This window comes from Aethalodelphis obliquidens, unplaced genomic scaffold (assembly GCF_003676395.1).
Source record: "Aethalodelphis obliquidens isolate GAN/ISIS:26980383/991018 unplaced genomic scaffold, ASM367639v1 scaffold9, whole genome shotgun sequence".
Lineage (NCBI taxonomy): Eukaryota > Metazoa > Chordata > Mammalia > Artiodactyla > Delphinidae > Aethalodelphis > Aethalodelphis obliquidens.
The window spans coordinates 52,410,525-52,543,590 of record NW_020837953.1 but is presented as its reverse complement, the minus strand read 5'-3'; the positions used below and the strand labels follow the sequence as shown (position 1 = coordinate 52,543,590).

The window sequence follows — 133,066 nt, the reverse complement described above, 5'->3', positions numbered from 1 at the left end:
GGGGGGCGGGACCGGCACCCCTCGTCTGAGGTCGGAAGGACCGAAGCCCTCTTGCCCGAGGAGCCCCAGCCACGCGCACCCGACCGGCTGCACCGGCGGTCAGGGGTCCTGGCCGTGCGGCCTTGCCCAGGTCCCCTCTTTCCTCACTGCCCCCTGGGTGACCACCACATCAGCAGGCAGGCCCTGAAGGGCCTCCCCGGCACGTGTGTCCCTGGGGTTTATTCCCAGCATGGGCCTGTGGTTGCCCAATGCACCCTCCTGATTGCCCGCTGTCCCTGAGTAGAGCCTGCGGTGTGCAGGGGTCACACGCTACCGGAGGAATGTGGGGACCCCAGTCGGGTGGGGTGGCGGGAGCCCCTCTCCTGCCCCACCTTCCCAGGCCCCTCGTGTCTGGCCTCCCTGCTCACCTCACCTCTGGCTGCTGCACGGGAGCCTCACCCCCAGCCCCCCACCAAGCTCAGCCTCCAACGTGCAGGGCTCCCTAGGGCGGGCCCTGGGGCTCTGAGCCCAGGGCCCACGTGGCGGCACAGAGCTGGGCCGCCTGGAAGCCCGTCCTCTGGTGCTGGTGATCCCGTGTCCTGAGGAGTCCAGTGCCCTCCCTCACGTGGTCAGTGGGCCTTGCCTGGGCCACCTTGAGCATCGGTCACTCCTGTCCCAGAGCTGGAGAAAATCGAGGTCTTTTTAAAGGAAAGCCCTGGTCTCCCAGCTCACTGTGTGAAGGCCATCCTGGGGGGCAGGGGGGCGGCCAGACTGCCCCACCCCCGTCGTGGCCACAGGGCCCACAGGAGCTCGAGCGGCCCCTGCCACGTGCTGCTGCAGGGTCACGGGTCCAGTCTTGGACGCGCACAGAGCTAACCCCGGGCTGGAAGCGGGCGTGCAGGGTGCAGGGGTGGCACGGCTCGGCTCCAGCAGTTTGAAATATGAGGCTGTTGGAAGAAATCACAGAACCGGTGCGGGTTTAGAGGCCAGGGAGGTGGGCGCTGTGGGTGGGAGAGCTGCCGCCAAGGCGGCTTCACGTCCAGAGAATGAGGCGAGACCGGCCGGCTGCTCGCCTGGGCGCCAGTAGGCTCCCCGAGCCCTGTAGCCACTTCTTCCCTTCTTCCTTCTCTTTTTTAGCCAAGGCAGGCTTCCCTGTTATTGTTGAGGGCTTTGCTCCTGAGCGAAAGCCCCCTGGCATCCTGTGTAGACAGGCACTGCACACAACCTTGGTTTTCTCCCAGGCAGAAGTTAAAAATTATTCAAGGCAGAATTCCTGGGCTGTGTTGCAGAGGCCGGTTGTACCAGGCAAAGGCTTCCACCGCATCCCCCGGCCAGGCCGCGATAAGGCAGCCGGGGAGCCAGCCTCGGCGACACCGCCCGCCGCCCTCGTGGGGACCAGGTAGGACTGCGGCTCCCAGGCAAGCACTGGGGAGAGCTTGTCTCGTGGGGTCTGTGGTTCCCCCATGGCTTCTGAGCATAGCTGGCTCGAAACATCCCTTCCCCCCAACTCTAAAGCTTTTCCTTCTGAGCGGCCGTCCAGCCCTCGGTCTCTGAGGCGTCCCGGTGGGGCCACTGGGGACGTCCCAGCGGTGAGCGCAGGGGCCATGCCCTGGGCCGGGGGTGCCTGTGGGGAAAGTGGGGGTCTCTGGGAGAGCTTTTCTCTGCTGGAGGGGTTTTCCAGAGAGCCGTCTGTCTCTGCTGTTTGTTGGGCGATGGGGTGGGGATCGTGCCCTCTGAACACATTTGGGGGAGGTGGAAATAGCTGGGCAGGCTGGAGCTCCCCAGCGGGCCACGGGGGACGTTCCGCCCCACTTGAGGAGATTCCTGGGATCCCCCAGGAGAAGTTGGGGACCTTGATGACGTTTGTGGGTGTTTTCGAGCTTCCAGTGGGCAAAGGTGACTGTTAAGGCCCAAAACTGTTCCCGGGGCCTGCCTTTAACCAGCCACCTCTGAGAACAGCCGGAATCCAGGGCCCAGTAGGAAGGGGGCAGGTCTGAGACACCTGAATTTACATGACGGTGGCCAGAGGCTCTTGCTAGGGAACCAGATTTATTCCACTTAACGAGATGCTGTGTCTGTGAATCACCCCAGAGGACTGGAATTCGGAACTGGCTAGATTTCCTTCATCAAAGCTGAAATTCAGTCCCGCACTGGGTGTCCCGGTAACAAGAGGGCACAAAAGAAATAAAACGTGGGCCTAAGACCCGGGACCGCTCCACCACAGCGCTCGCCCCGGGGGTCTCCTGGCAGGATGCGGTGGACGCAACGGCACCTGACTGGGAAGGTGGACTCGGGGTGGAGGTGCTGGACCCCACGTGGCCTCATGATGGGAAAACCCAGAGAAACGCTCTGTCCCAGCAGAATATCAACTGTCAGAGAAGAGACGGGGAACGTGGCGAGGTCGGGGATGCAGAAGAATCAGGCAAGGTGATGAGAGACACTACCCAGAAAACACAGCGAAAGCAGACAGGTCCACAGCTGAGTTTGATTACAGGTCCTTCCAGCATTATGGAAACAGTTCCCAGGCTGCAGAGCGGGGGTAGGGCACCAGATGAGTTTTAATTTCATTTTTGTCAAAGTTATACTTGCATGTGGTTTAAGAGTCAAGCATTTCTGCAAGATTCGGACAAATGTCCCCGCCACCCACCCAGCCGGCCACAGGGGCCACCGTTTCTGCCCCCCAGATAATTCCTGCACTCTACCAGCATCTGTGCGACAGCATGATTGAATGACAACTTCTTGGGGTTTCAGATTTAGGTATTGTCTATTGAATTCACCCCAGGGAAGTTGGGTTTATTTCTTCTTAGTTCTTCTTCCCCTCTCCCCCACATACTCGGGTCTCCCTGTTTTTCCAAAGGAATGACGTTATCATTTTAGTTCGCTCTGAATTCAGCGGTTAGATTTCTGTTCCCACCAGGCCTGTGACAGGCCGTGGTTACTGTTCCAATCAGAACATGTGTTGTTTTCAACACATGTTGAAACATGTGTTGAACACATGATGTTAATCATCGCCTTCCTTTTTCATACTTGCTGAGTTTTCTCTGCACTCACGACTAATTCATCCTCAGACTCTCGCCAGTGGTTTAAGTTCAAACACATGGGTATTTCTGAAGTGGTCCGTCCAGGAGCCTCCACCCTTTGCCCGTGGTGGCCCATCCTCCTGGGTCTGCATCAGGGCTGCTCCCTCCACCCCTGAGATCTCCCCTGGCCTTCACCCAGAAGATTCCCTTTGCTTCTCCTGGTTGGATTTTCCTGGCCCCCACACCCTCCTTTTTCTCGGTTCACTCCTGCCCTGGTGGAGCACATCCTTGCTGAGCAAGGGCGTCTGGCAGACATGTGGCTTTCGATGCCCTGTCCCTCCCCTGACGTGGAGGCGCGTTGCTGGGTGTAGAGCTCTAGCCCAGAACCACGTCCCTCCAAAGTGGGACCCCAGCTTCTGATTTACCTGCTGCTGTGGGTAAATTCAACCCCACTTTAATTCCTGATCTGCTGTGTGAAACTGGTTTGTCTTTTCTTTTTATTTTATTTATTTATTATTTTATGGCTGCGTTGGGTCTTCGTTGCTGCCCACGGGCTTTCTCTCTAGTTGCAGCGGCAGGGGCTACTCTTGGTTGTGATGCGGGGGCTTCTCATTGTGGTGGCTTCTCTTGTTACGTGGGCTCTAGTAGTTGTGGCATGTGGGCTCAGCAGTTGTGGCTCGCGGGCTCTAGAGCACAGGCTCAGTAGTTGTGGCGCACGGACTTCGCTGCTCCGCAGCATGTGGGATCTTCCTGGACCAGGGCTTGAACCAGTGTCCCCTGCATTATCAGGCGGGTTCTTAACCACTGTGCCACCAGGGAAGTCCTGACTTGTCTTTTCTTCCTGGAAGTTTTGGGGCTTCTTTTTGTCTCTGGTGTCCTGACAGTTCGTGCAAACGACCTTCGTGTGGGTTCCCTTTCATCCTCTGCCAGGTGCCCCATGGCTCCGCCAGTCTGGAAATTCTTGTTCTTTATTTCCAGGAAATTTTCTTTAATTATTAATTTTAAATTTGTGTCCTGGCTTCTGTTTTCTCCGTTCCCTCTTTCGTGGTAAATATCACTGAGACGTGGGACCTCATAGGTGGGACCCAGGGACCCGATCTCCTTTTCTGGGTCTTTCAGCTTTACTTTACAACTCCTTTATTGAGGTTCATGTTTGAATATTTATTGCTAAAGCATTCTGACCTTTCTCCGTGATCACAATACTGCCTCTCATGTCTTTGAGGAGATCAATAATGGTTGCGTGGGGTTTTTTAAGTCTTCTTCTCCCTGTACAGACTCTGCCTGGAGAACTGCAGTAAATAGATTTTTCCCCTATTTCCTGACAGTCACACTTACTACATCAAAGTTAAAACTTGAACATAGCAACATAATCCATAAGCAAAGTCAGCAGACAAATCATCAATTTGAGAAAATATTTTAATGCATATGACACATGGTTAAAATAAATATTATATTAAGAACTTATAAACTGTCAAGAAAAAGACAAGAAACTCTGTGGAAAAATGGGTGAAGGCTGTGAGTGGGCGATCCACTGAGCAAATCCAGGAGCTGTTAGACTTGGGAACGTCCAGATTCGCTGGCGTCAGGGAAGCGAGAATCACGGACACCGGGTCAGCGTCCAGGGAGCAGAGCCTGGGACGGGCTCCTTGTGTGAGAGGCGTGTGGAGAGGGGTCTCGGGAGACGGCCTCAGGGAGCAGGGAGCAGGCCAATCTACCCCACCTCAGTATGGGTCACTGCCCCAAGGGTGACCTCCCGGGAGGCCTCAGAGAACCCTGGGCAGCAGGGGCCGTGCACCTGCCAGAGGAGGCCTGGGGAGGGCCCCCGGCTTCTTCAGAGGTGAGATGTTGCCGGGGATGCGTCACACTGGCAAAAATGAAAAAGCAAGAGCACGCATCGCTGGAGGGGCCAGAGTATGGGCAGCTGGCTCTCACTTGTTGTAGAAGAGCTCAGGGCTAGGCCGTCCGGTCGCCATCACACAATTAGAAGCATCTGCAAGTCCCGACTCTGGGGGATGCCCTCAAGGACGCCAAGCAGGGGGGATCCTGCGGCATCTCATGGCCTCTCTTGGGGTGGTGGGTGCAGAGCGAGCGCCGGGTGTGCAGTTGGCCTGGGGCTGCCGTAACAAAGTCCCACAGACACGGAGCTCATACAATAGAAGTTGATTTCCGCCCAGTCCTGGAGGCTGCAAGTCTGCGATCAGGGCTCTCGGGAGGCCGCTCTCCTCTGAGTGCAGAGGGCTGTCTCCACATGTCCTCCCGGGGTCTGCGTCCTGATCTCCTCTTCTTATAGGGGCACCAGTCAGATTGGATCAGAGCTCGCCTCATTGGCCTCGTTTTACCTTAATCCCCTCTGTAAAGGCCCCATCTCCAAACAGCCACATTCCGAGGTTCTAGGCGTCAGAGTTTCAACATATGAATCTGGGGAAACACAGCTCAGCACAACAGGGGGTTAGTGTGCAGCCCCTCCAAGGAGGGGAGGCGTCCAGGTGACCTGGAGGTGTCAAGACACGGGTGAGAAGTGGGATGTTTATACAACCCGTCATTCTTGCAAAGGCCCCAGTAAAACTCCATAGTTACATAAGCATACGCTGCAGATCACACGCGCTCACGTTCTACGTGTAAGTATCGAGTTTTGTGCACAAGGACAAAACACAGAGGAAAGCGAGCTGGAGTGACGCCTGGGGACTCGGGACATTGGTAGAGGGAGGGGGCAGCACGGGTCACCCACACGGCCACGTGAAGTGATTAGGCACACGCGTCTCTGCGAAGAACAAATACATTCAAATGCCTTCTACAGGAAGAGAGAGGGGACGCGCATGGGTGACCGAGGTGGGGGCCCTGGTCTGTGCGTGGGGTCCCGGTGGGGGTTGGTCTGTGCGTGGGGTCCCGGTGGGGGTCCTGGTCTGGCTGTGGGTCCCGGTGGGGGCCACGGTCTGTCTGTGGGGGCCAGGTAATGGCCCTAGTGTGTTTGTGGGGTCCCAGTGGGGGCCATTTGGTATGTGGGGTCCCAGTGGTGGCCCTAGTCTGTTCGTGGGGTCCCAGTGGTGGCCCTGGTCTGTCTGTGGGGTCCCAGTGGGGGCTGGTCTGTGTGTGGGGTCCCGGTGGGGTTCCTGGTCTTCGGTGGGATCCCGGTGGGGAACCTGGGCTGTCTCTGGGGTCCCGGGGGGGCCCCTGGTCAGTCTGTGGGGTCCCGGTGAGGGTTGGTCTGTCTATGGGGTCTCGGTGGGCATCGGTCTGTCTGTGGGGTCCCAGTGGGGGCCCTGGTCTGTACTTTGGGTCCCTGCAGGGGCCCTGGTCTCTCCGTGGCGTCCAGGTGGGGGCCCTGGAGTGTTCATGGGTTCCTGGTGGGGGCCCAGGTCTGTCTGTGGGTTCCCGGTGGGGGCCCTGGTCTGTCCGTGGCGTCCCGGTGGGGGAGCTGGACTGTCCGTGGTGTCCCAGTGGGAGCTCTGGTCTGTCTGTGGCGTCCCAGTGAGGGCTGTGTTCAGTGTGTGGGATCCCAGTGTGGGCCCTGGTCTGTCCGTGGGGTCCCAGTTGTGGCCCTGGTCTGTCTGTGGGGTCCCGGTGGGGGTTGGTCTGTCTGTGGGGTCTCGGTGGGCACTGGTCTGTCCGTAGGGGCCTTGATCTGTCCGTGGTGTCCTGGTGGGGGCCCTAGCTGTCTCTGGGGTCTCGGTTAGGGTCCTGGTCTGTCAGTGGGGTCCCGGTGGAGGCTCTGTTCTGTCTGTGGCTTCCCTGTGGGGACTGGCCTGTCTGTGGGGTCCCGCTGGGGGCTGGTCTGTGTGTGGGGTCACGGTGAGGGCCTTGGTCTGTCTGTGGGATCCTTGTTGGGTCCGTGCTCTGTCTGTGGGTTCCCTGTGGGGACTGGCCTGCCTGTGGGGTCCCGCTGGGGGTTGGTCTGTGTGTGGGGTCCTGTTTGGGGCCTTGGTATGTCTGCTGGGTCCCGGTGGGAGCCATGGACTCTCTGTGGGGTCCTATTGGGGATTGACCCGTCTGTGAGGTCCCGTTAGGGGCTGGTCTGTCTGTGGGTTCCTGGTGCGGGCCCTGGTCTGTCTGTGGGGTCCTGGTGGGTGTCCTGGTCTGTCCATTTGGCTCCCTGATCTGTCCGTTGGGTCCCTGAGGGGGCCCTGGTTGGTCCGTGGGGTCCCAGTGGGGGCCCTGGTCTGTCCCTGCTGTCCCAGTGGGGGCCCTGGACTGTCCTTGGGGTCCCGGTTGTGGCCCTTGTCTGTCCATGGGATCCCAGTGGGGGCCCTGGAGTGTCCGTGGGGTCCTGGTGGGGGCCCTGGTCTGTCTGTGGGGTCACAGTGGGGGCGCTGGTCTGTCTGTGGGTTCCCGGTGGGGGCCCAGGTCTGTCTGTGGGGTCCTGGTGTGGGCACTGGTCTGTCTGTGGGGTCCTGGTGTGGGTTCGTCTGTCTGTGGGGTCTTGGTGGGCACTGGTCTGTCCGTAGGGTCCCGGTGGGGGCCTTGGTCTGTCCGTGGTGTCCTGGTGGGGACCCTGGCTGTCTGTGGGGTCTTGGTTAGGGCCCTGGTCTGTCAGTAGGGTTCCAGTCGTGGCCCTAGTGTGTTTGTGGGGTCCCACTGAGGGCCGTTCCATGTGTGGGGTCCCTTGGAGGCCCTGTTCTATTGGTGGGGTCCCAATGGGGGCCCAGTTCTGTCTGTGGTGTCCTGGTGGGGGCCCTGGTTTATCCGTGGAAACTTTGTGGGGACTAACCTGTCTGTGATGTCCCATTGGGGGCTGGTATGTCTGTGGAGTCCCGGCGGGGGCCCTGGTCGGTCAGTGGGGTCCCGGTCAGGGCCCTGGTTTGTATGTGGGGTCCCGGTGGGAGTCCTGGTCTCTCCGTGGGGACCCACGGGGTCCCTGATCTGTCTGTGGGGTCCCTGTAGGGACTGGTCTGTCTGTGGGGTCCAAGTGGGGACCCACGTCTGTCTGTGGGGTCCTGGTGGGGGCCCTGGTTTGTATGTGTGGTCCCGGTGGGGGCCCTGGTCTGTCTCTGAAGTCCTGATGGGGGCCACAGTCTGTCTGTGGGGTCCCCGTGGGGGCTAGTCTGTCCTTTGGGTCCCGGTAGGGGCTGGTCTCTCTGTGGAGTCCCGGTGGGGGCCCTGGTCTATCCATTGGGTCATGGTGGGGTTCCTGGTCTTCCGTGGGATCCCGGTGGGAGCCCTGGTCTGTCCGTTGGGTCACGGTGGGGGGCCTGGTCTGTCTGTGGGGTCCCCGTGGGGACTGGCCTGTCTGTGGAGTCCCGTTGGGGGCTGGTCTGTGTGTGGGGTACAGGTGGGGGCCATGGTCCGTCTGTGGGGTCCCATGTGGGGCCTTGGTATGTCTGTTGGGTCCTGGTGGGAACCATGGACTCTCTGTGGGGTCCCGTTGGGGACTGACCTGTCTGTGGGGTACCGGTGGTATCCCAGGTCTGTCTGTGGGGTCCCCGTGGGGATCCTGGTGTCTCCCTGGGGTCCTGGTGGGGGCTGGTCTGTCCTTGAGGTCCCGGTACGGGCTGCTCAGTCTGCAGAGTCTCGGCGGGGTCTGTGGTCTGTCTGTTGGCTCCCAGTGGGGGATCATGTGTCTTGGCTGTGGGTTCCCTCACCTGTGAGAAACGAGGGGTCGGGAGGGCTGACGTCTTCTCTCCGTCCTGAGAGAGGCCTGGTGTGAACCGCACGGGGCCTCCGTCTCACCGCCCACCGCCCGCTCCCCTTCCAGGGCCACGGTGGGCACCCACCACCCCTCAGGCTGGCTCCCCCTCCCTCCCCACCCATCCCCCTCCACCAAAACCAGGACACCCCGGCAAACCATTCCTCACGTCCTGTTAACACCAGTAACACCGGAGGGGCCGCTGGGCTCCCCAGGACAGTCACACGTGGTCCCCAGCAGGCAAGGTGACCTCGAGGGAGCAAGGGTCCCCGGCACTGCGCCCCACACGGGCAGGCAGGCTTAGGGCCACGGAGGTGCCTATAGGACCCCAGGTCCTCCGTGGGCGGGGCGCGAGCATCTCCCAGTGCCCTGCTGAGCAGGTGTCCACACCGTGGCCACACAGAGCCCCCGGAGGAAGCAGCTACACCAGGGGCCTGCAGCAGGACCCACGTTTGTGTGGGCAGAGCTGTCCCCCAGGAAAGGGGCTGAGGTGGGGGGCCACTGCAGCCCTCGGCCCGTGGCGGGGGAGGGGCCAGCCGCGCTCTGAGAATCGGGGGTGGGGGGCCGGAGACGCCGGGTGGAGGAGTGGCCCTGGAGGGCTCTGGGCTGAGTGTCTGGGGGGCGGTGAGTGGAGGACTGCAGGGCCGCTGGCGGGGCCGCTGGCTGGGGTGTTGGGCGGCTGCGGCCACCTGGCAGAGAAGGGTGAGCTCAGCCGTGGTCTCACTGGGAAGGCTGTGTGGAGGGGCTGCTGCGGCCTGGGGGGCTGGGGCCTGGGGGGACGGTCAGCCTGAAGCCTCAGAAGCAACGCCTGAGCTCCAGGCCTCACTGAGCAGGGTTTCTCCCTAGAGGCGGCTTTGGTCACGCCCAAGGACAGAGCACGGGGTGCGGGCCGCAGCTCTCGGGATGCAGCTCGACCCCGGGGCTCCTGGCAGCACGGGGTGGGGGGGAGGCTGCTGGGTAAGCACCCCAACCTGCCCCAAGGTGGAATGGAAACACAGAACTTTGGACAGCTCTGACGTAAGCAAACAGACGCCCACCTTCCACAGCAGGTTGGGGGTGGTGCCGGGGATCTGGTCCCCCGGGGTCCCCACCCGGGCAAGGCCTGTGGGAAGAAAGGAGAGGGTCCTTCTTCTGGTGGGACGCATGCAGTCCCGCCTTCCTTTGCCCGGTGGATCGGAGCGCAGGTGCAGATCTGCAAACAAAGGTGCGGGTCGGTAGGCCAGGCCGGCTTAATCCTTCCCTGGGGTGGGGCAGAGCAGGGGGGGCAGAGGCCAGCGGGGCCAGCGGTGCTTTGCCCTGGGTGCCCGGCCACACGCCCTCAGTGGGGATAGTGGAGCTGCACCCGAGCCCCAGCTGAGCAGCTGTCAGCCACCCCCACCCCGGCCCACCCCAGTGGTCCTGCCAGCGAACAATGCCCAAATGCGGCGGGAGCCAGCGCCCCAGCAGTGGCCTCCCTGTGGGGAGCGCCCCTCCCAGGGTAGGGAGGGCGCGGCTGGGCGGGGAGCTTTGTGTAAGGAAACCCGAGCCCAGCCAGGTGCCCAGGTGCCCAGGTGCGGGGGCAGGGCTGGGTCTCCGCTCAGGCTCCATCGGCGCGCGCAGGAGGGGTGGGAGGGGAGGGGACTTCCGAGCGGCTGAGGTTCCCCCCAACCCCTGCGAGGCCCCCTCCATTGAGCGCAGCCCCGCACCCGTGAACTGCAGAGGGCTTGGAGCAGGGCAAGCCAACATTTGCTCCTCGGGGACCATCCTTTTGGCCCCATCACCAAGTCAATCTCGGAGAGGGATCTCAGGAAAGGTCAAACCTTTAGGTTGAAGGGGCTTTGCTGGCGGAGTGTCCTGGCTCCGCCTCCACCCCCCTTCCTCAACCCTCTGTGGATCCTGGGGCCCCCTCACAGGCCCTGGGCCCCCCAGCCCTCTCCAGTGTCCAGAGCCGTGGGTCCTGCTGGGACCTTGGCAGGGTCCCAGGCGCACGGGACACCCTGAGCCTGACTGTAGGAGCATCCCCCTGGGGGTCTGGGGACCCCTCCAGCCCCACGTGGCCCACCCCCGGGGTGTAGCACAGCCACTGGGCCCAGGTTCAAACCACTGTGACCCGGGGAGGTCCAGACTCTACTGTCACAGGAGTCAAGGGAAGCCTTTGGGACGAGTGGCCGCAGGCATTAGTGGGAAGGGGGTGGGGTCTCCTGAGGCTCTCGGTGCCCTCTGGGCTCAGCCCACACCCCCAGGGCGTCAGGGCCCCCTCCTCCTGTCCCTTCCCAGGGCGTGTGTGTGTGTGTGTGTGTGTGTGTGTGTGTGTGTGTGTGTGGAGTCCTCGCTGCCCTCTGGGCTCAGCCCACATCCCCAGGGCGTCAGGGGCCCCTCCTCCTGTCCCTTCCCCGTGACCCTGCCTGCTTCCTCCTCTGGGTTCCGGACGCTCCCCATCCACACACACGCGTCGCTCACACACCCACAATCCCACATTCCCCGTGCACAGCCTCGTGCACACACGCACACAGAGGAGTGTGCAACTGCGGCTGGTGGCCGGGTGACAGCGCGCTGCAGACGCTCCCGGCCCCATCCTGGGTGCCCGTCTCATTCAGCCCTCAGGACCAGGGACTGGGCAGCCCCACTGAAGCCTCGCAGAGAGAGAGGTCTCACCAGCATGGGGCTCTTGTGTGCTCTTGGCCGGGCCAGGCGGCCGTCCTCACCCCAGGCTCCACCTGACTTAAGCCACCAGCTCCTTCCATCCTCCACCTTCTCCAGAAACAGGGCACGACCCCTCCACCCCCACCCCAGGTCGACCCCTTCAGGAAACGCTCCCTGACTGTTTCCTACCTTCCATCACACGCTGGACATTCGGCAACTCGTCCACTCCTGACGGCAGTGAGAAGGACAGAGCAGAGGACTCAGAGGACGAGGGAGGGGCGGGGGAGGGATGTGCTGGCCGCAGGTCTGGAGCCGGACAGCTGCCGCCCCTCGCTCGCCGGGGCTCCTGGGCAGTGTAGTGCACCCGCTTTTCCAGGAAGCTGAGTTTAAACTTGTGCTCCTTAAAGGCAGCGTCCTTTGTCCTAAGACCGCGTGCTCCCCCCCCCACTTACTGCTGTGAACATGTTTGCTCTGTAAGACGTGGGCTGGGAGATGGTGGCATTTGTCAATGTCCTTTTCATCAGATTAAATATGTGCTGGTCCCCAAAGTCCAGGACAGCGGGGCTGGGGCTGCGCCTTTGAGGGGAGGACAGAACAGCAGGCCAAAAGCTGGGCTCCAGTGTGACTGGACGGACAGATGGACGGACAGATGGACGGTCCAGGGGCGGCCCTGCCTGGGGCCTGGCGGTCGGCAAGCCTACTCGCTACCCAGCTGTTCTCACGGGCGTGTCCAGCTTTGGGGCAGCACCGTCCTGAGTGTGGGCGGCCATGGGGAGGGCCGTCCTGGGGAGGCTGCGTCCTAGAGCTCAGGGCGCCTGGTGGCAGCGCGATCTAAGACAGCAGGAGTCAGCACTTCCAGTTCAGACGCTTTGCTTTTCCACAGAGCTGTGCTCTGTTTCTATGCACCAACCTGTGGAACAATAAAAGGCCTTTGGCCGAACCCAAATACTCTGGGCTTTCAGGACGTGAACCCGCTTCACGTAGGGCTGCTTTTTGCTTCCGGCTCTGGCCCTCAGCTGGGATCTGCTTTGGAAAAGACAAAAGGCAGAGGAAGGGGTGGGAGGAGGAGTGCGGACTGCGCGGAAACGAGGCGCCTCAGTGCCTCTGGGTCTGTTCTTTCTTCTCTCCCCCCCCACACCGCCGTTTACCACCCCCCTTCTTCCTGCATGAAATCCCACACCCTGTGGGTCTGTTTCCGGTCTCTGCTGGGGCCACTGGCCTGTCCTCCTGGACTCGGGCGAATGCTCCCACACTGCCTTTCCCTCCAGGCTTGTCTCGGCGGGTTCTGCCACCCACCCCCGCGCACCCCCCTACCCCCGCGCTGGCCTCGGGTCCGTCCTGGTGCCGCAAGCTCCTCCCGGAAGCGTCTCATGCAGCCCCAGCTCAGCACCCCGCCCTCCCCGCAGCACCCACTCCCAGGCCAGGGCATTCCCAAAGCCCTCAGGCCGGCACGCCTCCCACCCTGGCAGACCCCTGCCCAAGGCCCCAGGGCCTAAGCTGGTCTCTGGGGACCCCTGAGGAAAACTCACTCTGCAAACAGGATAGGAACACAGAGGCTCGTTCCAGGTGGACCCCCCGCTGCCCGGCACCTCTGATGGGTCGCGGTCAAAGCCACGACCCCGAACACCACACATCCACTTCTCCTTGGCCATCACGCTCGAACACCCGAGGGGGGTGCCTCGGGGACACCCCCGCGTGTACCTGCCCTCATGAGCCTCCCTGAGCTGACACACTTGTGTCACACACCTGTGTGCATCCCAGGCCTGAGCGCCGTCAACCCAGAATCGGACCAGGACCATGGAACCCCAGACGAGCCCCTCAGAGGTGCTCTCTGTGTCCATCCACGGGACACTGGGGCCCAAGTGCCCTCCTGTGTATACCCACACCTGCCACCGAAGACCCCGGGGTGACCAGACGCGAGAAATAGGTTGATTCCCCAAGGGGTCTGGGGCAGCAGCCAGGGGTGAGAGCCCATCCCTCAGAGGGCAGGACAGGTGACTCAGACCCCTTCCATGGATGTGTGATGACGGGAGTGGGGGCCACGTACTCCCTGGGGGGGCACAGGGGTGCAGCCTCTCCCCTCCTGCTGGGGCTCTCTCCTCATGGGGTGCTAGACCCCCCGAGAGGCAGGACCCCCGCCTCTGACCGTGAGGATGGAGGGCAGCCAGAGTGAAGGTGGGCTGGGAGCTGCCCTCTCTCTGGCCCACCCCCCGCCACTCTCAGGAAATGAGGTGCAGTGTCCGGCGCCCACAAAGAGGACCTAGGTGCCCCTGGCTGTGGTCGCAGTGGCTTCTCCCTGACAAGGCAAAGCCCGGGGCCAGGCTCCGCCGGGGGGGCTGGGGGCGCAGCCACCCCACTCGGGGGAGGCTCTGGGAGTCTGTAGGGTGAGACCTGAGGGGGGGAGGCTCCCGGGGGGAGGCACAGCCATGTGGGGAAGGATGGGACAGGACAGAGTCCTGGGGTGACTCGTGTCATCTCGCAGACACAGGGACCCTCCTGGGCCGTTGGCGAGCTGGGAGGAGGGGTGGAGAATCCCTGGATGGACTTTTCCCCTGAAAGACCTGGAGCCCGGATGGAATCCAGCAGCTGAAAGTTGAACCGTGTCTCGAAGCCCCTTCCCAGTCACCTTGTGCAGCCAACGGCAGGAGCAGGGCTGTGGAGCCGGCTGCACTTTTAGATTTTGTGAGCGTTTTGCCCACAAGGTATAACATTGTCCTGAAGTCCACGCTGCCGGCCAGCCTTCCCGCTGACCCCAGTGCAGTTTTATCAGCAGCTCGCGGGTCCCCATGCCTCGCTGCGGCATTTCACGGGGGCGATAACAGTGCTCCCACGGTTCTGGAGCCGGTGGGGCCACACTGGGCCCCCAGCACAGACCAGCAGGCCTGTTCTCTGCAGCCCGGTTGCCCCTGACGATGTTACTTTGGCATCCAGCCCCGCCCTGCCCGGACAGGAGCCCTGTGGCACCAGGCTCCAGGGGCAGCCCCCATGGGCCAGTAAACAACCAGACCGAGTGGGTGGAGGGTCTTCCAGAGGCTCCTGCATCCCTGGGCCCTGGCCCAGCCCTGACCCAAGGCTGGGGGCACCGTGGATGCTGGCAGAAACAGGTGGGGCCGCAGAGGACGTAAGGAGCCGCGCTGGCTCGGGGTGTGAAGGCCCATGCGCCTGGGTCCCCGAGGTGTGGTGCGAGGCAGGGCCCTGCGCTGCCCCTCAGACTGCGCCTGGACCTCAGGGAGGGGGCAGCGTCCACTGCCAGCGAGGACTTGGGGCACCACCCAACCCACCTGCTCCTTCGGGCCGGGCAGGACACGGCTCATCGCCAACATCAAAGCAGCCCCAGCTTCTCCCTCCAACTGCACCTTCCCCCCTGCCCCCCGAAGGCCTCCATGTCCAGAGCTGAGCGCCGGCACGTCCCCTCCCCCGGCCTGTCTCTTCCTGCGGCCCCCACCTGTGCAGTTCTCCCAAAGAGCTCTCACCATGTCCACCCCCCAGCCCCCAGCCCCACCTCCGTGGGCCAAGCGTCCCGCCCTATCCGAAGGGGCCCTTCCCACACCCTCTCATCACTCGCTGCACCCACGGGGGTCTCTCCACTGGGCCCTCGGACCCCAGCGCCCCGCTCACCCCCCAGGCCTGGCCTTCCGGGCTGCAGCCCGCAGGGCACCCCACTACCTGCCGCTCACTGCCCCTCAGGGTCATCTGTGCTACTCCCCACAGCGCGGCCGCGGCCTCAGGAGCACAGGACCCCGGCTGCCCCACGGAGGGACCCCACCCTCCCACGGCTTCTGTTGGGTTTGCCCCTGGTCCCCAGGCCCCACCTGTGCCCGCCCCTCCCGGCAGCACCTCAGCTCCCACGGCTGACCGACCGTGGCTGCAGGAAACACGATCCGGCAGCCTCTTCCTCATGTGGTCAGGCCCAAGCCATCCCTCGGGGTGAACGCCATGCTCCTCCGAGGGAGCCCCACTGGGCCTGTTCAGGGGCCTCCTGGGGACCCCACTCTCCCACCCCATCGTCTTTAACCCCCCCACCTTAGAGGCCCTGCCAACTCCTGCCCCCTCTCGGCCTCCCTCCCGTCAGTCTCCTCCCTCCGGCTGCTCAGCCCGCACCCTCTCCAAGGTCACAGTGACCTTCCTCCCCCTCCTGGCCTGGCCCCGGCTTCCTCCCCTGGCCCCCGCTTGGTGCTGTCCTCAGATGCTGCCAGGCCCCTCCACCTCCCCCCACCTCCCCGCCGGGGCCATCTCTGCCTCCCCCCACCCCCCGTAACGTTGCTGGCCTGTTCTGGCCAGGGCTGTCCCTTCCCCAGCTCCTACGTCCCAGACCCGGGCCCACCAGCGATGCTCAAATCCGGCGCTAGAGTTCCTGAGTGTCTCGGAGCAGGCCAGACCCAGACCTAGTACGGCCAGGCTCCTGTGCTCCATTCCCCTGGCCCCCCGGCCCCCCAGCCCCCATCTCCCTGTCCCCCCCAACCTGCCACCACCCATCCCCTCCAGACCCCTGGCCGTAGTTTTAAGCAGAGTCGCATCCACCAGGGAAGCAGGCTCGGTAGCCTTGGTCCTTGTCATCAGACCTCTCAGCATCTTTCTTAAAATATCAACTAACAGATTCTTTCCCAACTGCTGTCCGCACGTTTGGGGTCCCAGCTTTTGGTGCCCCTCCCCGTGTCCAGCGAGGGGTCTGGGCTCTCATGTCCAGGGGAGTGGACTCCGCACCAATTAGCTCTGATACCCGTGAATCTCATGGGAGCTGGTCCTCCAGCCACCAACACCTTGGGGTCAGCTGGCCGGCCTTGAGGGCCACACCTGGGTTCCAGGCCCATAGACCCGCTTCCTGCCCTGGCCCCAGCTGAACTGCCTCACCATCACCTCGCACTTACTTGCCCAAAGCTGGGACCTTGCTTCCCCCAGCCCTGCCCGCTCCCCCCTCTGTCGCCCCACCGGCCCCATCCACGCGGGGACCCCTCGCTCTCAGGGCGCCCTGCAGACCCCACTGCGGCCCTCGCAGGCTCCTCTGCTGCCTGTGGGCGTCAGGGCCCAGACCATGAACAAGCGGCAGGTGGGTGGATGCCACGTCGCCTGCCGTCTGGCCCAAAGGGCAGGCGGCGGTCTCCTGCTGGAGCCTTCGACAGCATGGGGCAGGGGAGAGGGACCAAACTGAACTGTGGGCACGTGGGGTCCATTGATGGGGACGGGACGTGTCCACCACGAGTCCAGGAAACGGAGGCACCGTGGTGGTTCCCAGGCTGGAGGGCTACCTGGTGGGTTTTCCTTAGGGTTCTGGAACTAGATGCAGGTGGTGGCTGCACAGCACGGCGAACACACTAAATGCCACAGAACCGTCCACTCTAAAGTTGTTCATTTTATGTGAATTTCAGCTCAATTAAAAAAACAAACTCCCTTGCGAAACACGCCCCCACCCAATCCCATCAGACTAGGGCCGCGGGGGCTGCATGGGTACCTCCCCACGACTCACCCCGCGGCGGCTGCCCCCCACCGTCTCTGTTTCAGGGACCCCCTGAATGAGCCCTGGGCTCAGAAGGCCACCTTTGCCCTGGAAACAGGGCAGCCAGTCTTCCCTCCCGTGCATCTCCCAAACAAACCCGCTCGGTGCCAGGGGTGTGGCCCCAGAGCACAATTAGACTCCAGTAAGTGGAAAAATAGGGCTGTAATTTTTCTTGAGCCCCATCCCCCGAGGCGGCCCCAGGCATCTCAGTGACACTTCCCTGCCTTTGGAGACCAATTACCCAGGCGGAGGGGACGAGCGGGCCCAGTGGCCTTGTTAACTCACTGCCCCCGTGGGAGGAGGCCCAGCGAGGGTGGCTGGTCCAGGGCCCGGGGCAGCTCAGCGGGGCCCCAAGGACCTGCAGGTACAGAAGGAGCCTGGCTGCGCCCGGGCCCCCCGGTGGGCTCAGGCCCTGCCAGCAGGAGCTGAGGACGGGCTCTCCCCAGAGGCTGAAGGTGACCGGCAGAGCCCTCCCCACCGTGGCAACAGCCCAGCTGGTGCCTGTCTTTCCTGGTGACTGGGTTGCATCAGACAGGCTGCCCCACAAGGGCCCTGGCAGCCCCTGAGGCCGGGGATGCGCCCCGCCCAGCACACGCAGGCCCCCGGGCCCAGGCCAGAACTGCCTGGGCTTCCAGGGCTGTGAGGGCCCCCACCTCGCGGGCTGGGCTCGGCCTCCCTCGGGATCGCCATAGCGGCCCCTCCTCCCCTGCTGCCGCCCAAGCTGCTAAATTCGGGGCTTCTGGACGGTTCCCCCTCTGTCCTCTGTGAGGCAGCCGCTCAAACTTGCTCAGGGCCAGGGCCAAGCTACGGGCTGCTTCCGGAACAACTTCCCCCGCGGCCACTGACCCCTTAGAGACCTCTCAAACTTCCCGTAGCCGGACCCAGCGTCCAGGGCCCAGAAGCAGAAGGAGCCCAGGGTCTCACTCCCCGTCACCACCCCCCGCCCAGTGGCACCGCCCTCCTGGTGGCACGGCCCAGGGTCTGGCTCTGACGGACCCGCTCTGTCCCCCTCCAGGCAGAAGGGGCCACAGACGGGCATTTGTGGGCAGAGGTGGCGTGGCTCCAGGACCCTCCCCTGGCTCAGGGCAGCTGCTCCCCAAAGGGCGCCCAGAAAGTTGAAGGTGGCCTCACCCCACTGCAGACGTGGCTCTCTGCCCTCCCTCCTCCCTGGAGGTCACTCCACCGACCCCATGCCCCTTCTACGCCAGCTGCCAGCACCCCCGCCCCCAGGGCCACACCTGACTCTGACTCAGGGCACAGGCTGAGGCTCTGTCCATCTAGTCTCTCCCCCTGCACTGTCCATTCTGCCGCTAAGAGGAGACCCCGTAGAATAGGGCCCTGCAGGGAGAACAGGGCAGAAACAGCCAAGGGGCCACCGGGGAATGGAAAAGAGGGGTCCCCAGGTGGGACCCCAAAGAAGGGATGGAGGACGGGGGGCTGCACAACCCAGAATGATCCCCTTGCTGACCCTGCCTGACCCCTCCTTGACCTTCTTGCTGACCTCACTGACCTTCAACCCGACCCCCCTCCTGACCCTCTTGCTGACCTCACCTGACCTCCCCCTCCTTCCTCTGACCAGGATTTCCGAGCCCTCACTTCCCGCCAGCGCTGGAGACAGTGGGCTCGCAGGGCCTGCAGCCTGCTGGGGGTAGGGAGCTAACAGGGAGAGAGAAGGGGACCCTCCCAGAGGAAGGGCAGCGTGTCCACCGTCCAGGAAATCCCCCAGAAGGCTATGGCTGGGGTGGGACGAGGGTCGGGTAGAGCTAGACGGAGCGGGCAGTGGGGCCTGAGCTGCGAACGGTGGGCACTCGGGGCTCTGACTGCCGCTCGAGAGGGTGGGTCAGGGTGAGAGGGGAGAGTCTGCACTGCGGGCAGCCACGTGGGCTGAGCCAGGCAAGGATCAGAGGCTGGACGCCAAGGAGGCTGCAGACCCCTGCGGGCACAGCTGGGGAGCTCCTGGGCCAGCACCAGTCCAGACGGGGGTCCTGCTGGCCCGGGACCCCATTCAGAGCAGTGAGGGGACGAGGGAGAAGATGTCCCCTAGGAGCCCATCACCCTCCCTGCTGTCTGGGGGCTGGTGGGCAAGCTCCCCCGTCATCAGTCCACCCTGGTTGAGGAGCCCCCACCCTCTCCCCTGAATCTGGGAATCTTCATGCGAATTAGATGCTAATGGTGGCTGCAGCTGATGATTTGGGACGCAAATCAGAACCACCTGCACAAAGGCTGCTGCCCATCCTGCTGGCCTGGGTGTGGCCGCCCGGTCCCCGTGAGGGGTGGAGAGCAGAGCGGAGTGGGGCGGTGGGAGAAGGGGCAGGGTGCGCCCCTCTCAGGCTCCCCAGGAGGCAAAGTCGCCCCTGTGGGTGGTGGGGCCACTGGAATGTGGGCGCCAGGAGGGGCAAGCGTCCCTCACGATCCAGGGCCCTTCCCGGGTGCCCACCCCATCCCTGCCCGCCTCAGAGGGGGACTCTCTCCTGCCCCTGCCTGCCCTGTGGGGCCAGAGCCGGGAAGGCCAGCCTGTGGGAGAGGCCGGAAGTCCAAGGCCACTTTTTTTTTTTTTTTTTTTAGCGGTACGCGGGCTTCTCACTGCTGTGGCCTCTCCCGTTGCGGAGCACAGGCTCTGGACGCGCAGACCCAGCGGCCATGGCTCACGGGCCCAGCCGCTCCGCGGCATGTGGGATCTTCCCGGACCGGGGCACGAACCCGTGTCCCCTGCGTCGGCAGGCAGACTCCCAACCACTGAGCCACAAGGGAAGCCCTAAGGCCACTTTTAAGTAAAGCCAGCCCTAGTGGAAATTCGGCCTTGGACGCTTCGCTGTCGCTTCACCTCCTTGTGGGGAAACACCAAGACCGTCCCTGGCACCTGGCGCCAGTGGGGGAGGGGCGCAGAGACCCACCCTCCCATCCCCTCTGCTCCGGCCCGGAGCTGGGCCTGCGCAGCCTTGCGTGTCCCCTCCAAGTGGTGGGAACTCCGGCGTCACTCACTCACTCAGCCATCACCTGCCCACCCATGGGGGCAGCCGCGCCCAGGCGCCTGGTTAGCTGTGAATGAGGCCAGACCCACGTCCCACGGGGCACATAACTGACGAACGCCGTCTGGGTGCGGCTGCCGGGGGGTGGTGCGGGCCGGGCTCCAGGCAGCAGGTGCCGAGGCTCACTGAGAGGTCACGTGGGGCAAAGACGCCCAGGGTGGGCGTGAGGGGCCACGGGGGGTGGGCGCTGGCGGGGGGCAGGGGCCGGTGTGTCTCGACTCCGCTGAGCCGGCGGCTTGCAAGGGCAGATGCAGGGGCAGCCGGGGCCATGGCGCTGACCCAGGAGAGACGGCAGCAGTCAGAGCGGACGGTGCTGGGGCCGGGGCGCTGTCAAGGCACAGCCAGCCCTCCCAGGGCTGGGGCGGCAGAGTCCAGGAAGCTCAGTGTCTATTAGACACGGCAGAGGCAGAGGACATGGGGTGGGGCGATGGGACCTCCTGGGCTCAGCGGCTGTGTTTTGGGGGGGTCCTTGTTCATCGGACAAAGACACAAGTGTCAGGGGTGAGGGGTGTCCGGCTAGCAACTCTCTCTCGAATGTCCTAGAAGAAAGAAACGGTATTTGCTGTGGGCTGTGCCCCCCGAATCCTTGTGTCAAAGCCCTGACCCCCAGCGTGATGTTGTCTGCAGGTGGGGCCTCAGGGAGGTGATCAGGGTGAGGGGGACGCATGAGGGGATCGGTGCCCTGATAACAAGAGGAAGACAGAGACCCCCCTCCCTGCTCACACACCAAGGCAAGGCCAGGAGGACCGCAAGAAGGCGGCCGTCTGCAGGCCAGGAAGGGCCCTCACCAGAGACCGGATCTGCCGGCACCCGGACCTTGGGCCCCCCAGCCCCGGTTCTGTGAGGAACAGTGTCTGTCTACACTGCCCGGGCTGTGGCCATTGGCTACAGTCACCCAAGCTGACTGATTTGTATTGTACTTGCCACTTTTCTGTAAGTTTGGAGTTATTTCTAAATAAAAAGGGTAAAAATGCCAGGAAGGAAAGACTGAACAAAACAAGACCCCAAACAGTGCTGGGCCCTCCCCGGGCTCAGCAGGCCTGGGCCCGGTGGGGTGGGGAGGTGGGGCGGCGGGGAGCTGCAGGGAGCTCTGAGGTCACTGTCGCCCAGGTAAGGCGTCAGGACCCTTGGCAGGAAGCAGGGAGTGAGAGGCCACCACTGACACCATCCAGGAATTAAGACCGCGTGGCCGCGAAGGCGCAACGTTCAGTCTGGGCTAAAGGCGTCCAGAGATCCGGGGGCGGGCGTGACCCGAGGGCCCCGGAAGCTGAATGGGGTGGGGGAGGGAGGCCCAGGCAGGAGAGGGCCTTGGCGGCTGGGGGACCGGGCTGCCATGTTGGGGGTCAGGCTGCGGGTGGCCAGGGAGTCTGGGGCTCCGTGTGAAAGGATAAAGACGTTGGTTTGGGGGCTGCAGTGGCCCCAAGGCTGTGAGAAGGGCACCTGGCACTCCCCCACCTGGAACAAGGACGAGGCCTGGGGCCTGGTCTGAGATCCCGAAGGAGGCCAAGCGATGCCTGACGGCTGGCGATGGAGCTGGGGCTGCAGGGGCAACCCCCCACCCCCGCTGCTCCAGGCCCTGCTGAATGGTGGAGAAACAGGGGCCTCAGTGGATCTGTCGAGTGGGAGGGCTGTGGCCCTTCTCCAGAGGGCTCCTGCAGGGCCGGCAGAGGGACATCGGCGGAGGCCTGGGGCTCCCCAGCCAGGCCACCCCTGGGTCTGAGACCCCTGTTGCACCCGGCCAGATGGGGGTCGCTTTCAGTGCCAGCCCCTGGGGAGGGGCTGAGCGGAAAGGGCCACCCCTCCTTTCTTGAGTGCTGGGCTTGGGACTGACACCCATGGAAGTGGGCTCTCTGGGAGACAGTGACGTTCGGAATCTCTGGCTTTGGCCGAGGGTGGGGCAGCTGGGGCTGAGCTTCCGGTCTCCTGAGGCAAGGGCGTGACCTCAGGCTGGCCACACCCGATGGGCAGCGAATGCAGGTGCCCAGGTCATTCCAGCCCCAGCGCCAAGGGCCCCACTGCACCCAGGCTCTTTGTTTCTTCCTGGGGTCTGCTGAGTCACTGGGCCTGCTGCCGCTCTGAGGGCTGGACCCCAGGCCAGGGTGGGCCAAGCATGGGCCCTGCAGGCCAGGAGAGGGCAGGCGGCTGCCTGCCAGGGTCCTGGCATCAGCCTGAAGCCACTCAGTGCTGGCAGGGCAGACTCGAGCCGTGCCTGTCCCCCCAGGGCCCTGCGCGGCCGTCACCACCCTGCGCAGTCAGGGCCAGAGGAGCCGGAAGGAGGCGTCACTGAGGGCCCAGCAGCCCCTCAGCCTGGCTCCGCTTGGGGCCCTCAGTGCCCGGGGCCTGCTGGACACAGCCTTGCCAATGAGAGGCCTCTGGTAGAGGCGGATCTCCCACCTGGCCAGCCAAGCCAGCAGGCAGTTAGAAACAGGGGCCAAGCAGAGAGGAGGCTGGGAAAGGCTGGACGTCACGAGGCTGGGGTCAGCTGGTCTTCCCAGCCGCGGGGTCGGGCCCCACCCCGCCAGGGCCCCGCCCCAGCCTCTCTGGCCTGGGGGCTCCTAGGGGTCCTGAGCTGTGGGGCTATGGGGGAGGTGGGTAGGATGCCCCTTGCCACCCCGCCAGCGGGTCCAGACAAGGCCCCAGCTCTGTGGTCAGCTCTCCCAAGACAAAAGGGCCACCCACAGGCCCTCAGACCCTGGGCCAGGCTTTGCTCGGAGCCTCTGGGCGAGGGGTGCGTGGGAGCCCATAGGCAGCTGTCTGCATCAGGCCTCGTCTCCAGAGTCCCCTCTGGACCTCCCAGAGGTCAGAGGTGAGAGGAGGCATGCACGGACCAGGCGGCTGCAGGGGCAGCACTGCCCGTGGAGTTTGCCTGAGTCATTTCCCTCTGTGCCGAGGTTGCCCTGCCAGAGCCCACCCTGCAGCTCTGCTTCTGGCCGGAGCCCCTCAAATGGATGACTGTGAACCCCTGTGGCCCAGGAGCATTGGCACGCGGCTCTTACTAAGTGCCCACGGCCCTGAGGTCCCTGCACATCCTTGGACGGGCCCTTGGTTTGGTGTGCAGGTGCCCTGGTCCAGATCCTCATAGCTCACGGTGTGTTGGAGGACGGGGCCTGTGGCACCTGGGGTGGCTCCCGGCCCGTCTGCTCCACCGGAATCTGTAGGCAACACCTGTGCGCTCAGCCTGACACCTGGGGCCCCCGGCTGAAGGGCCTCCCAGCTCCCCAAATCTGTCCCCTCCAGGACCTGCTCCCAGGGCTGGCCCTCCTGCCTGGCCAGCTTTATTTCCAATAGTTTCAGATGTGCAGAGCCATTGCAAATTCCCGTAGGCCTACAACCAGCTTTCCCCACTGTCAGTGTCACAGTGATCCCACGTAGGCACGTTTCCACGAGCTCGAGCCCCACCTCACTCAGGTTTCCTCAGTTTCCCCTCGTGTCCTCGTCACATCCTGGACCCCACATGACATTCAGTCGTCACGTGTCCTCGGGCTCCTCTGGCAGCGACAGGCCTCAGATGCCTTTGGTTTTTGTGACCTTGGCCGTGCGCAGGAGTGCTGGCCAGGTGTGGGTCGACTGCCCCTCTGTTGTTGGGGTTTGTCTCATGTTTTTCTCACACTTCGACTGGGGTCAGGGCCTTGGGGAGGAGCCACGGAGGCGCCGCCCTTCTCATCACATCACATCGGGGCACCTGCTCTCACATCACCAGGTGACGTGGCCTCGCTCACCCGGCTGAGGTTTCTCCACCAGCGGAACGTTTTTATTGCCTTATATTTTAATTTCAACTATTTCTGAACTCCACAGTTCTGGGTCCTCCCTAGCTGTAGACCCCAACAGGGTGTACCTGCTCCCTCCATCCCCACAGCACCAGAACCCCACCCACTGGCTCCCAGGGTGCCTTGGTCTCAGGTGGCCGAGTCGGACAGAGGCTCTACGAGCAGAGTGGCCAGCTGCTGACAAGCTGGCCAGGGAGGTCCAAGGGGCTGACCACTGGATTGGGCCCCTAGCGGCCTCTGGGGGCCTCAATACGTCTAAGAATAATGGACGCAGGGCTTCGGACTTCTGGCCCAGCGTTTTCTGGACACGGTGACCAGGTGTGTCCCTCAGGGAGACAGGCCTTGAGACGACACAGATGCTTCCAGGTCTCAGGAACAGGGGGTCAAGGTCAAGGCCGAATCCGGGTGCGGGAGCATGCCACAGCATTGGCACGGTCTGCAGGTGTTGCCACCAGGCCCTGCCTGAGCGCTGGGGTCTGAGAGCGTGGCCCAGGGCGGGAAGGCGGGGACGAGGTGGCCAGGACACGTCCAGGAGGGCCAGAGAGAAGTCCCAGCACTGGGCTAACCCTAACCCCGCCCGTGGGCACCACCAGGCCCCCAGGGCACCTCGGTGCAGCTGAGGAGGGACCTGCAGTGAGAGTGGGCCGAGCTTCCTGGCTTGAACCCTCTCGCCCTGAGCTTGGGGCGGCCAACCCTTGGGCCAGGTGGGAGGAGCTGAGGCCAGAAGGGGTGGAGAGATCAAAAGGCCGGTGAAAGAGGGTCCCCTCTCTGTGCAGCAGTTAATTATGGCAGGGCCCAACCTCCTGCACCAGGCCCAGGCTGTGCTCAACTGTCAGCACAGTGGGAGGGAGCGGCCTGGGCAAGGAGACACCTGGCCCCGCAGATCAGGGGCAGGAAGCGACCGGAGAGCAGGTCTAGGGGTGCAGGTGCTGCAGCCCCACCCCCACCCTGGAACACAGCGGCCCCTGCACGGCCTTCCTGCCAAGGTGGGAGGGGGTCTCTGCTGCATCAGACAGCTCAGTGTGGGCAGGGGTGGCAACGGGTGCCCCTGAAGAGAGAGAGCGGGTGCCCCACGGGGAGAGCCCTTTTCCTGGGCAGAACCTCCAAGTCCGAACCCCAAACACCAGGGTCCTGCCCTACTGGACCTTTGACTAGACCATTCTCCCAGTTTCCTGACACGAAGCTGCCTGTCATCTAGGGCAGTGTCAACTGCAGTGGCCAAAGGCAAAATTAGCCACGGCCCCTCCCCAGTCCAGGGCAACACGCTTGACTCGGTGGAGGGCCAAGGACGGGTGAGCGACAGAGCTTGTCCCCCGCCATGGGGGGTGCTGACCCCAGGGACAGCCGCCCAAGCAGGCCCATGTGGGGCTAACAGGCAGCCCCAGCGTCTAGCCACACCTGCCCCAGGTGTTTGCTCTGCTTGCAAGGAGGTGGGCCTGAGGAGCCTGCAGAAAACTCAGGGCCTGTGCAGAGGAGACATGGCCTGTCCCAACTGGAAGTGCAGGGACCGGTGAGGCGACTCGGAGCTTGTGTCCCCGAGGAGCCCGGAGCTGGCTGAGAGCTAAGTCCAAGGCTGGGGCGGGATGTGGGGGGGCAGGGGGCGCTCCAGGGCCCTCCCCCTGCCCCAGCACTGTCCCAGCAGGAAGACCATCCCTTGGCACCGAAGCCTGGCTTCCAGGTCGAGGCTGAGCGCTGGGGGGTGTGGAGAGCCTGCGCCCAGAAGGCCACCATGCCGGAAGTAGCCGGGAGCCACAGAACAATGGCCCTTTGTCTCGCCTGCCCCGCCCAGGGAGGCCTCAGCCCCAGGCAGGGCTGAGGGGCTGGGGGTTAGCTCACCGCGAGCTCTACCACCAGCCTGACTGTGTCTCCAAGTGTGTGGGGGGGGCTTCTGGCACCCCTCCCTGTTCGGGCCTCCCTGTCCCTGGAGAGCCTGTCTCGCTGGCCCCGCACCCTCCTGCTGCCATGACAACATCTGCACCCAGCAGGTGGGCTGGGCTGGAACATTTGTCTGGTGGCCACCGGTTTCTCTAGTGATCCTGGCACCCGCTGGGCTGGGATGACATGGGTCTGGTGTGCTGTGGGGACAGCCCCACGCTGACCCTTCAGGGCTTGAGTGCCTGCCTCTCCCCAGCCAGTAGGACCAGCACACCTCTCCCCTTGGAGGAGGCCAGAGGCCCCGCCCCGCTGACCCCCTTGACCACATCTATCCTTGCAGGGTCAGGGTGCTGCCTCAGAGGGACCAGGGCCTCTGCACAGGGCAGGAGCCAGGTCCTGCTGCAGCCACAGCTGCTCCGCTAGGAGTGACCCCCCCAGCTCAGGGCCTCGAGGTGGCCATCATCAGAGCTCAGAGGCGCCAGAGCGTCCTTGTACCCAGCCTGGGCTGGCAGAGGCAAAGGGAAGATCTCAACTGACCATTTGTTGGAAACCAAGGGGTGGGACGCATGCAAACCCTGCCAAGGCCCCCTCGGTCATCCCTCCGGCACAGGGCCCAGCCTTGCTCTGGCTCATTTTTCCTGTACTCGAGACTTAGGCAGAACAGGCAAGGAGAGTGCTGAGTGGTCACTGCAAGGGCAGGGGTGGGCGGTCAGCCAGACCAGAATCGTCCTCTTCAAAGTGATGCACCAGAGGAGACCGTCAAAATGGCTTTCGCGGGCTTTCCTGGTGGCGCAGTGATTGAGGGTCCGCCTGCCGATGCAGGGGACGCGGGTTCGTGCCCCCATCCGGGAGGATCCCACATGCCGCGGAGCAGCTGGGCCCGTGAGCCATGGCCGCTGAGCTTGCGCGTCCGGAGCCTGTGCTCCGCAACGGGAGAGGCCACAACAGTGAGAGGCCCGCGTACCACAAAAAAAAAAAAAAAAAAAAAAATGGCTTTTGCTTCCTGGGGGCACTCGCTCCCAGGCCACGCTGCACATGGGCAAAGCTCGGCTGCTTCCTGACCTTTCTGACCCTGGGCTAAGAGCAGGCAGCTTTGGTCAGCTGGGGTGGCCTCCCGCCGGGACCTCAAGTTTCCCGAAATAATTGTCTATGACAGGGGGGTCTCCCTTGCCCCAGGGCGGCTGCCTGGTAGAGCAGCCTTGAGAAAACTCCCACAGAAAACCGTGTGGTCTTTTAACTCTGAGTGAGACAGACACAGACTGTGCCCAGGTGTCTCTGAGTCTGCGTGGAGCGTCTGAACTGGTGGGAAAGTGTCCCCACCTGGTGACAACAGGATCAGAGCCACAGGCAGCCCACGCCGGCCAGAAACTCAGAGGAGGTTTACTTCTGCCTCAGGCCAGGCGATCGGTCAGTCGGCCCCTCGGCCGCCCCCCTTCCAGGGGCGGGGCTCCTCCCGCATCCATCCCCCTTCCTGGCAGAGCTGAGCAGGGCCCCTTTGGTCCCCACTGCGTCCCGGCCCTCGAGGGGCCACGGCTCCCTCTGGTGGCCCCTCGTCCTTCTGGGAGCTTCTGAAGTCTGGCGACACTGCGCCCATCAGCCCCAGCCTGACATCTCTCGGCTAAGCCCCGTGGTTCGGATGCGTGCCCCTGCTCCCGCCGGCCCAGGCAGCGCGAGGGGGGCAGGGTGTGAGCCTGAGGAGGGGGTCAGCGCCAGCAGCCCCTCTTCCACTCCCAGCCAATGGCAATGCCTCAGGCTCCCCGCAATGTGGCCCCCACCGGAGGCCTGTGCCCTGCCCCACCCCCACACAAATGTGGACACCTGAGTGGGCATCGGGGTGGGTGGGCGTCCTAACAATCCCAAGGAGGGGCTGGGGGCTGGAGGGTTGGGTTAGGGTTGGAGGTCACCGATGCTCCCAAGACTGGCTGCCAGATGCCCTGTCCCTCTCCAGGGGCTCGCGGCGGATTTCTGGTTCCCCCATCGTGACCACAGTGATCCAGGCCCACGGAGGCTCCTGGGGGCCGTACCCTCCTCTGGGTCCCCCGTGTGGTGGGCACGGCGCCCCCTGCAGTTGTGCGGCTGCACACCCTGGAGATTTCTGCAGCGGTGACTCAGCCGTCTGGCCTCGTCCATCCTTGGAGGACAGCCTCTGGGTCACAGAGCCCAGCTCCCAGGGTGGAGTAAGGCCAAGTGCCGGGAGCCCAGGGACAGCCCTTGACGCTGTGACTTTCCAGCACAGCCACCGGGATCGTTACGGAAAGTAGTTGGGCCTTTGGGATCTCTCTGCTGCTCGGGCTAACTACTGGGATCACAGTTGTTTCATTACAGGCCCTTTTGTCAGGAGCAGGGAACAAGCATGAAATCCTCAGGATGTGTCCTGCTGGACTGGGGCCCTGTGCCTCCCACCCTGTGGCCACGGGCCCCCAGGCCCTTCCAAACCCCATCACAAAACCTTGCATCCCTAGTCCAGGGATTCCAAAATGGGGGTCCCAGGGGCTGCCAAGGCCTCGGTCGCCAGGCAGGCCCCCACCCTGCAGCGGGGCCGCCTTCCCGCGGCCTGGCTCCCGCAGCGCGTGGGTCAGTGTGGCTCACGGCCTGATGCGGGGGCCACCTGCCACAGGGGCGGGGCTGGGGGCCTCGAGCGGAGGGGTCAGGTCCAGCCTCTGCCCTTTGTCAACGGGAGGCCGCAGCCCCAAGGGGCAGGGGCGTCGCTGGGGCCACCGGGCGGAAAGCAGGGGTGCAGGGCGTGACCCCCTTCCACTCCCTCCCTGGCCCAGCGAGGCCGTGCCCAGCACCTGGACAGGAGCTGCTGCCGGCTGTCCTGGCCAGTGGCTCACACGCTCCACTGCAGCCCCTGCAGACGCTCCCTGCCCTGGTTTTTGTTCAACCTGGCCCGGCGGGCGGGCGAGTCGGGCGAGGCGGGGGCAGGAATGTGTGCAGGCCCGGCGCCCGCCCTGCCGCTGCGTCACTAGTTGCCTCCCTCCCGGCCTATGGGAGCCCGGGGGACACACCTGTCGGCCGCCAGGAGTGGAGATTGGTCGGGCCCAGAGCAGACACCTGCGTGGGGAGGGGGGAGGCCCTACATGTAAGGCGAGCCGGGGCCTCGCTGCCTCTTCCCTGCCCTGCCCCGCACCATCTCCATTGTTCCCAGTCGCTCTCAGAACTTTCCCCAAAGGCCCGGCGAGCCGTCCACTGCACACGCGTGGACCTCGGGTTCCTTTGTGCGGAGCCTCCGAAGAGGGCGGCGGGCCGCGGGTCTCCCCAGGCAGCAGGCGTCCCACCTTGGTTGTGGGCAGGTCGGGCCGAAGCCAGACCTGGGCGCCCAGGCCACGGACCAGGGGCTGACAGGTACTCGGGGCGACCAGCACCAAGGCTTCCCTGGCGTCCGCGCAGAGGCCCGGTGGGTCCCAGGTGCAGGGACGGGGCTGGGCTCGGGCCGAAGGCAGGGGTGGGAGCGGCCTCCCACCCTCGTCCTCCAGGCCCAGATCCTGTCGGGGCAGGTCAGTGCGGGAGGTGGAGGTGGGGGAGCCTGAGGGCGCCGCCCTGGGCCGAGGGCCTCCCCCGGCACCAGCACTGTGGGCCCCTGCGCCGCCCACCCAGGGAGGATGAGGGCGAGCGATGGTGACAGTGGCCCATCGGGCCGCAGCGTCCGGCGGGGCCAGGGCTCGGGGAAGGGGGGCCCTTCCTCTGCGCGAACGTGGGCCCCGGGGCCGGGTGCGCCGGGGATGCAGGGCGTGGAGCCGCCCCGCGGCCCAGGGCGGTCAGGGTGCACAGGCCACGTCCGCAGCGCCAGCACCGGCCGGTGGGGGTCTTCCCGCCCGGCCAGAGGGCAGACTGGGCTTGCCAGCTGCAGGTTCCCGCCTTCCGCCCGCCACAGGACGTTCTGGAAAGCCCTCTCCCGGGTCGGCCACTGAAGTCCCGGTGCTGAGGCGTCTCTTCGCCCGCAGCCGGCTGCTGGGAAGGCCTGAGACGCGGGGGCTCTGGCCGTGGGTCTCCGTGCGTCTGCTCCCGGGCAGGGCTCGGTTTCGCCAGTGGCCACGCTGGTGCCGGCCGGAGCGCGGGCCGGAGCCGGTCTGGCCCGGATTCGCGCTCTTCCTCACCTGCCCCCGTCTGAGGAGGTGCAGGCTGGCCCCCGCCCACGACTCGGTGACCGGGGTCAGGTCCAAAGTCTGTTCTAAAGATCCTCCACCTAAGCTCGAAATAGCAGCCTCTGCAGCAGCCACGCGAGCACCGTCCCGGAAGGGCGGCCGCGCTGCCCCGGCCGAGCACACCCAGCCCTGAGCGAGGTGGCGCGCGAGCTGCTCTCCCAGCCCAGTCGTTGGCTTTCTTCCGCAGTTTTGAAGCTTAGGAGATGATAACCTCGATGTGACAGAAGGCTAGCTCTCTCTGAGGCATAATATAGGGTTCATTGTTCCTGATGAATGAAGCTTCTAGGGCAGAAGGACAGGCTGTTTTAATTAATCCACTGGGAGCATTTTAGGCCTTTTTAGGCTGAGCATCTAGAAAAATAGGTCGGTTTGGTTTTCTTTTACTTTTGTCTAGTAACTCAGATGAAATGCTTCAAAGTTAGAGCCATTGGCAGCACGCTGAATTAGGCAAAAGAAGTTTTGCATTTCTGAAAATGCAAAGCACCATAAAATATGGACGCAGTCCACTGTGCATTTTCAGACGCGTTGATCATCTGCAAATACCTTCTTTGCAAAATCTGTTTGGTGAACTTAGGAGATGGCAAAACAGCCCGTGGAAGCCGCCAGCCTCCTGAGGAGCCTGCTCTGGCCTCCGGTGTGGGGAGGGCGCCCCGAAGGGCCGAGGCGGGGAATGGCGGCCTGGCCTCAGACGCGCCCCAGCGTCGCCTGCTCCGCGCACAGGGGTTGGGTTTCTGTGCTTTGTTCTCTGTGCGGCCTCACCATTGATTAAGGCCCGTCGGGCAGGTTAACCAGCCTGTTGGTTTTTCATGCTGGGATCGTGTTCCCCACCCCACCCTGTCCTGTGCAGGTGGGTCCTGCTGGGCCGGGCAGGCTGGGCACCCTCCAGGTGGGCTGTTTGCTCTCCAGACAGGAGATGCTCTGATTTCTCTATGTCCCCACCCGAGCCTGGTGGGAATGGTGATGGTTAACCAGACCCCGCACCCAGGGGCCACACGCTGGCTTCACTCCTGCCAACAACTGGCTAAGAAAGCACCGTTGGGGGCACTGAGAAACAGGCTACATTTATTTTCACTTTTCATCTCAGCCAGTGAGACTCGCTTGCCTGCCCCAAGCCACACGGCCGCCCAGGCCCTTGACCCACAAGTGAGCTGTGCTGGGGCCCGGCTGGGCCTTGGTCTTTCCTTGTGTATGTACAGGTTCTGGGTTCAGGAGGAGAGTGGGATTCTGTCCTGGGGCTTAAGAGGGAACACTCTGCTGCCCACCAGCCCCAGGTCTCTGCCTCCTAGGGGAGAACATAACAGCCGATACGCTGGCGGGCAGCGGACAGCGGGACTGGCCTGTCCACCTGGCTTGCAGCTGGGCTGGCCGGGGCTTGTGGGGTCTCCCGGGCCCTCGGGGCTCCCCAAGTAGGGCTGGCACGGTGGGCTGGCTACAAGGAGGGATGCTGGGCCCCTGTCCCAACCCTGTAGCCTGGCAGCCAGGAGTGGAGCTGAAACTGAACTCAGCTCTGAAAGTGAAGTCTAAATTGTTTCACTTAGCTCAGAAAAAAGCGAATTGACTTTACGGGTCTGAAGGATGGACACTGAAAGGCGAGGTTGAGCCAGGAGGGGCCAGAGGGGCAAAGGCCTGGATCCCGGCCATGGGCACCACTCTCGGAGCCTGGACGTGGTCACCTGGAGGGTCCGGGCGCCTATGAAGCCCACTCCCCATGCGTGTCCCCCAAGGCCAGGCCTAAGTCAGGTCAGGCCCTGTGAGAAATGTCTCCTGTTCCCGAGCATGAAGCCAGAGAACCGGGTGGACCTGGCTGAGGCCCGGGGCTGGGTGGACGCAGTCTTTGTGGTGGTCAGTCTGGCAGCCTCGGGTCGGGGGGATCAGCACAGGGCCCAGGCCCCTCCCTGCAGCCTCTGCGGGTGGAAGGTGCCAGAAACCTTGAGAAGCTGCCCTGGCCAGCTCTCCAGGCCTGCGCGCCGCCTGCACGGGGACAGTCCCCCAGGGCAGGGGGCCGGGGGTCTGCAGCTCCCTGCAGGGGCCCCCGGTGTGGACCCTGAGAAGGGCAGGGCCCCACCTGTCCTGGGGGTGACTGTGAGATTGGCTTGGCCGCCGCAGGCACCTGGGGGTTATTGCCCTGTATTCTGCCTTTGGGGGCTGCTGTCCCACCTGCTCTGGGGCCGGACCCCAGACCAGTGGGCACACAAGCCACAGTGACCGCCAGGTGCAGTCTGGCCCGGGCTACCCCTCTTGCACCCCTCCTGCAGGCCCAGCACCTCCTCGCCCGCCCCTGGACCTCACAGCCAGCAGCAATCAGAACCCCAGGGCCACACAACAGTGGGGCGCTGGGGACAGGCTGCTCGGTGAGAGGTGGGGGCCCTGGGCCCTGGGAACACCATCCTGCTTGCTGGTCCCAAAGCTCGTCCACGCTCCTGCCAAGGGCGGGAGGGTGGGCACTGGAGACCGTGCTGGGGCTGCACTCGAGAGACAGAGCCTCATACACACTCGTGCTCACCCAGGACCCCGGGGCTGGGCCTGTCCCTGCGTCGGCTCAGCGGGAGGGTCCCGCTCTGCTCCCGCCCCTAGGCCCTGGGCTCCTGTGGGCAGGACACCCTGCCCCCCACAGGCGCCCACCCCATGCCCGGAGCTGGTGGCCCCACTGGGCCGGCCAGGGCTGGCTGGGCAGGGGGTCACCCTGTGGTCCTGGCCTCCAGAGGCTTCTAGGCGCTGCAGCCCCGCCTCCCCCCGGGCTGACCCCACACACATGACGCCTGCCTGGCACTGTGGCCTCAGGGCACACACTTGCTCCAGCCCTGGCCATTCCGGGCCCCTCCCCACCTCAGTGCCCTAAGACGCCGTGGCTCCACCCCAGGCTGCTGGGCGCCCCTCCATCGAGTCCCCTCTTCACCCCAGACGGGCGGCCCCCAGACCCCATTCGGGACGGCCATCGCCATCTTACTGGGCAGCATTGGATGGTGCCTGGTCTCTAATACTGCCTGGTAATGATGACGGTGGGGCCCTGCTCGCAGCGACGGGGCCGCCCTCCCCCAGCCTGGCCCCGGGCCCCGACCTCTCCCACGCAGGCCCCACGCCAGCCACAGCCCCTGACACCCACAGTCAGCTCACCCACCCTGTCCTGTCCCAGTGGCTGCCGGGGGGGGGCTCTAAGGCAGAAAGTTGGCTTCGGGCAGGCCCCGTCCCCAGGCCCGGACGTGTCTGCGCCCCTTCTCAGCCTCCAGAATCAAAGGCTTCCTGCAGCTGCACCGGGTGCCCCGCCCCCAATGATCCGGGATTAGGATGCTCGGGTTCCGGGCCCTGCCCATGGCGCCCAAGCAGGTGCTGCTACCACCCCTGGCAGGTGTGGGCCGAGTGGAGCGGCGACGAAGGCCTGGGCCCGGGTGGGCGGGCCGCTTCACAGGCCAGCAACACCTCCGGCCTCGGTCCCGGGGCCGTGGCCCCAAGTGCCCTTGGCTCTGGGAAAACAGGGAGCAGCACGCAGGCCTCCCTGCCTGCACCTGGGCCCTACCTGTGGGCCGTGGGGCGCCCACGTCCGTCCCGCGTCCTCGGGCCGAGGCACACCTGGGCCTCTGTGGGCATCTTACCGGACAGTGCTGGATTTCTCGGCTCGACTCTAACACTGTCTGGTAACGATGTTCAAAGGTGACCCACCACCTGCCGGGAAGTGGCCCGAGGACACGTGGTCCTGAGCTCCTGGACTCCAGAGCTGGGCCGAGCCCCGGGCCAGCTGGGGGACGGGCAGACGGCCTGTCTCAGCTCTGCAGCCCGGCCCAACCAGGGAGGCCTCTGCCGACCGCTGCAGGGCCGGTTCTGCCACATCGGGGCCCTCGGTGCTCCCCAAGGGACTCGGGAGGCTAGGGCCTGAGAAGGGCCGCCAGCCTGCAGGCAGGCTCCTGTGCATCCGCCGTGGCTGGGCCTGGGTTCTCCCCACGGAGTGGCCGGCGGCCTGTCAGCAGCCACACAGAGAAACGCGCCTCTGGCTGGAACAGGGCTGGCAGCAGGCAGCCCCCACTTTCCCTTCCCGGGCCCTCCCGTCCACCACACAGGGTCAGATGTCCACTACGGCTGTCCAGGGCACCCCAGCTCACCGCTGGAAGGCGGCCTGCCCTTAGAGGTCCCAGTCAGCTGGGGCCGTGGGCGGTCACCCCTCTTACTCCTTCGGTCCACTGGGGACGTGGTGGGGGACAAGGGTGTGTCCGGGTGCCTGGAGCAGTGGACGTTCTGTGCTGCACTCCCCACCCCCAGCCCCCGCAGTGTCGTAGGCGAGATTGGGAACATTGTCCCAAACCATCAAGGCCGGGATGGTCTTTTGTTTTATCTTTTTGATCTGAAGCCAGGACACCAGCCCCCAGACCTGCCGGCATAGGCACAGGGGTGACCCTTCTGCCCTGGGCCCCAGTGGCTCTCCCACAGGAGGAGGCTCTGCCCCTGGCCCAGCTGTTACTCATTAACCGGCCGAGGGCCGTTCCGAAAGCTGCGAGGGCGCCGCAGCCACCTTGACCCGGGACCGAGAGCAGGGACACCAGGCTGCTCCCCAGCTGCGCCCACAAACACGTGTTTGGGCTGCTGCCCAGACGGGGTCTGCAGGAAAGCCCTCCTTGGAGCAGCCCTGGGCCAGGCCACCAGGGCTCTGGGGCCGCTCCACGGACTAGGAAGCTCTGGGGGTCCTGCCACTGAGCCCTCCCACTTCCTCACGGTGTGGCGGGACAGGTGGTAGGGGAAGCCCCAGGCGGCTCTGGGGGTCCTGCCGCTGAGCCCTCCCACTTCCTCACGGTGCGGCAGGACAGGTGGTAGGGGAAGCCCCAGGCGGCTCTGGGGGTCCTGCCGCTGAGCCCTCCCACTTCCTCACAGTGCGGCGGGACAGGTGGTAGGGGAAGCCCCAGGCGGCTCTGGGGGTCCTGCCGCCGAGCCCTCCCACTTCCTCACGGTGCGGTGAGACAGGTGGTAGGGGAAGCCCCAGGCCCTCCCAGAAGGGCCGCCGATGAGCCTGCCTGCACCAAAGCCTGCCGATGGGTGTCTTACCAGACACGGTTAGATCTGCTCCTTCTGTCTAATACTGTCTGGTAATGCCGTCCATCCATGGCCTGATCGCCACCGGCGGAGGGGCTGCTCACCGGATGCCTGGTGGAGGGGAGGCCGGGGTCCGTGGGTCCCAGCAGTGGGCCTGAGCCGGCTGTACACTCCTGCCCAGGCGCAAGCCCTCGTGTGCCCCCAGGGCACAGGCCACGCCTGACCACCCACAGCCCCCGTGTCCCTGACTGGGGGAGCCCTGTGACGCCCCACAGGGGATTTCTGTCGCAGACACAACAGGCTGTTGGTGTTATAGTGGGGGGGCTCCACGGGCGGTGGGCCCCACGCTGAAGGCTGGCGAGCAGTTGGTGCAGCCCCCGTGCTGCTGGCACTGCCACTGGGCCGCAGGCAGCCGCATCCCTGGAGCCCCCAGGAGCCTCTCCAGGAAGGTACCCTCATCCCTTGCCACCCCACACCCACACCAGGCAGGGGCGGCGGGTAAGGGGGACAGGACAGAAGCAGCCCTGGCCCCAAACCCCCAGCCCAGGCCGTGGAAGGGTGCCCATGGCTGGCAGTGCCCAAGAGACGCCCCAGGATGCCCTCTCCCCAACCCCAGGTGGCACCAGAACCCTGGAGGGTGCTAGGTGTGGAGACCCCACAGGTGAGACCCCTCTTCTTCCTTCCCCTGGGTCCCCACAGGCGCGACTCGGGACCTGGGCGGTCGGGGGACTCTCCAGGTGCCGGGCCAGGCTGTCACCCATGCACGCTGGGCAGAAGGCCTGGCAGCCCCTGCCCGCTCCCTTCTACCCACAGAGGCTCAGCAAGACGTCCTCTGTCTACAGCTGCCTCCCAAACCAAACTTCCGGATGCCGGTCCCACCCCTGGCCTCGTGGGACCAGCCCCTTCTTCCCCTGAGAATTCCAAGGAGGTCCTAGGGTCCCAACCCACGGCTTCGCAAAGGCCTGTCTGATGCCTCCGACCCAGGGCTCCGCAGCCACAGCCAGGGCGGAGGGGACCGTCCCTCCTCCCTCCTCCCCGCCTTCCCTCCGTCCTCAGCACCCACTCTTTCCTGAGCGCCCTCTGGGAGCCGGTGCAGTTCTAGACACTGGGGGTTGGGGGGGGGATGTCCCTGAGAGGGGGGTCACAGGCAGCAAGGAGGCTCCGCGCAGGACGAGTCAGCTGCAGGGGCTGCCGGTGCTGCAGAAGCCAGGGCAGTAGAGGTGGCAGCAGGGTGGGGGTGGGGTAAGGGTGGCCCAGAAAGGTCTCTCTGAGCAGGTGGCCAAGCGGGAACCATGCAGGAGCCCAGCAGAGGGGCCCAGAGGCCGCACGGGGGCCGGTGAGGAGAGCTTCCTGTTCCAGCCCTGGCAAAGGCACCAACTCCCCGTGGGGAGCCAGGGCCTGAGCTGCCTGGGAGACCCGCACCACAGCTGCAGGAGGGGTGCTGGGCCTTTACCCAGCGGGGCTGGACCGCCCCGTCTGCCTCCAGGCACTGGGGCCAAGCCCAGCCAAGCCCGGTGGCACCCGGGGAGAGGCATCCGCCCTGCGGGGCGGCCGGTTAATGATTGGCTGCCTTGTTCGGGGTTGTAGATGCCACCGATGGCCCAGTCCCAGGCCGTCGCGGGAAGGGCTGCCCCGGGCTGGCGCCCACACCAGTGTTTCGGGTTATACGGCAGCTTTTGAGTTTGAGCTCTCGCTGTCACCACGTGGGCAGGGAGCCGCCTCCCCAGAACCCACGGGGAGTCATAGGGCAGCAGGGTGGTGGGCTGGCCCAGCTCCTAGGGGTCTGGGCCTCTAGAAGGGATGGGGAGTGGGGCATGGGCTCCGGGGGAGGACGACCTGGGGGTTCTGAAACTGTGCTCAGGCCAAGGGGAAGACAAGTGGCCTGCAGGTGACCAGGGGATCCACTGCCCGCCCCCGGGTGCTGCACCCAGCAGGCCCAGGCAGGGGGCCACCAGCTCCCGAGGTCAGGCTGCCTGCCCCTCAGTCCAGGACTTGGGTGGAGGAGCTCTCCGCCCCTCCAGAGTAACCGACAGCTACCCTTGGGCAAAGGGGTGTCAGACCACAGTGCAGCAGAACGGAGCCCTGCAGGCCCCCAACACCTGGTGCAGGCAGGCACACAGGTGGGAGTGCGTCAGCCTCTGAGTGGGGTCAGGGAGGCCTCCCCACAGTGGGGAATGCCACCCGGGACCCTTAAAGTGAGGGGGCGCTTAAGGGGTGCATTAATTTTCTGGGGCAGCCACAGCAAATTACACAAACTCGGTGGCTTGAAACAACGGAAATGTATTCTCTCACGGTTCTGGAGGCCACCTGCTCCCTCCGGAGGCTCTGGGGCGGGTCCTTCCTGCCTCTCTCAGCCTCTGGGGCTCCAGGCGTCCGGGAGCTTGTGGCCGCATCCCTCCGGCCGCTGCCGCATCTTCAGTTGGCTTCTCCCCTCTGTGTCTCCTCCGCTCTCCCTCCCTCTCCCGAGGCCACTGGTCGCTGGATTTAGGGCCCATCAGATAATCACATCTGCAAAGACGATTTTTCCAAGTAAGGTCACACGGCACTTTCTGGGCCTTAGGACGTGGACACACATGGCACGGGGACCACCATCCACCCTACAAGAAGCAAGTGAAGGCTCCCTAAGGAGAGACACCCTGGTGACCCATGCAAGGCTCTGGAGGACAGAGGCAGGGGGCCATGCAGGGCAGCCAGCGGCCCTCCCACACGCCCTGGCCTCCCAGACCTGGGCGTGAGCTCCTCTCAGCCCCTTGCGGAGGCACGGGTTTGCTGAGCGCCCACTTTCTGTTCTGTAAAGAGGCCGTGGTAAGGGGAGATGAAATAACACAGGTAAAGCACACTGAGCACACAAACATAATGGGTCAGGCCTGGGGGGCTGGCACAGATCTGGGGATCCTGAGAAGGCTCGGGAATGTCCCGGGAGGACGGAGGACCCAGGTGGGGACGGTGCCCATGCCACCCCTCCTCCAGCCTTGGCCGCTGCCCCTGGTGCCCGGCCTCCTGCCCTTCCCCACCCACCTGCTCCCCTCAGGGCCACTGGGTCATGGTTGCTAGGAGACAGTTGCCTGGTCACCACTGTTGTTTCCCTGGCACAGGGCTCACACCACCTTGTCGGGCAGGCAAGAGGGGCAAGCGGGCCACCAGCGGGGGTCCTGGCTGGCCCTGAGGGCTGGGGCCTACCGTCCCTTGCCCCGCCCAGCCCCCTGGCCCCAGGAGCCCTGTGGGTCCTCTCGGGACTCTGCCCAGGAGTGTGAGGGAGGCGAGCGAGGGGAGCGGACGGGTGCCTGGCTGGGCAGAGACCCCCAGGCCAGGCTGAGCAGGGCAGGCCTCCGGGCGTGGCGGCCCCTCAGGACCAGCTCCTTTGCTCAGGACCAGGTCTGTCTCCCAGGACCGACCCCCAGAAGGGACGGCCTCCTAAAGTCTGCGGGGACCCACGTCCCCCCAGACAGCTCAGCCCTGGCCAGAAGGCACCAGCCTGACGAGCAACGAGAGCACCTCCTGAGCCCCGCGTCCCCAGACGTGTATTTGGAGGACGGACCTGGCAGGACACGGGTGTCACCTCGTTTTCCTGGATGTTTCCTTCAGGTTCACGAGGGTCTTCCATTCATCACACCGGAGCGCCATTTCCCGCCAGACTTTTTACCTGACCAGGTAAAAAGTTTATTTAAAAATTCGTTATAAAGTTGTTTCCACCGACCCCTCCCTGCAGTCCTCGCGGAGGGCCTGGTGCCGTCACCCCCCCACCCCCGGGCAGGGCCACTGCAACCCGAGCTTCACCACCATTGATAACGGTTCGGGAACACCTTTCAGCACAAAGCTTGCTATTTAGAATTAGTCCGTCAGAGAGACTCTGAGAAAGGCAATTGCTCGGCAAAGGCTCTGACCCCTGACCCCGCCCGCAGCCCCGCAGGCCACCATGTCCTGCAGCCCGGGGCACCCGCACCGCGTCCACCACACGCGTGCACGCCCAGAGTAAGGATTCTTTTTCTTAATTTCTGTTAACTTGAATGACAAGAAATAGTCATTCATGGCCTGTTTAATTCTTCGTGGAAGAAATAAGATATCAGAGTTAAGACAGGCAAACAGAGGCACAGGCTTACAAAGCTTGCTCTGAAATCCGGCAACTCCGTGCCCACCTCCCGGCTCCCGTTTCCGGGAGCGCTCGCTGCTGGGTCCGGGTTACCCCGCAGAAGTTACCCTTTGCTGGGCTGTGGGGGCCGGGGCTCCCTCCCACCCCCCACATTCATGCTGTAACCCCCAGTAACGCTCCTTGCAGGCAGGTCACTGCCCTGCTCGGCACCGGCCTGGCCCTCTCCGGCCTCACCGTCGTCACACAGGCCCTCCTCCAACATGGGTGACCAGGCAGCTGTGTGCATGTGTCACACAGGCCACTGGTACTCCCAGCCCACTCTGCAGGTGGGGAAACCGAGGCACAGAGCTGATCCACACCACAGCCCCAGCTTCCTTTCCCAGGTCCGGCTCAACTGGGGAATTCCCTGAGGGGGGTCTGAAGACCTCCCACCACGCTGGGCGGCTCACAGGAGCCTTGCCTCCGGCTCTGAGGTGTCTCCGGCTCCGCTGGGTGCCTTTCCTTCTTTACATTCTCCTTTCCAGCACACTTCCTCGCCTTGAGCTTCTCACGAGGCTGTGCTGCGTATTTCCATGAGCTCGTCCACCTTGTCTGTCCCTTTGTTCTAACCGTCCAGTCCTGCCCCAGCGTATTCCCAGGGCTGCGTCCCCTGCCTCGGGCTCCGCCACCACCCCCACCGCCCGGCCTCTCCTCGCAGGGCCCTGTTTCTCTGTCTCTGGGCGTCAACCTGTCGCTCACACCTGGGGGCCTCCATCAGATGTCTGTTGACTCAGTGGCCGCTCACGTGGGAGTGCTGGGGCAGAGTACTGACCGTCATCCTCCTTGGGGGCCCCCATCCCCAGCAAGGTGCGGGTCTCCCAGGCAACGCGGAGACCCACGCGCACACGCACGTGCGCACCCTCCCCGTGCTCAGCAGGCTCCTATCCACCCCCGCCCCCCCGCAGTCATGCTGGGCGGGGTCCAGCCGCCACAGAGGAGCCCTCCCGTTCTGGGTGGGGCAGGGCTGGGGAGGAGACGCTTGGCAGGGGGGTGAGAGCCTCCCCGCGCCCCGCCCCGCACCCAGGCCCTGTAACCACGTTGACAGCTGTTCCCAGTTTACCCTCTTCTGTCCTAAGTGGGGACAAAGGTCTTGGCCAGCACCTCCTGGGTGGCCGGCTGGTTTGTTTGCAAAGCGACTGTCCTCTTTGGAGGGCAAGCTGCCAGCCCCTGGTATGCAAATGCAGGAGCCCCTCTCTGCCTGCCAGCTCCCAGGGTACTGGCCTTTCCACTGCTTGTGTTTCTTCAATCTTTCGGAAAATCCTAGCCTCCCAAGCAGCCCCCAAACTGGGAAGGACCTGTCAAGGAATGGCTAAAACTCCCTAAAATGTTCCCGAGTTAGCCACACAGGAAAGGAGCCCTAGGGAGGCATCATCCTCAGGGCGGGGCCTCCTCATGGCCCTGTCCTGACTCTGGGAGGGGACTGCTCAGGGCTGCCGCCCCCCAACCCCGCAGGCCTGACAGCAGCCCTCCTAACAGCCGGCAGGGAGGCCAAGCGCAGAGATGCCGACACCAGATGGACAGTCCCTGCAGGCCCCACAGTCACCACAGAGACGGGAGCCACCCACAAGAGGAAGCCCAAATCCAGGACGCTGGGCAGCACCCCTCCCCGGGCAGGGCGGGCCTGACTGCGTGCCCAGTTCAAGGGCTAGGACCACGGGCCGCCCAAAGGGCCCGCAGAGGGGTGGGGGCCACGTCTTCCCAGAGGTGCCCCCTCACCAGTGCCCCAGCGCCTGCGGCCCGCAGCCGCACCCACTTCCTCCACTGCCAGGGACCACCTCCTCGGACCCAGGTTGGCACAAAGAGAGGCAAGCGGTCAAGGATGGCAGGGGTCCGGCGGAGCCGCCGCTGGGCACCAGGTGTATGCAGCCAGGGCCTCCCCAGGGACAGGCACCCCATCCCCAGGAAGGCCTTCTCACGGGGGGACCACACAGCCATGCCCGGGGAGAGGGGCCAGCAGGAGGCCATGTGCTGGGTGTGGGATCTGGGCCAGCCGAGTAGGGCAGAGGACAGCAGAGTCGGGGTCTGAACAGGCGGAGAGGGGTCTCCCTTGACTGCTGTAGGCCACCCATGACGTCATGATGGACATTGTGACCCCCGCCCTCTGGGCACGTCCCTGCGTCACATCTGCCCCTAGCTCCAGCCTCACACCTCAGCCTCTGCCCCACACAAAGCCCCTGCCGTTGGTAAGGAGGGACCCTGCCCCCTTTCTCCTAGGAGGCCCTCTGATTGGGCCTGAGGCTGGGCTGAGATGGGCCGAGACGGCTGGGGGGACTGCACAGGGGTTCCAGTCAGATTCTGAGTGGACGCCCCCTGTCTGACCCCACCTTGTTCACAGGCTGGGCCCATGAGAGATCAATGGGGAGCCACCGAGAGGAGGGGCTCCTACGTCAGCTAAGCCAGCTGGACCAAGACGCAGATGGGCTCAGGCAGGGCCCAGGGAGGGGCAGAAAAGCCACCAGCTGGGCCAGAGCCTCTGACCACCCACTCTGCCCGCAGAGCTGGACGATGCTGACACTGCCAGGCCCCGGGCCGCCCTCCTGGAGAAGCACCCGCTGGAGGGGGAGAAGCAGCGGCCCGGCACCGGGCAGGGCCCCTTCTTCTACATCGGAGGCACCAACGGGGCCGCAATGTGAGTGGGGCCTCAGGCTGGGTCCAGCCCCACCGCCTGCAGGCCCCGGCCCAGCCTCGCTCCGCGGCCCACAACCCCGCGGCCCCCAGGTCACCGCCGCCCCTCGCCCCTGCAGAATCAGCTCCTATTGCAAAAGCAAGGGCTGGCAGCGCATCCAGGACAGCCGGCGGGAAGACTACAAGCTCAAGTGGTGCGAGGTCAAGTGCAGGGACACCTACTGCAGCTTCCGGGAAGGTAGGGGCGGGGCCAGGCTCAGCGGGCGGCCCTCCACGCGCGCATGCGCGGTCGCACGCTGCCCGGGCTCTGTCGCGCCAGGTGAGCAGCTGCTGTACCAGCTCCCCAACAGCCAGCTCCTTACCACCAAGATCGGGCTTCTCAGCGCCCTGAGGGAGCACGCGCGTGTCCTCAGCAAGACCAGCAAGCTGGCCCCCTGCGCACAGGCCAAGTGAGGATGCCCTGGCCCCCCACCCCGGCGGCGCACCCCGCACCCGACGCGTCAATCGCTGCTCCTGACCGCCCTCCACCAAGTCGGTCCGCCTACCCGCCTTCCCACTGACCCAGCCGCGTACCACCCATCTGTCTCCACCCCCAATACCGGCCACCATTCCAGCCACCCAGCCCACGGCCCCCCAGCGGTCCTCACACGCTCACCACAGAGCCGCCCACTGGTGTCCTGCATTCAGTCACCACTGCCTACCACACCCACTGCCGTCCACTGCACACCCATTCCTGCCCCTTGGCCCTCCCCTCCCCCCGGAGCCGTGCCCGACCCACTCGATGTGCCCACTCCTCTTCCACTCACTTGCCCGGCCATTCACACGTCTGCCCGCCCATCCAAACAGCCACCTACCATCTGCCTCCCTCGTCCACCCCCCACCAGGCAGGCAGCCACCCACCCACTACCTGGTCATCCACGACACCACCCAATTCTGTCAGCAGTTCTGGTCCAACCCCCTCCAGGCATCCGTCTACCCACCAGACCACTTGCCCATCCACCTACTTCCATCCAAAATCCACTTATCCACACACCACCAGTCTACCGCCAAGCCCCCACCCACTCCCCACCTCTCGACGCCCCCATCCATTCTCCACACACTGAGCAGCCACTCAGGCCAGGTCCTGTGTCCTCCTGGGGTACAGATCTGGAAAGGACACGACACCCGCCCCAGAAGAGCTCATGTGGAGCAGCTCAGGACACCTTGGGCCACAGAGGTAGATTCCCCCAGCCATTCTGCCCTCAACTGAAGGATGGCCTGGTGCTCGGTGAAAGGGGTTACAGGGCATCCCAGGACAGGGGATCCATGCTGACCGCTCATTGCATGCTGGGCACTGTCCTGGCCTGGAGACCCAGCTCTGAACTGACCACTCCCGAAGGCCCGAGAGCAGCAGGGGGAAGAGCAGGGAGGTGGGAGGGGTTGGGAGGTGGGTGAGGCAGCCGGCAGAGAAGCCAGGTGTGCAGAGCCGGAAAAGCGTGCTCCTGGTCAGGGAACAGAAGGTGCAAAGGTTCTGCAGAGGAAAGAGCTGGGGGCCGGGGGTGGGGGTGTGTTTCAGAGGAAACCAAAGAGGGCAGGAGTGCCTGGAGCCCAGCGCAGCTTCCTAGCAGACACTCTCCCTCCAGCCTACCCCAGGTCAGACCCCCAGAATGGCTGACCAAGCTGGGGGAGGGGGACAACCCTCCCAGTGTCTTCCCCACCTCCCTGCTTCCCCAGCGTCCTGAAAATGGAAGACTTTTTCCCAGAGACCTACCGTCTGGACATCAGGGACGAGAGAGAGGCTTTCTTTACCCTCTTTGATGGTGAGAGGCCCCTGGACGCCAGGCCCGCTCTGGGGAGACCGGTGCAGGGCTGGACCAAGGTGGGAGCGAGATTAGGGCGGGGCCAAGGCCCTGGCGAGGCCGAGGTGGGGCGTGGTCAGGGAGTGGAAGGGTGGAGCCAGGGTGGGTGAGGTCAGGGCTGGTGCTGAGTAGATGCTGGGTGGGGCGGGGGGTCATGGCCGGACCTTAGTGGAGGCCAAAGCCTGCAGGGGCGGGGCCGTGGCTGGGAGCGGTCAGGGCGGGGCGGGGCGGGGCGGGGCTGGGGCCAAGGCGGGGCGAGGCAGGGATGGGCGGGGCGAGGCAGGCTCCCTGGCTCGGGTAGCTCTCTCCGCAGAAACCCAGATGTGGATCTGCAAGCCCACCGCCTCCAACCAGGGCAAAGGCATCTTTCTGCTCCGGAACCAGGAGGAAGTCGCCGCCCTCCAAGCCAAGACCCAGAGCATCGAGGACGACCCCATCTACCGCAAGATGCCCTTCCGGGCGCCTCAGGCGCGGGTCGTGCAGAGGTTTTGCGCGTGGGCACCCCGAGGGGCGTTGGCCAGGTGGGGCTGACCCAGGCCCGCTGGTGCCTGTGAGGCTCGTGGGCGTCGCGGGGCCCACAGAGGAGTCCTTGGCGGTGGAAGGCTGCGGTGCCCCCAGCTGGGCCCCTGTGTAGCCAGAAGAGGTGGGGTTTTCACATCCAGTCAGGATCTCAGAGGATATACCCTCCCCCCCCCAAACACAGGAGGCTCCTGGATGGTGTGGTGCAGGGAGGGCTTGGTCAGCTTGTGCCCCAGCCTGGGTCCTGCACCCTCTGACCTGCAGGGAGCCCGGCTTCTCCCCCATCCCCCACGCATCCAGCTGCAGCCTTCAGGCCCACAGGCAGAGCCGACCACCCCGCCTTGCTCCCTCTGCCTCTGGGAGGGGTCCAGACCCTCAGCCTCACACCAGGGGGCACAGTCGAGCCTGAGAAAGGTCCCTTCGGACTTGCCTATCTGCCAGTGTGGACCTCACTCCTGCCGCAACTGCTGTCTGCCACCCCAAGCAGCTGCTCCCAGCCGCTGGGTCTCTAGACCTACAGCTCTCTCCACTGGGATGTCCCCTCCCTGCCTCTCCAAAGCCACCTGCCCTTCAAGGCCCAAGGTCACCCCTCCCTCCTTCTCCAGGCAGTCTTCCCAGCCCATAGGGCCCAGTCTGCTTCTGCCTCCCAGGCTTCTAGCGAGGGCTGCGCCCTGGGGTGCCCCAGACACACACCAGTGGGCTGAGCTCTAGGGGCCAGGCCCTCCTTCCCAATTCCCTGATGTGTTCAGGCTCGGAAATGTCCCCTAACCAGTGGACACTGCGCCCAGCCAGGGTAGGGGACCCACAGCTCACACCTGAGACAGGTAGCAGGGGTGCTGAGGAACTGGCAGGCCCAGGTGGGGGCACGGGCCAGACTAGCCACGCCTCCCCAGGTACATCCAGAACCCGCTGCTGCTGGATGGGAAGAAGTTCGACGTGCGCTCCTACCTGCTCATCGCCTGCACCATGCCCTACATGGTGTTCTTCGGCCACGGCTACGCTCGCCTCACCCTCGGCCTTTATGACCCCCAATCCAGCGACCTCTGTGGCCATTTAACCAACCAGGTAAATGCCCCACACAGGTGAGGGCCCTCCCTGCAGCCTTGGACAAAAATCACTGCTCAAGAATGGGAAAAGAATCCAACTGTAGACATGGCCCAAACCCCGAGGTGGCCTGGGCTGCCCCTGCCTGCAGCCAGCACTGCCTCTCACCTTCAGCCTCCGCTGGGCATCCTGGTGAACAGACTGAGAGCCGTGGCCCCGACCCCCAGCTCAGCTCCCTCTGGGTGTGGGTCAGGCCCAGCAGGGGTGGGGGCCAAGGGCAAGGGCCTCCGTGAGGACCTCAGTTCAGGGATGCTGTGGGCAGAGGTCTCTGTGGAAGGGTCTCAAAGGGAGGTGTCTGGGCAGTGGCCCCCCAGGAGGATCTGGGGGTACTTCTCAGGGGCAGGAGGTGCTGGGGCAGGGGCTCGGTGTCCCGAAGGAGCGGGACCCCTGTGGGGTCTCTGGTGGCCGCGTCGGGGTGAGGCTCTTGTCAGGGCCCCCCGTGGGGGCCGGGCCTCCAGGCGATGCCCTGCCTCCCAGTTCATGCAGAAGAAGAGCCCCCTGTACCTGCTGCTCAAGGACGACACGGTGTGGAGCATGGAGCACCTCAACCGCCACATCAACGACAAGTTCCGCAAGGCCAAGCGCCTCCCCCGGGACTGGGTCTTCACCACCTTCGCGGTGCGTGCGCGCCCCGCCCACACGGCGTTGGGAGGGGCCAGGGGTCGGGACCGTCAGTCCCTGGGTGGGGCTGCCGTTGGGCGTGCGCGCAGCGGTGGGTTCCAGGGACCCTCTCCTCTCCGTTTCTGAAACAGATCATTCACACGACACAAAAGTCACTCTGTGAAAGTACAGCTCAGTGGTTTTTGGTGGATTCTCAGAGTTGCAGGATGGTCACCACTCTAATTCCAGAACACAGTCACCTCCGCAGAAAGAAACTCGGTACCCACTGCCCTTCCCAGCCCCTGGCAACTGCTAATCCACTTCCCGTCCCCATGCATTTCCCTGTTCTGGACATTTCATGTCAATGGAATCACATGATATGTGGGTTTTCCTGGCTTCTTTCACTGAGCATAACATTTTCAAGATTCCCTTCGTTTCTTTTTATGACTGAAAACTATTTCATTGTATAAATGGACCACGATTTATTTGGATAAACATTCGTCAGTTGATAGACGTTTGGGTTGTTTTTACTTTTTGTCTATTATGAGTAATGCTGCTATGAATATTCATGAACAGATGTTTTCAGTTCTCTTGGGTATAGGTCTAGGAAGGGAACTGCATGGTCGTAGGGTAACTCATGTTGAACTTTTTGAGGAACTGCCAAACCATTTTCCACAGTGGCTACAAGGTTTCCCATTCCCACCAGCAATGTATGATGGTTCCAATTTCTCTATATCCTTGCCAACACTTGGTATTTTTCTTTTTTTGTTTAATAGTCATCCAGTGGGTGTAAAGTGGTATCTCATTGTGGAGTTGATTTGCATTTCCTAATGATAATGATATTGAGCATCTTTTTACGTATTTGTCGGCCATTTTTGTATCTTCTTTAGAAAAACTTCTGTTTAGATCCTTTGTTCACTCTTCCTTCTTAGGCTGTAGAGCTCTTTATATATTCTGAATGCTAGACCCTTACCAGATGTGTGATTTGCAAATATTTTCTCCCATTCTGTGATTTCTCTTTTCACTTTCTTGATAATGTCCTTTGTTTGTTTTGTTTTGTTTTGTTTTGGCCGGGCCCCTCGGCTTGAGGGGTCTTAGTTCCCCGACCAGGGATTGAACCCCCTGCAATGGAAGTGCAGAGTCCTAACCACTGGACTGCCAGGGAATTCCCCATAATGTCCTTTTTTGCATAGATTTTTATGAAGTCCAATTTATCGATTTTTTTCTTTGGTTATTCATGCTTTGATGTCATATCTAAGAATCCATTGCCATTTCCAAGGTTGTAAAGATTTACATCTATGTTTTCTTCTAAAAGTTTTATAGTTTTAGCTCGTTTTGAGTTAGTTATTGTGTAATGGTGGGAGGTAAGGGTCCAACTTCAGCTTTTTGCATGTGGCTCTCCTGTTGTCCCAGGACCATTTGTCAGAGAGACTGTTCTTGGCGCACTTTTGAAAATCAATTGACCAGATATGTATGTGTTTCTCCCTGGACTCTCAATTCTATTTCATTGGTGTGTATGTCTATCCTTAAGCCAGCGCCACGCCGTTTCGGTTGCTGCAGCTTCATTCTCTTAATGTGCTGTATTACAGAAATTGATTATCAGGTGTTGAATCACCCTTGCATTTCCGGGATAAATCTCACGCAGGTGTAGCATATTGTCCTTTAAATATGCTGCTGGACTGGGTTTTAGTACTTCACTGAGGATTTATGTGTCTACCCTCATAAGTAATGTGGTCCACAGCATTATTTGCTTGTATGTCTGTCTGATTTTGGACATGTTCCCTTCTCTTCTATTTTTGGAGAGTGTGTGAAGAGTTAGTGTTAATTCTTTAAATATATTTGGAAGGATTCACCAGTGAGGCTACCTTATTGTGGACTTTTCCTTTGTGGGAAGAATTGTTATTTTTTTAATTATTACTAACTCAACCTTTATTTGTTAGAGGTTATTCAGATTATCTATTCCTTCCTGGGTCAGACTTATTAGTTTGTCTTTCTAAGAATTTCTCCACTTCTCCTAAGTTGTCTAATTTGTTTCGAATGCAGGTACTCATGGTATTTTATGAACAATTGTAATCGTTTTCATAATCCTTTTCATCTCTGTAAGTCTTTCTTTCTTGATTTTAGTAATTTGAGTCTTTTCTCCCCTTTATCTTGTTCAATTTAGCTAAAGGTTTGTCAGTTTTGTTGATCTTTTCAAAGAGCCAGCTTTTGGTTTCATTGATTTTCTCTGTTGCTTTCTATTCTCTAGTCCATTAATATCCACTCTAATCTTTATTATTTCCCTCCTTCTTGCTTTGGGTTTAGTTTTGTTTTGGTGTGGTTTGGGTTTTTTGTTCGTTTTTTGTTTTTGTTTGTTTGTTTGTTTTTCTTCTAGTTTCTTAAGGTTGAAGTTTGGGTTATTGATTTGATTTGAGATCTTTCTTCCTGTTTAATGTAGGTGTTTACAGCCATAAATTTCCCTGTGAGCACTGCTTTCACTGCATCCCATAAGATTTTGTGTGTTCTGTTTTCATTTGTTGCTTGTGTGTTAATTTCCACATATTTGTGAATGTTCTAATTTTCTTTCTCTTATTGATTTCTAATTTCATTCCATTGTGGTCAGAAAACATACTTTGTATGATTTCAACCCTTTAAAAAGTATTGGGGGCTTCCCTGGTGGCGCAGTGGTTGAGAGTCCGCCTGCCGATGCAGGGGACACAGGTTCGTGTCCTAGTCCGGGAGGATCCCGCATGCCGCGGAGCGGCTGGGCCCATGAGCCATGGCCGCTGAGCCTGCGCGTCCGGAGCCTGTGCTCCGCAGCGGGAGAGGCCACAGCGGTGAGAGGCCCGCGAACCGCAAAAAAAAACAAAAAGTATTGAAACTTGTTTTATGCTCTAACACATGGTCTATCCTGAAAAATGTTCCACACACACTTGAAAAGAATGTATATTCTACTGTTGGGTGGAGTGTTCGACAGATGTCTTTTAGGTCTAGTTGGTTTATAGTGTTGTTCAAGTCTTCTATTTACTTGTTGATCTTCTGTCTAGTTGTTCTATCATTGAAAATGGGATACTGAAGTCTCCCACTATTATTACTGAATTGTCTATTTCTCCTTTCAATTCTGTCAGTTTTTGCTTCATGCATTTTTAGGCTCTGTTGTTAAGTATATGTATGTTTATGATTATTACATATTCTTGACTTATTAGGAAATGTCCTCTTTTTTCTTAATGTCCTCAATTTTTGCCTTAAACTCTATTTTATCTGCTATCAGTATAGATATTCTAGCTCTCTTTTGGTTACTGTTTGCCTGATATATATATTTTTTTAATTTTATTTATTTATTTATTTTTGGCTGTGTTTGGTCTTGGTCGCTGCGCACGGGCTTTCTCTAGTTGCGGCGAGCGGGGGCTACTCTTCGTTGCCGTGCACAGGCTTCTCATTGCAGTGGCTTCTCTTGTTGCAGAGCATGGGCTCTAGGCACGTGGGCTTCGGTAGTCATGGCATGCAGGCTCAGTAGTTGTGGCTCAGGGGCTCTAGAGCTCAGGCTCAGTAGTTGTGGTGCATAAGTTTAGTTGCTCCGCGGCTTGTGAGATCTTGCCAGACCAGGGCTTGAGCCTGTGTCCCCTGCATTAGCAGGCAGATTCTTAACCACTGCGCCACCAGGGAAGCCCTGATATATCTTTTTTTTATCCTTTTACTTTCAACCTATCTGTGTCTTTGAATCTCAAGTGAGTCTCATAGATAGTGTATGGGGGGGAGGGGAATGCATCCTGACAATCTCTTTTAATTGGAAAGCTTACTCCATTTATATTTAATATAATTACTGATAAGTTAGGATTTACATCTTCTATTTTGCTATTTCTTTTTTTTTGAATTTTATGTATTTTTTTATACAGCAGGTTCTTATTAGTTATCCATTTTATACATATTAGTGTATACATGTCAATCCCAATCTCCCAATTCATCACACCACCACCACCCGTGCCACTTTCTCCCCTTGGTGTCCATACGTTTGTTCTCTACATCTGTGTCTTTATTTCTGCCCTGCAAACCGGTTCATCTGTACCATTTTTCTAGGTGCCACATATATGCGTTAATATACAATATTTATTTTTCTCTTTCTGACTTACTTCACTCTGTATGACACACTGTAGGTCCATCCACCTCACTACAAATAACTCAATTTCATGTCTTTTTACGGCTGAGTAATATTCCATTGTATATATGTGCCACATCTTCTTTATCCGTTCATCTGTTGATGGACATTTCCATGGTTTTTAATGAGAACTGGTTGTTGGTCTTATCGAGGAGCCTTTATGATGAGTCGCTTCTCTGTGCTGATTTCAACATCGTCTGTTTGTCTTTGGAAAGTTTGCTTATGCTGGGGTGGATCTTTTTGAGTTTATCCTCCTTGCAGCTCACTGGCCTTCCTGAACGTGTAGATTACTTTTCATCAAATTTGAGAAGTCCCACTGCCATTATTTCTTTAGATATTCTTCCTGACTCTTCCTCTGCCCTCTTTCTGGATCTCCTTATGCATTTTGGTCTGCTTGACGGTGTCCCACGGGTCTCTGTAGCTTTATTTTTCTTCATTCCTTTGACTTTCTGTTCCTTAGACTAGATAATATCAATTGATCTATCTTTGAACAACTCCAATGGACTGTTGAACCCCTGTAGTGATTTTTTATTTCAGTTCCTATAATTTTCAACTCCAGAATTTCTATTCAGCTCCCTTTTATAATTTCTATCTCTTCACTGGCATTCTCTATTTGGTAAGACATTGTTCTTGTATTTTCCTTTAGTTCAAGTGAGGTCTGCCATGGAACCATCAGACACATCACAACAAATGAGTCCAGTTCTTTGCCAGACAGGTCTGTTCTGCTATCTCCAGCACCAGGAACACAGGCTTTTTCCAAGGCACTGAGCTGGGTGCCAGGGATAAAGTCAGGGCAAGTTAAAACGCTACCAAGCTTGCTGTTCTTACCAAGATTTAAGATTTTACTTGAGTAAACACTCTTCATGTTGCTGGACGCCTTTGGTTAATTTCCAGCATTTTGAGAAGGTTAATTCTGACAAATTTGGCCAGTTTGGGCTGTTTTTATGTTGCCTCTCTTGAACCTGCTCAGCAAAGCTTCTCCCTGTTGTTTCGCTGAAATGCTCACTGGAGTGACCTCTATGCTGTCAAACCCAGGGGTCAGTCCAGCCCTCTTCTCCCTGACCTGTCAGCCAACTTTGGACACAGCTCCTCACTCCCCATGGCTTCCAGGACCTCGTCCACCCCCCCTCCGCCCCCTGTGCTGGCCCCTTGGCTCCGCACTGCTGCTCAGGAGGCCCAGGGCTCAGCCTGGCTCTACTCTTTATCTGCTGTACCCACTGATATCTACTCTTTGTCTTTATCAGACATCGCCTGAGTTTAAATTCCATCTATGTGCTCAAGACCCCACATTGAAACATCCGGCCCTGACCCCTCCCCTGAACTTGAACCCTGGCTCCCAGCACCCCATCTGTAGGCTCACAGATGTCTCAGACTCCATGGGCCTCCTCTCCTTCTCCGCTGATGCGGGCTCCATCCTCCAGAGCCTCAGACCAGATACCTAGGGATAACCCTGCATTCCTCTTTTCACAGCTCACCATCCTTTCATCAATCAACCAGGCTGGCTCTACCCCAGCACAGACCCAGCATCCATTCCACCACCTCGGCTTACACAGCCACCCATATTTCTCACTGGATCTTTGCAACGGGGCCCTTCAGTCTCTCTCAGCATAGCAGCCAGAGGACCCTATTAGAGCACGGGTCAGATATGCCCTCCTATGCTCCACCCTCCAACAGCTCTGACCTCAGGGTGAAAGGCAAGGTCTTCCCATGTCCCCGAGATGTGACTGGTGCCACTCTGGTCTCATCTCCCACTGCCCTCCTAGCTCACTCGAGCCACAGCAGCCTCACTCTGTTCCTCCAACACCTTGGGCGTGCTCCCACTTACAGCCTTTGCTCTACCCAGGTGTCCCATCCCCACCCCACAGCTCTCCCTTTCAGTCTTCACCCATTGCTCACTCTCTGGCCCACCCAGATCAGACGCCTTTCCACACCACCCAGAACGCCCCACCTCTCACCCTGCTTCATCTTCTCCATCAGCATGTATGGCTCCATGTGCTGTGCAGAGTGCATAACGATTTACACATCACAACTGTTTCTCTCCTACGAGTGAGCTGCTCAAGGGCAGAGACTCCTCGTAAGCTCTCTCTACTCTCGACCCCAGGACCTGCCACGCAATAGGAGGTCCACACGTTTGTGAAATGAGTAAAATGAGAGTGAAGGAGTTTCTGGCTGTGAGCCTGTGACCCTGAGAATGTGAAAGTGCAGGCACTGGTGGGAGCGCAGGTGAGGGGTGGGAATGTGGCTGTTCAGGCCCGGAGGGTGTAATCAGGGCCCACAGGTGACATCCTGTCTCCACCCCCCCCACCCCCCCACAGAAGCGGATGCAGCAGATCATGGCCCACTGCTTCCTGTCTGTCAAATCCAAGCTCAAGTGCAAGCTGGGCTACTTTGACCTCATTGGTTGTGACTTCTTGATTGATGAAAACTTCAAGGTGCTGCTGAGGCGTCCCGGGGTGGGGTGGGGTGGGCGGGGCCCAGCATGCAGGTGCAGGAGGCAGGGGCCCTCTGTGCACACCCTGACCACTCAGGCGGGCCCCTGGAGCAGGCAGTTATGCACCCTCCCTAGCCCTGGGGGTGGTGTGTCCACAAGGCTTCGCTCTTCCTGCAGCTGGGGCAGCCCCCAAGGCCAGACTCTCAGACCCTCAGAGTCTTAGCCCCTTGGGCAAATGGGGGAGTGAGGCCATGGGAAAGAAGTGACCTGCCCGGTCACCGGGCTTAATGGGGACCAGGGCCTCAGCCTCCTGCTGGCCAAGTGGTAGGGAGGGAGGTATGCTGAGCAGTGTTGGGCCCAGGTGTGGCTGCTGGAGATGAGCTCCAACCCTGCCCTGCACACCAACTGTGAAGTCCTGAAAGAGGTGATTCCAGGCGTGGTCACGGAGACCCTGGGTGAGGCCCCTACCCAGCCCCCAGGACCCTCAAACCGACCCCTCTGCCTGCCCAACCTCTCCCCAAGTTCAGACATCCACAAACCTAGCTCTCCAGCCCCCGAAAGGCTGCATGGCAACCCCACCCTCTGCTCAGGCCCCCACCTCCCAGCCAAGGTGATGCCCGCCCACGCCTCACCCCAACCCCTGGCCCATCCCTCAGCCCCGTAAACTCCAGCCCCTGGAACGCCATGCCGGGGAGGCTGGGTGCCCGCCCCTCCCTTCCCCCCACGCCTCCCCCGCCCCAGCCGGGCTCACCCTCAGCTCCTCCCCAGACCTGGCACTCGAGACCTTCCAGAAGAGGCTGCGCGGCCAGAAGATGCTGCCGCTGCTGTCCCAGCGCCACTTCGTGCTCCTGCACAACGGCGAGGCAGACCTGTGGCCGCGCCCCGGGAGCTCCCGCAGCGTCCCCCGCCCGCCGTCGTCGCCGCCCGCCGCGTCCCCCGCTCTCCGCGCCGCCGGCAGGCCGGGCGCGCGCAGGCCCGCACCACGCCGGGGCCCCAGCGGCGCGCCCGGGCGGCCCTCCTCCGCACAGCGGCGCCCCCGGCCTCCGACCCCCAGCCCCGACGGCGCCCAGGGCGGGGACCCCGAGGCCCCGGGCGGCGGGAAGCCGGCGCGGGAGCCTTCCCCGGGGTCGTCGGAGGAGGAGCGCAAGAACGCGGGCCACCGGCGCCCTCGCGGGGGCCTATAAAAGCTGCTTTTTTTGTTACAAACGCGACCTCTGCAGCTGGTCCGCGGGTTCCCCGCACACCGGGCCCCGAGACCCCCTCCGGCAGCCTCCCTGCGCCCCGTGAGCCGCTACTCCACTGCTGGGGCCCGTCCCTGGGGGGACACGAGGGTCGAGGGATGGGGGTGTCTGCCCGGCAGGAAAGGGAGATGAGGCCCCCCGTGCCCCTGACTCTGCCCACCGTGGGCTGCTTCCAGTTCCTGGGCCCCCTCACCTACGTCCCTCGTCCACCCGCCCTGCAATCTCACAACCCACCTGACCTCTACTGCCTGGGTCGGTGGTCCCCAGGAAAGGCGCCCAGTGTCCCCCAGTCAAGGGTCTAGAGCCTCACGGACCCCTCTCGATTCCCTTAGGAAGGCTTCCTCACACCCAACATGTTCCTCCGAGCTGCGGTCCCCGCCCTGCCCAGGGTCAGCTCCTTTCTGGGCCTTCGGAGCACCAGCGCCCTGAGCTCTCCTCCACCTGCGGCGCCCGGACTCTACAGCAGGCAGAGACCTGCAGAGGCCGGGAGGACCCAGGCTGTGGGTGACCGGCATATGGTCGTGGCAGGACAGCGCCCTGAGGGAAGTGCCGAGCCAGCAGGTCCCTGTGTGCCCTGTGTGCCCAGCCTCAAGGCTCCTAGGAGATTCAGGGCCTCTCATGTGTCCACACCCCTGCCACCAAGCGTCCTGGGGCAGCCATAATCCCCTCTCCACCCTGGCCTTCCCCCCCCCCCCCCAGTCCAGACCCCAGGGTCTGGGCAGCCCCATCCCTAGGCCCACCCTAGCTGTCACAGCGTCCCCCTGCCCTCATCTCTCCAAACGGTCACCGCCAAGCCACATGCCCTCCTCCTGCCCTGCACACCCTCGCTCAGTACCTCAGCGGGCTCCACCAAGGGGGGAGGGGCCGCCGGGACCCCTGCTGTGCCCTGCATTGGCGTGCTGGTGGGACCCGAGGGGCACCGACCTGTCCTCCCCCGCTGCCCCCCCACTCCTTTCCCAGGGATGCAACGGCCACAGCACCGCTAGAGGGCGGCGGGCACTGACCGCCGAGCCTCCGGCCAGCCCACTGGAGGTATGCAGCCAGGGAGCCAGGGAGCCAGGGAGCCAGGGAGAGAAGAGCCAGATGGAAAGCGGGGCTCAGAGAGGTAGAGTCAGTCCTCCCAGGTCACAGAGCCAGTGAGGGGCCCAGGCCAGGGCTCACCTGCCTTGTCACTCACAGCCCACCCACCCTCCCACCACCACTGCACCCCGTCGTCGTCCTGCTGCTGTGGCCCAGAGTGTGGGGTCCCCAGGGCAGGAGCACACTTGTCACTGGGTGACTGGGGTCTGGGAACCCTGAGTCCCCTCCCAGTACGTCTGGTGGTCTCTCCATGAGGGGTCAAGCCCAGCACTGCGTCCTCTGCAGCCTGCTGGCCAGCTCTGTGTCTGAAGACCCGTCTCCATCAGGGAGAGGTGGCCTCCTCGGTGGGCAGAGCACACCCAGGTCTTTGTAAAACCCACGCCTGTGTCTTCGGGGTCAGGACCACTTTCCTTGCTGGCATCCAGGACACTACACAGCCATGTCACCTCGGGGTCACCCCCTTAACTCGCCCAAGGGGCCTCTAGACCCCATGTCTCATCTCTGAGGCCTCTCCCACCCCCTCCTCACATCCTGCCCACGGGGCCTCTGCCCACGCTGTCCTGTGGCTCACGATGTGGCCCGTGGTGGCAGCAGTGCTGCTCCAGGACCTTCCAACTCTCCTCCAGCCTTGGCGGGACTGTTCCCCTGCTGGTCAGGGCGGTGTCTACGGAGGCGACCCGATCCTCAGGGAGCAGCTGTCCCTGCCGCCTCCATCATCCCTAGGCCCTGAGTGCGTGCAATGGCCCACAGGGACCGTGGTGGGCTAAGAAGTGCATGTCCTGACTGGACCTCCGCCCCCGGGCTCCCCCAAAGCCCTGGACTGTCTGCTGCTCTTGGGCGCCTGGTTACCCCAAGAGCCTGGAGTTCAATAAATGAGGTTTCCTTGCTACTCATTCACCCCAGGGGCGACGGCCACACCCTCACACCCCCATCTGGATCCTCTCCTGCCCCACCCAGCCCCCCATCGGGCTCCAAAGTGTCCTTGCCAGAACTGTGCGGGCTGCCAGGGAGAGGCGGGCAGGGAGCTGAGTCTGGAGCGCTGTCGGCTGTGGGGCACCTGGGCATCTGGAGGTAGAAGGTGCCCCGACATGCAAATGATGTGCGGGGCCCCCTGCAGCAGCTTGAGGAGCAGCCTCAGCGGGGGGGGGGGGGGGGGGGGGGGGAGGGGGCACTCCTAGTGCCTGGGACGGGGCTGCCCAGCACTGCAGCTGGAGCTCGTAATCCTAGGCGAGGGCTGAGGGCCTCTGCCTCCCCTCCCCCTTGTCTGCCTGCTTGGACCCAGCACCACCCAGGGACCCCCACCATCCCTGCAGCCCCCACTGGAGGCCCTCACCCTGGCAGCCACTGGGGCCTCCCTCAGCGCCTGGCAGTCAGGGTTCTGCCCTGGCCAAAGAGCCCACGGAGCCCTGAGGACTCAGAGGACCCCCCTCACACCCCTCTTCCCTGGAACGCGTCTCCAAAAAGAGGGGTCTGGAGCAGCCACGGCCCGAATCACTGTCTCTGGAAAGCACCTCAGCCCCAAAGCGTCCTGCGAAGATGTCTGCCTCTCCACCTAGGTGTGGCTACTTCTTGGTGGGAAGGGGGCGTCCAAGGCCCTGCAAACCACAGCGGGGTGGGAGCTCAGCCCAGCTGCTGGAGGAGTGGCCCTGCTGCTGAAACCGTGGCGGGGGAGCCGGGGAGGAGTGATGGCCCAGGTCCTGGTCAGGGCCCTTGAATGGCCAGACTTAGCACCATGGACCTATCTGATCGATGGGTTCGCATCCCAGCACCAGGGGGCAGCCAGGGACCACCTGCCCTTGGAAGGCCCCCTGAAGCTGCCCTAGGACTGGGGCTGGGAGGGGCTGGCAACCAGTTCTGCTAGGGTGGGTTCCCTCCCTATGCCCCTCAGGGGTCTCTCGGTCCGCTTGCGGAGGGGCCGTGTCTCACAGTGGCTGAGTCCAGGTCTCAGTAGAGGGAGGGTCAGGGGCCTTTTCCAGCCAGGTGAGGCGGTGTGGCTGCGGCGGAAGCACTTCTGGGAACAGAGGACGGCCTCTAGGCCCTTTTCTGAGGCTGAACTGACACTGGATTCCGACCCCAGGGGGAGGAGTTGTGGTTTTCCGGAGCAGCTGGAGGGCCCCTCTGGTTGGTGTAAGGCCAACTGGCCCGAGGCAGGGGAACGCAATCAGATTCCCAGGTTGTATCAGACCGAAATTCTCCGGACCACCCAGTTCCAGAAACTGCCCTGGAGACTTTCCGGACCACCCAGTTCCAGGAACTGACCTGGGGACTTTGAACCCAGCCCAGCCTTCCCGCCTTTCGAGGGGCGGGACTAACGGTCCCCCAGGATACCCGAAAAGACCACCAAATAAGGAATACCCTGCGTCCTCCTGGATTCACCACACCCCTCTCCCTTCTTCCCCTATAAAATCTTGCCCGACCCTCGCCTGGGCACGACTTCTCTGGCCCCTTTCTCTCGGACCAGCGAGGAGCGCTCCCTAATCTCTGGACCAGTGCACCTCGCCCAGGAGCGCTCCCTAATCTCTGGACCAGTGCACCTCGCCCAGGAGCGCTCCCTAATCTCTCGGACCAGGGCACCTCGCCCGGGAGCGCCCCCTAATACAGCTCACTTGAAGCTTTCCTCTGTTTCGCGGTGCCGTTTGTTAAGATCCGACCTTACAGCTGTGGGGGGGGTGGTTTCCCGGGGGAAACAGCGAGGGGTGTGGAGCTGGCGTGGGCAGAGTCTCATCTTGGGATCCCTCTTGGGCTTGGTGACCCAGGTGGGCACATATCTGCCCCCATTCCAGGAAGCTGGCCTGAGTGGGGGTGGGGAGCCCCTCACAGCACCAGCACCCTCCGTCCCCCACGCGCCGGCACCCTTGAGCCTCCTGCCGCCCTGGGGGGTCTCCCTCCTCCCAGCCTGGACTTGCTCAGGCCACCCGACCAAAGTGCCTGTTGGCAGCCTGTGCACCCTGGGCCTGGGTGCCCCAGCAGAGCCTCCAGCCTTGGCCCTGAAGCCAGCCCCTCCCTGCTCTGTGGGACCCCAGCTGGGGAGGGAGGTGAGTCCAGCAGGAAGGGAGAGGGGAGGGAGCAGATGCAGCGGCGGTGACCAGGGTCCGGGCAGGCCTGGTGGGGCAGAGGCCTCTCTGCTGACAGCAGGCCAGCGTGGAGGGAGGTGGCGGCTCCGGTGGCAGTGGCTCCGCGGAGCCCTTCCGAAGCGCCGAGCTCCCTGGGCAGAACCCCCTCCCGGCCCCCCATGAGCCTGGCCTCACTCTCCCAATCCCTCCACTGGGCTGGGCGAGTCCCAGCGTCCCCGCCCCTCCGCGGGGCAGGAATCCCCCGCCCGCTCGCCTCACCCCACTGCCCCCGCTGCCCCGCACTGACGTTCAGGGAGCTTGTCCCACGCAGGCCGCCCGCGAGGACTTTCCGCGCTGCGTCAGCAGAACGCACTCGACACCTGACTCACAGCCTCAGCAGGGGGCTGGGCCAGGGCTGGGGACCCCTTTCCTATACGTGGGAGTGGGGCAGTCAAGGGACCCAGAGGTGTGTGGGGGAGGGGTTGACAGGACAGGAGATGTGGCCTGAGGACAGAGGGGCCAAGGGGTGTGGCAGGCAGGTCCCGGAACACCTGGCTGTCTCCCCTGAGGTCGCTCACTTGGCCCCAGGGGCTGCCCAGAGCCAGGAGCCGAGGGGCTGGGAGAAGGGGCTGAGGGAGGGGTCCTTCCCCTGTGGGTGGTCCCAGAGCACCCCCCACCCCCTGCCTCCTTCCAGGGGTGGAAGTGGGCAGTGCCCCATGCGGTGGGGGGTGGAGGGTGACGCAGAACCCTCTCTCCTCCACCTGCCTTCTGTGAGCTGGGCCCACCTGCCCACTGGGACTGGGTCGGGGTCAAGGGGCTCTCCTGGGCAGCGTGCAGGTGGGAGGGGAGGGCATGGTAGGTGGGGGAGGTGCTGTGCTAGAGCACTGAGCCACAGACAGACAGGTGGCCAGGTGTGCTGGCACCTGGAGAGTGCAGCTGCTGAGACTGCCTGCCACGCCCTGGATGCCACAGAGCCCTGTCAGGAGGCTGAAAAACTACTGCTCGCCTCTGCTGGGCAGGACCCCAGGACCGCCCCGAGGGACCCGTGAGGTGACGGAGGCCAGTAGGAGGGCTTGGAGAGAGGGCGGGACCAGGCCATTCTGAGGCTGTCCACATCCTCCAGGAAGTGTTGGGTATAGAAACTGACCTTGCCCCGGATTGGGGACCCCAGTGACGCAAGGGCCGGCGCCCCATGGGGCCAGCAGGATGTGCGGCCAGCCCGGAACCAGAAGCCGGAGCAGCGGTGGCCCAGAGACCAAACACACACCAAGGAACCCAGTGTCCCAACAAGTGCCAGGCAGGCCACTGGAGGACAAGTGTTGGACGGGGCAGCCCAGCGGCACAGAGGGCAGGTGTGCAGCACAGCAGGTCGCCCCGTGGTCTCGGCTGTGGGCTTGTGTCTAGGACTGGAATGGCCCTAGCTTCTACCCCACCCCCCCACCTAGGCTGGGAGGGGGCTGTGAGAACTGGCGGGGGAGACCCCGGAGCCTGTCCCCTCCCCACTCCCAGCACACGGCCACTCAGGCCACCGGACAAGCGTTTATTGAGTGCCGCCTGCAGCCAGGTCCTGTGCCCATGGCCTCCTGTCCTGGGAACCAATGAGCCACGGGCCCCACCCCAGCGGGGCCAGCAAGAGAGGCAGGCAGCCACGGTGCGCCTCTGTCCCCCTGGGGTTCAGCCACAGCTGCCTCCTCTCCTGCGTGATCCAGAGCACTGGTCACTGTCACCATCCCCCACCTGTTTCCGCCATTGAGGGGAGCAGGGCCGGGCCCAGAGCCGGGGCCCCACGGCAGGGCGCAGAGCCCTTGCTCCTGCGGGCCAGCCTGCGCCAGCTCCGGGAGGGTCTGGCACGGGCGCTCCGGGCCTCAAACCCACAGGTCCTCCAGGCGGCCCTTGTTCTCCGACAGTGGCTCGCCCCACTCCTCCTCGGGGAGCTGGCAGCTGCAGGCGTCCTCGGGCGGGGGTGGCGGGGCCTCTAGGAGCAGCTGCGTCTCTGCAGAGGGGCTGCGGTTAGCAGGCAGGCAGGGGCCCCCCTCCCCGTCCCCAGGGCACAACTGACCTGGGGGCCGTGCTCTCTGCCTCCTCAGTTGCCAGACGTGCAGGCTGAGTTGGGCCACGGTCAGGGCCAGGATGCAGGCGGCCAGGCCGAGGACGGCGGTCAGCAGGCCACGCGGCTCCGTGGGCGGCAGCCCTGGGCTGCACACGGCATCGTGCGTCTTGTTCCCGGGGAACACAGTGGGAAACCCAAGCTTGGAGCAGCTGGGACGCACAGACACAGAGCCCTCGGTCAGCCCTCGGCCACCTGAGCAGCCCCTCAGCAAGGCTGCTGCCCTCCGAGCCGTTGTGGGGGGGGGGCGGTCACTGCACCAGAAGGGACAGCAGAGGCACCACCCTCGAGCCCACCTGGACCACCCGGCCACTGGAAGTCCCCACCAGGACTCACTCTGCCCAAGGTTTGCAGCGGCCCTCACGGCCCCCAGAGAAGGTCCCCGCGGCACAGTCGAAGCACTCGAAGCCGAAGTTGAACTTCCCTGGAGACAGAGGGACAGACGGACACAGGCTGCGAGGGCAGCTGGTGTGGCCGAGGTGAGACCCCCACCTCATCTGTTTGACAGGGGCCCCAGGTGGCCACAGGACCAGGACCTGGGAAAAATCAGGTCCCCCAGGTGCCCCTTTGCAGGGCAGGCCATGACTCTGGGCTCAGTGGAGGGTCCCTGATGGGGATATGGGGGAGGGGAGGGACCTGCCTGCAGAGGCTAGAGTGTATGTGGTGGGAGGAAGGGGTGGAAGCCGAGGCCACGCAAGAGCTAGGCTGGGCCTTCGCTCGGTCCGGAGGCCGGAAGGCGGGAGACCGGGGAGGGTCCCGGAGAGAGGGGTGAGGCTCTGCCCCAGCTGCCTCTAGGCCCGGCGCCATCCAACCTCACACAGCCCCCCCTCCGCCCTCACTCTCCCGGCCCACATGTGCTCAGCCAGGCGCCCCCGCATCGGGTCAGGGTGCGTGCAGGACCTGGGCGTAGTCAGAGCCAGGGCCTAAGGGCCAGACAGCCTCTGGATACCCCCACTGTTCCTCACAACCAGCGCTTAGGGGCATCGTCTCTGGATGGAGAAGCTCAGGCCAAGAGAGAGAAGGAAAGGCTCCCAGAGCCACACCAACAGGAGGCACTGTGACCCCAATGTGGGCTGAGATGCTAAAGCCAGAGAGCGCCCCCCTACCCCGCCAGGGTGCTGCAAGACCCCCAGTGCTGGCGCCCACCTGCCCGGAGGACGTGTCCGTGCCCACCACTTGCGAGCTTCCTTGCACACCTGGCCTGCCCGGGCCACCCCCACCTGCCACTTACCTACAGGCCACGCCCCCTGGCCAGGCGGACAGGAGTAGTACTTGCAGCTCTTACACTGGGGGTCTCCACAGTGGAACTCAGGCTGGATACACTGGCAGTCCGGCTCGGGACAGACCCCCTCAGCTGGCAGGGGGCAAGCAGCCCTCTCAGCAGCTGGGCCGAGCCGCCCTCCCCTGGATGCCCCCCTCCTGGCCCTCCAGGGAAATGGGGGTGGCAGGGCAGCCCCAGCGGGCAGCACACCTGTCTGGGAGCCAGGACCCTGGCTCGGCCCAGCTGTGTCCCTCCCTCCTGGGCGCCCAGCTCCTCCACTCACCAGGCCTGGCTGCATCCCCCAACCGTCCCAAGCTGCTCCCACCCAGGGTGGCCATGACTCGGCATGTGACCCTGAGCCGTTCCTTCCTGGGAGACCTACTCCCCTCCCCTGTCTGGGTCCTGCACTGCCCTCAGTTGCCAGGACCCTTGAGGCAGCCTGCCCGTCCCTCCCTGACCGCCGTCCATGGCTCCGCCGCACTGAGACCTGGACTCTCAGAGCCCCCTTCCCACTCCCCAGGTCCTGGCAGGGGGACACTCTGGGTGTTTTCCCTGCAATATCTGTCCCCAAACTGACCCATTTCACCTGCCCCTCACCCATAGATGCAGGTCTGAGGCAGGGAGCTGGGAGAGAGAGGGGTGCAACCCCAAACTGGGCAAGAAGTGGCCTGAGTGATGGCCAAGGGCTCACTCCCCACTCGGAAGGAACGGGGACAGCCCTCCTCCACCTTGGGACGTCAGACCTGCCTTGGGGAAGGCTCCTACACTCCTTGCCCCCGCCCACCCCCCACCCCCCAGGCCACTGGCCCGGTCTGGGCGGCTTCCGCCTCCCCGGATTGCGCTGGGATCAGGGCTCTGGACTCGGAAAACTACGGGGGGACGGGGCGCAGCGCTCTGCCCTCCGCGCAGGGGCTCCCGGCCCGCCTTACCTGGGGTGCACGAGCGGCAGCAGCGCGCGCTGGTCCCCGTCCCATGCAGATGGCGGCCGGGGTCGCAGCTCAGACCCCCGGGGGGGTGCTGGGCCAGGCCCAGCGCGCAGAGCAGCGCGACGCCGCACAGGGCCACGCGCGCGACCCTCACCCCCATGGCACCCGCGGCACCCATGGCCGCGCGCGGCTCCGCGGTTTTAGGAGGCCGGCCCCTTCCGAACACGCCCAGATCCCGCCCCGCAGGCCGCCCCGCCTCTGCCACTCCCCAAGGGGTCCCGAGGAATTGTTCCCATGGGGGACCCCCCAAGACTCTGCGACTCGGAATCCAGGGCATGGGCAGAGGTTTGGGGCAGTGAGACTGCTCTGGGGATTTCAGCAGTGGGCACGTGTTGTCACGTCTGTCCAAAGCACAGGACGCACCGCACGGAGGGACCCTGGTGTCAACTAGGGACTCTGGGTGACATGACCTGTCAGTGCAGGTTCGTCGTGTGTAACAACTGCACACTCTTCGGGGATATTTATGGGGGGTAGGCTTCCCCTCACTGTTGCCGTGAACCTAAAACTGCTATAAAAGATAAGTTCTTTTTTTAAAAACTTCAAGGGATGGGACTTCCCTGGTGGTCCAGTGGTTGGGACTCTGCGCTTTCACTGCCAGGGGCCCGGGTTCGATCCCTGGTCAGGGAACTGAGATCTGGCATGCCCACAGGGACCCCAAGGGAGAAGAGAAGGTCCCATCACAGGCTGCAGAGCACCTGACCACGGACGAGGGGGCATGCGGGAGACCCACATGGGGGGTGACCTTGGGGGATTCCTAAGTGATCATGCCCTTTGGCCCAGGCATTCTTATCCGGAAACTAAATATGACCCAAATGTGTGTGCCTTGTCGGGGGAAACACCGCGTATACCCAGCCACATCCTTGGGGGGGGGGGCGGGGGGGAGGGGGTCAGAAATGTTTTCTATGTAAAACTTGTGGCCTCCGGGCCTGAAGGAACTGGAGTGTGCGTGGGCACCGGATGCGGGGTGGCAGACAGTGCCCTGAGTCATTGGGGTGGGGTGCGCCCCCAACAAGGGTGGACTCAGCAGGGACCATTCCTGGCTGAGCCCCCTCCCCACCTCCAGCTTCTTCCGGGGGACTCCACGGGCTTTTAAAGATCTTCTCTGACGCCCAAAGCAGGTGGGATGAGACACTTCGTCCTCTGTGAAGCCTCCAGACCCCACACCCCACACCTACCAGAAGTCCTCGAATCCCAGCACTGAGCAGCCTCAGAACCCATCCAGGGGTCAGGACAAGCCCCCTGCACCCCGTCTTTCTGGAGATTAGAACAAGCTCCCCCCCACCCCGCCCCAAATTGGCCAACGGGGCCTGGCTGGGCTCTTGACATGCAAGCCCCCCATAGCCACACACACACTTGTGGGCTGCAACCTCGCTGATGCCTGCTGGGAAGAGCTGGCTAGGAGAGGCCAGGGCATTGATTGAACCCTGACGCTGGGGGAAGAGGGGGCTGCCCAGGCTGCAACTCTGCTGGGCAGATGTCAACCCAGATCTCCCCACACAAATCCAGTCATCCTGGAGGATGTGGAAGGCCGGCCCCGACGGAGCTCTTGAGCCACAGAGAGCCTCCAACTCACCGTGAGACTGTCTCTTGTCTGTCTGAGCCTCAGTTTCCCCACCTGGCACCAAAGGGCTTGGGGGCCCGGCCTCCCCCAGGAAGCCTCCCCAGATTTCTCAGCCCTCCAGTTGAGGCTTGGTACAGGGGCAGCGGGTGGAGACCTCTGGGAACGCTGCAGGGGTGGGCAGTGGGGTGCCAGGAATGTGATTCTGGTGGCGCCCACCGGCTGGAGGTGTGTTGCCGGCTGTGACCTGGTGACCTGGGCAGACCCAGAAGACTTGGTTTGAGACCCTCTGAGACCTGCAGCTGCCGCCTCGCCTGATGGGGCATCTGTCCTTTTCAGAGGAAAATGACAGGGATTAGCAATTTTGTGACTCAACTATCGTTTTCAAGTCCCAGGATGCGCAGGGCCCTCCTCAGAGAAGCAGCTGGGCTCTGCAGGAGAGGGAGGGGTCTCTAGGACAGCTCTGGCTGCTAGGGGGTAAGGTGAGGCCACCCTGTCTGAGGACCCCCCAGGCCTCGGCTCAGCTCCTAGATGGGGAGGAGGGTCTGAGCCATCCCGGGACCCCAGGGAAAGGTCAGGAGTGGAGAACTCAGCAGTCCTGGCCCTTCTGCCCATGTTCAAGGCCTGAGCAGTCCGGTCTGTACCAGGACGGCATCACCCCAATTCTGGTAAGCGCCTGAGAAAATATGATAAATCCCCTACAAATGACGTTTGTCTGACAAGATCATATCTGTTGGCCCTTCTGGAAGCTGGGCCAGCCCATCAGGCACCAGGGGGCAGCTGTCTGCCCGAGGGGGGCTGCCACCCGCAGCAGCAGGAAACCAGAGGCAGGGCTGTGTGTAACAAGAGGCAAAAGCGCCGTCGGGGTTGGGGGCCTGCGCCTGCTCTCCTGTCCCTGAGGCTCCGGAAGGCCCCTCCCACACAGGCACTGGGTTACCGCGAGCTTCTGTAACCGGGCGCTGCGGGGGAGATGGTTTCTATCTGCTCGCGGTATTTTCCTATCCTCTTTGAGCAGCTCGTCACATTTTTCATCATTTGTCTCAGCTCACACAAGTGACGCGCGTCCAGGGGGCAGAGGGTCCCAAGCAGAGTCCAGGGGTTAACCTGGAGGGCTGTGGGGCAGGATGGGGAGCCAGGTGGGGCCCTGGAGCAGGGAGGAGCCAGGGTGGGTGCCTGTGGGCCCCCCGGGGGGTGGGGGGAGCTCTGGCGGGGTTTCACACGGGAGGGGCGGTTGTCAGCAGAGACAGGAGTGGAGAGCGTGCTTAGCGGCAGCAACCGAGGAAAGTGAAGGTGACCAACCTCCTTCCACCCACCCGTCAGCTTTCAGAGGTGGAGCCACCAGGCTGGGGGCAAGGTGGGGGGCTCGCAGCTGGGAAGTCTGGGGAGGAAGCCCACGACCTTCGACCTTCCATTCCCCAAGGATCTGGCCCCTCCCCCAGGCCCCTTCATCAGGTCCCTTAGCTTCTCTGCACAGCCTGCACACTGCCCAGGGACCACAGGCCCCAGGCCAGTGGTGCCTGTTTGCTGCCCGTTTCCAGGGCAGAGAGGACGTATTGTGTTCACTGCTGCAACCCGAGATCTTTCCAAGAACACGTGGATGGTTCGGTCTCCCCTTTGCCCCCGGGAGGTCCAAGGGACCAGCCAGGGTTCAGAGGTTTGAGGAGAGGTGGGAGGGCCTCCAGGGCAGCTCTGCGGAGAAAGCCAGCCTGAGAAACTGGGGGGCGGGGGGGGCAGCACACGTGTCAGGGGTGGACCTTTGGCCGCCGTGAGGGCACTGGCCTGTGGGATGATGCCCAGTCCTGGCACACAGGTGGGTGAAGGGAGGTAGCAGGCTGGGAGCTCAGAGGTGTGCATCTTTGCCAGGTCCACCGGTGGGGGGCCTCGGGCTGTCGCATTTCTCTGCTCCCACCTCCCACCCCCACCCCACGCCTGACCCCCCCGCCCAGCACCTCGGTGGTCTTTTATTTCAGTTAGCAGTAGCTCTTAAATCTATCAGAAACCCCGAGGGCGCAAACTATGGGCTGCCTGTGGGCTGTGGAGCGTTTCCTCGCGGGCCCACGGCTCCGGTGCTTAGATGAGCCGTTTAACCCGCCCACCTCACCTGCGCGGAGGGGCGCTGTGGGGGGGGGAGGGGTGGCGGGCCACAGCCCACGGCTCAGCCCGGTGTCCCCAGGGCGGGCTCGGCCCCAAGTCTGCGCAGCTGCCAGAGCAGGGGCTGCCCCCAGTGCCAGCCAGCGGGCCTGTCCGGCCACTCGGCCTCGCACAGCCCACTCTGGTGCCCACGGACGCTTGGGTTCCCACCTGGGGGCCTTTTCACATAAAGCTGCACATCTTGTTCGCGCCCAGGGTGGACGAAAGGTCAGCCCAGTCAGAAGCCTCCAGTTTCCCTGAGGGACTCGGGGGCCCTGCAGGCATCAGTGGGGGTCCCAGGGTCACCACACACTCAGGTTTAACAGGGCGTGGGGCTTGAGAAGAAACAGACGCTCGTGCCCTCTCCTGGGAGGGGCCCCAGAGACCCTGAGGGGTTGTCCTAAAACCCCCTTTGGGACCAGGGCCTCCTCAGGGCTCCCTCCCACCCAGCAGCCCCTGCCAGGCCCTCCCAAGTAGCCCCAGAGTGGGTGCGTGGGGTCCACCGGGCCGGGCTAGCATCGCGCTTGCCAGGCAGGGTCGCGGCTCCCCAGAGTGGGTGTGTGGGGTCCACCGGGCCGGGCTACCATCGCGCTTGCCAGGCAGGGTCACGGCTCCCCAGAGTGGGTGCGTGGGGTCCACCGGGCCGGGCTAGCATCGCGCTTGCCAGGCAGGGCTCGCGGCTCCCCATGCACTTATTTTGGCTGCCACGCTCCCCAGAGGCGCTGGGAGGTGCCCAGCGAGCAGGACAGCAGCCCCAGGTCTCTGAGGGAGCCAGGGGAGCCCCTACCCCACAGCCAGCCCCCGTGTGTGCAGCCCTCAGACCACTGGTGCCCAGTCAGAGGCCCACATTTGCCAACGTCGTTTATTGGGGCCACCCTGGGTGGGGAGTACGCACAGCATACATAGCAGGGCCCAGGGTGCCAGCCCAGGAGCGCCTAAAACGGCACAGGGCGGGGGGACAGGGCGCCAGGGTCCGGGGGTGACGGGTGGGACGGCCTGCGTCTGGGGGCCCCGGCCTGCGGAGGGGTGCCGGCTTCTACGCCAGTGGACGTTGCTCAGATCTTGGCCAGGCTGGAGTTGGCATCGGCATGCTCCTCTTGGATGGGGGTCCGGAAGCTGTTTGCCCCTGCGGAGGAGGAAGGGGTGAGGGGTGGGGGGCGGGAGGTGGGCGGGGTCCCAGCCTCCCGCAGGCAGCGCGCTCTGGGGCCCACCGAGAACACTCACCGGGGGGCTTGGGGGCGTTGGGCGTCGGCCTCCAGGCCCTGTGGTGCAGGAGCAAGGCCAGCGCGGCAGCCACGGGGCCAAGCAGGCCCAGGCCCAGGCCCAGGCCCAGGACAGCGGCCAGCTCAGGGCCTGCAGGGAGGCAGGGCCCGCTGGGGTGGGGTCTACCAGGGAAGGAGTCCACCGCAGGAGGACCACACCCGGCCAGCGGGCAGCTCCACCCACCCTCCCCGCCACCCCACCCGCCTTGGGTTGGGGGAGGGCCAGGCCCCCTTACCCTTGGGGGGCTCTGCGTGGGGCGTGGAGGGCCCCTGTGAGGCCCTCGGCCAGGTAGTGGTGGGCTGAGCAGGGGTGGACCGGGCTGCGGGGCCCTGGGTCTCCCAGGCGGGTGTGAGTCGGGGGCTCCTGTCCTCACAGACAGCGTCCGAGCTGTTGCTGGCCGCCTGCAGTGTTCGCTTTCCTAATGAGGTGCAGCTGAGTGGGGCAGGGGTGTTGATCAGGCCAGAACGTCCCCCACCCCACTCGTCCCCCACCAGTGGGACGGGCCGAGAACTGGGGCAGGACCAGGGAGATGTGAGGGGTGACAGGGGTCCACAGCAGGTCACTCAGGCAGCATCAGAGTCCAGCCCAAAGGCGGCGAGGAGAGAGGCCAAGGTCCCTGCCACCCCCCAGGAGCCTGGGCCTCCCCCGGCCTCCCCCCCACTTCTCAGCCTGCTTCCCACACCCGCTCCCCTGACCTGTTCCCGCCTGCACCCCTCTCTCCCAAACCCCTGCCTGCTCTTTTCCTGCCCCCACCAGGTCAGCTCAACAAGGACGGGGGCCTCTCAGCTGTGAATGAGTGAGGGTCTCACACCCTCCCGGGCTGGGCTGGGGTCTCACGGCCTCCCCGCTCCAGCCCAGCAGGAAGGTCAGTGGGAGGAGGCTGGGTCAGGGCCGAGCAGGGGTCGTGGGGGCGGGGCAGGGACCAACGTCAGGGGGGTGGGGGTGCTAACATGGGGGGGAAGGGGTCACGGGGTGCCGGGCCCCGGAGCTCCCAGCCAGCAGCTTCCTACTCCCAGACCTGACCCCTGCCTCCCAGACCCCAGGCCACCCAAACCGTCCAGCCCCAGGGACACTCACTTGGTCCAGGGCTGGCAGGCCTGGTCGTTGCCCGGGGAGAAGTGTCCTGGTGGGCACGGGGCACAGTCTGCAACAGAGTCAGCAGGCTCTGCCCATCTGCCACCCCTGGGGGGCCCAGACGCTCACCCCCCCAGGGCCTCCAGCAGCCCCTCTCTGCCTACATGCCATCCACTGGCCACGACCTGGGAGCCCCCCAGCCCCTGTCTTGGCCTGACCTGCCTGGGGGACAGGGCACTCAGCCAAGCCTGGGGTCGGGGTGCTGAGGGGAGGTGACAGCGTGTGAGGGACATGCTCCTTCCACATGGTTCCAGAGGCACCCCTCACCAACTCCACGCTTGTAGCCATAGCCGTCCTGGGGCTGGGTGCCCGGCCTGCAGCCGCAGACCGTGTCTCTCGTGGGTGTGCATCTCTGCTTGGGCTCGCTCCCACTTCCTGGGGGTCGGGTAGGGTGGGCGCAGTCAGTGGGGAGGCCAGAGACACAGAGCAGGCTGGGGGACCGAGGCTGAGGGTCTGCAGCTATCTCCCCAGGGCCAGCTGCCCCCTTGCAGCTGGGTGGCCTCTGGTCCTCTCCCATCCCCGGATGCCATGTCCCTCTTGGCCACACAGCCCCAGGGGTCATCCCGTGGCAGCTCTGCCCGCTCTTCCCACCCCTCCTCCAGCCTGCTCAGGACCCTCTGTGGTCCTTGACTCTGGGTCTCACCCACTCAGCCTCTGGGAGGGGGAGGAGCCCCGTGGGTGGCCTCAGCTGACTGTGGTACTCTGGGGCAGGGGAGGGCAGGCCCCGGCGTGGTCTGGAGTTTGCTCCGAGGCCCCGTGTGAAGTGGGTACCAGCGGGGCCGGGGCGCCTGGCGGTGCTCACTCTGGTTGCACTGTGTGCAGGGCTTGCAGGCCTCGTAGTTGACTGCCTCGTTGTAGAAGCCGGGCTCACACGGACGGCACACCGTGTCCCGGGCGTGGTTGCAGCGGCTCTCCATCCCATAACCTGCCACGGGAGGCCGGGCTCAGAGCTCCCCACAGCCTGGCCTTCCCCACAGCAGCCCCCGACCGCCTCTGGCTGGCCCACCATCCCATCCCAGGCGTGGCTCCAGGTCACCCGCTTGCCCTAAGTCCACTCGCCCCACGGTGCCTCACCACGTGACCCCATCTGTAGGTCCCTGTGTCCCCTGACCCCGTCTCCTCATCCTGGGTCCCTGTAGGCACCCCTCCCCCACTCCACGTCCAGGCCACTCACCTGGCTGGCACTCCTTACAGCACCTGCTGCCACTGGGGTAGGTGTCCCCAACACAGTTGAGCTGGGCCGCAGCGCCCAGCGCGAGCCCCAGGAGCAGGAAGGCCGAGCCCGGCGCCCTGGGTGGCTGGGCTCCCACGCGCATTCTCGGCTGCTCTCAGCCCCACAGCTCGGGAGTCTGGGGTTTTTCCTTGCAGGATGTGGCTATAAGGGCTGCGGGGGAGGGGTGGGGAGGGCAGGAGGAGGGGACCAGGAGGAAGGAGGCCCCAGGAAGCACTGGAAGGCAGCCTGTGTCCCGGTCCTGGGCTTCTCTTCTGCCCTGGGCGCCAAGGCCCCCAACCCTGCGATAACGGCCGTGGGCCTCAGGCTCGGCCCAGCCAGCAGCTGCAGTGTGCAGATCCGGGGCCTGAGTGAGGACCCGCAGCCCCCTGACCCCTGCCAGGGCCACCAGGCCAGGTCCTCCAGCCCAGCCGGTCTGCACTGACCCCTCCCCCTGGACCCCTCCTACTCCTGTCTCACAGGAAACTGGAGCCCCTTCCGCCAGGCATCCTGGCTGTCCCCCTGCCCTGCCCAGCCTGGCCAAGCTGCCCAGACCGGGGTGGTCTTGGGATCCCTCCACCTGGCTCACTCCTCCTGGGCGCCCCCCTCTCTGCAGGGCAGAGCCCTGAAGAGGAGCGGGGGACTCACCCTGAGGCCAGTCCTCACCCCTGCCCCACAAAAGGGTGCCCGGAGCACATGGGCGAGCCAGGGCAGCACACTGGATCAGCCATCAGGTGCAGGGGGAGGGCTGGTGGTGTCCAGGGCTCCAGAGCATGGTCACTGGCCCAAGTGTCCAAAACTAGCTCGGACCAATGCCAGCAGCCCTGGTGGGTCAGATGCCTCATGACCAGTGCCCACAGTGGGTGCGCAAGCACGTGAGGGTGTGTGCTGGTGTGAGAGGGAGAGAGCAGCTGAGCGTCCTTGAACACAGCAGGCATCTGAATCCACGTTAGTGCCCTAAACCCACACGTGGAAGCTTGATCCCCGTGCAGCTGTACTGGGAGACCGGGGCCTCTCAGGAGGCCATAAAGGCTGGGTGGGGTCACAGGGTGGGCCTGATCCAGTGTGACTGGTGTCCCTACAAGAGGAAGAGGGCAGGGCACAGACACGAACAGGGCACGACCACGTGAGGACACAGGGAGGAAAAAGGCCTCAGGAAACACCAACGCTGCCCACTCCTCGGTCTCTGGACATCCAGCCTCCAGGACTAGCAGAGGGTAAACGTCTGTGCTGCAAGCCACCTGAGCAGACCGAACACGTGCTGCTGGGCAAGCCCTGCCCGGTGCCCTGGGGGTGGCGTGTGCCTGGGAGCGTGCACCAGCTGTGTGTGCAGCACGCGTGTGTGGCGCTGGCTCCACATGCCGGGATGTGTGCTCCCATGAGCACCTGGGCATGTGCCTGGGGCGGGGTGTCCCGTGAAGACAGACTCTCCGCTCTGCCCCCTGGCCGGGCAGGGGCTATCTCCCTAAAAACTCTGGAGGCCATGCCAGGCTCTCCCTGCGCCACACCCACCCCAGGTTTAGGGTGTTCCTGCAGCACCACTGGGACAGGAAAGAGAGCTCCCGTGTCCTCAGGACAGGTGGGGAGGGCCTTTGTACCGGCCCCCCGTGGGGCACGAGGGAGGAGCACAGGTGCCCATGCACACACATGCACACGTGCACACACACACGTGTGTACATGCTCCCTCTCATGCAAAGCTCTGATCCTGGTGGCCCAAGGCAGGGAGGCCGTATGGCTTTGGTGCTTTTAAATCTGAACCACGAGACAGGATTATCTGCTTAATGGTTAACCTGAAGCTTTGGCGGTGGGGGGGGGGGGGGGGCAGGCCTCCCGCAGTGGCTGGAAACCCCCCACCTCCTGGGGGCACAGGTAGGATGTGGGGCTCCCTGCCCACCTGTGGGAAATTCCGCCAGCCAGCTCCGCCTGCGGGCAGGGGCCACCGCAGGGTCGTCGCCCTCAGCCTCCAAAGAGAGGGAGGGTCCATGGGGGAGGGGCAGGGCTCCAGGCAGCCTGCTGTGCACACTTGTGTGTGCGTGTGTTGTGCCCCGTCTCCCACTGACAGTGAGAAAAACTATTTTAAGACAAACCATAGCTGCTGAGGTGGAGGTAACTCGGGGTCTGGCGGGCAGCACCCCATGCCTTATGGGGGCCATGGCAGGGGAGGCCGCCCGCCCCCTGCCCAAGGCCCCGACTCTGGGCAGCGCACCGGGGCCCGGCCCGCACCTCTGTCCCAGCGTCCCACCTGCTGGTGGCCACCCACCCACACGGCCAGAGCCACGGGCCCCGCCCTCCCACCCCGCCTTCTGGTCGCAGTTCTGAAAAGCCTTTCCTCTTGTTTGTCTGGAAACCGGCCCAGATTCTGCGGCGGCCCCTCCCCGGCCCCTCCCCACGCTGCTCGGAAGCAGGTCACGTGGGCAGCTCAGGGCAGCCTCTCTGCCCACCTGGCCTGAGCCTCCAACCCCAGCAGGGCCTTCAAAGGCCCGTGCGGACCCCCTGGCCGGGTGAGCCGTCCACCGAGGCACCATGGGCCACGGCTCAGGGCTCTGAGGGGGGCCCGGCGGGGGGCCAGGTTCGTGGGTATGTAGAGTGGAGACCCTCCCTTGTCACTTAACTCTCACTGCCCACACCCCCCCAGCCCGCACCCCAGCCAAGCCAGCGGGCGTGCCAACCCTGGGGGAAGGGCCCGGTGTGGTGGTGGGACCGCAGCCGGGAGGACCAGGTCTCACCCCTCCCGCCAGAGGCTCCTGACCCCCCAGGTCGCCCCTCCCCGCCCCCCCCGCCCCAGGCCAGGACTCTGGGTGGCTCTTGGGGACTCCCCCAGTTCTCTGCCCCCAGCCCCGCGCCCTGGGGGCCCAGGGCTCGTCCTCAGAGCCCCCTCCACCCCAAACTCCCATTTCCTCCCAGCCCGTCCCAGGTGGCCTCACCCAAGCCTGGACTCCAGCTCCTGACTTTAAATCTGCAGCCCAGATCCCCAACTCCCGCCCTGCAGACGGCCCCTCCCTGTCCCCCACCAGGACACCGTCCCGCCTGGCGGCCCCGTGTCATCCTCCCCCGTGTCGCAGGTGACCACCGGCGCTAGCAAGCCCCTGCTCTAACCAAACCGCCCACCGCAAAGCTTCAAGTGGAAGCTGCCTGGCCACAGACATCCGAAGTCGTCTACGTGTTTTTTTCCCCACCAAAAAAATGAAGCTGGGAGAAAAAGGAAACTATATTTCAAAGTAAATTAATGTGATTCCTGTCACCAGTATTAGCGTTTCCTCGGAGACTGAACGCCACAGGGCCGGCGGCTCTCACGGCCCCTTCCCGACCCCCCAGCCGCCGGCTGCTGGTTTCCAGCAAAGCCTTCATCTTTCAGTTTTCAAGGAAACGGCGGGAGCTGCGTATTTCCCACGGTGTGGCCAGCCCGCAGGCCCTGATGTGGCCGGTGCCTCTGGCAGAAGGGCTCCAGTTCTCGGAAGCGAGAAGCAGTGGGTACGCGGGAATCGCGGGAATCGAGGCGCCGCAGGAGGGACGGGACGGGGCGGGGTGGGGGAGGGGTGGGCGCGGCGGCGGCGGCTCAGAACTCCTCGTGCACGCTGCGGGCGTAGTCCACCAGCTTGCTGCCTGTGAAGAACTCGCTGTACTTGAGCACCTCCTCGGGCTCCAGGCAGTGGTTCTGGTTCTCGTCGGCAACGGCGATCATCTGCTTGGCCTCGTTGAGGGCGCTGAACTCGTTCATGGGGTCCATGTAGTCCTGCAAGGGCCCCGGCTCAGCCCCGCCACAGCCCATGCCGCCCCAGGCCAGAGGCATCTCCTCACGTTCAGCCCGCATCCGGCCACGCAGCCGAGACCCCCCGCCCAGAGGACGTCCCATGCAGGCTGGCACCCCTGCCTCAGCGGGGCTGTGACACCACAACCAGCTCCAGGAGGTGAGGTCTTGCTGGAAATACTCCGTGAGCTAGTGGGACAGAAGCTGCGGGGCAGGGAGGTGGGAATGTTCTAGAACGTTCTGGAAGGTGGGTGCCAGGCCGGAAGTGGCTCAGGGACAGGCAGCCTGCACCGGCATGGGTAGCTCCACGCCCACGGAAGGGCAGGACAGGGGGAAGGCTGGCCCTGGAGCGGGGCACACACACACGGACCGGCTTGGCCGCCGGGGCGGCGGTGCTGAGGGGAAGAAGCTCCTGAACCGGGGGTCCCGCCGCTATCAGCAGGGATCAGAGAGCTCCGGCTAAAATGAAATGACTCATGCAGCAATGGGGAAAAACAAGCCCCACGCAGCACCTACACGCGACACCAGTGAAGACACTCCCGAGGCAGGAAGCGGGTCCAGCGGCGCGCAGCCTTCCCGCCCCAGCGTCCGGCCAGGCCGACCCCACTGCCCAGAGCAGCGGGCCCCACACCCACCTCCAGCTCCGCCGCGGTCACGATCCCGTCGCGGTTGGCATCGATCAGCTCCTCGAACTCTCTCTTCCTGTCTCGCACCCAGCCGTCGTCCACGTCCTGGCCCTGCTGGTTCTCCACGGTGCCCACGGGCAGAGAGATGAACTCGGACAGCGAGAGCTTCTTGTCACCATCCTGGTCTGCGGGACACGGGGGCAGACGTCAAGACTCCAGCGGGCGCGGGACCACTGAGGCCACTCCGGAGAAAACTCAACTGACGGGGCTTTGCTGCCAGGTTTTCAGTTTGTGTGGTTTCGGCCTGACCCCAAACAGCGGCCGTACAGCCCCCGCAGGCCACCCAGCCCAGGACCGGCCCGTGCTGACCTCCGCGGCTGGGCCTCACCCAGGTCCCGGATGATCTCCTTGACCATGAACTGCAGCATGCCGCGGCTGTGCTCGGGGTGCAGGAACGACAGGAACTCGCTCTCCGTCAGCAGCAGGTCCGGGGGCGGGTTGTCCGCCTGATACCAGCGGTCTTTGAGGTTCTCCAGGACTTCCTGTGCTGAGAGAGAGAGGCGCATCCGTGAGGACCCACGCACACGGGACCCCTGCACGCATCCAGAAAGTTCCGAGACACGCAGCCCGAGTGCAGGGGGGGCCAGCTCAGGATGTGGTGGCACGCGGGGCCAAGGGCCTGGCCCTCGGAGGGGTCCTCAGCCCCCTGGGGCGCAGACACACAGACGCCCCAAGATGCAGGTGCAGACCCTCAACCGAAACAGACCCCCCCCACCCCGGACACAGACCCCCTTAGACACAGCCCCGCCCCCGCTCGTTCCCGGGAAGCGGGCCGCCGGCTCTGTGGGAACAAAGGCACAACTTGCTTCCCTTCCGTCTCCGCCCGTGCACTGTCCCAGGCAGGGCTCTGAGGGAAAACTCAGTTTCCAGGTATGACTCACACGTCCCCTGTGCGATCCCTGCTACCCCTGCCACTGTGGGAAGGCCCGGCGAGGGGCCCTGGGGCCGGTGGTCGGTGACGGGCTGGGTGTCCAGCCAGGGAGCGGGGAGAAGCCGGCGCATCCGCACCCTCACCCGGGGCCCAACTCCAGCTTCCGGCTGGGAACAGGGACGCCGGGCCCGGCCCGGTCGCGACGGGGAGAACCCCACACAACGCCTGTGGCCTCACACCTCGTGCCTTCTGACAGAAGGACAGAAGAGCCGTGGCAACTACAGGATCGCCCACTGCCTACCTGCCCGGCCACAGGGACAGGAGTGGTGGGACGGGCACGGGCTTGCCTTGCCGTGTCTACCCAGAGCCTGCGAACGCGACCTGATCTGGGAAAAAGGTCTTGGCAAGTGAAATTAGTAAAGGTTCTTGAGACGACACCACCTGGGATTCAGGTGGGCCCTAAGCCCCGGTGTCCTTGTGTAAGAGGAGATGAGATTGGAGAGCAGTGGCCACAAGCAGGGACGCTGGCAGCACCAGAAGCTGGAGGCGGCCTGGAGGGACCCCGTCTGCAGCACAGGGGACGGCGGCCCCGGGGGGCCACGTGAGCTCAGCCCCCCCCACGCTCTCCCTCCTCTGGGACCCTCGACAGCCGCTTTTCATTTCTGATCCCCCAGAGCTGCTCCCCCCCCAGACTCATGAACACACGGGAGTGAGGTGAGGGCTGGGCGGATGGAGATACCATGAGCTCTAGATCCAGGAAGAACACGTCCTGACCCCACACCCCCAAGGGAAAGGGCGCTGAGGACAGACAAGCAGGCAGACGGCCAGCAGCTGCCCAGAAGCCAGTGCTAAATGCCCAGTGCTGGCAGGAGGACAGGCCCCGACGCCTCTAAAGGGCACATTCGGGGGACGGTCTAGAGCCCGCGAGCCACAACTACTGAGCGCACGTGCCACAACTACTGAAGCCGCGCGCCTAGAGCCCGTGCTCCGCAACAAGAGCAGCCACTGCAATGGGAAGCCCGCGCGCCACAACGAAGAGTAGCCCCCACTCGCGGCAACTAGAGAAAGCCCGTGCGCAGCAATGAAGACCCAACGCAGCCAAAAATAATAAACTAAATAAATAAAACCCAGCAGAACCAAAATCCTGGGTGACACCACACAAACTAGGAAGGAGGCCTCTATACTGCCCAGAACAGAGTAAAATGGTCTTGACTTAGACGGTCAACGATGGACTGAGAAGAAAAAAGTAAAGCTGTAAGACACAAAACCCCTGGCCACAGTGGGCAGCCCCCATGGGCACACCTGGCAGGCCACCAGATAGGGTCATGTGACTGCTGAGGAAAGGAAAGTGGGCTCTCTAAATCCCACACTAGCAGAGGAAAAGATGAAAGGAACAAAAGAAATATCAATAGAAACAGAAACGAGCTTAACCCATCTATTACCAAGAAATTCAGGCTGGCTCACGATATAAAGCCAACCTCTACGTAGCCCATAAAAAACAAAACGCTTTGGAAAAACCAAGTCTCAAGGGCGGTTCACAGGTGAATTCTACCAAACGTGTGGGAAGGAGGCCATACCAATCTCCACAATCTCTTCCAGAGGAGAGAGACAGAGTGAACACTTCCTAACTCATCCTCTGAGTCCTAACACTAAAAGCAGAAAGGACACAAGAAAACTACAGACTGACGTCTCGCGTGAACATAGACACAAAAACATTCAACAGAACATTAGCAGGGGCTTCCCTGGCTGCGCAGTGGTTGAGAGTCCGCCTGCCGATGCAGGGGACGCGGGTTCGTGTCCTGGCCGCTGAGCCTGCGCGTCTGGAGCCTGTGCTCCACAACGGGAGAGGCCACAGCAGTGAGAGGCCCGCGTACCACCACCACCACCACCACCACCACCACCACCACAACAAAAAAAACAAAAAAAAACATATATATACATTAGCAGATCAAATCCAACAACATACAAAAACAATTACACGTTACAACCAAGTGGGATTTATCCCACATAGGCAAGGTTGGTTCAACATCTGAAATTCAACTGATATTCACATCAACAGGCTAATGAAAAGAAATCACGTGGTCGTATCAATAGATGCAAAAAAGCATCTGACAAAATCCAACACCCATTCATGACGAAAACTCTCAGCACGCTAGGAACAGAGGGGACTCGTCCCCTTGATATAGAATATCCACTAAAAACCCACGGCTAAGATCATAGTGGCGAGAAAGCCGAAGCTTTTCCACCAAACTCAGATGAAAGCAAGGATGGCCCTTCTCACCACTGCTCTTCAACATCGCACGGAAAGTCCAGCTGCTGCACTAAGACAAGAAAAGGAATAAAAGAGACACTGATTGGGAAGAGGAAATAAACCGTTTTTGTTCAACGATGTCACGATCGCCTACGTAGAAAACCCAAAAGAATCGACAAGAAACTCCTGGAGCCACTCAGCAAGCACAGCAAGGCTACAGGAGGGAAGACTGCCATACAGAAGCCAATGGCTTCCCTGCACCACAGCAGGGAACAAGCGAAATTCGGAACTAAAACCTAAAGAGCACACACAGAAACAAGGCGCAGATTGCAACCTGATGGCAGACGAGAGTCCAGTGCCAAAAACACCAACCCTGACAGAGAACCGTGGCGCCCACAGCACGTCTACACACATAACAGTAACGAACATCCCTGGACCAAAGAACACAGCGCCAGCCGTCACAAAGCAGACGCGGGAAGGGCCACAGACACCAGCAGGAGGCCATGACGCAACCCTGACGGCCAGGTGCACGTGAGACAAACAGGGTAGCATCACAGGCACAGAGACGTCCCAGTAAAAATCCGGCACTCACGTGTCCATCAAGAGAAAACGACACACTGGATGACAATGGCAGGGACGACCTGCCCAGTAGAGACCGAACAGGAGAACACAGGAAGCACATGGCGCTCTGACAAAGCCCCCAACAAGCTGAACTCAACACCCGGCTGCGAACGAACCCCCGGGAGGGACGGGATGGCACAGAGCTGGAGACAGTAACCAGTGAAGGTCACGAGAACTCTTCAGTGGTGCTTCAGAACTCAGCTAAAAGGCGTCAAATTTTGTACCAGGGAGACGGGTTTTTAAAGGAACGTCTCTGAAAAGCTAAGGGGAGAGCCGGCTGGGACTGCGGCCTCCAGGCACCGCAGGCAGGAGCCCCCCCGGCCTTGCCGACTCCCGGGGTCGGACCTCATCTGGCACTGAGGACCTGTCCCAGCCGAGACCCGCTTCCGGTGCTTCCGCCACCTCCTCCCCGGAGCTCAAGCCCACCTGAGGCCGCCGGCTGCACCTACCCACCCAAGGCACCTGGGGGATCCTGGGGGCTCTGCCTAGCGGCCCCGTGGGAGCACCCGGCTGTGGCCACACCCGCCTCGCCCCCTTCCCTCCTGGCATCTGTGCTGTCACGCACGCCACGCTGGCCACGGGAGGCCGAGCCCTTACTCTCTTCGTCGATGTTCAGGTCCCACTTATTCTTTATCTTATCAGCAACTTCTCTCTCATCATGGCCTTTGCTTGCCAAAAACTTCACCTTGTACTCATCCCATGACACATGGCCTGAAAGAGCAAGACAGCTTGTTAGAAGGTTTAACAACGAACGCTTTTTTTTTTTTTTTTTGCCCGCGCTGTGGGGCACGTGGGATCTTAGTTCCCCGACCAGGGATCGAACCCAAGCCCCTTGCATTGGAAGTGAGGAGTCTTAACCACTGGACCGCCAGGGGCGTCCCAACACTGAACGTTTTAAAAAGATGTATCTAGTTACTTTAAGCCATCAATCCAAAATCCTGGTGCTAAGGGCATCTGTAGAGGCAGGGGCAGCAAAACACGGCTCCAAGCTTCACGACAGAGCTTAGCCCCGTGGTCCCCGCCTGCACGGCAAGCTGGCATCTGTCTCCCTGGCAGCACCTGCAGACCCCTCCTGCCTCTCACCTCCTCGTTCCTGGGCCCTCGGCCTGGAGCCCCGCCCCCGCACACACCTCCAGGCACCGCCCTCCGCCAGCAGCCTCAGGCCACCAGGGTCAGGGCGAGGTTGGCCGTACCGTCACCGTCGGGGTCCACGGCTCGGAAGTGCGCCTTGCTCTCCGCGATGGCCTCCTGGAAGTGCTCGGCCGTCTTCTCCATGATCCAGCGCTGCATCTCCTTGGCACTGATCCTTCTGTCGGTGTTCAAATCCACCCTGCAGGCCCACGAGACGTGTCAGGCGAGGCTTCCAGCACCCCGACAGACGGGTGTACGGACAGAAGGATGGCCACAGGCGTTCTGCAGGCAGCCACAAAACCACCACGAACAGCAACACATCCCACCCAACGGTGACGCAGGAGAAGTCGGGGGGATGTGGGGGACACAGTGGGGGAATCAGGGAGGACGCTGGGCAGTGTCACTACCCCATCCGTTTCGGGACCACAGCGAGGGGAACAAGTCTCCCCCCTACCGCAGGACGGGGTCCACAGACCCACACACCTGGGACTCACGAGGAGTCCCTGGTAAGAGGGCTGGAGCTCAGACACTGGAGCACAGTCGTGTCTACTCGCACAAACACAGCCAGCGAGACAAAGAAACAGCTGTAGGTGCAAGTGTGCCGGCAGCTGTACACTCTGCACACACTCACGTGCATATGTGGGTGTGTGCATGGCTAGTGCACACCAGTGGACATGGGTCAGAACACATGTGTATGCACGGGCTGGCACACACACACATAGGAAAGGACTACAGGCAAGGACACCCCAGCAGCAACGCCCACACCCGCTGCCAGGTCCTCGTTTCTAAATCCCACTCTCCCATGAAACAAACCAGCGCTCCCCAGAGAACTGGGTGATTCTAGGGCTGAGGTGGGAACACAACAAGATGAAGGGAAGCTGGCGTGGCTGGCAGTGCAAGAAAGGAAGGAAGCGCTCACAAGGGGCGGGGGGTGGGAGGGATGGGCAACGACAAGGTCCTGGCGGCCAAGGCTGGAACGAGGTGGGCAGCCAAACCGACAGCGCGGAGCTGCGTCCCCACCAAAGTGCAGACGACACCCACGCGTCCATCCTCCTTACGGGAGTCCAGACCACACGGTGGGTCTTCCCCAGAGCTTCGCTCCCACCCCCGGGAGGGTGGGCTGCCCCTCTGAGTGGCTGCCAGAGAGACGGGAGGACAGGACAAGGAGTGACACTCCTTGGCAGATCCCCCCTGAGACAGGTGACCAGGCCGACAGCCCCCGTGATGTCGTGCGGACGTCAGGTGCCCTGATGTGATGTCACGAGAGCGCCACCTCACCTCTGGGGTCTTCTTTCCATAAACCACAACCCCTGTCTAACCAGAAGAAAACACAGCAGACAAAGCCCAAATCAGGGACACGCTACAAAACACCTGAGTGGTCCTCCCCAAAACTGTCAAGGTCACGAAAAAGTAGCCTCCCAGATGGGACCCCGGGCAGAACGAGGACCCTGGGGCAGCGCGTGACCTGCAGCCTGGAGCGCGGGGAACAGTAACAGAGCACCGTAGTGTCTCAGTTTCCACAAGTGTGCCTCGGTCTGCATCTTTCTGTTAACCTAAAACCACTCCAGAATAAAAACCTCACTTGAGAGGTGCTACGCAACCTAGGTCTTGAGGCTACGTGTTTGATCTGCCCCGGGCAGGGTGCAGGGGAGGCAACAGCAGCTGCAGGGGGCCCCACAGGGCCCACGGTGGCACCTCCAAGTGGGACGGCTCTGGGGGGGGTCCGACTGAGAAGGTGAACACGGGCTAGACGCTCCCCGATGACAAACCTGTTAGACACGGGACGTATAAGGAAGACACGTGACATGGGCGGATGCAGCCGCGCAGCTGCAACGGCCCCAGGAGCCCGGTTTTCTGCGTTTCCCGGTGATCTGCTCTCTGCACCTGAACCCCACTCCCACTCCCAGAGCAGCTGCGAGGGAGGCTCTGTCGCCACTCCTCCCCACTCCGGGGGTCCCCTCGGCCTGGTGCACGCGGCTGCCCTGCTGATCCCTGGAAGAAGCCACGTGCCCTGTGGCCCCGCTCACAGCTTCCTTCCCGGCTTCACGAGACAGTGAGGTCTGGGCGCCGGACGAGGTTTCGGTCACTTCAGCCGCTGACAACGATCAGTTCCTCAAACTGAAGAGGGCACATCCAGGGGGCCAGGCGGCCGGCTAGGCGCCTCAGGGGGCCGCTGCCCCGCCCCTGGTCCCCCACTTCACCAACGGGGATGCTGCCAGAGCTGGTCCCCCGGCCGCGTGACCCCTGTGTGCACGCACAGCCCCCCACGAGAGAGTCAGTCTCCTTTCTGGGACCAAGAGCCACCCATCGTGCGTCCTGGCACATGACCCTGGCGGCCACCGTATCGCCAGTACCGAGCCTGAGACCTGCCAGGCCGGCGCGGAGGCAGAGCCCCGGACCAGCCCATGGCCTGCGGGCGCCTAACCCACAATGCGTGCAGAGAGCAGACCCATCGGGCCCGCCTGGTGTCCCCGGGCCAAACCCCTCTCCCTCCCCACCACCTGCCCCATGGGCCCTGTCCGCCCATCACCTCAACCTGTCGTGGCTCCAGGCCAGCAGAACAGTACAGCCCCATCCGCACACGCTCACTGGAGCGCTGATGGCAGCGCGGAGCCGACGGCCGACCGTGCCCGGCAGCAGCTCCGTGCCCACGGGCCCTGCCTCTAACTGGCACTGCGACCAGTCCCACGGGCAGCAGGGTGCTGGCGCCTCTGCCCCACGCAGCCCTCCCCACACCCTCTGAGCCCCCGCCGGACACAGGGCGCAGCTCAAGGCTGCCGCCTCGCGGCTCCCACGCTGCCAACTTCCCAGGAGCTCGTGTTACAGCACCACCTCCACAGCACGTCACCGAGGGGGGCCTCGTCACCTCGGCGCCACGCAGAGCCAGGACTGGACCAACAGGGAGGCCGAGGCCAGCCCCCCACGCCCCCCCACAGGCCCCAGCAGCACCTACTTGGAGAAGATGGCCATCAGCTTCCTCCGGCTCCTCCGGGGCTCCGCGTCCTGTTCAAAGCCGTCCGTGTCCTTGCCCAGGAAGACCTCCTGGTGGAAATCCCTGTTGAGGTGCCCATCCATCTCTAGCTTCACCCCGTTCAGGTGGTCCGGAGGCAGGATCTCGTTTTCCTCCCTGCTACCCACTCTCTCCCGAGCGGACGTGTGGTTGGCGGGCCGGGCGGATGCGTCCATCAGAAGGACAGCCCCCAGGAGCCAGAGGCAGCGAGGGGCCAGGCCACAGAGGGGAGCCTGCCTGGAGGTCATGGCTGCCGGGGTCTGCGCTGCAGGATGGCCTGCGAGTATGGCCGGGAGCTGGGGAAGGGGGGTGGCAGGTGAGGAGGTGGTGATCACAGCCCGCCTACCACCCAGGGCAACGCGGGAGGCCCCACAGCCAGCACAGCTGCCTGCGGCCAGCAGCCTGAGGCTGCCCGGTCCCAGCCAGCACTTAATGGTCCACGAAGAGGGTGCAGAGCCATGAGATGATGGAGCCCCAGCAAACACTTCTCTAAAGAGACGTTTACTTTGTAACACGAAATAGAAGTCCTTGGTTTCCAGGACCTACGCTGGGCATCCTGTTTTCTCCTTCTTCCACTCCCCCCTCCAACTACGATGAGGTGGCCCTGCCTCAAGGTACGTCCTGCACCGCTAACCCTGCCCCTTCTCCAGGCCCACCGAGCTGCCCCCAGCACGGCTGTCCTTGGAGGCTGGCCCCAGAGTCACCGTAACTCACTCTCCAGATGCCGGCTCAGCGCTCACGAGCTCCGGGACCTTGACGAAGGCACCTGCCCGCCTCAGCTTCGGCCTCCCCGCCCCAAGGCTTTGTGAGGGCCTGCTGCCAGCGAAGCCCAAACCCACCGGGCAGGGCACCACCCCTCGCCCTCCCCACCTCCACGACCCTTGTGCACACACATGTACACACGTAAACGCAGCGTGTACACACACACACAGGCACACACACACAAGTGCACTCATGCACATACACGAATGCACACACATACACAGGCACGCATCCACACGTACGCCCACGTGTGCTCACACACACACAGACACAGGCATCCTTGCTCACGTTCACACACGAACACCGAGAAGGCCAGAGTACCCAGGAAGTCTGTGACCCTGGGCGTGCCCGGGCTTGGCGGTGAAGGAACAAGGCCACCCTCTGTCCACGTCAGGGACCCCAGGGCCACAGGCGCTCACACCCAGCACTCGGCCACCCGGCCTCTCCCACATCTGCTGCCCACCCCGGGCCGCCTGCCTTCCCGCCCCCACGGCTCCTCCTCCAGGCCCCCCCCCCCACTTCCCCACTGCGCTCCTCAGGACCTTCTTGCCCTTAACGTGTTCCTCTTGGAGCTTGTCCACCCAGCAAACGCCTGCCGGCCCTCCCAGGTGCCGCGGAGGCCCCCCTCCAGCAGGCCTGACAGGGAGCAGCGGAGGGAAGCCCCCCAGGCCAGGGTGGTGTCCAAGGTGAGGCACAAGGGGTTCGAACCACGGTACCCTCCATCAGGCCAAGCAGGCACCTGTGCTGGCTGGCAGCGCAGCCCAAGGCCAGGGCCACAGGCCCTCCCCGGCTGGCAGACGCCACCACTTGCTTCTCTGATGCCTCTTCTGTACCCTGCGCGCTCCTGACCAACGCCTCCCCTGGCACGGGGACACCTCAGTCGGTCTGACAAGGACAGGGTAAAGGGACAAAGCAGGTGACTAAACAGTTAATCCCACTAAGGGCTCATCCATGAAGGAGAACGTGTGGGAGACCCCTGTAAGTTAATGATCACTCTAGAAAGCAGGTTTGCTTAACCACAAAACCAAGCAGGCTTGCTTAGCAACAAACCACGCAACATAAGCACAAGACATGCCCCGGGACGATAAAATGGGGGAATGAGACCCACATCCTGCCCGCTAAGGTCAGTAAGTTAATGGTTCCTAAGACACGCTCCTCTGCGCAAGCTAAAAACAAAACTATAAGGACAAGGTGGCGCTACGCTGAAGCCTGAGATGATTTCCCATATTTTAGTATGTGTTACCGCCTTTCTGCTCATTTCCACTGCGCCATGACAGTCCCAGTTTGACCGCGTAGGGACAAGAAAACTCCCCCGCCCGACAAGGAGGAGGAACTGGTGATGGAAGGGTGACGTCTACTCAAGAATGAGGAAGAAGGTGGTCTTCTCCCCTGCCCACTTTCCTTCCGCTATAAAAATGTAGCTTAGTTCTCAGGGCAGAGCTCCCCGCCTGCCCGCTTGTATCTCTCACAGACGTCCTACAGTAATAAACTCTTTCCTTACCTGTCACTCTGCTGCTCAGTGAAGTTTTTCTGCGCCGAGACAGAAGACCCTTCGCTCTACTATCACCCGAGACGCGTTCCGTCGGTTTCAGGTCCTCTGGGCCCAGGCGCTATCTGGACCCCTGGACGGGATCCTGCTCTCCCAGCTCAGCTGGCTCATTCCTTGGAGGCGCAACTCTCACGGAAGGGCCGCCTTACGTCCCTCCTTCCGTGTCTGTGAGGGCCTGCACCCTCCCCACACCCACGAGAACCCACCAGCTGTGCTCTCTGCGTGGTCACCGTCCCCTGAACCACATTTACTGGAACTTCCACTTGTCCCTCTCTGAGGGCACCGCCCCAGCACCCATCACACTGTCCACACAGCAGGCCTTTCTGCTCTGCCACGATGCATATATTCCCCAAGCCCACAAGCAAACCAAGACAACTTCCTCCTGGCCTTAACGCCACTCTGCTGACTGGTGGCCATAAACACCGAAAAGACTGGACTTTTCTGGGAAGAGCAGTCAATCCCACATTCTGCTTGATAGGCAGTACAGGGAATGTTATTTACATGCTATTCTGCACAAAGAGTAACCCCCAAATAACCGTGTAGGCATCAGAAGATCGGGCACTTCCTCCCCTCCATTCACAACGTTTCTGTACCGTGGTGAGCACAGGAGTCAGCCGCTCACTTCCCGCCCCAGGGGAAGAGATTTCAGAGCAGGGTCAGCCCCGCTGACTGGGGGACCCATCCCGGACTCCTGGACAGCCCTGGTGCCCGCTCTGGTGAAACTAGGAAGAACAGCGTCGTTAAAACGCAAACACTTTTTCTAAACGCTCCGTCCTCGGCTTCAGGAGTCGCACACGGCGTTGGCAACGACTGCCCCGGGCCGAGCCGGGTGGCCCGGGCCTCACCCGGACTTCGGACCCTCCCCACCCCCCGAACGGCGGGGCCGCGGCCGCCGACCCGGCTCCACCGACCCCCGACTCCGGCATCCGAGGGGCCGGGCCGGCAGCAGATGCCGGCCGCCCGAGGCCCCGTCGGCCTGCGGCGCGCCGCCTTCCCGCCGCCCCGGGGCCAGGAAGGGGCTGTCACGTCCTGGGACCCTCACTCACCGGCCTCCCTCGCCGCACCCAGGATCCACCGAGCGCGACCCGAGCGCCTGCGACGCCTCCAACGGGCCACCTCTTAGGCCGCGGCCATCACTCTTCCGGGAAGAGGCGGGTCGCAGGGCGGTGCGACCTCCCCGCGCCGATGCCGGCGCCGCCATCTTTCCCCCGGGCGGAAGCGGCCTCACCGCCCTCCCGGGCGGCCAATGAGGAGCGTACGCGGGTCCACGTAGCCCGACGGCGCGGTCCGCGGCGCTCCCCGCGCCATGAAGCTGCTGCGGCGCGCGTGGCGGCACCGAACGGCGCTGGGCCTGAGCGCCCTGGCGCTGGGCGGCGCTGCGCTGCTCTACCTGGCGCGCTGCAGGGCGCCCGTCGACCCCGCCGCGCCCGCGCCCTTCGGCCCCGCGCGCGCCGCCGCTTTTCTGGCCGTACTGGTGGCTAGCGCGCCGCGGGCGGCCGAGCGGCGCAGCGTGGTCCGCAGCACATGGCTGGCGGCGCGGCGCGGCGGCCCCGGGGACGTGTGGGCGCGCTTCGCCGTGGGCACCGGCGGGTTGGGCGCCGACGAGCGGCGCGCCCTGGAGCGCGAACAGGCACGGCACGGCGACCTGCTGCTGCTGCCCGCGCTGCGTGATGCGTACGAGAACCTCACGGCCAAGGTGTTGGCCATGCTGGCCTGGCTGGACGAGCATGTGGCCTTCGAGTTCGTGCTCAAGGCAGACGACGACTCGTTCGCGCGTCTGGACGCGCTGCTGGCCGAGCTGCGCGCCCGCGACCCCGCGCGCCGCCGCCGCCTCTACTGGGGCTTCTTCTCGGGCCGCGGCCGCGTCCGGCCCGGGGGCCGCTGGCGCGAGGCCGCCTGGCAGCTCTGCGACTACTACCTGCCCTACGCGCTGGGCGGCGGGTACGTGCTCTCGGCCGACCTCGTGCGCTACCTGCGCCTCAGCCGCGAGTACCTGCGCGCCTGGCACAGCGAGGACGTGTCGTTGGGCGCTTGGCTGGCGCCGGTGGACGTGCAGCGCGAGCACGACCCGCGCTTCGACACCGAGTACAAGTCCCGCGGCTGCAACAACCAGTACCTGGTGACGCACAAGCAGAGCCTGGAGGACATGCTAGAGAAGCACCGGACGCTGGCACGCGAGGGCCGCCTGTGCAAGCGGGAGGTGCAGCTGCGCCTGTCTTACGTCTACGACTGGTCGGCGCCACCCTCGCAGTGCTGCCAGAGGAAGGAGGGCATCCCCTGACCGCCCCGAGCAGGGCTGGGACGCCCGGCTCCAGACCCTGCGCAGCCATTCTGCCGCTCGTGGTGGTGTGTGGAGGCTGGACCGAGTCACTGGGGGCCGCCCGCCGGCCTTCCACTGGTGAAGCTGACAGCTTCTGGCTGGTCGTTAGCATGAGGCCGGCCCTCGAGAGGACCCAGTTTACCTGGTGACCATGGGCCAGATGCCAGGCAGCAGTGGACACCTCCTAAGCCCCGGCTCTGCTAAGCACCCATACAGCCTACCCGAGGGCATCTTGTTCTGCGTCTGCGGCCAGCATCCTGTCAGACAGAAATGTCCCGTCCCTGGATTTTAGCGTTTTGCCTGGACGTGGGCGAGTCCGCAGGCAGCCCCGCGGGGCCTGAGCACACACTGTCCTCTCCCAGGCCGGCACCAAGGAGCCAGAGGATGGAGCTGACAGGCCTTGCAGGACATGACCCCAAAGAAAAATGCCCCACCCCCCAGGGCTGGGGACAATGTCGTGTCCTGCCTCCACTGTACTGACCATCCACCTGCACCTGCTGAGGGCTGTGGCCGCTGTCAGCTGGGCCCTGGCACTTGGAGACTCGCCATGTGATGCAACCCAACAGCTTTTATAGAAGTTACTGTTGCTTTATGCGGTTAGGTCACCTCTTGCGTCTCCTGCTGGTAACCCTTGTCACATGTACGTCTAGGGTTTAACTTCGTTTTATGTGAGTCAGCTTTCGTGGTATTTTGGTCTGTGTGTTTGTCTGGAGTGAATTCGTGGTACGTGTAATTCAGAGCTTGCCTGCTATTTATTTATAAATTTTGTGAATTTGCGAAGATAAGCGTTTGAGTTGAGAGTTGGGGGGGTCTCATATGTTTTGGTATTCAAGAGAGGATTTTTCTACGAGAACTTGGAATTTGTGGGTTAATCAGTTTTTCCAACTTGAGTTGTAGACGCATTGCTGCTTAAGAGTTGAGACATGGAAGAGCTCATCCACCTCTCTTCTGTTTACACGGAAGGCGACCCCACTGTCTCTCTCTAAAAACACTTTTCTTTAAGGCTTCCTCTCGGCCGCCCAGGGCAAGTGTTTCTGGAAGCATTGACGAGGTTTCCCAAAATCTGTCTTGAGACAGCCTTGCTATGGCATGTCCCCTTGGGGACAGCAGGAGTTCGTGGCACCCTTGCACGTCCCCAGAAGGTTGGGGCTTCCTCTTTTCCCCGTTAAATGTGAAAAGTGAGCACTGTGGTCATTGCAGAAGTCAAATAAAGTGGCTCCCGGGAAACGGGGAGCCCTTCTCAGGCTGGGGGTGTGAGAACTCTGCACTTTCTGTCTGGGTCCGGGCTGTGCTGCCACCTGCCTGCAGCCCAGGCTCTGGGGCACTAGGAACAGGAGGGCACAAGTCTCTGACTCACCTGTTTACTGCCATTCCCGAGCCCTCAGGCTGTGCATTTTAGGAGCGGTATCTTGGCCCAGGTGGCTTACACATCAGACGGCTCTCTCTTGTGGCTTCTGGAGGCTGGGGGCCTGTGATCGGGGTGCCGGCGTGGTCGGGTTCTGTCAAGGCCCTCGTTCTGGTGTGCAGAGGGCCACCTTCCTGCTGTGCTGTGGTGGGGGAGCCAGGGCGAGCTCTCTGCTGTCCCTTCCTAGCAGGGCATTAATCCCCTCATGGGCCCCCTGACCCTGATCCAGACGCCACTGCACCAGGGCATTGGGGCCTCCGTCTGATTTGGGGGGCACAGTCAGTCCGTAGTGACAGGTTTGGTTATTTTTGTCTAAAGGTAGAAGAATATCAAGAACTCTCAGGGGCTTCCCTGGTGGCGCAGTGGTTTAGAATCCGCCTGCCAATGCAGAGGACATGGGTTCGAGCCCTGGTCCGGGAAGATCTCACATGCCACGGAGCAGCTAAGTAAGCCCGTGCACCACAACTCCTGAGCCTGCGCTCTAGGGCCTGCGAGCCACAGCTACTGAGACGGCGTGCCACAGCTACTGAAGCCCGCATGCCTAGAGCCCGTGCTGTGCAGCAAGAGAAGCCACCGCAATGAGAAGCACGTGCACCACAACGAAGAGTAGCCCACACTCGCTGCAACTAGGAAAAAGCCTGTGCGCAGCAACGAAGACCCAAGGCGGCCATAAATAAATAAATAAATAAAAAGTCTGGGTCTCAGTCCATAAAGGAGGGGGTAGTCTTATGGTTGGTGACCTGACCACAATTCTCCTGCCTTGAGAAGGCAGAGGCTGGACAGCAGAGGCCCCAACCTCTGACCTGGCTCTGATTATGAGGTGTGGTGAGCCTTGCGCCAGGACTGACTGCGTGGCTGAAGGTTTGGGGACACCAGGGTGAGCTGGATGGGGCCCTGCCCTCCACTGGGTGAGTGCTGAGGGATGCTGACTATCTGGGATGATGGTCCTGGGATGTCTCGTCTGAACCCCGGGATTATCGGAGGAATTGGTGGGCACACATGTCCATTTCTCAGAACAGGATAAGGTGCCTAGAGTGATGGGAAGACCTGCGGAGGCTCACATGGCCAGGGCAGAGCCGCTGGACCCTCAGATCCCTCCCGGGCACCGACGTCCAAGCCCCCCTGGTAAAAACTCTAAAATTCCAGGCGCCTGTCTTGGGGGTGGGGCACCGTGAGCTTTAGCGTTTAGTTGAACCACGTGAAAATGCCAGTATGCAACCAGTTTTGACCCACAGACGTGGGAATCTCATACTGTTCAACCCAAAACACTAAATTCCAACACATTACACACAGCCTGGGCTGACGGTGCCCGTCCACACTGTGGTTGAGGAGATGTCAGACAGCATGTTGGAGCTGAAGGCCAGGATCCCTTCCTAGAGGGACCCACAGCCACCCCATCTGTGGTCCTGGAGCCCGTGCACGGGCCACACGTGGGCGTCACGGAGCCCAGCCTGCCACCGGCCTGGAGGAGTCTGCCCTCCAGCCTCTGCCTCTCTGCTCCTGCCCTGTCCGCTTCGGCAGGTTCTCCTGGCCGGGCGGGTGCCAAGCCTTCACCCTCCCTGCCGGCTGGCACCATCCCCTGCATGCGGACCGGCCACGGCGCCCCCTCCCAGGCAGCCCTCCTGGTCTGCACCTCCCATGAAGTCCACGCCATCTGGGCATGGGTGCCCTGTGGACCAGGGGCCGAGCCCAGGCTGTCCCGGGTTCAGGAGGCAACAGGTCCTTAGGAGATGGGAAGTCGGACCACCAAACTGGCTTTTCTGGGGGAATTTAGGGTACAGGACACCTCAAGTGGTGAACAGCCCATGGGGACCCAAAACTCAAAGTTTAAGTTAAAAATACGATACGATATCACTAATTAATAAAATAGAGAAACATGGGACCCAAGAACCTAGAGGACACGGTGCCTGCCAGGAAGGCCCAGGCACGGGGGGTGGTCTGTGGCACTGCACTGCTGGGGTCGCCACACGGCCACAGGTGGGCCCTCTCCAGACCTCCAAATCCTGGGTCCACCTGGTGTGGCTGAGTTAGCAGGACCAGTGACGCAGTGGAGGCCAGGGGTTCACCCAGGACACATGGCTGCCAGAAGAGACCCTAGGACAGAAAGGGGCTGAGGCTCCCCTCAAGTGAGCCCAGAGGTGCGCCTGCCCTTGGTGCTGGGGCTTCCCGGCCTCCGGACCCTACAGTGCAGGCTGGTGTGCAATTTGGAGCTGGGAAGAGATAGTGGCCCAGCTGTCCCCTTGTCCCTATGTGCTCAGCCAGCCCCTGACTCATCCCAGGGGGTGGTGGCGTCCTCCCTTCCCTGCCCACCCCCCAGTGTCGCTGTATATACCAGGTTTAGCCAGTAAGTTCTGGCCTCGGGAATGTCCTCCAGCCTCATGTGCACATGATAAAAATAGAAACATTCAGGGCTTCCCTAGTGGCGCAGTGGTTGAGGGTCCGCCTGCCGATGCAGGGGACATGGGTTCGTGCCCCGGTCCGGGAGGATCCCACATGGCCCACGTACCAAAAAAAAGAATAGAAACATTCAGATTCAAAGACCCCTGGTGTTTGAAGCGCCGTAACCCTGGGGGTTCTATGCCGAAAGCCCCTTGCTGGGTCTGGGAGGGAGACATGGGGAGGGGGAGATGCAGGAGCCCCCAAGATGCTGGCCCTACTTCACCACCTCCAAACCAGCCACTGAGCAGTGGGGCTGCTGGGGGCCCGCGGGGAACCCCAGAGATGCCCAGCCTGGCAGTTGGGGCAGGAAGAGCCAGCAACGGGGCTTCCCGGGCAGCCCAGCGTGTAGGACTCCGTGCTGCCACTGCAGGGGCACGGGCTCCACCCCCGGACAGGGAAGTAAGACCCCACAAAACGTGCGGCACAGCCAAAAAGTAAACTAAATAGATGAGAGAGAGAGAGAGATAGAAGCCAGCAGGGCACCGGGGGCCCTGCAGCCGCTGCCCCCGTCACCTCCCCTCACTCAGGCTGCTCTCCGGGGCCCCTGGCTGCAGTCTCCTCTGCCCTCCACGCCAGGCTCACTCCTTCCCTGAGCCTCCACCAGCCCTTGCTCACGGCAACATCCCTTCCTTGTCCTCGGGGAGGCCCGTCCAGATCACCTGCCGACAGCTCCCCCGGCCTCGCGCTTCCCCCGGCCTTCACCTGTGTACCTGGCTGTCCCGGGGTCTGTGCTGCCCCAGGAGTGAGACCAACCCGGGAAACAGGAGCCCCTTGCCTACCGCCTGCTGGGCCCAACTGCTCGGAAGACGCCTCCCGGGAGGCAGAGCTGGCGCTGCTGGGTGCCCGGAAGCCATGGCTCAGGCTCAGCCAGCCCCGCGTCCTCCGGATGGGCCTGGGCGGCTGCCTCAGGATACGAAGTGCTGCTGCGTGTGGGTCCTCCTAGGACGTGGCCCCATCCCCTCGGACCTTCTCCGTCCACCCACCTGCCTGGGTGGGGCCCATATTTAGCTGTGGTCAAGGTTCTCAGGGGCCGGCTACGGGCTGTGCTGTGTCCCCCAGAAGACGTGTCAGGTCCCAGCCGCCAGGACCTGCAAGTGTGCCCTGATTGGGAAGTAGGGTCTTTGCAGGTGTAACTAAGGTGAGCACAGCAGGTGCAGCCCTACTGTAGTATGACTGTGTTCTCGTAGGAAGAGGAAGCAGAGACCCAGGAAGGAGGAGGCCCTGTGCCAACGGGCAGAGTCCGGAGCGATGCAGCTGCCAGCCCAGAAGTGCCCCGGTGGCCGGCCCGAGGCCCAGAGGAGACGGGCAGGGGTTCCACCCAGAGTCGCAGAGTCTGCTGAGCCCTGGATTTCAGCCGCAGGCCCCAGACTGTGGGAGACCCCGTTTCCCTGTGGACAAGCACAGCTCCGACGCCACCTGCCCGGTCCTCCCAACTCTGGGTGCTGGGCGGGCGCCTGCCGGGGCATTCCAGAGCCCTCAGCCACTGGCTGAGCCCAGCCTCCGCCACGTCCCAGGGCTCAGCACAGACCCTGCCACCTGGGGGCAGGCCCGCAGTGGCCGTGCCAGGATCCCCGCAGCCTGTGCCTCACCTGCCTGGCCCCACGTTCCCTCCATCCATCGGGCCCCCCGCGCCCCTGTGGACTGGGTCTCAGCCCCGTATCCGCAGGGTCTCACGGGGGCGGCCAGCCCTCTTCTCGGTCCCCCTGCCCCAGGCACCCTGTCCACATCGTGAGACCACTGACCCTTGCCATTCAGGGCCCCCCGGAGCCCACAGCAGCTGCCGCAGACAGGCCTAAAGCAGGCCAGCTGCCCGGCCCCCAGCGGGGCCCCCCTCCGGAGCAACTTGAGAGCCCCAAGGTCAAGGTCACATCCAGCCGTTCCTTGGTGCTTGCGCTCTGGTTCCAGGGGCTTGACGAAGGGCACGGGCTGTTCTTCCTTCTTATAAACACGCTCTGGGCTGAGCTGACATCTTTCTCCCACCATGAGTCCAGGGAGGCGGTGAAAGGCCGCCCCGCCCACCTGTCCAGGCCCCCAGGCCTGGGTCTCCCCTGTGGTCACCGTCCCCACAGCCTTGGGAGCTGGAAGAAGACCTCTCACCTGTCACCTGGCCTCTGCGGGCGCCCCCCAGGCCCCACCCCTCGGTTCCGCCCCCCCCAACCCCACCCCATCTGTGGATGGTGCTACTGGCTCCCCACCCCTCCCCAGCACGCCCCCCTTCAGACCTCACGGCCTCACACAGAGGCAGCACTGCCCACCACGGCCACACTGCGGCCAGGCGACCCCTCCGACGGCGCCGACCGCTTCAGGGATCCCCCAGAGCAAACGGCAACCGGCCACCCCACGCGTCCCCAGGGTCCCTCCTCGGCTGGGGGTCCCGGGAACCCACCCCACCCTTCCTCCCCAAGGACCCTGAGCCTCCCTTGCCACGGGGCCCTGGATGGGTGATGAGAGGAGAGCAGGAGGGGAGTGGAAGGCGGCCAGCCTCAGTCCTCTGCTCGGGCCACAGTGACCAGCAAGACCCTCAGTGTGACCTTGTGGACATCCCGCAGACCGTGGCTGCAGCACTGGCTCTGCCCAGGGCCCAGGTCTGGTGGGAGTCACAGGGGAGGCCAGTGGCCAACGGCCGAGTCTCCACTGATACCCCTCCCGGCTCCTGGAGCCCCAGAACAGGACGCGAGGAATGAGTGACATCAGGAAAGGTGAGCAGTTCCTGTGACGCTGGGGCAAGGCCTGACCCCACTCTGGATGTTAGCCTCAGTCGGCCAGGTCAGAAGACAGGGCAGAGGTACGGCCCCCGGCCCAAGCACCAGCAGGCACCCCGGGTCCAGCCAACGCCACCCGACTGATGAGGTCTGCCCAGGAGATGGAAGTGGGGGCCTGGGGGGAACCTAGGAGGTGGTAGGGTCACGGGTCTCTACAGAGGGGTTTCCACTGGAGCCTAGAGATGGCAGCTACCCGAGAGCACACCCCCCGCCCTGGGAAGGGGGCTCTGGTGGCCAGGTGGGCAGCTGGACCCTGGACCTTAGGAGGTCTGGGCAGTGGGGACAAGGGTGTTAGCAGGGGGCCGACTCTGACCTGGCCACTCAGCAGGACATCAAGGACCCTCCCACCATACAATGCCCTGGGCTCACAGCTGGTACCCCATGGCCGCTGGCCCCAGGTCATGCCTGCTAGCCGGCCAGCAGGGTCCACCGGGCAGGGCCCAGCTGGCCACGGTGCTGGGTGACGCTCAGGGCTGGGGAGGAACCAGGAGCCAGGGTGGCCATGGGGACCGGACAGAGGTTGACTCTGTCCTCTAAACACCGAACCTCCACGGCCCTGCCGGCGGGACAGGCGCCCAGGGAGGGCCCTCGTCCAGCTCCCACTTCCCACTAACCCAGGGCCTGACCCGGCCCAGTGACCCGAGAAGGAAAAACCCCAGCCCCGGCCCCTCCCTCCTTTGGCATCTGAGGGTCTCGGCGGCCCAGCCCCCGAGGGGGCCCGGCACCCCCAGCTACAGCCGCCCACCCCGTCCCGCGCAGAGTGCCGGGCGGATGGCCAGAGCCAGGCTCGAGCCCGGCCAGCAGTGCTGGGTCACCGTGTCCAGCCCTCTGACTGTGTTCCCAGACGGACCCCAGCCTGCGCCTCCGGCCCCAGAGGCGAGAGCGGGCAGCCTCCACAGTGAAGGCCAGGCCGATCCCGCTGCGGGGCCCGGTGCGGGCGGCGAGGCGGCGGGGCGGCAGCAGCGGTTGCTTCTGGGGACGCTTCGCTTCAGAGGCGGAGTTCTGCCCGTGATGCCCCTTCCTGTTCAGTCCCATTCTCACACGCCCGGGTCCCACCAGCCGCCCGGAGGGGCTGCGGGCACAGGTGGCCATCTCTCCTGGCCTGGCCACTGCCCCACTGCCCCAGTGCGTGTGACGCCAGCTGTTGCAACACCAATGTCATCGCACCAGAGGAGCCCATGAGTCACTGCCCCACAGCAGGGCTGCACCCAAATCCTCCCGAACAAAGGCCCTTGGTCCCCAGGGCCCCGGCCCCCGCCAGGCCTGCCCGCGTGCACCACAAGACACTCCGGCAGACGCACCGAGGGGCAGGCGCGCTGATGGCGGCACACACAGGCACCGGTGTGGGAGTTGCCAATACCCAGGCGGGCTCCCCAGCCTGTGTCCACCCAGCTCCAGGGCTGGGCCGGGGGAGGCCCCAGGCTGCTGGAGGCGTCAGCTCCTGGGTGAGCTCAGGCACCCCGGGCCGGAGACCCAGCACCTCGATGACCTGGGTCAGGGCCCCGAGGTCATGCAGGGCTTGGAGTGGCCTGAACACGGAGCCCAGAGGGCACGCTGGCCGAGCCCAGTGAGCGAGCGAGGGCCCCCCCGGGTGCAGCCAGGTCCCAGGTCAGAGCGCTGAGTGCAGGCTGGAGGCCTCGGATGAGATAAGGCTCCCTGCTGCCCGCAAGGAGCTTCTGCGCCAGGACAGGGGCCGGGAGCCCCTCTCCCCTCCCCCATCACCCAGAGTCCCCGGCCGTCCGGTGAGTCCAGCTCCAGGCCCTGGGCAGTGGCCCTTCCCCGCCCGGCACCCATGGCCGTGCGGCCACCAGCCCAACTGCCCAGCACGAAAGCCCCCCTGGCTGGACCAGTGCCGAGGACCCTGAGCATGGCTGTTCCTGAGCTCAGGGACCGGCCAGCCAGGGTCTCCAGCCGCCGAGGCCTGGACACCTGCTCTGTATCCACTCCCGAGGGTCCTGGTGATTCGGCTCTGCCGAGAAAGCCCAGGCAGGCCGCAGGGCGGAGAGAGAGGGCACTCAGAGACCCCCACGCGGCATCCAGACACCAGGGACCATGGGAGGCTCCACCTGGACCACAGGGCAGGGCGGAGCTCCCAGAGTCACCACCGCAGCCACCACTGGGGCACGCGGGGTCAGCACGGCGGGCCCAGGTTCGTGCAGACCCAGGGAGAGGTGCACAGCCACACAGAGGACACGTCCACCCAGGTCCCAACGGGCCCCCTGCACTCCCCACACCCACACCCCCTCGGGTCGTTTTGGGTCCTTGGCCCAGGTCACAGGAGTCAGAGGGTCTGGGCTGGCTAAGGACAGGGGCCCCGGTGGGGAGAGGCAGCCCAAGGGGCCCTTGGAGCAGATCCCTGCGCCCAGCCCAGGCCTAGCCTGAGGGGACGAAGTCACACCGAGCTGGGCACCGGCCACAGGCAGCTGCAAAAGGCTGCAGCGGGCCGGCGTGTCCTGGCCACACCCTGAGGGCCTCCCCCTCCCCGGAGCCCCAGCCCAGGCCAGGTGGGCAGCCTGTCCTGCTGGCCTCACCCCTACCCTGTCCCATCCGCAGCCCACAGAGGGGACCAGGGGCCACCCCTGCCCCTGCCAGCTCCTGCGGGGCGGAGTGGGGGGAAGGGGGGGCTGGCAGCTGCGCCCGGACCTGAGAGAACTTCAAACTGCCCTGAGCCAGAGACCCACATTCTTGTCTGCACTGAAACTGGACAGCAGGCCGAGGGTGCTGACCTGGCTCTGGCCCAACTTGGACACACCTGCCCCCAGCACCCCAGGGCTGCCTCAGCCTCGGGGCCGGGAGGGGCAGTCAGCAGCAGCCCGGCTGTGGCCGGGGACCAGGGCTTGGGAAGCCAGGGCTGGAGTGCTCCCAGGAGGAAGCGTCCTCCCTCGCGGGAGCCCCCAGCACAGCAAGTCCCCAGGCCCGACTGCAGGCAGAAGGGTCAGCCAGAGGTTCTGGGAACTGAGCCTAGAAGGGCCAACGGGGTCAGCCCAGCACCTGCCGCTGCTTCAGAGCAGGGCTCGGAGTCAGGACTCAAGCTGAGGCCGCCAGCGCTGTGCTGGCCACCTCAAAGCCCAGCTCCAAACCCAGAGTCCAGGACAGGGAAAAGCCCGTCCCCAGGCCCCCAACCCGGAACCCCCGGTGAGCCCGAGGAGCAAGAGCTGCTACAACCCACCCCAGGAGCCCCTGCTCAGACTGGGTGGGTGTGACTGTAAGGGCCCAGGGCCCAGGGAGCTTAGCAAACACCCCAGTTTGGGTCCAGCTTCAGGAGATGACGGGGCCGAGAGAAAATGCTGCTGCTGGGTCCAGGGCGGGGCCTTTGGCGCCTCACCCTGCACTGGCCGCTTGTCTGCACTGGGAGCACAGCCTGCGTCTTTGAAGGCCACCCCAGCTCGTGCCCCTGGACCCGCCTATAGCAGCCACTGCCGCCCACCCCAGCCCCCCATGTCTTTGCTCCAGCTCTCCCAGCGCCAGGGCCCAGCTGGACATGGCACATTCCAAGGGAATTAGAGCTAAGTGGTTAATGACCTCCCATTAGGGGCAGAAACCGGGAGGAAGAAGAGACAGACGGGAAGCGTGGAGTCGGGCGCCGGGCGCGGGCCCTCCGGCCCTGGCCACCTGCCCGCAGAAGCCCTGGGCGGCCGGCTTGTCCGTCCTCTCCATCTCTCTTCTCCTCATCTCCTGTCTCCCGTCTGTCGCCCCAGCAGGGCCTGGCCCCAACCTCTGTCATCACAGCCCCTGGCAGGTCTGGGTGAGGTGAGACCTGCCCCCTCCCGGGCCGGGGGTAGGGTGGGGGGACCGGCCAGTGTTGAAGGACAGTCAGGAGAGCCCCGGGGGCGGGGGGGGGGTCTGGTCCCACCAGTCACCGCCTCAGTGAGCCCTGTACATGGGTGGGAACACAGACTGGTGCCTGCGGCCAAGCTGGGCTCCATACAGCAGTGTCAGGAGGCCTGGGCTCCTCGGCCCACACAGGACCTCGGTGCCGGGGGTGTGCGGGGCGGCCCGCAGCCTCCCCCGACCTCCCAACAGAGACCCCAGTGCGCCACTCACGCCTCCCCCTTGCAGGCGGTGGGAACATCCCTCTCAGACCAGGCCGGCGGCGCCATGAAGCCGAGAACCGCCCCCAGACCCGGGGCCCCTGATGCCACCCGGGGGAGCGGGGAGAGAGGTGGGGACGGGTCAGTGGCCACGCCCGCCGCTGCACGCACTGGTGCCCTCCCGGCACCAGTGCTTTCCTGCCTCATTACCCAGCGGGCTGCAGGGAGGGTCTGGCGGAGCGGCTGGTAACCCACCCCACTCCCCACGCCAACCCGAGCTGGCAGACGGACGCCCGAGCCCCTGCCCTTCCCTGCTCAGCCTTGGAGACGGGTCTCCGGGCCCCCCTGCAGCGGAGCTGATCCCCCACCCCCAAGCCCCAGTCATGGGCGGAGGGGCCAGGTGCGGCCGCCCACCCAGGGCCCAGGTGCCAACCAGCGATGGTATCTCGGCAGCTCTGTAAAGACCCGGACGTCCACAACCAATTTACATTCTTCCGTCTGAGCTTGAGTGGTGCGGGCAGGGGCCGAATCCACAGGACCCACAGGCAGGGCCTCAGCCGCCTGTCCAGGCCACTCTGACCCTGTCGCCGGGGGGGGGGGGGGGCAGCCGCCAAGGAGAAGGTGGTGAGAAGTAAGGTCCCTGGGGGAATGAGGGACGCTGAGGACATCCGGGCCGCGGGGACATCGTCCGCGTCTGGAGGGTGTGAGGCCAGCACACCTGTCTGCTCCCCACCAGCCCCACGGGGAGCCCCGCCTCGCCCTCTGCTCCCCGACACGCACTGTGCCACTCACCAGCCTCGAGGTCTCCCAGGCCCTGTGAGTGCCCACGGGCTGCTACCCTCTGAGGCTGGACCGGCCCTGGGCAGGCGGAGGGGTGGTCCCAGGCCATGGGCAGGGCCAAGCAGCGCCTGAACAGACATCTGTCCTTGTCATCGAGGTAAACGTGGCCCCTGGCAGGCACAGGGGCCGTGGGGGACGCACCCCAGCTGCCAGGGTGCTCGGCCGGAAGCTCCACCTCCAGGGCCAAGCCCGCGCCCGCACCCATGGGTGTCCTGAGGCCACTCCACGGCTGCTGCTGCCCCCGCCCTCCCCCACCCCTGCCCCTACAACGCCACAGCGACCAGGCGACAGGAAGGGCTGGGGGCTCTTTATTGCTGTGACCCCAGGTTTACCGGAGGGCAGCGGGGTGAGGGTTGCGGCAGCTGCCCTGCGGCCCGTTGGCCCCTCACGTGCCCAGGAGCAGGCCGGAGAAGCTGGAGCTGCTCTGGACGGTGAGGGCTGCGCCGGAGCCATTGTCCACAAAGACGGAGGTGTACTGTCCCGCCTGCAGACACCCACAGTGGACGTTACCACCCACAGGGCCCGGCTGCCGGCCAGGCGACACCCGGCCCGGGCAGCTTGGAGGCCCAGGACTGCCCCCCGCCCCCGCACTGCCCCACCGACCCCCGGCCTCACCTGCAGCTGCAGCAGCCCCTGCACGTGCACCGTGAAGACCCTGCCGCCGCTCTCCAGGCCGGAGATGGCCTCCAGGGACCTGGACGCGGGGCCGCAGGGGTGAGGGCACAGTGGCCGTGGGGTGGGGTGGGCGCCCCCCGGGGTGGGCCCCCCGCCCCCCCGCTGGCACCCAGAGACTCGCATCCTCCCGCCCCGGTGCTCACTGCAGTTCTCTGTGTTCAGGGAAGCCCCCCTCTGTGGGCAAGATGGTCCCCGTGCCCCTCAGGACGCCCCCACGACCCCCAGGAGGGCCCACTCACGTGTGGCGATGGCACAGGGACTCGATGCAGACCAGCACACGCACTGTGTCCCGGGCCCGCAGCCGGGCCCTGCCCTGCAGCTCCCTGGGGTCTGCGGAGACAGGCCAGGTCTGCAGCACCTTCAGGGAGGACGGAGCAGGGGGGCAGGGGCTGGGGGGCTTCGGGGCACACTGCGGGTTGGGGAGGGTGGGCGTGAGGACCCGTCCAGCCCCCAAGGGAGTCAGGGTGCGAGCAGGAGACGCCTCTGCAATAGGACCCAGGCCTGGGGCACACCCGGAAGGCCAGCCCCCACGCCCCACATGCACCCTGGCCCGGCCCCGCTCACCCACGTGCAGGCTAGCAAAGAACTGGAAGATGGCGGTGACCGGGGCCGTGAACCGACCGGAGGCCAGGCTCAGGCCAGACCCCCGCAGGAAGGCGCCCTGGGCAACGGGCTGAAAGGACAGCAGGGGGGTGCGGGCTACAGAGTCTGGACCCTCACCTTCCACACCCAGCCTGGCGGAGGCGCCTGAGACCAACAGCCCCCAGCCCAAAGAGGCCCCAGGTGGGCAAGGCAGAGGGCTGACCCGTGCATCTGCACCCACCCAGGCCTCTGGGCACAGATTGGGGCCCCAAGGACCTCCAGAGGGGAGGGTGTGCCTGCCCCTGACCACCCCGGACCCCACCGCGAGCCTCGGCGGGGCGTGCGTGGGCCCGGGGTCGCCCGGCCCTGCTGGGGCCTGAGCACCCACAGTGGAAGCCCCCAGGCTGCCCCCCACGCCCACTCACGGCCTGGAAGCCCTGCAGCTCCACCAGCGTCCTCTTGTCCACCAGCACCGGGCCCTTCAGCCGACAGTGGAAGGCCTCGGACACCAGCGGGCCCAGCGGTGCTGAGGACCGACGCTCGGTAGCCTCTGTGGGGACAGGGTGGAGGGGCGGCTCGGCTCAGCTTGGGGTACCCCCAGGGTGACCTCCTGAGCCTCGGGAGAAGAGTGGGCGGGGGGTGCCTACCCTTCAGCATCCCCTGAAACTCCCGGAGCACAGCCTCCTGGGTCACTTCCGCACCGGGGGGTCCTGGGGGGCCAGGGGGGCCTCGCTGTGGGGGAGCAGGAGAAAATGAGGATAGCTGTGGGACCCACAGCCATCCCCATCCTGGGCGTAGACCCCGGGGCTCACCGACTTCTTGTCCTGGCCTCGGCACCGTTTCTTTGAGGCCCCGTCATCGGGGCGCCGGACGAAGTTCAGCCATGTCATGTGGGCATCTGTGAACTCAGGCCCTGAGGCCTCAGGCAGCTGAAGGGTCAGAGGACAGGGCTAGAGTGCTGACCATCAGGCCCCACTGCCCCCTGGGCAGACACAAGGAAGATGGCAACGGGGCACCACAGGCCACCCCCAGGACTCAGGCCAGGGCCTGACGTCCAGGAGCCTCGGGTCTGCTGCTGTGTTGCAGCAACCGTTCCCAAGCAGACGGGCACACCCGTGTGCACACGGGGCCGGGCCCCACATGTCCTGACAGGGGCCCAGCCCCAGCTGAGAAAGGCAGTGGTGGGCAGGAGTGAGTTCTCCAGAGCCGTGTGAGGCTGGGGGCAGTGGGCAAGGTCCCACTCTGTGCTGGGCATCGGGTGTGCCAGCTGGCAGCCCAGGATCGGACCCTGCAAGCCCCCCTCCTACGCCCAGTTTCTGCAGCAGGGCAGCAGGAGAGGCAGGGGCACGCCCAGCCCCAACGTCAGAGAACGCGACAGCGTGCCAGGGGAGGGGCATGTGCCGGGAGCTCGGTCCCTCTCTGCGTCCAGGTCTGTGTGCCGGCCTCACACAGAGGTCCCTGAAGTGGCCAGGAGCACAGCAGACTCTGGTGTGGCAGGAGAGAGCCACCGCCACGAGGCCAGTGGAGCCCTGGCTACTCCTGGAGAGCCGTCCAGGCAGGCACGAAGAGGGGTCCTGGCCAAGGTCTGGTCCAGCGGTCAGCCTCCAGCGCCAAACACGACGAAGGCCCAGGCTCCCAGGGCAGGCCTTTACCCTGGGGAGCTGGGAGGGGCCCGCCAGGGAAGGGAGAGGAGCCAGGAACTTCCGAACGTTCCGGGTCCTCACTTCTGCTGTCCGCCTGCTCCTCTGGCCGCCTCAGACCCGAGCCATGTTGGAGGACCCGGGGTGGGCAGGTGGGGGAGGAGCCCAGCCCCAGCAGGAAGAGCAGGGCTCCTGACACCTGGGGAGGGCCGTCTTGTGGCAGGGGTGGCGTGGCCAGGGACACCCCCCTATCTGCCCCCAGACTGCCCTGCCCTGGCTCTGGAGGGGCAGGCCGGGCAGGAACTGTCCCCAAGGACACCTCCCCCAGGAGCCTGGTTCAAGAGTTTGCGTGCCTCTGCCCCAGAACCTGCTGGCAGCCCACTCCCCTGGCAGCAGGGCCCGAGGCGGACTCTCTCCTCGGCCTACCCAGCTGGAAAACGGCGCCTCCGGCTCCAATGGGGCCGCGTGGGCCGAGAGCAGCCGGGGTGGCCGCCACGGAGACGCCCTCGGGAGGCGGGAGGCCAGGATCAAAGGCTCGAGGGCTGGCAGGGGGCCTGGCCCAGCAACTGCCGCTTCACTCCAGCGGCCACCAGGCCTGCGCTGCTGGGGTCAGCTCTAAGATCCCTTCGGGGAGCCCCAGCCCAAGAGGGTGGAACCCTAGGGCTGAGGCAGGTACAAGAAGCTCCTCTCAGAGGGCCGGGGGCCTCCCAGGCCTGGAGCACGTCCCATGCCAGAGGCCGTAAGGGGTGCTGGCTGCCCAGCAGCGCGTCAGGCAGAGGCTAGCCTTGGCCTCACCGGCGGCGGGAGTTGGGGCACCCCGGGTTGCAGCAGGGGCTCTGAACTGGCTGCCCAAAGCACCTCCCCAATTTGCAGTCACACCAAATGGCAGCAGGTTGCTCAGGGCATGATGGTCCCTGGGGCTTCAAAGGGTTCAATGTAGCCCACTGGGAAGCCCCTCCACGCCCCCACCCCTCCCCAGGCCCAGAGAGGGTCCTCGAGGCCCGCCCGATCCACACTGCTGTGGCTGCTGCCCAAAGCCCCCCCCCACCCAGACGGGGAGGGGAGGCCTGGAGAGTCCAGCGGGCAGAGCCTGCAGCTGGGAGGAAGGCGCCCACGTGCGCCCAGACCCTGCATACCTTGGGGAAGCCCAGTAGCCCCTCGCTGCTGGACGTGGTGGCGTTGGGGGCTGCGGGGTGCTGGCCGGGCTTCCGTGGCCTCTTGGGCTCCCGCCGGGCCCTCACGCCCCCAAGGAGCGTGAGCTGTGGCCAGAGGAGGGCCGCGGCGGCCGCCCAGACCCAGCGCATGTTGGCTGCCGGGTCGGCTGCAGCGGCTCAGTGATGTGAGCCCAGGTGCCTGAAGGCACTCAGAGCCCCGGCGCGGGAGCACAGCCCCGAGGGCTGCCCGGCCACCACTGGTGCATGTCTGCGCGGGATGAGCCTGGCTAGCAAGGGAAGCGGGAGGACACACCCCTGTCCCCACAGGTTCCCTCGTGAGCAGTGCCCTTGCCGCCCGCGCTGCCGCCACATAAACCCTCCCCTCCTCCCCAGCGCTGGCGGACTCCAAGGGGGAGGGCTCCCGGGTGGCCGGGCGACGGTGGGGGCGGAACCCACACTGCTACTGCCCGGGGGCGAGGCGGCCTCCACCCCGGCCCCTTCAGGGCGGGGCCCTGAAGCCACGAGCGGGACGCACTTCATCACAGCCCCTCAGCCGCCTCCTACGACCTCTCTCCTCACCACCTCTCCCGGATCCTGACCCCTCTGGCTCCGCTGCAGGGCCCCCACCCTAGGGTCCTGGTGCTGCCACAGGCACTGGCCCCGCTCCCGGGAAGGGCAGGGTCTGGAAGCCGGACAGCCAACCCACCGGGCTCCCAGGCTGTCCCAGCCTTGGTGACCTGGGGTGAGCGGGGCCAGCAGGGGAGACTGGTTGACCTCGGAGGAAAGGTGTGGCACATAGCTGCCCCAGATCACTTCTGCCCCCTCCTCTTCTTGGGGCACAGGGCCCACCCTTACTGAGGGGCTGCCCTCAACTCAGCCGGGCCCCTTGGGCTCTCCAGTCCCCAGGACTGTCCCCCCAGTAGCTGTGCACAGCCAGACGAGCCAGCAGCAGAGGAGAGCAAGTGACAGTGGGCAGGTCCCCAGGGGGAGCTGGGGCCCTTCCTCACCTCTGGGCTGCAGGCAGCAAGACGGCTGTAGCCAGGTGGCACCCACAGGTTCCAGTGGAGGCCCGGGTGGAGGCTCGATGCTTAAGGCAGGACCCCCACGGCCAGCCACCCCTCGGCTGGTGCAGCCTGGGGCTACGGGCCGTCAGAGCTGTGGCTGGCCGTCAAGGACCTGCTGCCTGCAGCCCAGCCTTGAGGAAGGTGGCACGGCTCACTACCCTGGAGGGCAGCACAGGAGACCCTCATGACTCCCCCCCCCCCGCAACTGGCAGACTCCAGCAGGAACAACGGGGAAGGAGACCCCGGCCCCAGGCCATGTCCACAGTCAGCAGCTACAGGCAAACCCGCCCCAGACACAAGCTGGGGGGGACAACGTGAGGAGCATCTGCCCAAGGACACCTGGCCCCTCCCTCCTGGCTCAGGTGGAGGTGGTCACCTCCCAGGACGGCAGCGGCCAGCCCCAGTGACTCCTGAACTCACTGTGGGGGTCGAGTGTCCGGCTGCTGAGCCCAGGTCTCGAGGAGGTCATGGTACAGAAGCCTCCGTTGCGCCATCCCCGCTGGGACCCTCCACGTGACCTGCGGCCAACAGCCAGCCAGGGGGCTGCCAGACAGACCCCTCCTGTCCCAGGCTGGGCACCTGTGTCCTGCTGGCCTGGGCCACGTGGACATGGCAGTTGTGCCAGGCTCCGGCACCAGCCCGTGGGTCCTGTGGGTCCCAGCTCCCCCAGTGAGGCTGGACCAAAGGGAGCCTGCTCGAGGCATCCACGCCTCCCAGCCACAGCCACCGGCTGCCCGCGGGGAGGCTCAGGCCAGCTGCCCACGACCCGACCATGGACACAACGCCTCCACAGGGGAGGACGGGACCTCGGAGCCCCGGCACAGCCCTCAGCAGGCCGTCTGCCCGCCGCCCGGGGGGAGCCGCAACAGCCTCAGACCGAGACCTCCGAGCTGCGCCTGCCAGGTGACACCCCAAACCTGGGCCTGGGAGAACCTTCTGAGGGAGAGACACAGGCCCAACAGGACAAGGTCATCTTTTATTCGGGGGTCACATCAGACAGCAAACCGCCACGGGTGCCAGGGGGAGCCTCTGTACAGCACAGATCTGCTCCCACCGCTGACTGAAGTTTTTAAAAGTTGAGATTTCACACACACAAAAGAAAAAACACTTGTCAAGTAATTTCTATTTCCCAAATGTTCCTCCTCCGAAGAACCTCAGGAAACGCAGTGCGTCTGGAAGGGGCACCAACCTCCACAGACGCACCCTCGGGCCAGCAGTGGACGGAGGGAGGCCTGGCACAGCCGCACCCGTCGGGGTCCGGGCCCAGCAGCACAGCACCACCCCGCCACCGGGGTCCACCGTGGGTCGCAGGACACCCAGCTGCCCACGGGCTACCCAGTGCTGGGCGGAGAGGAACTTGTGGTATACAGACCCCAAGAGCACAAAATTTAGGAACAAAGACAAAATGAAAGACTCTTTTTCACAAGAGCGGGTTGAATACACACAAGCAGTAAATCAAAGAGCAATTTTAAATAAATTGATCAAAAAACAAAGAACGTGAAAGATGCACCAGCGCCGGGCTGCACGCGGCCTCCCTGCCGGCCTCTGGAGCGAGGCCACAGGGTGTCGCGCGGTGGCGCCCGGACACGGCGCCTTCCAAACACCGTGCAGGATGTCATTAGCAGAGACGAGAACAGGGAGACGTCGGCGATCCAGGAGGCGCAGGCCCCAGGTCTGAGACGGCGCCCACCGGTGCTGCCCCTGAACCCGGGTGTCCTTCCCGGGCGGCCAGCCTCTAAGAACTGGCCACGGATCCGCTGTGAAAGGGAATGTGTGAGCCTGTCTCCAGGGCAAACCAAAGAGCTGGACCACGTGTGCAGGAAGCCCCACGTGTGCAGAGCCTGTCCGGCGGGTGGGACCCAGGGGCCCGCTGGGGGGGTCTCCTCCTTCCATTAGCGCAGCCAGTGGGAGCCCGCAGGAAGCCATGGGGGTGAGAGAAAGCCGGCAGCGCGACCGCGCAGGACGCACAGCTCAGCCCCGGTGACAGCCTGTGGTCAGAAAGGAAGCAGATTCTCAACTTCAGCAAAACAGAGCACACGTGCTTTTTCCCAGGAGGAACCTGCTTCATTCTAAGTAAACACAAATGCCAAAGCCCAATCCCCTGACCCACCCATGGCTGTCCCCGGCCAGCGGGCCCCGGGCCACCCTGCCAGGCCCCCAGCCACCCTGCCAGGCCCCCGGCACTGCCTGCCGAGTCAGAGCTCCACACTAAGAACGCACGCAGAGTGTTGGATAGGCATCAAGTTTTATATTTTTAAGTGACCAAATCTAATAAAATGAAAAACAGATTACTAAAATAGATCCAAAAGACAATACAGGAGATAAGCTATAAAACCAAAGCGTGAGGCCCTCTCGTGGACATGGAGCCTCCCAGCCCCCAACGGACGCCAGGGCAGAATGGGGGCTGGGAGTCTCACGTCTCCAAATCCAACTACACACTTTGGTTTGTGTTTTCCTTTTGAAGGTTTTTAAAAAGCTAACCCCAGGAGTCAGGCAGGCCCGCCCAGTGCTCGGCGGCATGTCCAGCCAGCCCACGTCGAGCTCGGGCCCAGCGTCCCTCGTTTCCGACCACCTCTGCTGGTCGTGGCGGCGGCTCACTCCTGCGCTATGCTTCTCAGCACGTACTTGACCGTGTAGGCGAAGGCTGCAAACCCAACTATAACAAACAAGTTCGCCAGGGCACCGCCCAGGAGTCCGTGGTGCCGGTTGGCCTGCTGGAGCCCCGCGAGGTGCGGCCCAGCGCCCGGCGCATGCCCGTTGAGGAGCGGAAGCCCGTTCTGGCCGTGGTGCGTCTCCCCGTCTGGAACCACGTCTGGTAAGGGGAGAGCCTGGGGTCTGCTACTGAGTTCGTCTTGTGCTCTCTGTTTTTGCTTAATTTCCTAAGACAAAAACAGCAAGAAACAAGGGTTGGTTGAAACAAGCCAGCTCCTTCAGGGCTAGGGAGGGGACCGCGGTCTACCACAGAGACCCTGCAGGGTCGGCGGGCAACGGCTGCACGTTTCGTCCTGACAACTGCCCTCGGAGGCAGTGCCGCTGCGAATCCTGTTCAACAGACGTGGAGGCCACATGACTTGCCAAATCCGCCAAGCCTACGCCTCACGAGCTAGGACCGAGCCAGGTCCGAGCTACTCTGAACCACCAGGGCCCCGACTTGCGTGTGGCTCAGCCTCCCGTTCATGGCCAGGTTGTCTGCTCTGGCACCAAGACCAGCAGGGCAAGACCCTGCCCCTCACCCCTGGCCCCCCAGGACCTCGACAGGCCCAGCGGCCTTCCCCCGACTTCTCCCCGTCTCCAACCCACCATCCAACCCCCAGACCCCGGAGGAGAGGGTCAGGTCTTTGCACCTAAACACCCCCCCACTCCCGGTCTGCAGTACAGGAGCACATGTTCTCTGTGGAAAGTATTGAATCAAAGTGTCCCTGACATGGGGAAAGCAAAACTAATGGCCAACTTTCACTTTCTTACCTCCACGACTTCGGGAAACAATTCACAAAACACTTTGTCTTTTAAATTAAACACTAAACTTTGTGCAGCCAGTTGTCTTTTCTAGGAAGAGAAAAGAAGAAATATCAGCCCGAAGGCTAATTTCAATTCTTTCACATCTAAACACACACTGACAGACAGTCGAGGGCTGCTGTCTTCTTGGTGTGGAAAGGACTCCACAAGCATGCTCCTCGTGACAAGCTGACGTGTGGTCTCCTAAGGCTGTTCACCTTCCTGCATCATCCACTGATGATGCTAGACCTGACCCCTACTTAAAACGGGAGAGAAATGAAAGCCCGATATCAAGGAGTCGCTGTCCTGACTGGGTATAGCAGCTGTGGAGACCAACCGCACTGCCCCCCTCCCGCCCCCAGCTCACTGTGAAGTCTGAAGTCTCAATGCTGCCCAGGGTGGGGCCCTTCTCCACCATGAAGCTCAGGAGCCCCGTCAGGATGGTGGAGACGGACCAGGCCGGGTTCCACGTGTCTGGGTGGAAATCCGTGATGGAAAGACACAGCCTGAAGAAAGGGACCCAGTCAGCGGGGTGCACACTCCTCAGGACCCCAGTCCCACTTCAGAAGCACCCTGGACGCCTTACCTTGTGTTGCACTTAAATCTTCCATTAGGAGTTATCATATAAATACTAGGAGGTTTAAAAGGAAATTCTCTGGGAAAAATTAGTTTTCCATGATAATAGCCACCTGTATCAGAACAGAGAAGGAGCCTTGTCATTGTTCAGAGCACGACAGGCCCTCACTGCCCTCAGGGTCCCGGCCCGGCCCAGCTAGGTGTCCCCACCCGCTACCCACCAGCCGACCATCCCTGGAACACACACATCTCACTGGGGCTCACGACCACCAACCTAGGGGGGGCCCTTACCCCCACTGCCGACTACACGTCCCTCCTCCACCCTCGCGTGCCCCCCTCCCCGAGAGCAGAGCATCAGGACAGAACCTCCAGGCTCCTCGCTGGCCCCACGTCCACCCCCGCGAGTGGCAGCTCTTCCGGTCCCCTCACTGCTGCCCCACCTGCCTCTCCTCCACCAGACCACACCCAGCAGCAGGCAAACGCACCATCATTTCCCCCCCTTAAAAACACAAGAAAACAACAAACCCCACCCCCCCCCCCCCCCCGCTCCCCTCCAAGCCCTGCCAGATGCTCCGCCTCCTTTATGTAAAATTCCTGACCTTGAAGTCACCAGACATCCCCGCTGGGCCACGTGACCCCATCTCAGGCCTCACAACCGTTCCTCAAGGCCCAACCCGAGCCCGGCTCCTTCTGGCATCCTCCCGGCACCTCCAGACCCTCCCCCACTCCAGACCTGCGTACTGACCGTCCCGGCAACACTGCCCCAGACGGGTACAAGATGGAATTCCTGCTTCTTCCCTCAAGCAGCAGCTCCGTCCTCTTAGTTATTCAGACTAAACTCTGGGGGTCCCCTGCTCCCGTATCACACCTACTCCATCAGCAAATCCCAGCAGCCCCACCTTCCCACAGATGCAGCCCCCAAAGCTTGGAGTGACCTCACCGGGCCCCTGGCTTCCATCCCTGCCCACCCAGCTCCAGGTCCCACCATCCCGTCCCCACTGGAGGCCTCACCCCCTTGCTCTCAGGGTGGCACCTGGGAGCCTGTTGGAAATGCAGAGCCTTGGGCCCACCCACACCGGCGGGGCAGAACGTGAGTTTCACAGGATTCCCAGAGACGTGTGCGTGTCTGTGCATGTGTGCGTGTACAGCGAGGCTTGGGGTAGCTGCCCTGTCCTCCCACTGGAACTCCCAGCTGTCCCCCCAGCCCTGCAGGTCTCCGCTCCAGCACCCCACCAGGGCAAGGCCTCCCACCGCCTTGTACGGCTGCAGCATCCCAGCTACCTGGTGTGCTCTCGCTTCCACTCTCACTGTCGGGGGTGGAGGGGTGACTGAGACCAGTGTCACCTGCGAGGACAGCTCGGCACACAGACAAGCCCACCAGCAAGGGACTAACTCTAGAAGCGACGCTGAAGCACACCTGCAACCCACAAGTACTGAGAAAAGCCCAAATGGAAAAAGCGCAGGAGATGGGAACAGGCGCTCGGCCCAGAGAAGACCATGGTGGCGCGGTCGTGACGGGAAGCAGTGGGCTCACACCACAGGAACACTGTCCGTCTCGTTCAGTCGGGGGCGGGGGGTGGGGACCCCGCCTGGCTGATCCAGAGGGGACCCGTCGGCACCACCCGCCAGTCCCCAGAGGGAAGGGCTCCAGGCGCGGCCGAGCACAGCGAGGGGCTCAGGCAGAGCCATGAGCAGGGTCCACGGTGGCGGGGCCTGCAGTTCTCCTTGCACCCAGGCGCACACTCCCAACCTCAGAGGGTCCGTCCCGGGCCGGGAGGTGCATCCGAGGGCGTGAAAGGCCCCTGGGCCTCTCCTCCGGCTTCATTCCAAGTGTCCACAGGCACTGAGTCCTGGGACAGACAGACAAGACTGTGAGCACCGGGCCAGGAGGAGGCCTAGGAGAACCGCGCCTGGAACCCCAGGCACCTCCGGCCCCGCCCCGCTGACAGAGAAGCTGTGCGGGGCGATCCCTGGGCCCTGCTCCACCCCGGGACCCGCCCCGGCCACACCATCCGGTCCACACAAAGACACCGCAGAGTCTCAGAACGAGGCATGGTGACTCCCCCAGTTTTATGATTTTAAAAAACTATGTTAGCTATTCTAGGTCCTTCACCTTTCCGTAAGTTTTAGAAGCAGTTTTTGAATAAGCCTGTGCTCACCTACAAAAACCTCTGTTAGGGTTTTAATGGGATGCTGTAAAACCTCTAGACACAGATCAACACTCGTGTACTACCGGGAAGCCCACCGGAACTGTGAAACTAGTGTCACAGTTTTGGCACCGGCAGAGCCCAGAGCAAGGACCAGGTCAGCGGGCAACCGACACGGAGCCAGACAGACATGGACGTGGGAGGGAAGGGTCAGAGCATCCGGAAGTCAGAGGAGCAAAGGAGGAGGGAGCCAGAGTCCACGCAGGCCCAGACCCTGAGGCCTGAGAGCCATCCACCAGATGCGGCAATTCTGAGGGTCCCTCCGAGACCCTGATGGGAACAGAGTCAGCAGAGGATGGCACTGCAGACAGCAGAGCCCTGAGCTGAGGAGGGGACAGGCATCAGGAGAGGGCACAACAGCAGGTGCTGAGGGGAGAAGGGCAGCATGTGGGCGGGGTGCAGCGGAGGAGGGGGAGGGCAGCAGGAAAAGCTTTGGTCTCCGAAGGAAAGCTTTACAAGGAGGATGAGGACTTTCCCAGCCTTTAGACCGGGAACAACAGGGACACACAGGAGAACAGATGGGGCAAATGAGAGGAAAAGTGACAAGGTTGGGTCTGGAAAAGGAGAGCCTTTCATCCAGCTCAGAGGGGCTGGGTGGGCGGGGGTCTCCTGCAGTCCCAGCCACCACACCGCTCGCTCAGGGCTGCCCTCTCCTCTCCCTGCCACCTCTACCCTCTGCCCAGGTGTCAGCCTCACTTACGCCACCAACAGTTCTGGCTGGTCCTGGGCTCAGTGTGTGGGGGGCTCTCATCACACAATTAGTAAGCAATGTTCTCTACTGTACGTTAAACACTAAAACCACAAAGAATGAGAAAACTCTGAAACCAGGCCTAACCCTACTCGCGAGAGAACACTGCTCGTTCTCGGTGTCTGTCCAAGTTCGCTAAAAACGTATCGTGTTTCGTAAGCGTTTTAACATGAGCTGTGCAAGCTGTTCTGCAGCCTGTCTTCCGCCCTTTCTCCTGGAACCCCCACGCAAGGCCATCGCCGAGCCCGTTACCCTGTGGTCATGACACATCCACCCTATAGATACGCTTCTGCACACTGTTTCCCTAGGGCAGGTCATCCCCCAACAGGGATTCCTGGGCCACAAGAGTCCCACGAGGCTAGTGACTTGTCTTCCCAACTACCCACAACACTCCTGGGCGTCCAGAGCACCCACACTTCCTCCCCAGTAGCACGGGTCCTCTAGTGGAATCGAATGCACAAGCCCCCAGGAGGAAGACACAAGTGTGCTGCTCCGGCCACCCGAAATCAGGACCCAGGGACTAGAGTGCCCACTTGGCCACGGCTCTGTCCCAGGCTCCACCACCCGGAGGCTGGCGCCAGGCTCCCCTCGGGCCCCTGGAGGCTCACTGACTGACAGCTCCGAGATCTGTCTGCAAACACCAGAGGATGCTGGGTAGCATCACCTGACCACGGCAGGCCCTGCAGCCCCCTACACCTCAGGGTCCTACCCGCACAGGGGCCCGCCCCTCAGCTCAGAGGACTCAGCACAGAGTGAGCACTCAGGAAATGACCCTTCTTTCCTTCAACAATACACACGTTAGTCTTACTTTTCCCCCGTCTGTTCTCTCAGCTCTGATCCCACTGACGTCAGAGGCTGGGTAAATTCGATACTCACAGCAGCCCCTGAAGACGGAGGTACGTGGGCAAAACCAAACCGAGCAAACCCCTCTATGACTTGTAGGAAACCAGAAGGGGCTCCACACGCGTGCGGTCTACCTCACGCACATCCAAACCAGAAACAGTGTTATTTACAAATAGGTGTTTCTCAGGCAAGGGCAGCTCTGAACACAGACGCCGCCACTTGTTCCTCTAACTCAGGGCAAAGACTTACCTTCGTAGGGAGTCATCTCAGGGCCTCGGACCACATAGTGCCTGAGGGAGGGAAGAAAATGAGTTGGCTTTGGGGACGGCAAGTTCTCCGAAGTCTGAGTCACTCCAAGGCCAGGGTTTTTAGCGCCCACCCGCAACTAGACGTTCACAGACGCTCAGTAGGGGAGCTGAAGGGTGAACCCGACCAGCTACCCAGCTCCCAGCTCTGCAGCTTCTCCAGCTGCTGGCACGTTAGCCGCTCTGTAACGGGATCAGAGAGGCTGTGTCTCCCAAGTTTTCCACAGAGTACTTCTGTATCCACAACACAATATGCAAAAAGCTAATCCTCTCTAACCGTCAACCGACGATTTAAAAATTAACTTCACGGGCTTCCCTGGTGGCGCAGTGGTTGAGAGTCCGCCTGCCGATGCACGGGACGCGGGTTCGTGCCCCAGTCCGGGAAGATCCCACATGCCACGGAGCGGCTGGGCCCGTGAGCCATGGCCGCTGAGCCTGCGCGTCCGGAGCCTGTGCTCCGCAACGGGAGAGGCCACAACAGTGAGAGGCCCGCGTATCGCAAAAAAAAAAAAACATTAACTTCACAATTTATTCTTGAGACGTACCTGAAATCTGGTATTTTTCAGCATGCCCAAATATCACGCAGTAGCTAACCCGGGAACAGCTGGAGACACGCAGAGGCTGGGTCCCCGGCCCTGACGTCCTGGAAGAACCAGACTCGACCTCAGAGCAGCTGCCCTCCAGCAGGAGGGACAGGGACAGCCCGTGACTGTCACCAAAGTCCTCACACGCAGAGAGCCTCAGTCCAGGAGCACCAGCCGCCATGGACTCTGCTCTCCACGTGAATAAACGAGGCTTCATCTCTACGTCAAGAAGCATTTGAACTTATGTTTTTTTTTTTTTTTTGGCCGCACCTCTCAGCTAGTGGGATCTTAGTGCCCCGATGAAGGGCTGAAACCTGGGCCCTCAGCAGTGAGAGCGCAGAGTCCTAACCACTGGACCGCCAGGGAAGTCCCTGAGCTAATGAATCTTCAAAGAAGACAGAAAAGCACAAAGAAGAAAGTAGACCTAACCAAAAATACCACACCAGACACACTGAGCACAGGTCAGTAACCGCCCCTTCGGGCACTGCTTCCCACCAGGACGCTGCGACAACCCCTACCCCCTGCTGCCTGATAACGTCTGACTCAAAAAATACTGTCGTCCCGTGTCAGCAGACCAGGAACACACCAAGGAACGTGGCCTTAATTTGTTACTGCTCCCAATTCCTGTGCCCAATCTGAGGACACCGGGAAGGGCCGGTGAGCAGGGCTCTGAGAGCGCCCAGCAGCCCTGGGGCAGCAGAGCAAGGAAGGCTTGGAGGACAGGCATCTTCCAAAAAAACACACTCTTCTCCCAGCTGAAGCAACAGACACCCACAGCTGAGCAGAAGAGCCCACGCAGCAGGCCTGACACTGCTGTCCTCAGCCAGCGTCTGGGAACTGGATTCCAAGGGGTTCTCATCACCCCAATGCATCTCAACTATTTGTGCAAAAAACGTACTTAATGCTGAAGGGAAGCCTGCTGTCCTGCTGGGAGTCTGGAACACTGGCGGGTACCAGGCAGAGCTGCCCGTGACCCACCCCACTGAAATCCCTGGTGCTCAGTCCCGAAAGGGTTTCCCTGGTGGATACACCTCACAGGGCTTGTCACAGCTGGCCACAGGGGAGGGGAAGCTTGTGTCCGGTCTCCAATGGACTCTGCCCTGCGCCTCTTCCTTTGCAGCGGGTCCTCCTAACGAATGATGGAGCGTAGGACCCGACACGACTCACATGCAGCAGGGGCCCACACAATGACGATGTTCCCCTAGACTGCCATGGGACCCATCTGTCCACCTGCCAACTACGTCCTGGGGGCCACGCTTGGTTTTTGTCGTCTGGGGGCAGGGAGAGCTCTGCTGCGACACTGATGCCTCCCCCACATGCCAAGGCCAGTCTCCCCCCTGAGACCCTCTGCCCCACCTGCCAGTGCTGGCCCTTCTCTGCGAGCCAAGGGAGGAACGCAGACCCAGAATCCTCGAACACCTGTCCAACTTGGAAAATGCTTTTTAACTCAGATCTCTTTTCTCTGAATTTCAAAAAAATTTTTAAGTATTTGTTAAGAACAAAACGTAACAAGGAGAAAACACTCCTTGATATTTCAGCCCTACACTTTGTCTCTCACAAAATCACCAGCAAACCTGGTAGGAGCAGCTCTTCTACAACACGGCGACAATCACTATGAAATGCATATTCCCAAAACACAGAGCTGGAGCATCAGGACCCGTCCCCCCGTCACCAACTCGCCAAAGTAAGACAGGGCGCCTCACAGCACCAAGAAGCAAAGAGCAGAGAAGGAGAGTCTAAACGTGTAGCTTCTCCAACAGCCGTGAGGCCTGCAGGCCCCAAAGCCTCCCCCAGGAAGGACCCTCTCTCTGGCCCCAGCAGGCAGGGGTCAAGGACAGCCCACCACACCCCCAGCTGCTGCCCATCGTGAAGACAACCGGGCAGCGTCCACAGGCCTCACAGTCCACTCACACCTGCCAAGGGTACAGGAGCCCCTTCCCCGCGCCAAGACGGCCCATCCGGCCCACACAGCCCAGCCCGAGAAGCTGGGTGACGGGTGGTGTGGGCGAAGGAGGATGCAGAGCCTTACCACTCAAGGATGTTGGAAGGGAGGGGCTCGGCACAGATGTAAGGCACGGGGTCTTTCTTAATCCGGAGGTAGTCCTGCTTCAGGCGCTGCGTCGCTGTTGTAGGTGCTCTCTTAGCGCTGTTGCTGCTCATCTGTGGAAGACAAAGGTCTATGCTGACGAGGACAGAGGTGTTCCCTGCCGCCCTCCCTACAGGCAGCCTCCGCCACCCAGAGTCAAGGCTCATGGGCCGCGCTGACTTGCCTGAGCCCTCAGACACCCGCGGGCCTCGCGGAGTCCCCTTTCCTGTCTGCCCGCTAGGATCTTCGCTGACACGACATCGTCAGACAGAAAGGTTAAGAAAAACCCTGCAGCCACACTCCTGTTTTCAAAGAACCTCCACGGGGAGAGAGAGCTCTATCTGCAAGGGTCGCGGGAGGAGGCCCTGACCACCTGCCACGTGAGCATCTCCCCAGTGCCGTGCTGGGCGGTGCCACTCCCCCGCCACGGCCCACTGATGCCCGCTGTTAAACATTTTCCAGCACACCTACCACTGGCCACAGGTGGGTGGGAGCAACAGAGGAGCAGAGAAAGAGACTCTTTTTGGGACTGGAGAGAGAGACGGGGACCCCAGAGAGACTCAGGAAGCGGCAGCTGGACAGGCAGAGATAAGGAAGTGTCCTGCGTCCAGGACACATCACTGGGTCACCGCGGCAGGAGCCAAACACAGTGAACAGCGCGCGATGAGGCCAACCAGGGATGCGAGGCCAGGCCATCAAGCGGTGCCCACAAAGATTTTAGACCCAAACCTTAAGGCACATCAGATCTTCTGTTAGAAAGGTCACTCTGGTGGCCCAGCAGAGGATGGATGCGACACCATGGGACATACAGGATGGCACAGGACAGCACTGAAGGCTGGGGACAGGGAAGGAGGGAGCAGGCATCATTCAAGGCAAGAGACCTGAGGGGGCCCTGGGACACCTCAGCTCTGCCCCAGAGGCGGGAGGGCGGGATGGGGACGCGCAAGACAGGGCTCCCCACTCTCACGGGCACCACGACGGCTCCAGCTCGATCCACTTAACCTACCAGAATTTCTCACAACGTAAGGTGCAAAAGCAAAAAAGTTCTACTGCTAAAAATAAAGCGCGAAAGCCACTGGTGTAAAACATGGTGGAGACAGAGAACACACCAGGGTGTGCAGCTCAGGATGGACAGGAGTGTCCAGGCTAGAGGAGAGGCCAACTGGAGGGGGGGCAGTGAGGGAGGAGTCGCTCTGCCTGAGTTCCCAACCTGTCCCGCCCACAGTGGCCAGGGTCTCCACCTGCAGCCACTCCCCGCACCGGGCCGGCCCCGCCTCACCTCAGCCCGGGGCCTCTGCATGCCCCTTCCCTCCCATCAGCCTCTGCCCACGTCGCTGCACCAGAGGCCACGGACTCCTGCCCAGTGGGATCCTCCTCAGAGTAGCCTCCCCACCAGACGACGACCAGGGCTCGCTGTCTCGCTCTGCACCCCCGGGGTACCCGCAGTGGTCCCGCCACACACATCACAGCGCAGCCCTGCTTCCTACTCTGGGGCCCCTAAACCTCGGATCCCCATTCACCCCCACTCTCCCCAACCCCACCACACACCCCTGATGCAGGGCCCGCTGCTCTGCCCGTCAGAGACCTCGAGACTTCCGCCCAGCCTCCCGGCTCGCGGTCTCCCTCCATTTCAGTCCATCCTGTTCGCTGAAGTCGGATGACCCTTCTCATCGCACAATTCTGATCGCAGCCCTTCAGGAGGCACCCAGAACTAAGCAAATAAACGTCAACACCTCCACCACCTGCCAAGAGCTCTCCGGAGCAGCCCCAGACCGCCCTCTAGCGCCCGACTCCCAGGGCCCCCGACATGGCCTGAGCCGACCCCGTCCTCATCCCAGCCACACGGCCCCTTCCCGCTCCAGCCTCTACTGGCAGACAACTCGCCGAGGCCCCGGTCAAGCGCCTCCATGCCACCCAGCTCCGCTCCGCACAGGTGCCCGCCAGGCCCCCGCAGACACCACTGGCTGGTGTGCCCTCGCAGGTGGCTAGACCAGCCTGGGGGGAGCACTCCGTCCACAGCACCACCCCAAAGGCCGGAGAAGCCAAGGGGACCAGGGCGATGTGTAGTGACAAACACAGCAACAGTCCAAAAGTAGGGCCACCACCCAGGACTCGTTTCCTTTAACTGCTCGCCGTAAAGTTAACTCTGCCGACACAAACCGGCTCACTGGGTAATTCAGATACAGCCGTGCGGGCCTCAGTCAAGCGGCCAGCTGGGTGCTTCACAGAGGGTAGCGCACGGCCACAGAAAATAAATAAAACAGATCCTGCCCGCCTGGGCACAAACGGACTTTTCTCTCGCTTTTGCTTCCAAAGCCGACTTACAATCCAGCTACCGGGTCCCTCAAAGGAAAGGGCTCCCTCTGCGCAGCGCCCTCAGGCCCCTCCGGGTGACTTCCGGTGAGCCGGCCTCTCCCCATCCGCCCGTGCGCACAGACCAGGCGCCTCCACAGGCCATGAAGCGCTCCTCAAGGGTCCTTCAGACCACGTCCCCACGGAGAAAGCATGTAAGGCGTGTCACACTGAAGGAAACAGGGCGCAGACGTTCAAAACAGAACAGAACAAGAAACAGGGCCCGTGCACAAAACCGCAGGGCAGAGAAGCTGAAAGCGGGCAGCCCGAGGCAACGGGGGACAGACGTGCCGCCCGCCCCTTTCTCCCGCTCGGCGGCTGAGTGCTCCAGTGACTGTGCGGCACGAGACCTTGGCCTGACCCGCCAGAGGGCACGTGACACATCCGTGCCCGGGACTCGCACGGAATTCTCTCCCTTCACCAGCAAGGTTGCTTCACAGGCCGGACGGAGGCCCGGGGCTGATGGGGGCCGCCCCGCCGCCACTCCCGCACCTGCCAGAGATCGGCGCGGCCAAAGTGTGCGGATGACTGAGCGCCAGTTCTAGGTGCCGAGATCCAACGGTGCCTGCAGACACGCGGGACCTTTCAATCAAGCGAGACCCTTAAGTTCCTCTCCGCGAAAACGAGCCTACACCGAGGGTCTCGCACCTCCAAAGAACAGAGCCGCGACCACCGCCCTCACTAGCTCCGCTCGCCGCCCCCTCCACCGGCTGGGGCCTGACCTCTCTAAGTGTTTCATGCCTGGGCCCGCGTGCGGTCGGGAATGGATGGGAACTAAACATAGACCAACTAAGTGGTACTAACTGGAAAAGGGGCGAGACGCTTACACATGGCCAGACGAGAGAGCGGGCGTGCACAGGCGAGGAGCCGGCCCAGGGCCCACTCCGGCCGCCCGGCGTGGAGCGTCCCACTCTGACCGCCCGGATTTTCTCTCAGTTACCACCCCAAGGGCGTCAACCAGGCACGCTCACTGCTGGGGGGACATAAGGGGCGGTCTGGAGTCCTAACTGCTCGGGGATGAAGCGGCGGCGGGCTGGACGGCAGTCACCCCATCCCAACACGGATTCCCAGAGCAGTTTACGAACCAAGCTCTACGCCGGCCCGTCCTGACGGCAGCCGCAAGTGTGCCACTAACGGGAGGCCTTTCCGTGGGACGCCAACCGTGTAACCACCCGAATCCCCAAGCTAGCCGGAGGGAGAAAGAGCCGGCCCGGAGCCCCGGACGCCCCGCCATAACCGAAATCGGGTTCCACGCACGGAAGCTCCAGGCCGGGCCCCGCGAGCGCGGACGGGGCGGGGATGGGCCGTGCGGAGGCCCCGCGCCCCCCGCCCGCCGCTCGGACCGGCTCCGGCGCGGCGGACGCGCGGCCGAGGCCCCGGCACAGGCCCGCGGCGCGTGCTCACCTCTCCCCGTCGCCGCGCGTGGGCCGCCGCCGCGCTCAGGCTCGCCGTGCTCGAGGCCAGAGCAGGGAGCGAGAGAGTGGGGCCCGCGCCGCAGAGCTGCACCGCGCCAGGACCGAGCCCACCCCGACCGCCGCCGCTGCCGCCGCTGCCGCCGCCGCCGCCGCCTCCTCCGCTTCTGCTTCCAAGATGGCCGTTCGCGGGGCGGGGTTATCCACGCTTCCGGTTCCGGGGCGCGGTTAGCCGGGGGGGCGACCTCTCTAGGCGGCCGGGCGGACGTCGCCTGCGTCTCGCGGCCGCCACCCGCCCCAGGAAGCGGAAACAGTAAGCGCATGGGCAGTGGCTTGCAGCCTCGCGGGGCGGGGCCCGAGCCCTTCTGCACGTCTGGTCTGACAGCTGCGGCCCTCCGGTTGATCCTTCAGCCGCAACGCTGTCCGGCTGGCGGCCCCGGGGAGAGTCAGCAGCCGCAGTGGACCGGGGCCCCCCACCGAGCACGTTCCCCTCCTTAGGAACCCCGGCCTTCCGCGGGAAGACAGGTTCTGTTAGAGGGTGACCCCCGCGGTGCCGGCGTGAGCCCCGCCCGACTTCTCTGGGACGCCGACCCTCCCGCCGGCCCCCTTTCAAAGGATCGGCCCAGTGCGGACTGGGGGGCCCAGTTCTTGTGCCCATTTAGCAGGAGAGCGCGGGAGGCACTCTGCGTCCCCGGGCCTCAGTGACCGAACCACCTGGGGCCCTGAGAATCGAGTCCTGGGTGGCCTTGTGTGGCTGCGGTAACGCGTGGGACCCGGAGCCCCGCCAGAACCTGTGCCAGGTGGGGTCCGCCGTGGGAAGCCTGCCCAGCCCCTGCCCAGGGGGAGAGCTGTCCTCATAAAAAGTGTTGCACTGTTTCCCGACCGAATTTTCCACCCAGCCCATCAATAGGGTCATTATGCACCGTGGATGCCGCACTGAGGCTGGCTTTCCGCTCCCACGGCCCCCTCCCTGGCCCTGGGGGAGGGGGAGGCAGAGCAGGGCGGTGGGGCGGCCAGGGAAGGCCCCGGGGAGCAGAGGGTGCTGCCACTGGGACAGCATCAAGACAGCCCTGACCACGGGGCCTGGAGGTGTCATGTGCATCTCACATCTGCCTTGGGGAACACTGGGGGGCACGTGAGGATGGCACACAGGTGGGGTTCTGGAAAAGGGAGGGCTGGGCAGCTGGGCAGGCCGACACACTACCCTTCCTGGTGAGTGGGGCTGGGGGTGCCCACACAGGCTGTGCCATTGCCGGCTCGGCTGTGAGGCTGGTGGTGCTCGTCAGCCAGGACCCATCTGGAGGGGCCGTCGCTGGGCAGAGCACAGGGCTCCGTGCAGCAGAGCTGCAGTTCAGACCCCAAGTTCTCACCCCTGACCACGACCCTGACTGCCTCTCGGAATAGCCCACCGGTCAACGGGGTAACTGACCACGTGGCGATTGACGGTGGACTCCAAGCCCTGACGGGTGTAGCCGTGGCCACTGGCAGAGGGCGGGAGGGCGGCCATGCTCGCCCCCGAGTCTGGCCCACCCAGGGCGCCTCAGGCAGGATCTGAGCAGCCACTGCAGGGCTGGCCCCTGACCCAGGGCAGAAGCAGAAGGAGTGCCCGTCGTCCCTCGGCCCAGCACCAGGCGAGTCGGCCCGTGGGAAGCCAGCCTGCTACGTCTCTGGCCCCCAGTGTCCCCCGGTGCTGGCCCGCCCTCCTCCTGGGGAGGCTGACAGTCCCCAGGCCCCACCTCCTGCTGCCACGCTCAGGAAATAGCTCAGCCTGCCCTTCACTCCCCCGCCTTCCCCCCCACCCGGGCTCTGCCATCCCCACACAGGGTGGGCCCAGCTGTTTCTAGCTCACGGAGAGTTCTACAAGGGAGGCCACCCTGAGGCGCCAGAGTGTTTCAAATGCAGGTGTGGGGCAGACCCACGGCCGGACCCTGAGCCCCACACGGGCAGCGTCACGCACTCTGCCCACCGCAGCCAGCCGGAGCCCCCTCTGTGGTGGCAGGAGCCCCTGCCTGCCACTGCGGTCAATGCCTGGGGGATGGAGAGTTTCTGCAGTTGCACCGAGGAGGCCCCTTACCCTCCGGCGGGCATGGACTCCAGATGGGCCAGCTCTAGGGCGGGGAGGATGCCCCTACCTGCCCACCCCCCCAGGAATCCCACACACACGTGCAGAGCCCATGAGCTCAGACTTCACGTCTGTTGCACTGGAATTCCCCCAGGGCCAACCCTGAGCTGTCCCTGAGGGTGGAGGTGGAGCCCAGGCACCCGCGGTCTGCAGGGCAGCCCCGGCCTGCAAAGGGACGCCTTGGTGCCTCTAGGCCCAGCCTCGGTGAAGGCCACCACTTGAAGGCTAGGGCCAGCCGTCCTTCTGGGGAGAGGGCGGGGGACGGGGGCCCTCCGCCTTTCCCTTCTCTAATCCTTTCAACATACAGCCGTCAAGGGAGCTGGGGAAGCCCTGTCCCGCCCCAGACACCACCTACTGCTCCTCCAGGGACTGGAGGGGCCTGGTGAGGCAGGCGAGGGCACGGGCCCAGAAGGGAGGAGGGGGCTGCTGGCCTCACTGCCACTGGATGCAGTCTCTGTGTCTCTGCCCTCCCAAAGGCAGGCTCTGGGGTGGCCGCCTCAGGAGGAGGAAGGAGGGGCTCTGACACTGGCCCAGTGACATCAGTTGGTCTCACCTCTGAGCCTCGAGGAAACTCAATCCCACTTTGTACCTGAGGAAACGGGCTCAGAGAGGTTGAGTAACTTGGGCAATGTCATACAGTCGATGAGTGGCAAAGCTGTGATTCGCACTCACGCCCAGATGAGTCCAGGGCCAGCTCTTCCCCAAGCGTGACTTCCCTCTCCCAGAGGTCTCCTGTGGCCATCTCCCTCCTTCCAAAGCCACGAGGCTGGTGACCTCACGCCTCCTCAGAGCCAAGGCCCCACCAGAAGGGCCTGGTGGAGGTGGGGGCTTCCTCCCTCATCTCAGCCCGGGTCCTCAGCACCGATTTGGGGTGGGGTGTCAGGAACCCAGAGCCTGTGTGGGGAGGGGCAGAGGGCCTGAGTCGACCCCTCAAGCCTGGGACCAGGCTGAGGGTCCGGTCACTTGGGATGACGAGGCCTCTGGGTCATCCTAGAGCCATGTTGGGTCCCCCGGCCTGTCACCCTGGGGCTGTCCTGCCTCCAGCACACTGGCTGGCCTCATGCAACCACACTGAGGCCGAGGGTTTCAGCAACCGAGATGGTGTGTCCCTAGGGTGTGGTGCTGTCTTCGTGGGTGGTGCGTGGTCTTAGTATCTCCTGGGAGGCTGAGCTGTGGGCGCCATCTCCCACCTGCGCCCCAGCTCCTTCTCACAGTCCCCGCCTGTCCCAGGGGCTGGGCAGCCAGCCCTGGCAGACCCCTGTGTTCTGGGAATGAAGGCCCCTGCCCAGCGACCCTTGGCCACAAACACTTGTGGTCAGAGGCCTGGCAGGTGGAGGCGAGCAGGCATCCTTGCAGGCCAGGCTGGAGGAGAGTGGACAGGGCAGGGGGCATGCAGGGTCTGCTGCAGCGGGGTCCCTCCTCGCCCTCCAGAAACCTCGGGCCCCTCACCCCGGCCAGGGCCAGGGCCCCAAGCCTGGCGCAAGGAACCGGGGCAGGAAAGCTTCCCACCGGGGAAAGACGCCAGTGCCTGCAGCCAAAGGCTTCCCCTTCCAGGACCAGAGCAGGTGTGACTGCCCCCAGCCGGGTCCCTCCCCACCGCCACGTCCCACGCCCAGCCTGTTATAAATAGGAGGCTGCCTGGCCAGCGTTGGGCCACGGCTGCTTTGTCATCTGCTAGAACCGCCAGCAGCACCGCCACTGTCGCAGCCACCCAGCACGGGAGGTTGGAGACACCCACACAGGGAGGCTCCAGCCTCAAGGTCCCAGGGGTGCCTGAGGTGGCCTGTGGCCGGGGCAGTTGGGGCAGGCCATCTCTCCGGGTCTCCCCTGCCTGAAGTGGAGGGGCCACGTCCCACGTGAGAGGGCAGGGGCTCCTGTCCACACCTTCATCACGCCACCCCCACTGACAGAGGGCTTGCTGTGTGTGAGAGGAGTGTGTGTTCGTGCAAGTGTGTGTGTGTGCGTGTGCTGCGTGAAGGGGCCATGCACCCCTGCTCCTGCCGCAGCTGAGGCGTCAGGGACCCGCGGTGCCCACACTCACCCCAGCGCATCCGCCCCAGTGGCAGGACCCTGCTCCCCGTCTCAGGAAACCCTGGAGGTGCCTGGGTCTCCAGAGCCACCCTCCTCCTGCTCCAGCTGGGGTGGGAGGCGGCCGGTACGGAGTCCCAAAGAACCTTCTGGAGCCCCTTTTGCCTCGCCAGTATCACAGGGCTGAGGATCCTGCCTTCCCTGTGAGGGCTCAGTGTGATCACGGGACACACGTGTGGGCAGCGCTCTGTCCCGTGTGGGACCCGCCATCAGCACCCCATGCTGGCATGTGCCCTTGGCCAGGCCACCTCCACAAACCCGAGGCCTGGGCCCCACACAGCTGGCTGGTGCTAGGGTGCCAGCACGTGCCAGCTGAATGCACCAGGCCCTTCCTCTGGCTCAGCGCCCTCCCCAAGCGCCAGCCCAGGCCCCATTGGCTGGAGGGGCCAGAACTCAGGGGGCTGCACCCCAAGTGTGAGAGGCCTAACGATTCAGACCAAGATGGGGACATTGTGGGAAGTCCGCAGTAGGCCCGGGCAGTGACTCAGTGCGTGTCCTGGACCGGCAGCCCTGACCTGGTCAGGGCTCCACGGCCCTGCACACTGGGGGACCTGGGTCCCGGGACGCTGGAGCCTCCAGGTGGGAATGGGGGCCAGGCAGGCCTCGGGTCCACCTCCTTGCGGCCCTCAGATCCCCACCACGTCTGGCCCATCAGCCTGCTGCCTACTTTTCTGGAAGCCCGAGGCCCACAAATGGACCATCCCTGGGGACTCAGCTCGGTGGACAACTCCCCACCCCAGGCCAGCAGCGCCCACCGGTCTACAGGCCTGACCCTTGGCCCAGATGTGGCCAGACCTGCCTGGCTCCATCGGCCCCAGTCAAAGTGGCCATGCTGGCCGCTGAGGGTTGGTGGAGGCCGTGGAGGCCCAGAGTCCCGTCAATCCTCAGCACTGGGCTCTAGGCCCACCCTGAGCAGGTCACCTGGCTGCCCCTCACCAGAGGCCCCTGGCCCACTTGGCAGATGGCAGCAGAGACCCACCCAGCCTCGAGCCTGCCTGCAAACAAGGCCAGGCGTGGCCTGAACACCATGTCCCCTGCTGTCCCTGCCCCACCGCCCAGGCTCAGCTCTGGCCATGACAAGACACACCCGCGGAGGCCGCCTGGTGCCCTGCCGGTCATCACAGGGGAGGGCCGCAGCATCGGTCCCAAGTATGGACCAGCTTCTGATGGGGCCTCTCTTGGGCATCAGCAGGCCGGGCTGGGCCACTGGAGGCTGAGGGACGCGACGGTCCCGGGAGTTCCCAGGGACAGAGAATGGAAGTCGATGGCATGGCCCCGGGTGGGGACACCTGGGTGGGGTCAGACCGGACGGTGGGCTGGGACCCCACTGAGGCTCGCTTCTGGGATTCAGGCTGGAGCCATGGCCCAAGCAACTGGTGGGGGGCCGGGGGCCCGAACGTGCCCCCAGCTGCCGCCATCGCCACCACCGCCCCCGCCCGAGGAGGAGCGTGGGGAGAGGCTGGTGGAGCTGCGCGCCTCGTTGAGGGAGCTGGTCGCCACCTTCTGCACCAACGGCACCATCCACGGCGCCATCCGCCTTGTGTGCTCCAGCCAGAACCGCCTCAAGACTGCATCCTGGGGGCTGCGGCTCGCGCGGGCCCTGGGCGTGCTCTGCTGGCAGCTCGGACTCCTCTTCAGGCAGTACTGGCGCTACCCGGTCATCATGACGGTGTCCGTACACTCGGAGCGCGGCACAGCGCAAGCTCTTCCTGTCGGTCACCCTGTGCGACATGAACCCGCACCGGTGAGGGCTGCAGCCAGCTTGGGGCCCTCCCCACGTGCTGTCACAGCGGGAGCCCCCATCGTGGACCACTTGCCTTCCCCAGCCCCGAGCCTTCCCCAGCCCTGAGCCCCGGGAGCGGGCTAAAGGGCGAGAGCCAGCGGAATCCTGGTGTGACCACTGCCACCCGGAGGGACGCTGAGGCGCTGGGCAGCCCGGGGAGGGGGAGGGGAGGGTGGCAGGGGACTTTCCAGAAGGGCAGGCACCCCGAGAAAGGAGCAGGGCAACACTCCAAAGACAGGGAGGGGCCGTGAACGAGCCAGAGGGTGGCGGGGTCCACGGTGGGCGGGGCAGGCAGGCCGGGGATCTGACTTCCCTCTGCAGCCCCGGCTCCCGAACCCCCTCCTAGGCTTCTGAGGACGGCGGGGGATGGGGGCCGCTCTGCTCTCCGTGACACCCAGGTCAGTGCCGTGGGGACCGGCGTGGCTCTCCCCGCAGTGTGCGTGGCTGTCGTGGGGACTCGGGGCCTGGCTCTGACACTGCTGCCCCCCACCCTGGCCCCGCCCCCAGACCACACCCAGCCCGCCGCCCCCTGCGGGCGCTGGACAACTTTGCCCGGCAGAACATCTACTCCCTGTGTGGGTTCAACTTCAGCGACAGCGTGGACGCCCCAGGGGCCAAGGCCCCGGGCCCCGAGCCCACCTTCCAGCTGGACCGCGGGATCCACCTCCAAGGCTGAGCCCCCTGGGGGGCCAGAACAGAGTGGGCTGCAAACTGGTGAGTGTCCCAGCCCTGGGAGGTCTGCATGGGACGGGGCAGGTCGGAGCCCCACGCTGACCCCGTGCCGCCCAGTGTAACAGCGCTGGAGGCGACTGCACCCAGCAGGCCTACTCCTCCGGCGTGGTGGCCGCCCGGGAGTGGTACCGCTTGCACCGCGTGAACGTTCTGGGCCTGCTGCCCACGAGGACGGCCACCACAGCCGCGGCAGACACTGTCTTCTCCTGCCGCTACGCCGGCCAGGACCGCCAGGCCCAGTGAGTGCAGGCGGGTGGCTGCTCGCCCCGCCACGCCCCATGCAGTGGTCTGCCGGCCCCACGGCTCCCTCCAGAGATAAGGCAGCTGTGGTCCCCTCCCTGCAACCCCGGGGCTGCACACAACAGGGTGATGGGTCAGGGGTATGTGCGGGTCTGAGCGTGGCCCCTGGTTCCAGACACTTCCAGACCTCGCACCACCCCAGCTACGGCAGCTGCTACACCTTCAACGGTGTCTGGGCCGCGCAGCACCCTGGCATCACCCACGCTGAGTGCCAGCCTGGGCTGGGTGTGGGCGGGGTGTCCAGGCCGGCCTGGCCTCACCCCCGGCCTCCCCCAGGGGTCAGCCTGGCCCTCGGGGCGAAGCAGCAGGATCATCTTCTTCTGCTGCCCACGGAGGCCGGCATCAAAGTCGTGATCCGCACGCGTGACCACACGCCCTTCCTGGAGCACCGGGGGCCTTCAGCATCGGCCAGGGACTGAGACCACCTCCGAGAGGTGGGCCGCCCAGCCTCAAGGCTCCTGGCCTCCGTGCCCAAACCTGGGGCCTCGGGAGCTCCAGGGCAGGGCGGCAGAACTGAACCACACCCCCTCCCCCCAGGACAAGGTGCACCGGCTCGGGAGCCCCTGTGGGCACTGCACAGACAGCACGGGGGGCGTGGAGGTGCAGCTGCTGTACACTGCCTCCTGCACCAGGCAGGTGAGGCGGGGCCTGGGGGGCATGAAGGAGGGGGGAGGGGCCCAGGGAGGGGGTTGGTGAGTGGGGGGGCTAAGGCAAGGAGTGGGAGCTGGGGGGCGGACAGGCCAGTGGGAGGAAGGTGGGCGGGCGGCAGGCCCGGAAGAGGGGCAGCGGTCCTGGACCCACAGCTCCAGTCCCCGCTGTTCCCCCAGGCCTGCCTGGTCTCCTGCTTCCAGCCGCTGATGGTGGAGACCCGCTCCTGCGGCTGCTTCTTCTACCCCCTGCCTACGGGGGCCCAGCACTGCAACTCCGTGCGGCACCCGGCCTGGGGTAGCCCCCCACTCTGCCAGCCTGCATGGGCTGCGGGGGGCAGAGTCCCAGGCTGCCCCGTCAAGGGCAGACCTCTCCACCGCCCCTGGGTCATTCCTAGCAGGTTCACCCATGACCCCCTCCCCAGGCCACTGCTTCCGCCGCCTCTGCAAGGACCTGGAGACCCACCGGCTTCCCTGCGCCTCCCGCTGCCCCCGGCCTTGCAGGGGAGTGGGGAGTGCCGGGGTGGGGTCCGCCCGGAGGCACCTCGCAGGGATGTGACGGGGTCTGTCTCTCCCAGGGAGTCTTCGTGCAAGCTCTCCGCTGGGACCTCCAGCTGGCCTTCCTCCAAGTCAGCCGTGAGTCCCGGAAGCGGGGTGAGGCCTTAGGGGCAGGGAGCCCTCCCCGGACTGACCTGTGTCCCCCAGGCCCTGCCCTCACACTGCCCCACAGCGCCCGGGGAGGAGCCGCAGCCAGTGAGCCTTGTGTGTGCAGGGCGGGCCAGGCCCCCGGAGCCCTAGCCCCAGGTGGGTGCAGCCCCCTCCTGCTGAGGTCATGTCCTGGCGCCCCCCCTGCCATCCTCGCCCTTCAGCGCCCCCAGGGACGGCCCCGCCCCTCTCGCCTGTGCCCCGCCCCAGGAGCAACCTGGCCAAGGTGAACATCTTCTCTCAGGAGCTCAGCTACCGCACGGTGGACGAGGACACCCGTCTACTCGGCAGCCACCGGGCCGATGAGCGGGGGTGGGGCAGGGCTGGCGCCCGGGGCCGACGCTCACCGCCCGCAACACCCATATGTGCCACAGCTGCTTTCAGTCACGGGCAGTCTCTGGAGCCCGTGGTTCGGCTCTTGTGTCCTCTCAGTCGTGGAGATGCTGGAGCTGCTGCTGGACGCTGCGGCCCTCGCCCTGCTGCTGTGCTGCCGCCAGCTCCACGGGGCTCGGGGCCAGCCCAGGGCAGCCACGGGGATGCCCGCTCCGAGCCAGAGGCCGGCTGGTGGCCGGGTAGCTGCAGGCATGACGTCGAACGCCTGGGGGCCCAGCTCCACCTCCCATGATGTTGCAGGGGCTCCGGCAGGGGTCTTGGCTGGAGGTCAGCCCGGTGTGGGCCCCGGAAACTCCTGACACCTGAACCAGCCTGCGAGTGGCCTGACCCTGGGAGCTGTGGCAGCAGTGGGCTCTCCCGGCTGCCCAGGGCCGGCCAGTCCCGCCCCACAGGCCCCCCCCACCCCCCGCCAGCCGAGCCAAACCCGGGGCCCAAGAAGCAGCGGCACCAGAGCCCGAGGGCGGGCAGGCGCCAGGCGCTAGCACACAGGGCCTTCTTAGCGCAGCTGCCTGCCGGGCAGTGACCTCACAGGTCTCGGGGAGGCCTGGGGCAGGGAGCAGGGGAGCGTCCCCACTACTCGGGAGCCTCGCGTTCAGGGCGTGACGGAGCATCTCCCGTATGTAGGAGTGTGCACGCGTGCATGAGGTAGGGGGGCGCCCCAAGGGAGTGTGTTTGTCTGGTGTCAGCGTCATACATCCACATGTTTCCGAGCATCAACACGTCTGTCTACACCTCCGTGCAGGTGTGTGCAGGCATCGGGCAGAGCCCCCCTCGCTCAGGGCCAGTGGGAGAAAGGGCAGGACGAGGCCCGGGCACTCAGTGACCTGGGCCCGCTTTGCAGTAAAATGGATGATTCTACCTGGTGGCTGTAGTGTGTCCTGCCGTGCGCCCCCCCCACTCCCCCCACCCCCGCAGCGAGCTGAAGACCTCAGACCACACCCCCACACCCTCAGTCACGGTCACGGTGGGAGCTGGGGAACGGGAGGGCGTGGGGCCAGAGCTTGCCCAGGGGACAAGGCCAGGGCCAGAGCACCCTCGCCAGTTGGTGTCCATCCCAGAGGAGAGCAGAGGGCCAGGGAATGGGGTATCAGGAGTTGGTTTTAATCAAAGCAGCCCGGGCTTCCACGAGGCCGCCAGCAGGGGCACTGGGCTCTGCCTTACTACATGCTTTGGGGGCACGACTGGTACTGTCCCACGCAGGGCCTCCCCTTGGGGAAAGCAGGGGACGCAGAGACCGCCCCCCCACCCCGTCCCCAGCCAAGACAGAGCGGAGTGAGGTGGGCGAGGCGAGGGGGCAGGTGCAGGCGGCCGTTTATTAACTGTGATCTGGAACGGAGGCGGGTCCCGCCAGCCAGCCGAGGCCGCAGCAAAGGCCCTGATGCAGGCAGTGGGGCGGGAGGCGGGGGCAGAGCTCAAGCAGGGAGAGAGGAAGGCATTGATTCGGCTCTCTAGGGGTCACAGCCAGCAGGAGAGGGAGCTGGGAGCCCAGTCCGCACCCACCTTGCTGCCCATGGGGCCTCCCTGGGCAGTCTTTGCATAGTGAGCAACCAACTGGCCTTGGCCTGGCCGAGGGCCCGAGTTGGGGAGAGGCCCAGCCGGTGCCCCAGGGCTCTGGGAAGGGGAATGCAGAAGGCATCAGAGGGCCCTGGGGAGTGAGCCGAGGCCCCATGGGTCTAGCCGGAGGTGGTGGTGGGGGAAGGCTGGCGAGGGGGCAGGGCTGAGCTGCAGGCGCCTCCCCTAGCAGCAGGCAGAGCTGGGGGTCAAAGTGGTCCTTGAGTCCAGAGAAAAGATGTGAGACAAAGTGAGAAGGAGGTCATTGTAGAAAACCCCTCAGTCCGTGACAAAGGATGTCGGATGCAGGGGTGGGAAGAGCCACACCCCTGCCACCCGCTGTGGGAAAAGGGGGGGATGGGTGGGGCTACGGGGCACGAGGGCCTGCATGGCCAGCCACACGGCCTCGGGACATCCGCACCCAGCCAGGGCTAAGGCCCCAGGCCAGAGCCCCCCAAGCACCCAAGAAGCCCAGCCTGGATGCTGGGGTCGCTAAGTGAGGTACGCGGGTTGATTCCCTGGATGGGCGGCCCCTTCTGCCCTCGCCACGTGCTGGTGGCCAGCCACCAGCCCCAGGGCCTAGTGGAGGGGTTCTGGGGATGTGGGAGGGCCCCTACTAGCAGGTCAGTGTTCTTGGGCAGTAAAGTGGGGGCACAAGGTGACACAGGCCCTGAAGGCAGAGTGGGGCACCAAGCGGCATGGGCCCCAGGGATAGAGGGGCATGAGGTGACACGGGCCTGGGGGAGCAGAGAGGGGCACGAGGTGATGTGGGGCCTTGAGAGTGGTTTGTGACACGAGCCAACCCAGGCCCCCTAGGGAGGGGTCACCCGAAGACACAGGGTCCCTGGGTGGGGTGATGCAGCACCTCCCAGGGGAGACATGGAACTTCAGAAGACTCAGTGCTGGGGTCCTGCTCCGGGCCGTGGGGGTCAGGGCAGCTCCGAAGGGGGCAGAGCAGGCAGCAGGGCTCCAGGAGCTCCGGGGCTCTCAGGAAATGGGCCGGTGGGGGTCCCGCCAAGGCCCTGCCACCCTAGCTCTCATCCAGGTGGAGGCTGATGAACTCCTGGATGCACCTGCGGTACTGGAGCTCGGTGGGGCTGCTGCCAGCCAGGGGCCCCGGCTGGCCAGCAGGCGCCTCGGCCTCACGCATCTCCTCGGCCATGCGCGCCAGACGGAGACTGGAGGAGGGAGGGCCACGTGAGGCGCTTCCACCCGCCGCCCGCTTCCCGCCGCCCGGCCCCCGCTGCCCCCGTGCTGTGCTCACAGCGTGACGATGTCTGCATTCGCCTCCTGCACCGCAATGCTCAGTGGGTCCTGCTGCGTGTGGTCCAAGGCATGCTGGTCCGCCCCCCGCTTCAAGAACAGGCAGACCTGGCTGAGGGCGGAGGAGCAAGTCGGGGCGGGCCCTGGGCAGGTCCTGGCAGGCGACTCGGGTCCACGGGGGGCAAGGGGGGGTGGGGAAGGGGAGGGTGGGCGAGGAGGGGGCAGGGGCGCGGCCCACCCACGACTTACCCGGTGCGGCCCAGGAGCGTGGCATGGTGCAGGGGCGCCCGACCCCGGCTGTCTCTTTGGTTCACATCCGCTCCGTTTTGCAGGAGGAATTCACAGATGATCAAGGAACCCTGGGGGGTGGGTGGGGGGTGGGATCAAACCAAGCGGAGCAACAGAAATGGTCCCTTGCAGGACCCCTGTCCCCCCACCCCCTACCCCCCAACCCCCCCACTACGCCTCCCTGGGCGCCCCAGCAGGACCAAGCCCGGTCCTCAGCAGAGGGCAAGGGCCCCGCGTGCGCGCCGTGGAAGGGTGCAAACCCGCGCCCACTTACCCCCAGCACGGCCTGCACCAGCGGCGTCTTGCCCTCGTCCTCCGCGTCAGCCCAGTTGACCTCGGCTCCTTGCGCCAGAGCCGCGGCCAGTGCAGGGAGGTCTCTAGTGCGCGCCGCTCGATGCGCCAGTAGCCCGGGGTGCAGCTCGCGCACGTCCGCCAGGCCCCAGGCCTCCGCCTCTCCATCTGCCTCGCCGCTGGACTCCTCCGACTCGGCACCCTCTGCGAGGAGGGGGCGGTCAGGGCCGTTGACCTGGCCCGCGGTGGGGGACAGGTGGCACGGGACTGGGGAGCTGCACACCCACCCTCCTCAGTGACGCGGTCCACCACGGAGCCCACGCCGAAGGCCAGGACATCCGAGCTGCCGTCGGAGCTGCCCCCTAAGCCGCTGTCGCTGCTCAGACCTGCAGGGTCCGCAAGCAGAGGAGGTCCTGAGCGCTTCTGCCTGCTCCCACAGCCCTGCGGGAAGGCTGGCACCCTACCCCCCCTCCGGGGGATGCTGCGGGGTGAGGGAGAGGGGAGCCCTGCCCAGGATGGGAGGAAAGGGGAGAGAATCAAGTAACAGCTTGAGAGAGCCAGGATCGCCCGTCCCCCAGGAGCACAGCCACAGGTGGAAGTCCGCCCTCTCAGGTCAGCCCTAGCTGTGGCCAGTGCAGGCTGGGCGGTCACCGCCCAGAGGTGGGGTCTTTGCCAAGCCCCAGACACAGCCCCAGGCCACAGCGAGCGAACTTGGCCCTGCTCACCCAAGGGCAGCCCTCACAGATGAAACCAGGCTGAGGGATGGTGAGACAGTGCCCTCTGCTGCCTGAGGGGACCTCCGTCACCCCAGCAGCCTGGCCAGTTCTTGGCCCCAACCTACGCCTCTGCCCACACACCCCAGGCCAGTGGGTGCTGACAGACGGTTAACGGGGTGAGCCCTGACTTGTAGCGTTTGCACCCCCAACTCCAGCAGGGGTTGGGGAAGATGCACACAACTCTCTCAGGATCTGGTCCCGCCCCCAGCAGCCACGTGCACACGTGCATGGGCACACGCCCACGCAGGTACACACGTATGCACGTGCACTCACAGGCGTGCACCTGTGTGCACAGTCACGCCCTTACACGCACATTCCTGTGTGCCCACGTCACTCCTGAGGGTCATGGCCCCAGCCTCCAAGCCAGTGGCCAAATTACCCCCGGCCCCTCAAGATACTGTCCCAGCCTCAGCCCTGCTTGACCTCCAAACTCTCCCCATCCCCAGACCAGCCCCTCCTGCAAGGAAAGCCCGTCCCTCCGGTCCCTGAGCGAGTGGCCGAGGCTGTCCCGCACTCATCCACCCTCCAGGCGAGCGTGCCTGGCTCCTGCCCTGCTACCCCTGCTGAGCGGGGGTGTGGGTGGGGGGGGTGGGCAGCAGGGGACTTACTGCGTGGACCGGCTGCAGCAGCCCCCGCGTCGAAGTAGGAGAAGAGGGAGTCCAGCTCATCCGGGCAGAAGAGGGAGTCCCTGCGGAACCTGGGCTCTGTGGAGCCTGCAGGGCGGGAACCAGGCTGCGGTGGGAGGTGGGCAGAGCTTGGGGTGCCCGTGAGCCCTGCCCCCCCTCCTACCATCCCCCCACACCCCGGCCTCCCTGGGATCCAGAGTCTGGAGGCTCACGCCCTGCCCAGGCCTGTGAGCTGGGGCGCACCTGCCAGACCCTCCCACCTGAGCACAGAGCAGCCACGGAGGGCGGGACGGGCTCCATCCGGATCTTGCTGCGGCGGGTGGTGCGGGCACGGGGGGAGCTGTGGTGGCGTGGGCACTTCTGCGCCCGCCAGCGCCGTGGGGCCTCCCGGGCCGGTGCCGAGGGCGGCTTCCGCACGAACTTCTTTTCCACGTATTTGTCCTTGATCCAAGCCTCCTTGTCCTGCCTGGACCAGGACTGGACGTGAGGCTGCACTCACGGGCCAGGGGTCCCCTGGCCCTGCCCAGGCTGCCCCCCACCTCACCTGGGGCTGCTGGCCGTGGGCTTCCTGCTGCCTGGCCCTGCGCACTGGGCCTCGTAGATCTGGTTCACAGTGCTGTTTCCCAGCTCACACATCAGCTGGCAGGAGAGGGTGGTGTGGGCATCAGCCCAGCTCACTGAACGCCCCCCAAGCTTGCAGACCTGGCTCCCGCCCCCGACCTGCTGCCCCCAGCCATCCAGAGGCCTGTGACGGCCCCGCACACCTTCAGCAGCTCCGGTTCCCACGAGTCCAGGGTCAGGGACCGCACCTTGGAACAGTGGACACCCAGGCTCCTGGATGGCGAGGCGGGGGGAGGGGGAGTCAGGGCACGCCTTGGCCCCCGCGCCCCACCTGGCCACCCCGTGGTCCCACCTGTGGATGCCCGAGCACTCGATGCAGAGCAGCACGCCCAGGTTGATGCTGGCCCAGCGCGGGTCCGGCCGCCCGCAGTCGCCGCACTGGCTGTTCCCCGCCACATGCTGCATGCGCTGCAGCACGCTCTCGCCCTTGACGCTGCGTTCCCGAGAGTCCGTGGCAGAGTCGATGCTGCTTGTGGACGGGGACGCCGTGCGGTCCAGCCTCTGGAGACAGGGTGAGGGGTCGCTCAGCCCCATGGGAGCTCCAGCCCCAGTCTCCCCAGCGGGGCCCCTCCTCCTCCCCAGACGCAGGTGCTGGCACAGGCCAAGGCCCCTGAGGCCCGAGCCCGCGCCCGCATGTGTGCACACACGCTCACGTGCGCGTACACACGATGCACACGCCTGCTCGCGTGCAGCCTGCGGGAGCTGTGCGCGCGTGTGCAGGGCGCTGGAGGGCCCACCTCGCGGTAGCAGCTGTCGGGGCTCTCCCGGTAGGCGGACGCGATGCTGGCTTGCACAGCCTGAACCCACGCCTGCCGCAGCTTCTCCGAGTCGGCCTGCAGCATGCAGCTCCTGCGGGGAAGGGCCGTCAGGCCGCGCGGGCAGGGGCTCCCTCCGCGCCCGCCCTGGGCCGGGCCTCCTCACTTGGTGGGCGACACGACCTCAAAGCAGAACCTGCGCTCGACGTCCTCACAGGGCTTCACGGAGCAGAGCCGGAGGTCATCCACCACCACGGTCAGCACGTCCTGCGGGCGGCACCGCCGTGGCCCTCGCACTCAGTGCCCAGCCCTGCCCCGCACCGACCGCCCATCCACTGCTCTGCTCAAGAGACGCCGACCGCCTGAGACTTGAGTGGCCTCTGTCCCTGGCCACTCGGGCTTTGGTGCCTGTCAGCACCCTCAGCCCTGTGACGCCCCCCACCGATCGCCCACCCCAAGGCCTGGTGGGGAGGCCCCGGTCGTTGCTGCCTGGGCCCAGCGCACCTTGAGCTTCTTCTGGTAGACCAGCTGGCTGTTCTGGATGGAGAACCAGCGCCTGGGCAGGGGGATGGGCCAGGAGGGGTCAGGCCGGGCCGGCCCCCATGCCTGCCCCTCACCCCCTGAGGAAGGGCCCTCCCTTACCGGTTCCATGTCTTGAAGGCGTTGCTGGCCCTCTTGAAGAGGTAGCCCTCCATCACCACACCACTGGGAGCGTCCACGTCAAACTCCACCTTGGGCTCATCGTAGGAGAAGTCCTGGGGGTGGTCGGAGCCCAGCCCCCAGTGAGCACCCACCCGCGGCTGCGGGGACACTGCCGCCCTCTCGGGCTGCCCCAGAGGCGAGGTCGGGGGGGCGTCTTCACAGCCGCTTCCTGACCCAAAACCCCGTGGGGGCAGATGCCTCCCGTCACAGCTGGGGGCCCGGAGAGCTCCAGCCCCCACCCCCCAGCCTGGCAGAGCAGCAGGCTCTGGGATCAGGAAGGAAGCTGTCCCCCATTCATGTCGC

General features: G+C 63.9%; 9 protein-coding genes across 41 annotated transcripts in view; 3 read left to right on the top strand and 6 right to left on the bottom strand.

Annotated features, from left to right (window-relative positions):
• Positions 1–28,623: 28,623 nt before the first annotated feature.
• On the top strand, positions 28,624–55,158 carry TTLL10 (tubulin tyrosine ligase like 10). Of its 23 annotated transcripts, none has more exons than XM_027110599.1 (16): positions 28,640–28,751; positions 35,184–35,228; positions 37,128–37,396; positions 38,153–38,218; positions 40,173–40,485; positions 41,193–41,325; positions 41,441–41,559; positions 41,641–41,770; positions 42,466–42,537; positions 43,035–43,120; positions 43,461–43,680; positions 44,572–44,743; positions 45,260–45,400; positions 51,833–51,949; positions 52,310–52,372; positions 52,717–55,158. In XM_027110599.1, exons 3-16 carry the CDS (start codon positions 37,214–37,216, stop codon positions 53,233–53,235), a joined length of 2,334 nt encoding a protein of 777 aa, XP_026966400.1. In that variant the 5' UTR covers positions 28,640–28,751; positions 35,184–35,228; positions 37,128–37,213; the 3' UTR covers positions 53,236–55,158. The 23 variants fall into 23 exon arrangements, with proteins under 23 accessions (XP_026966415.1, XP_026966411.1, XP_026966400.1 ...); XM_027110596.1 differs by having other exon boundaries at positions 28,699–28,803; XM_027110612.1 differs by having other exon boundaries at positions 28,699–28,803; positions 40,149–40,485.
• Positions 55,159–57,164: 2,006 nt separating this feature from the next.
• Positions 57,165–62,526, bottom strand: TNFRSF18 (TNF receptor superfamily member 18). Its single transcript, XM_027110594.1, has 5 exons — positions 61,620–62,526; positions 60,661–60,783; positions 59,766–59,853; positions 59,382–59,581; positions 57,165–59,315 (listed from the first exon to the last, which is right to left on the bottom strand). The coding sequence occupies exons 1-5, from the start codon at positions 61,951–61,953 to the stop codon at positions 59,188–59,190; spliced, it is 873 nt and encodes a 290-aa protein (XP_026966395.1). The 5' UTR covers positions 61,954–62,526; the 3' UTR covers positions 57,165–59,187.
• A 2,894-nt stretch (positions 62,527–65,420) lies between these two features.
• Positions 65,421–72,034, bottom strand: TNFRSF4 (TNF receptor superfamily member 4). 2 transcript variants are annotated; one of them, XM_027110592.1, is made up of 7 exons: positions 68,936–72,034; positions 68,564–68,686; positions 68,029–68,136; positions 67,705–67,771; positions 66,863–67,059; positions 66,589–66,717; positions 65,421–66,480 (listed from the first exon to the last, which is right to left on the bottom strand). In XM_027110592.1, the coding sequence occupies exons 1-7, from the start codon at positions 69,075–69,077 to the stop codon at positions 66,401–66,403; spliced, it is 846 nt and encodes a 281-aa protein (XP_026966393.1). In that variant the 5' UTR covers positions 69,078–72,034; the 3' UTR covers positions 65,421–66,400. The 2 variants fall into 2 exon arrangements, with proteins under 2 accessions (XP_026966393.1, XP_026966394.1); XM_027110593.1 differs by having other exon boundaries at positions 66,215–66,490.
• A 127-nt stretch (positions 72,035–72,161) lies between these two features.
• Positions 72,162–84,770, bottom strand: SDF4 (stromal cell derived factor 4). 2 transcript variants are annotated; one of them, XM_027110588.1, is made up of 7 exons: positions 84,647–84,770; positions 81,233–81,585; positions 78,342–78,478; positions 77,746–77,859; positions 73,734–73,892; positions 73,355–73,530; positions 72,162–72,704 (listed from the first exon to the last, which is right to left on the bottom strand). In XM_027110588.1, the coding sequence occupies exons 2-7, from the start codon at positions 81,535–81,537 to the stop codon at positions 72,528–72,530; spliced, it is 1,068 nt and encodes a 355-aa protein (XP_026966389.1). In that variant the 5' UTR covers positions 81,538–81,585; positions 84,647–84,770; the 3' UTR covers positions 72,162–72,527. The 2 variants fall into 2 exon arrangements, with proteins under 2 accessions (XP_026966389.1, XP_026966391.1); XM_027110590.1 differs by lacking the exons at positions 81,233–81,585; positions 84,647–84,770 and adding an exon at positions 78,763–79,073.
• A 94-nt stretch (positions 84,771–84,864) lies between these two features.
• B3GALT6 (beta-1,3-galactosyltransferase 6) lies at positions 84,865–87,763 on the top strand. The gene is made up of 2 exons (XM_027110591.1): positions 84,865–86,560; positions 87,644–87,763. The coding sequence occupies exon 1, from the start codon at positions 84,907–84,909 to the stop codon at positions 85,879–85,881; it is 975 nt and encodes a 324-aa protein (XP_026966392.1). The 5' UTR covers positions 84,865–84,906; the 3' UTR covers positions 85,882–86,560; positions 87,644–87,763.
• A 9,910-nt stretch (positions 87,764–97,673) lies between these two features.
• On the bottom strand, positions 97,674–101,598 carry C1QTNF12 (C1q and TNF related 12). The gene is made up of 8 exons (XM_027108321.1): positions 101,431–101,598; positions 99,467–99,583; positions 99,302–99,386; positions 99,080–99,204; positions 98,637–98,745; positions 98,312–98,402; positions 98,013–98,091; positions 97,674–97,881 (listed from the first exon to the last, which is right to left on the bottom strand). Exons 1-8 carry the CDS (start codon positions 101,596–101,598, stop codon positions 97,783–97,785), a joined length of 873 nt encoding a protein of 290 aa, XP_026964122.1. The 3' UTR covers positions 97,674–97,782.
• Positions 101,599–103,469: 1,871 nt separating this feature from the next.
• On the bottom strand, positions 103,470–117,313 carry UBE2J2 (ubiquitin conjugating enzyme E2 J2). Of its 8 annotated transcripts, none has more exons than XR_003433481.1 (7): positions 113,300–113,430; positions 110,631–110,671; positions 106,594–106,696; positions 106,375–106,513; positions 105,978–106,058; positions 104,994–105,391; positions 103,470–104,500 (listed from the first exon to the last, which is right to left on the bottom strand). XR_003433481.1 is itself a non-coding variant. In XM_027110575.1 (7 exons), the coding sequence occupies exons 2-7, from the start codon at positions 113,428–113,430 to the stop codon at positions 105,107–105,109; spliced, it is 780 nt and encodes a 259-aa protein (XP_026966376.1). In that variant the 5' UTR covers positions 117,113–117,313; the 3' UTR covers positions 103,476–105,106. The 8 variants fall into 8 exon arrangements, 7 of the variants coding, with proteins under 7 accessions (XP_026966376.1, XP_026966380.1, XP_026966378.1 ...); XM_027110575.1 differs by adding an exon at positions 117,113–117,313 and having other exon boundaries at positions 103,476–105,391; XM_027110579.1 differs by adding an exon at positions 116,794–117,080 and having other exon boundaries at positions 103,476–105,391.
• A 128-nt stretch (positions 117,314–117,441) lies between these two features.
• On the top strand, positions 117,442–126,680 carry SCNN1D (sodium channel epithelial 1 subunit delta). The gene is given in 12 exon segments (XM_027110587.1): positions 117,442–123,026; positions 123,028–123,074; positions 123,460–123,511; positions 123,621–123,827; positions 123,903–124,088; positions 124,091–124,579; positions 124,683–124,781; positions 124,973–125,090; positions 125,218–125,300; positions 125,375–125,432; positions 125,671–125,769; positions 125,846–126,680. Coding segments are annotated over 12 exon segments (2,118 nt in total). The 5' UTR covers positions 117,442–122,690; the 3' UTR covers positions 126,190–126,680.
• A 290-nt stretch (positions 126,681–126,970) lies between these two features.
• Positions 126,971–133,066, bottom strand: part of ACAP3 (ArfGAP with coiled-coil, ankyrin repeat and PH domains 3) — a 14,584-nt gene continuing 8,488 nt past the window's right edge. Inside the window, exons 11-24 of one of the 2 annotated variants that reach the window (XM_027110553.1) lie at positions 132,704–132,816; positions 132,566–132,617; positions 132,228–132,328; positions 132,044–132,155; positions 131,599–131,807; positions 131,450–131,519; positions 131,230–131,324; positions 130,946–131,151; positions 130,668–130,772; positions 129,571–129,669; positions 129,267–129,487; positions 128,954–129,063; positions 128,706–128,816; positions 126,971–128,619 (exon numbers count right to left, since the gene is read on the bottom strand). In XM_027110553.1, coding sequence (XP_026966354.1) covers positions 128,472–128,619; positions 128,706–128,816; positions 128,954–129,063; positions 129,267–129,487; positions 129,571–129,669; positions 130,668–130,772; positions 130,946–131,151; positions 131,230–131,324; positions 131,450–131,519; positions 131,599–131,807; positions 132,044–132,155; positions 132,228–132,328; positions 132,566–132,617; positions 132,704–132,816 — 1,752 coding nt within the window. In that variant the 3' untranslated portion in view covers positions 126,971–128,471. The remainder of the gene's footprint in view (positions 128,620–128,705; positions 128,817–128,953; positions 129,064–129,266; positions 129,488–129,570; positions 129,670–130,667; positions 130,773–130,945; positions 131,152–131,229; positions 131,325–131,449; positions 131,520–131,598; positions 131,808–132,043; positions 132,156–132,227; positions 132,329–132,565; positions 132,618–132,703; positions 132,817–133,066) is intronic. The other variant, XM_027110554.1, reaches the window with a different exon arrangement.

Excerpts from the sequence above, each read along its gene's own strand:
- SDF4 (XM_027110588.1), bottom strand. The coding sequence starts at position 81,537 with ATGACCTCCAGGCAGGCTCCCCTCTGTGGCCTGGCCCCTCGCTGCCTC. Across the intron at positions 77,860-78,341 it reads CGTGGACCCCGACGGTGACG|GCCATGTGTCATGGGATGAG; the intron begins GTACGGCCAACC and ends TTGCTCTTTCAG. Across the intron at positions 73,531-73,733 it reads GGAGATCATCCGGGACCTGG|ACCAGGATGGTGACAAGAAG; the intron begins GTGAGGCCCAGC and ends CGTGTCCCGCAG.
- TTLL10 (XM_027110599.1), top strand. The coding sequence starts at position 37,214 with ATGCAAGGCTCTGGAGGACAGAGGCAGGGGGCCATGCAGGGCAGCCAG. Across the intron at positions 38,219-40,172 it reads CAGACTTTTTACCTGACCAG|CCGGCAGGGAGGCCAAGCGC; the intron begins GTAAAAAGTTTA and ends CCCTCCTAACAG. Across the intron at positions 51,950-52,309 it reads TGATTGATGAAAACTTCAAG|GTGTGGCTGCTGGAGATGAG; the intron begins GTGCTGCTGAGG and ends TGTTGGGCCCAG.
- TNFRSF18 (XM_027110594.1), bottom strand. The coding sequence starts at position 61,953 with ATGCCCTGGATTCCGAGTCGCAGAGTCTTGGGGGGTCCCCCATGGGAA. Across the intron at positions 59,854-60,660 it reads CCAGGGGGCGTGGCCTGTAG|GGAAGTTCAACTTCGGCTTC; the intron begins GTAAGTGGCAGG and ends CTCTGTCTCCAG. Across the intron at positions 59,582-59,765 it reads CGCTGCAAACCTTGGGCAGA|CTGCTCCAAGCTTGGGTTTC; the intron begins GTGAGTCCTGGT and ends TGTGCGTCCCAG.
- UBE2J2 (XM_027110574.1), bottom strand. The coding sequence starts at position 114,223 with ATGATGCCTGCTCCCTCCTTCCCTGTCCCCAGCCTTCAGTGCTGTCCT. Across the intron at positions 106,059-106,374 it reads TTGAGACTTCAGACTTCACA|AAAAGACAACTGGCTGCACA; the intron begins GTGAGCTGGGGG and ends TTCTCTTCCTAG. Across the intron at positions 105,392-105,977 it reads TGTTTCCCGAAGTCGTGGAG|GAAATTAAGCAAAAACAGAG; the intron begins GTAAGAAAGTGA and ends TTTTTGTCTTAG.
- B3GALT6 (XM_027110591.1), top strand. The coding sequence starts at position 84,907 with ATGAAGCTGCTGCGGCGCGCGTGGCGGCACCGAACGGCGCTGGGCCTG.
- TNFRSF4 (XM_027110592.1), bottom strand. The coding sequence starts at position 69,077 with ATGCGCGTGGGAGCCCAGCCACCCAGGGCGCCGGGCTCGGCCTTCCTG. Across the intron at positions 68,687-68,935 it reads CTGTAAGGAGTGCCAGCCAG|GTTATGGGATGGAGAGCCGC; the intron begins GTGAGTGGCCTG and ends CTCCCGTGGCAG. Across the intron at positions 66,718-66,862 it reads CCACGCAGAGCCCCCCAAGG|GCCCTGAGCTGGCCGCTGTC; the intron begins GTAAGGGGGCCT and ends GCCTCCCTGCAG.
- C1QTNF12 (XM_027108321.1), bottom strand. The coding sequence starts at position 101,598 with ATGCGCTGGGTCTGGGCGGCCGCCGCGGCCCTCCTCTGGCCACAGCTC. Across the intron at positions 98,746-99,079 it reads AGCTGCAGGGCTTCCAGGCC|CCCGTTGCCCAGGGCGCCTT; the intron begins GTGAGTGGGCGT and ends CTGTCCTTTCAG. Across the intron at positions 98,403-98,636 it reads CTTTGCTAGCCTGCACGTGG|ACCCCAGGGAGCTGCAGGGC; the intron begins GTGAGCGGGGCC and ends CTGTCTCCGCAG.